Source organism: Cryptomeria japonica, chromosome 5 (genome assembly GCF_030272615.1).
Source record: "Cryptomeria japonica chromosome 5, Sugi_1.0, whole genome shotgun sequence".
Taxonomy (NCBI): Eukaryota; Viridiplantae; Streptophyta; class Pinopsida; order Cupressales; family Cupressaceae; genus Cryptomeria; species Cryptomeria japonica.
In genome coordinates this window covers 229,797,097-229,939,846 of record NC_081409.1, presented here as the reverse complement: position 1 = coordinate 229,939,846, position 142,750 = coordinate 229,797,097, and the positions used below count along the sequence as shown (strand labels likewise).

The 142,750-nt window shown below is 37.2% G+C and overlaps 1 protein-coding gene across 10 annotated transcripts; it reads left to right on the top strand.

Annotated features, from left to right (window-relative positions):
- Positions 1-35,115: 35,115 nt before the first annotated feature.
- On the top strand, positions 35,116-113,243 carry LOC131033887 (uncharacterized). 10 transcript variants are annotated; one of them, XR_009103698.2, is made up of 16 exons: positions 35,116-35,592; positions 35,759-35,801; positions 36,838-36,957; positions 40,665-40,885; positions 41,280-41,630; positions 41,950-42,216; positions 47,222-47,304; positions 63,150-63,311; positions 63,476-63,551; positions 63,635-63,680; positions 63,978-64,060; positions 93,307-93,394; positions 93,489-93,564; positions 111,750-111,862; positions 111,946-112,120; positions 112,204-113,243. XR_009103698.2 is itself a non-coding variant. In XM_057965191.2 (14 exons), exons 3-14 carry the CDS (start codon positions 37,086-37,088, stop codon positions 93,707-93,709), a joined length of 1,506 nt encoding a protein of 501 aa, XP_057821174.2. In that variant the 5' UTR covers positions 35,117-35,592; positions 35,759-35,801; positions 36,838-37,085; the 3' UTR covers positions 93,710-94,195. The 10 variants fall into 10 exon arrangements, 8 of the variants coding, with proteins under 8 accessions (XP_057821174.2, XP_057821173.2, XP_057821170.2 ...); XM_057965191.2 differs by lacking the exons at positions 111,750-111,862; positions 111,946-112,120; positions 112,204-113,243 and adding an exon at positions 93,660-94,195 and having other exon boundaries at positions 35,117-35,592; positions 36,838-37,088; XM_057965190.2 differs by lacking the exons at positions 111,750-111,862; positions 111,946-112,120; positions 112,204-113,243 and adding an exon at positions 93,660-94,195 and having other exon boundaries at positions 35,117-35,592; positions 35,759-35,831.
- The last annotated feature ends 29,507 nt before the right edge of the window (positions 113,244-142,750 follow it).

The window sequence follows — 142,750 nt, the reverse complement described above, 5'->3', positions numbered from 1 at the left end:
ACTTAAATGATATCAAGCCTTTCTTAAAATTGCTTTATATTTATAATTCCTGGAGAAAAACAATAGCATCAGAATTGTAATATTGCTGCAAATATTATAAATTTTCACAATAAAATGATGTAGTGAATTTCTGTCTCCGAGTTCAATGACCTATTTAAATAAATGAGAGGTCTACACATCTCCCTTCCTTCTATTGAAGGGAAGACTTCTGAGCCTAAATCTTTATCCAGTCGTTTGATTTCTTATCTGAGCAAAATAAAGATTTAGGCTCAGAACTCTATTCCAAGTTATAGAAATTGCTATTATTGCCTAGTTGAATGGCTTCACACTCATACAAAATGGGGCCAAGTTAGTATACGGAGCCATTTTGTGTAATGGAAAAACTTCGATACTTGACACTAAGCCAAGACGGATGAATTATCCAGGCATATGATACTAACCGGATGTTCTTTCTGCAATCAGAAGAAATGTTCATCTTAACGAATTGCTGCAAGAATAGAAATTTATATTCCAAATTTAAAACTAAAATATAAAAATATATACCCAGAAGCAAGGATACTTTTTTTAAATAAAGACCCCTGAATAGAAACCATATCATCATATTGACAAGCATAGTGCAGTGCAACCTCATTTCAGATTTTATAAATTCTGTAGCTGAATTAGCTGACCGGGGCAGACTGAAAAATTGCCTTAGTGATTTTGTTGTTTTCACAAACAATGCTAAATTTTGTCAAATTAATAAATTACATTTATATTGTATACTACTTCCCTTGGCGTCCTTACCATTTCTACCCAAATATGTAATAAAATTAAATCATCAACTGAGCTCAGTTACAATTAGCAAGACTCGAGGATGATAATCATGAAATGAGGAAAACTTTATTTAGACTTTTGAACTATAAATTTTTAGATTGAAGTGAAAAGGTCAGTTTTGTCTAAAGGGTTGAGATCAAGTGGTTTAAGAAGTGGGTTCTCTTGTGGATGTTTAAGTTCAACTCTCCAAAATGTCATTTAAGGTGGAACTAAGGGGTGATTGTTGGTCTTCTACTATTTGGTTAAGATATAAGAATTATATCACTTTTAAGTGAGCTAAGATATAATGTAACAAAGAAATTGTAACTCATCCAAAGGAAAGGAGGGAAAGAAAAACGGTGCTTTGCTTTCAGTTCTCATTATTCTAAACTTGTTTTGTGCTTTACTTCTTTTCAAGGATTCTGTAAGACTAAAGATGCTACTTTTCATAGTTCATGGGTACATGAAATAATTAAGTCACACTAAATACCATTTGAAGAATGATTAAAGTGATTTTTATCTTTCAAAGTTGACTGTTTATCCATTATGATTTGGGAAAATAATAAAAATATTGACTTCCAAGATCATATCATATAAGCAATTTAATATTTAATTTGAAACAAACCAATATATATATACATCAATAAAGTATGATATAGATTTTGTGAAAAAAATCTTAAAAAGAAAATAAAGTGTTCTTGTCTTTCTATTTGTTGGTGTAATTAATTATACATGTTGGATATTATTACATCTTACTTAAGTTTACTTAGGATAATACATTTCATAGTAGTTTGGGTATGAGACACTTGAGTGTTTGTGCCACATTGAGATAGTGTGTAGGAGAATTTCCACCTTTGGTGGTCTTGTTGTTATTTTATCATATCCACTTATTGTGAAGTGATAATTCCACCTTCGGTGGGTGATCCATCTCATGTGGAATATTATATTTTCTCCTACCCACCCCTACCCACTCTTGTTTCTTATTGAGCTACATGTCATGTTTGTGTGCTCACATATCCATATAGCCTTGCCTATATAAACAGACTCATATTCTTTGTATGTAACAACTATTGAACTTTGATCATTTATCTATTGATGAGCATACAATTTATTTTTGTCTCTCTATTTTTGTACTTTTCATTGAGCTCTTGATCTTGACAAAACCTCACATGGTATCAGAGCCATTAGAGCGTCATTGATTCGTCTTTGGAGAGATTTTATTGCGACGTCAAGAGGTAGATCTGAGAAGCAACATTTTTTAGAGGCGTCCTAGACCAAATCCGACCTCACCATCGCGTCTGGGTGGCCATTTCCATGAATTTTGACTATAAATTCACCTATATTTAGTGAAAAGTCAATTTTGGGTTTGAAGGAAAAATTTGCCCTATTTAGGCGGTACAGTTCGATTTTGCAAAAAGAAATTAATTTTTTTTTTTTTTTTTTGTGAAATTTTAATTTCCATATTTCTTTTTTTTTGGATTTTTTTTTATATATTGAAAAAGTTTTAAAAAAATAAAATAAAATTATTTTGGGGGGGGTAATTCTGCCCCCCCCTCCCGACCACCGTACTTTGTGCGCAGATTTGCAGGCGTCGTACCTGCCACCACTGCCATGCTTCGACCCTCGTCGGTCTTATCTGTTGCCGACCCTTCGTACTTCCAACGACTGCATCTCCTGTGGTGTTTTCCGCTGTCGGCTGCCGCATCAACACCATTGCTCCGACCGAGTTTTCCTCGCCGCGTCTCCTTCCCGACACCTTGCGGTCTTCCTCCCGCCGCAATTGCTTGTCGATTGACTATCATCGACTTCACTTTGGCGACCCCTGATGCTACCATGCCGACCGAAACTCCGAGGGCTCCCTCCGGTAGGCCTAAGCCGTCATGCGACTCCTTTACATTGCTGATAGTCAGAACCACCTCAGCCGCGCCAGCGCCCATGCTGTAGCCCGCCCAGTTGGCGCCCAATCACTCGTCCATGCAACGCACAGTCACTCTGCCACTTGGGCAATCCAGTCAGCACCGTACACATAGCACTCGACCTGCCACAAAGACCTGCGAAGCCAGGTAAACTGCCGAATCCGCCACATCAACATATGAATTTCGCCAACTCATCTGTCCCGTCAGCAGTCCACGTGGTTCCACATCAGCGGGCCGTACCTTCCATGTCATTTTCGCATTGCACAATCATTATTGTCCGTACACGTCATCTTTTATGCCAATCGGATTGTGACACATCAACACATCTGTACTGTACGGACACCACGCAAGCAGGGAGGCGAAGTTTTCGGAACGGCTAGACAACCGTCAAATTTAACCTCGTAGATTGCTGACGTCATCATTTTTTTGAAAATTTATCAGCCCCCTCCCATTGAGTTTTTTGATTTTGCAGTTCAACTTTAAATGACCATATCTTGCTCATTTTTTTAATCTTTTTTTGGTGCAATTTTTTTTGAAATGGGCTAATTTTTCATGTGCTTTCTCGTGGTGGCATTATTTTCTCATTTTGATGGACAAATATTTCAGAAATCTTAGTTTTTGGTGACTGTACTTGTCTAATCCCTATTTCTGCAACTTCCGGGACTCTGTTTGGGCTCATACGAGCTCCTTTTCAGGTGCCACATTTGTTTGAAAGTGCATAATTTTTCGTCTACTTTCATAATTTGCTCTCAGTTTGCAGTGATTTTGAGTGGAGATTGTAGTTTCAACATATGGTCTCACTTGTATTGCATAGATCTATCTTTCTGATCTTTTGCATTATAGTTCTTAGCCTATTGGGGCAGTTGTAAAATAAAATCAGAATTCCACCTTGCCATTGTTTGCAAGTGGCCTATTGTATATGCATTAGATATAAAGTGCCAAAATCATCTTTTATTTTTTTTATTTTTTTTGGGGGCGGGGGGGGGGTTAGTACTTTGATTGAGTAAATTTGGGGGGGTGTCGCTTATGCTTTTGTGCTCTTGTGTTCTTTCCTTTTTGCTGCTATGGGTTCTCCTAAGTTTCCTCTCTTAACTCCTCATAATTATGCTACTTGGAAAATTGATGCATGGAGTAAACTTATGGAAAAATGACTAACTCATTACATTGATGAAACTATTGTTGCTCCCGTTGATCCTGTTGCTCACTTGGATTGGCTCACTAAAAATATCATGACAATTGGTACCTTAAGAAAGTATGTATCAAAGGATCTCATCTTTCATATTGAGAAATGCACCTGTTTGACAAAAGTTTTGAGACTTGTATGGTCAAGTTGATGAGATTAGGGGATATCAAATTGATAGTGATCTCACCATGTTAGATCCCAAGAACTTTTATACTATACAAGATTATGTCACTAAAGCAAATGAGTTGAGGGCACAACTCAAGAATTGTGGCATTGATAAAAAAGATACTAAATTGTTCTTCAATTTGATGGAAGTGCAAACTTCCATAAGAATACATAGCATTTGTTTCTAGTTTCTGAACCCATAGGATGACAATGGGTTCAAGCTACACAATGCCTACATTTGATGCTTTTGCCGAAATGTTGATGATGGAACAAACCAAGTTGATAAGCATGGGCATTCTTAAGACTTCTAAGTCTCAAGCATTAGTGGCAAATCAAGGGAACAAAGGAAATCAAGGAAAGGACAACTCAAACAAGAAGAAATGGCAATCAAAGCGTAAGGACAAAGCACCACCTTCTCCACAACAAGATGATTCATCCTCTTCCAAGAAAGACAATTCACCAAAGAAGGAGAGACCTACTTGTGCCGATTGTAAAAAGGTTGGTCATGAGGAGTGTCGTTGCCATTCTAAGAAGATTGATGAGCTCACACACATCCTTAACAAGCACAACATTGATTTGCCTAATGCCTACAAGAAGGAGGATTTATCAACTTCCACTTCCTCTCACTCGAAAGGGAAAGGGCAAGCATTCATAGCCTCAACAAGTGGGAAGACTCTCACTTTTTGGAAAAGAAAAGGACAAACTCTTTGTGCTACTATAAGTCATGATTCAGGGAGATGGCTTCTAGATTCAGGAGCTTCTCATCATGTGGCATCTTTGTAGTCTATGTTTTCTACATTTGAGCCTTGCACCATGCCGCAAATTTTGATGAGCAATCATACATACATGGATGTGATTGGGAAAGGAACTATTGACATTGGGGATAACTCCTTCAATGATGTGTTGTGTGTACCCCATTTGGCAAACAATCTCCTTTCCATCTATCAAATCACACATGGGGCAACTAAGAGAATTGTGGAGTTCACACCTGAGCCAGTTTTCATTAGAGACTTGGAGACTAGAGCTATCATTGCGTCTGGGTGGTTGATCATGCATCTCGGTTATACTCCTTTTCAGATTTTGTTGATGAGGATGATTTCGCATATGATGATTCTTCACATGATGATTCTACATATGATGATTCAGATTTTGAGGAGAACTTTGGGTACTTGAACTTGGGGATTTTGACATGTGACCCCGTTCTTGAGCCTTGTGTTTCATCTCCTCCTATTGATATCACATCACCTATTGCACCCGATGATGCAGCTAGTGCGACAGTTTTGCCTTCTTGTGATTCAGTGCAACATGATATATCTTGTCTTCCATCTTCAGTTTCATGGGATGATTACTTGACAGACATTGTTTGTGGAATCCTACATTGCAGATTTGGGAGACATCATTGATAATATTTATCTTCTCTTTGATGAAGATGATCCTTCTTTGATTGTTGCGAGGGAACACTGTGACCCTCTTGTTCATTCTCTACATGATCATTCTTAGGAGGTTGACATAATTGTGGATACTTATGTACAGTAGTTGGAGGAGGTCTCTTTATCCTTAAAGGAGACATGTGAGTCTTTGGGACTTGTTCTACATTCATCTCCACTAGATCTTGGAGTGCCTTTTTCAGCAGTGTGGAGTAGTTCACCACCTTTGGAGGGGGTATTTTTCATCATCGACATAGGGACACTTGAGCAGTTTTCAGAGACTTCATTCATCAGGAGTTTTTTTTCTACATCTTCCCTTCATGATTGGGGAGACTTCATGGATACACCTTTGGTTTTGTTTCTTCCTAAGGGGAGAAAAATTGTTTGATATTCATGGAGCAGTTTGTTCATTCATTCTCGAGCTTCTACCATTGGTGCAGATTCTACATTGAAGGGGGGCTACCTAGCTTCTCTTCTTCTCTCATATGGGGGGGACTTTTTCCTCACATGGGGTTTTGTTCCTCTCACACTTCTATGAGAGTTCTCTTGTATAGTTTTCATCTCTCCTTTGGGGGAGGGTTTTTTCCCATTGAGTTTTTTTCTCTTTCCCTGCTTTATGAGAGATTTCATTGCATTGGTTTGCATGCATTTGCATTTGTACATGGGTACCTAACATGGCCTCATAGCCGCGACCCATCTTGCATTCCCCTAAGTTGCATTGTAGACTTAAGTGCATTCCCCTAAGTTGCATTTAAGGGGGGGTGTTGGTATAATTAATTATTCATGTTGGATTTTATTACACTTTACTTAAGTTTACTTAGGATAATGCATTTCATAGTAGTTTGAGTATGAGACACTTGGGTGTTTGTGCCACATTGTGATAGTGTGTGTAAGAGAATTTCCACCTTTTGTGGTCTTGTTGTTACTTTATCATATCCACTTATTGTGGAGTGAAAATTCCACCTTCGGTGGGTGATCCACTTCATATGGAATATTATATTGTTTCTCCTACCAACCTCTACTTATCCCTACCTACCCTTGTTTCTTATTGAGCCACATGTCATGTTTGTGTGCTCACATATCCATATAGCCTTGCCTATATAAGCGGACTCATATTCTTTGTATGTAACAACTATTGAACTTTGATCATTTATCTATTGATGAGAATATAGTTTATTCTTGTCCTATATTTTGTCTCTCTATTTTTGTACTTTTTATTGAGCCCTTGATCTTGACAAAATCTCACACTATTATTTCATAATGTTAATTTAATCATTAATTTGAATTTTTTTAATTTTATTTTAATGTTAGAGTATTTTTAAAATTCTAAAACAAATCATTATAATTATTGTATTTTAGCTTATCAACTTATATATATATATATATATATATATATATATATATATATATATATATATATATATATATATATATATATATATATATATATATATATATATATATATATAACGATAAAAATGATGTAATGTCACTTACCTGGTTAACATAATTAATTTATTTCAATATACTAAAATTGATTGAGAGACTAATCATGAAGCTAGTCATTGATATTCTTGAACTTATTAGTTATTAACAAGTGCTTATTTATTTTCCTCTTTAGCTGATTAGTTTTATTATTCATGGTTCTTAATATATATATCAGACCCTACTACTACTTTAATTTTAAGGAAGAAGGGTTTATGTATGATACCAAAGTGCTTAGAGACCAAATACAATAGGTTCCCTCAAAGTTTATAGATCCAAGCCCTTACCTATCTTGGGTCTATACCCTCAAGGCTTATGGGTCGCTGATCCCCACACTATGTCGGGACCTAACCTATTGCTTGGATTTAGACTGCGCCTCTTTGGAACATCTCATTCCCATCTTCTTAAATACTGACAATAATAAGATGATTTAGAGTACAATCACACTTAACTTCTTATATATATATATATATATATATATATATATATATATATATATATATATATGAAATTAAGTGTGATTGTCATACATATTGCAATCTATATTAATATTACTATTAAATTTTGCATAAGAACATTATCAGACTTCATAAATTAAGCATACATATTAAGCACATCCCCATGTGTACCACTAAGAACAAGGATGCTACTGCATGTAACTTAATAACAGTTGATTTGATCTGATTGATGGTGATGTTATTAGATACTTTTGATTCCTTCCCTTTGTATCTCTCAATGTGAGGGAGAGGTCACACCTTTTCATCATGTATGTCCTTATGCAAGAGACACACCCTTTTACCATTAGCACCCTTTGAAAGAGTGCTACTCTTCATTCTTTTTGCCCTTTGAAAGAGACAAAACCTTCCACAATCAAATATGCACTTCTTATTTAAATCAGATCTGCACTTCTCATTTTCCAAATTCCACACCTCTCCCCTCCCCCCTCAAATGAGGTTCTCTTCTCCCTTTTATATCTCACATTTGAGGGATTCACAACTTATCATTTCATGCCTTTTGACCATTTATTAACTTTAATCAGATTTTAATTATATTCTTTTATATTTATTATTTTGTATTTTTATTTAATGATTATTATTATTCAATTATATTTCAAAGTAGAGACATTACCAATGAATATTTAATTATAAAGTGTTGCTACAAAATATCAAGTACTTCTCTAAAAAAAGGTAATGAAGGTGATAGCATTTTTTTCCCTATAATTAAATAATTAAAAAAAAAGAACATTTATATTTTTTATTTTCTCATATTGATGAACATTAAAATATTTGATAATAAATTTGAATTGACAAATGGCCCAGAAATAATTTTTGAATGATAAGTACTTGCCTATATCATATCTATGAATATGAGTAGGAAAAGAAAAAGGGTAAACTCTAATCGTCTTGTTTGGAATGCTACACAATCGAGAGGTAACTTCAGTTTTTTGTGCCGAATTATAAAGTAATGGTGAGAGAGATGAGAACCTTAATTAAAAATTTGAGTTGAAAGTTTTACACATCACATGTCACAAGACAAATATTGTTTTTGTTTCTTTTACATGTGCTAAAAAGGTAAATATGGTAACTGATTTAATCGATTGATTAGTTTATCAACTCGATTGAATAGTTAATCAATTTGATCGACTAAATGATTAGTTAATTAATTTGGCATGTAATGACATGAAGTGGTATATATATAGAGAGAGAAGAGGTGAGATCAATTAATATAGCATAATTAAGTAATCAACAAGATGCAATTATGTTTTTAGGGTTTTGTGATGTTAGAGCAATATATAACGGTATATTAACGATTATCTTAAGGTGGTAGAATTATGATATTTATGTTTGCCCCTCTTTGAAATAGTGTCACAACTAGAAGTGATAGCTTTTTAAAGAAATGTAGAAGACAACATAGAACAAATGTACGAGGATGTGATAAATGACATGATGATTAGGGGGACGTTGCCTTGAGACTGCATGCGTGGATGAAAGATACATATGGACAATCAAAATGAGGAGTATGAAATGGAAGAACTTGGGCTAAAATAGATGTGTCAAAATTGAAAGTCGTAGGCAGGAATGGATAAGATGAAATATTAGATATGGATAGTTAATTAGAAGAAATGGTTAAGAATGATGAGTGTTGATGAGGTGACGAATGTTACTGATTTTGTACAAAATTTTAGATGTTAAAGCACCTTGAATAAAAGCAAATGACAAGATGCACCACGATATGAAAAAAAAAACATGATTAATTATTTGTAATATGTTATAGGACAAACACATACTCAATAAATAAGTAATAATGATTGGAAAATAGCAAGAACACACAAATTGAAAGAAGAAAAATAAAAGGATCAAAATTTTATCCTTGATTAGGTTAATTTTTTTTATTTTGTTGCAAGTAATGATGTATGTGAGATGGTTGGATTGAGAATGATCCATTTTTGTAAAACTATAATATTTTATTTTTAAAAATTGAATAGGTGTTCTTTACAGAAATTAGCATTTTTCAAATAGTTTAATTGTTTTTAGGATTTTTCTTTTTTGCATTCTGATTGTTTTTTTGTTTTGGATATTTTAGGTTTTCTAATATTTTTGAAATTTATCAACTTTCTAGTGTATTTGGATTTTGCAAATTGTCTTTTTTTATTGGATTTTTAAAATTTCTATTGATGTTTTTTTTGGATATTTATATTTTTATTATTGTTTTGGATTTTTGTGTTTTTAGGTGTCCTACTCCGAGGTTGTGTTGGAGTGCACTTTAAAGATCTTATCTACCAACTTTTTTTCAAAATAGGTCTAAATACTCGTTTTATGTCTTTATCAAGATTAGAAGTGAGGACGAATAAATGTGATGGATAATGATGAGGCTTGTCTACAATTTCAAGGTTTTCTAACATTCTAATAGCTTCTAAATCAATACCTTCAACTCAAGCATAACCCTTACAAATTGTTGGCTGAAAATTTTGTAAAGTTGTGGAGGCTTACAAAATGTGAGTTTCATGATAGTACAAGATAATACCTTTCAGAAGGCAATATATGATCTCTCTTATTTATAAGGGAAGGCTCCCTCTTTCTACTGCAATCTCTATTTATCCTAAATCTATCTGCTAACTTTACACTAATTTAAGATGGTACAACAACTTAATTATCTTTTTTTTTCCAGAATAAGTATGTCTCCAATTCTCTATTTAGAACAGAGTGTCCATAAGAGTACAAAGCCTTTTGTTGCTCCCTTTTTCTAAAAATAACGTTGGGATGGTATAGTAATAATAAAGTTCAAAGTCTTCTTTTTATGGACCCCTATAATGCTTCTACATGGTGACTTGTCAAGAATGGGGTATGATGGTGTATGGGTAGCATTAACTTGGTAATATTGTACAAACACCAAAGGATCAAGGCAATACCAAGATACAATGTGGAGTGGTGGATACACTGGAACAAATGTGAGAAAATTTGCCAATATTTAGATGAGATGGTTGTGTGGAGTTTATGTGCAAGGGAGGATAGATTGATGGCTCAAAGCCATGGAGAAACCATGAAATAAATCCATGAGGGGATAGGGCCAATGATCTGAATAAGAGTAATAATTATGAAGAAACTATTAAAGACTCGTGTGATGGAGAGATGAAGTATTTTGGTGAAGTTTCATCATTTGTCCCTTTGATGACGTGCATAATATAGTTAAATAAGTGTATTGGCTCAACATTTACATATCTAATTTATTCAATGCATCTAGAAATGTGTCTAACATGATAAAATAGAGAATTATATTATTTATTTTAATTTCTAAGAATAATGTATTTTTAATATGACTTATATTATGTTTCTTAAACAAATTATATTATTATTGGAAAGATACTTGTTTTAAAAGAAAATTATAAATTAGTTCTTATAATTGTGTCACTATTGAATATCTTTAAAAGTTATTAATGTTAATAAATAACCTTGAAATTGTTTCTCTTTTTATTAAATCTTTCAAAATCTATTAAACTAGTATAGATATCTTAAAAACATCTATATAAAGAAATAGATATATTTTATTTACATTAAGATTATTTTATCTTACTACATACGAAAACATTTAAATTTTATTGTATCTATGTTGTTTACTTTTTTCTCTAATACAATTTTTTTCTTATTTTTAAAATTCCATTATTTATTTCTAAATTTTCATTTTTAATTTTTTTATAATTATTAAAAAATCATTAAAAAATTTACAAAATATATTTTTAATTGAATTAATTCTCTTAATGTCTACTAATAAATTTTTATTTGTTTTTAAATATTTGCTATACAGTGTAATTATGAAATGGTAGATTAGTTTTTTATTTAAAATTTCATTATTTTTATTTTATATCGATACATAAAACTTAATATTTTGATGAGGGCATATCTTTGTGCCTATGTAGTGTTTATTTTAAACATATTATATTAATAATTAATATTAATATTTTGACATGTAAATGGTTGTCAAATTTAAGCTAAAAGGTAAGGGGTTTTGGTAACATACTCACATTAACACTCTCACGCCATTACAATGCCTTGGACATTAATAGTTATTATGACCATGAAATTTTTGAAAACTAGTAAGAATGCCTATAGATACTATAGAATGATCAGTACACATAAATAGCTTCCAAGTTTTCTTTCTTATCAATTTTTTTAATATTTAATGAATTATTATACACATGAAATTCTTGAAAATTAGTAACAATGTATAAAGATACTATTAAATTATTAACAAACATAAATATTTATATCTTTATTGATCAAATATTAGTAGGCATGAGTTTTCCATAGTTCATGTAGTATGAGCAAGATTTATTTCTGAAAAATGTGTATGCTTTTGGATTGATGTTTTGAATTGCACTTAGCAATCCATCATTAGGATGAGTAACAATGAAGAAATGAATTGCAAAGAAAGACTATAAAAAGCGGGGGGGGGGGGGGGGGAGGGGGGTTAGAAGGACAAGTAACACGGGGAATAAGAGTGAGGTAGGGGGGAGAGAAAAGAACATAATACAATTAATATCATTCAAAATGATATAAGGAAGGAACAACAAATTAAAGTAGAAATATAAGAAGAAAGGCAATAAAATAATGAAAAAACCAAAAGACAAGAAAATAATAAAAACTAGCAATTGCACCTTGGTGTGCAATGGGTACACCAAACAAGTGTGGAATGTCAATTAGGAAAAAAATGGTCTATTTATTTTATACATTTATGCAATACATGACGTGAATTGGTAGACCATTTAACAACTAATGTTTTTGCAAAGAAGGTATCAATGCAAAAGTGATAGTTTTAAATCAACTATGTATCCTTTGATAGGGTTTTGAAAAATGAGAAAGATAATAAAACTCTAATACAGAGAGAGAGAGAGAGAGAGAGAGAGAGAGAGAGAGAGAGAGAGAGAGAGAGAGAGAGAGAGAGAGAGAGAGAGAGAGAGAGAGAGAGAGAGAGAGAGAGAGAGAGAGAGAGAGATGTAAGGATTTTAAGGACCGAATCTATACACGTTAATTTTCATTTGGTTGAGAGTTTCCAAGGACTTTTACAAGTCCATTTGGTGCATATTTTACAATCATAAAATGTCATGACAAAATATTTATAGGAAATTCTACTAAACAATTTTCTCCTACATAATCTGATCGCTTTAACTAAAATAAAAATTATCTCTATTTACAAAATAATATTAAATTAACCTATAAATTATGATGTAATATTAAATAAAACTTTATTGATACTTATTATCAATTATAGATTATAATATAATAACAAGTAAAATCTTAAAACTAAACATAAGAAACAAAATAAATAAAAAATATATAAATGTATGCAATATTAATCTTAATATATTCTTATCTCTTTATTCATAGTTTAGAAATTCTATTGGTCGTCTTATAGAATATACATTAAATAAGTATTTTTTATTGATAGATAATGGGCCATTGGCCGAATAATTTTATTATCTTTTAAAGAAAATTACAATTACAACCTAATTCAGTGTGGGCACCGGTAGGAAAGAACCGGGCAAAGAAAACCTCGGGTCTTGCCCAAGGAATACAATTCCTGGAAACATACTAAGCAATTACATTTAGTGGCGATTAGCCTCTACATGGCTATACAATCAACATTAAGCTTTGCATTACATCTATCCTTATTATTACAGGTTGTCTGCATCATCTTAAAGGATCAAATCATTTGTCTTGCCTTTAGAAGCAAATTTCTTCAATTCAGATACCTGCAAAGATCAACACTACCAACTATCCCATTATCTTCATCACATTGATTAGTACAGAAAGCCAACTTGCAAGCAACATCTATTTACCATCATAAACCCGAAATTGTGAAACTTAATACATCCTCATTACATACATTCTAAAACTAGTCATTCCATTACTAAGAGTCCTACCATTGAGCTCCTCATCAGAGACCAATTAAGCCATGCAAAACCAAAGAAGGCGTTCCAAAAATTAATCTAATCCAGGTAAGAAAATTTAGAAGTTAATGTCCTCATCCACCAGAGTACTGTTTCAAACCCAATCCAAAGTGTAGGCCAACCTGTCAAAGAAATAGCCGAATGCTACCATTCTGCCAAGGTTAGTCAACAGAGAATTGCCCTATCAAAATTTTAACTAGAGAATAAACTAAAATCCATGATTAGCCCATACCCGTAAGTAGCAAAGCAGTCATGACAAGAGGTCATAAAGTAGAGAGGCGAAATGTGAGAATGATTCTGGAGCCAAATTAGATACATAATCAACCACACAAAGGACGAATTTACACCCATACCATAGGAAATAAGACTAAAAGTGCAAGACACCACGAGAACTAAGAATAGATTATCTCTAACAGGAAATCATCTTACTTAGAAAGGTAAGAATTTAAAACATAACTCTCTCTCTCTCTCTCTATATACATATATATGTGTATATATATATGTGTGTGTGTATATATGTGTGTGTGTGTGTGTGTGTGTGTGTGTGTGTGTGTACATATGTATATGTATATGTATATATATATACACACATGTATATATATATACATGTACATGCACATGTATATATATATGTACATGCACATATACATGTAGATATACGTATACATGTATATGTATATAAATTTATATATATATATGTATATATATATACATATACATACATATACATACATATACAAATATATATACACACACACACATATATATACAAATATATATATGTACATATACATACATATACAAATATACATATATATTTACATATATATATATATATATATATATACATACATACATGTACATATATATATTTGTATATACATGTGTGTATATATGTGTGTGTGTGTGTGTGTGTGTGCGCGTGTGTGTGTGCCTGTATATATATATATATATATATATATATATATATATATATAATGCCTCGCCAGGAACCCTAATATTTAATTTTAGTAATAAAAGCAATTTTATTTTCTTTTCTAATTTTCTAACAAAGGATAAGTTAACATGCAATAATTAAAAATCATTTTTTGTTTCTTTTCTCATGCAAATTAATTAATTTTCTAAATAAAGAACTTAAAGCAATACTTCAATTCTAATTAATTCTTTTATTCATTCATTTTCTTTTATTCTTTTATTTATTTAAAATTCTAGGAAACAATAAATGAAATTAATCTAATTTATTTTTCACTAAAATATAAATAAAATATATTTCCAATATCATGCAGCTTGCAACTTCATTTAATAACTTCTTTTTAATTAATTAAATTTATAATCTCAATGCATAAAATACATAATTCAAAAAAACCAACTATGTGATAACTCCATAAATTTAATTAATTAATTAAATCCACTACAACACACAAATTGAACAAACCCCAAGCAAAGACTCAGAAAATGTCAAACAACAATAAACGAAGGCCGAACAAACTGACAGGACGACCAACTAACGACACTCACAAGAGTGTAATTGAGTAAAATAGGGTCAACTACGACCTCCTCCACTTCCATCAGACAATATAAGGCATGCTCAAACCTATGAAGCCAGGTGAAGATGATACCCCGTACCTACCAGGTACTTGTACCTACAATATCCTGCATCACCGAACCACACATGCATATATACAATATATAAAACACTACATACACACCGATGAAGGAGAATCACGATGTTCCCTGTCTCACCGGAGTGAGTGAAGGAAAATCGTCCCCTTGCATCCAATACACTCGTAGACACGCAACATATAATTTCAAATTGCATAGATAAAATAAAGTGTCAGTACATAGCAATAATCCATAAAATGCCATAAATCACAAGTACTGAAATAGTGCAAATAAATTATGCATCTCATATCCAGATAAAGCATGAAATAATGTCATATAAGTTTGAATAACGCATCATGGTAATGTATCCACTGAAAGTAAACAATAATAACATATGAGTCTAATGAGTTCAAACGAGTAGGGGTACTACATTCTCCTCCCAAAACTAGGCTTACTCTTGGAAGCCTAAAACAAATAAGAATACAACTCTCTCATCTTCGCTGCATCCTCCCAAGTTGTCGAGGTCTCATCATTTGGGTCCCATAGGACCCTTACCTGGTCGATGGTGCGACCCCTGAGGATCAAATCCCGACGCTGAAGAATGCGCATAGGGTCCATGGAAAGCTGCCCGTCCTCAACCTGCAAAGAGTTCCAATCAAGAACATGTGTCACATCAGGATGATAAGGTCAAAGAACTGAAACATGAAAGACATCGTGGATGTGGAATAGATTTTGTGGCAAGGCAAGACTGTAGGCACCAGGTCCTATCCTCTGAAGGATCTCAAAAGGCCCAACAAACTGAGGCGCCAACTTAGAACCCTTTCCATAACGGATCAGACTCTTCTGCAGACGCACTCTCAAGAACACACGGTCGCCAACAGAAAACTGACGATCTACCCTATGAGCATCTGCATACTTCTTCTGCCTATCCAGTGCAGCTACGAAATGCTCACGAATCTGCTCAACCTGCTGCTCCATCTCCCGAAGAATATCCGGTCCTATAAGCACCCTGTCCTCTAGCCGATCCCAACTCAAAGGAGTGTGGCAAGGACGACCATACAATGCCTAAAAGGGGGACATACCTATGGAGCTATGATATCCATTGTTATAAGCAAACTCCACTAGATAGATATAATCCTCCCAACGCGACTGCTGGTCCATAACATACATGCGAAGCATGTCCTCCAAAACCTGATTCACTCGCTCGATCTGACCATCTGTCTCTGGGTGATAAGCTGAACTAAAGTTTAACTGAGTCCCCAAAGCATGCTGAAGTGAGGTCCACAATGCTAAGGTAAAGACAAGATCTCTATCAGAGATGATCCGCCTCAGAATCCCATGCAATCTCACTACATCTTCCAAGAAGACTCGTGCCACCACTGCTGCCGTATAGGAAGCTCGAATAGGAACAAAATGAGCAACCTTAGTCAATCTGTCAACAATGACCATGATAGCATCATGACGACGCGAAGAGACAAGCAACCCAATAATAAAATCCATGGAAATGATATCCCATTTCTAATTCGGTACCAAATTAGGCTGTAAAAGCCTTGCCGGGTGCTGATGCTCTGCCTTCACCCTCTGACACTCTAAACACTTCGACACAAAATCAACAATGTCACGTTTCATACCAGCCCAATGATAAATTTGTCTAAGATTTGCATGCATCTTCTTTACACCTGGATGTGCTGAATAAGGTGCACGATGGGCCTCAGTCATGATCAAAACACGAAGACCCTCCAAAGGAGGTACATAGATCTGTCCATGGTGACGAAGAAGTCCATCTGACTCAAGGTTATATCCAGGAAATCTACCCTCTAAAGGCCTTTTGGACTCTATCACGGCTCTAACATCCTAATACCAAGTATCTTGAGGAAGAACTCCAAGAATTCTCTCTCTCAAGTCTACTCCAAGGGACAATGCTGAAACTTCATGCCGCCTACGACTTAAAGCATCTACCACTATGTTCTCTTTCCCCTGAATATAACGAACCTCAAAATCATACTCGCAAAAGAATTCCATCCATCTCCGTTGTCGAGCATTCAAGTTTGGCTGCGTGAATATATATTGCAGACTGCGGTGATCACTATGCAGCTCAAATCGACGCCCTAACATGAAATGCCGCCATCTAACCAAAGCATGAACTACAACTGCCAACTCTAAATCGTGAACTGGATAGTTCAACTCGTGGTTCTTGAGTTGGCGAGACTCATAAGCAACCACACATCCATCTTGCATAAGCACTACACCTATATCTTCCAAAGAGGCATCTATGCATACCATAAAATCTCTAGATGGATTAGGAATTGCCAAAATCAGAGCACTGACAAGGAGTTCCTTCAAGGTCCGAAAATTTGCCTCACACTGTTCTGACCAAACAAACTTCTTCCCTTTTCTCTGAAGAGAAGTAATTGGGTGTCCTATCCGAGAAAAACCTTCAATAAAGCGACGGTAATATTTGGCCAAACCCATAAAACTCCTAACTTCTAAAACGTTGGTTAGCACTGGCCAATCAACAATGGCTTGGATCTTTGAAGGATCCACGGATATACCTTCTCCCGAAACCACATGACCAAGATAGTTCACCTCAGAGTGGAAGAAGTCACACTTCGCCAAATTGGCATAAAGTTGATTCTCTCTCAAGCACTGCAATACCTGGCGTAAGTGACCCTCATGCTCTTCCATAGATCTAGAATAAATCAGAATGTCATCCAAGAATACAATGACGAAACAATCAAGGTAAGTGCGAAAAACCTCATTCATGAGGCTCATGAAAACTGAAGGCGCGTTCGTCAACCCAAATGGCACCACTATGAACTCACAGTGACCATAACGAGTACGAAATGTTGTCTTATGAATGTCTGCATCCTGAATGCGCAACTGATGGTATCCAGATTTCATGTCAATCTTAGAGAACACCTTGGCTCCCTTAACCTGATAAAAAAGGTCATCTATATGAGGCAATGGATATCTATTCCGGATGGTTACCTTATTCAGCTGTCGGTAATCAATGCATAACCAAAGATAACCATCTTTCTTCTTAACGAAGATAACAGGCGCACCCCAAGGAGAAACACTAGGACAAATGAATCCCTTGGCCAACAATTCTTCTATCTGCAACTTCAACTCACTCAACTCCTGAGTAGTCATCCAATATGGAGCTCTCAAAATAGGTTTTGCACTAGGAACCAAATCAATGCGAAAGTCTATGTCTCACTTCGGAGGCATACCAGGAATATCCAATGGAAACACATCAACATACTCTCTGAGAATAGGGTGACTATCAAGAGTGATTTTCAACTCTCTGACTCATCCACATCCTCGAGAGTAACTGCGAAAACCTGACACCCTCTACGCATGCACCACTTAAGTTGCATAGCAGAAATCATACGTAGGGATATTGGTCTCTGAACTCCAACAATCTCCACTTCTCTACCAAGGTCATCTAAACACTCCACTATCTTCTTGCGACAGTCCACACGAGCACTGTGAGATGATAGCCAATCCATCCCCAACACAACTCCATAAGAACCCAAAGGAATGACTCGAAGGTCAACTGAGGTAACTATGGTTCCTAGGTCCAACTCACAACTGGGAATAAAGGCATCTACAGAGACACGAACACCTGTAGCCAACTCTACTGGCCACCTCTCCTAGCTTTCCTAGCCATGACCTAGCACCACAAAAGAGAAAACGGTTCAGATCTACGGCAAGGATAAAACAAGAGAAATACAAACATTAAGACCTAAGTAAAAAGGTCAACTGAAAGACTCACTACAAACCCAAAGTACCTAGTGTTGAAACTTGGGCTCTGATACCAAATGTAATCCCCTGCCAGGAACCCTAATATTTAATTTTAGTAATAAAAGTAATTTTATTTTATTTTCTAATTTTCTAACAAAGGATACGTTAACATGCAATAATTAAAAATCATTTTTCTTTCTTTTTCTTTTCTCATGCAAATTAGTTAATTTTCTAAATAAAGAACTTAAAACAATACTTCAATTCTAATTAATTCTTTTATTCATTTATTTATTCTTTTATTTATTTAAAATTCTAGGAAACAATAAATGAAATTAATCTAATTTATTTTTCACTAAAATTTAAATAAAATATATTTCCAATATCATGCAGCTTGCAACTTCATTTAATAACTTCTTTTTAATTAATTAAATTTATAATCTCAATGCATAAAATACATAATTCAAAAATACAAATTATGAGATAACTCCATAAATTTAATTAATTAATTAAATCCACTAAAACACACAAGCTGAACAAACCCCAAGTGAAGACTCAGAAAAAGTCAAACGACAATAAATGAAGGCCGGACAAATTGACCGGACGACCAACTGATGACACTCACAAGAGTGTAACTGAGTAAAATAGGGTCAACTACTACCTCCTCCACTTCCATCGAACAATATAAGGCACACTCAGCCTGTGAAGCTAGGTGGAGACGATACCCCGTACCTACCCGGTACTTGTACCTACAATATCCTGCATCACCGAACCACACATGCATATATACAATATAGAAAACACGACATACACACCGATGAAGGAGAATCACGACGTTCCCTGTCTCACGGAAGTGAGTGAAGGAAAATCGTCCCCTTGCATCCAATACACTCGCAGACACACAACATATAATTTCACATTGCATAGATAAAATAAAGTGTCAATACATAACAATAATCCATAAAATGCCATAAATCACAAGTACTGAAATAGTGCAAATAAATTATGCATCTCATATCCAGATAAAGCATGAAATAATGTCATATAAGTTTGAATAACACATCATGGTAATGTATCCACTGAAAGTAAACAATAATAACATATGCGTCTAATGAGTTCAAACGAGTAGGGGTACTACAACATACATATATACATATATATATATATATATACATATATATATATATATATATATATATATATAGATACATATATATACATATATATACATATATATATATATATCCAAAAACATCCGAATCAATGAATAAATTGGGGAGAGAATGCATAATTCAATAGACAGAAGATGTCTGAGAAGACTCTATTGAACCCTTTATCAAAATCTTCCTTTCAGAACTAACGTGCGCTAGAGCTTAATTTACTGTCTGTAAAAGCAAAACCAATCAAAACTACATTACCATAATATCCATAAAAACATGCAGAAATATCAAATCTAACCTTAACGTTAAAACTTTATACATATCATATAATGTGTATATCTCCTAGAAGCTCAACTTCTTGAAACCATTGAGAGAATAAGTCTTTGCTATAATGTCATACACCCCATGATAACACAACAAAACATGGGTGTCAAAATCTAAAGTGAAATTTATCAAAGATCATCACATCATCATACTATTAACCATTATTCAAAAGTATACCAAAATAGGCCAAAACCAACCCCAACTTCCTAAAAGCCTAAAGAAGAGGGCTTCACCCTCTTTCGTTGCCTATCCTCGTCTGGAGAGGCCTTATTAGAGGGTTCATAGATAGAGGAAGCATTTGGAAACTCCTCTTCCCTTAATTCAACTTCAATGCCCTCTTCTTTCAGATAAAGGGGAAACCAATTTTTGCAGCAAGGACGCTTTACATGCAAAAGCCACATCAGGAAATTGAGATTGCATTGTAAAACCAGTTTTCTTTCCTCAAATTTGTTCTCATCCTCAAATTCTAAAATAGGGAACTATGACACTAGTTTGTTTTCCACATGAAATGATCGTAGTGTCTTGACTTTGGAACAGTCAAGTCTTCCGCCACATTGATAACAACCCTATCCAATTCTCCCAAGAGATTCTTTTTAAACACACTTCGATACAACTTTTTAACCAATTCTTTGTCAGACTCAAAGTGCAAAGCCACGGCTAAAAACATAGCTGCTATGTCCGAATTAACCCCATTTCTATCTTCATTACTGATATATTCCCCCCCCCCGCCAAAGATATACCTAACAACACTTATAACCAAATCACGAGGGAAGACAAGAATTCCTTTCAACCTATCATCCTTATTTCTCCCAAGAAGGCCATTTGCCTTTTTAGACCTTGCAACCTCAATGGAGTATCCATACTAAAGTATCACGATTTTAACAACTCTAGCAAAACCTAGACAAGCCCAAATAAATCTCTCTCAAGATACAAGCAGTCCTTGCAAGTCATTCGTAAGTAGACCTACTAAGCAAACCATGATTGCCCATTCACTCGTGTGACCATCTACCACTGCAAAACTTGCCATCTCTACCACATTAAGCCTCGAGATATAAAGCGTCTTACCCAATGCTAGTTAATGCAAATTGTTAGGGGAATGATGAGTTGTTAATATCTTGCAAGTGTGATAGTTCTGATACTTAATGTTAAGTATAGATGCCAAGCTAATAAGATGAGAGGGGGGGTGAATCATACAAACTTAATCTTCCATAAAAACAACAGATTCAACCTCGGTAACATATACTTCAGTAATATAACCAAAACTGCTAAACATGCAAACTCAAAAGCATATAAACATCATAAAACTCATAACACCAGATTTAACGTGGAAACCCAAATAGGGAAAAACCAGTGTGGGATTTCGGACCCACTAAGAAATATACTCTTCTAGAGTATGCTCGGTTAAAAGCAAATCCTGTTAAAGATTACAAACACATTGCTAGATGTGACCCGGTTAAGGGATTTCCCTCAGATCTGTTAGGATCTTCACATTGTTAGAAGTGACCTTGTTAAAGGATTTCAAACACTCAATCAGAATGTCACCTTGCTAGATGGTTTTACAAATAAGATTGTTAAGTCCACTCGGTTAAGAGATTTTCCGTCACTTCACAAAATAATAGTAATAAAATCTATCTGCAACTTCACATCTAAAATGCTAAAGCAGATTCTTTTTTGCTCAATACAATATAGTCATAGGACTTTATCTTGTCCATCTGCTGGGCTCTATACTCTGTTATTCAAACAGGTCTTCAAGCTTCTGTGCTCGGTAATCACTATGTAGCATCCCTATGCATACACTTGCCCGCATACATTGTTTATCAACAGTTCCTTATTTATAAACAATTTGCCAACCGCTTAATCTCCTTGATCACATATCCCATGATCAATCATAGCCATTAGATCTTCATGCTTGACTAGGTTCAATGTATCCTTCGATCTAAAAACGTTTAACCCTACCTTGGAACTTGCATACATTTCTTGGAACTTGTGCTAGGGTATTGCGGTTCAATTTGCGCTGTAGATCTTCCTGTTGATTTTTCGTTACCATAGATTCTTTAACAAACTTCATGCACGACATACCAATCATTTAATCAGTTCCAGCTCATCAGCTTCCTTCATTAAATAATGCTTTTATTCATTCAATGCATTCTATTACTACTTGGTTGCAACTCGGTAAATATTAAACTTCACTCGGTAGACATTCTGCCTTCATTAATCGATAGTGATAACCTTAGGATTTACCGACTAGGTTCCTTAGGGTTTACCGACTAGGTTCTTTGCTCGGTAACATAGTATAGTATTAACCTTACAATCAACAACATATGTAGGATATCGAAACAATCTAAACATCATGATCTCATCATTGTCTAACTCGGCAATAGTTGCCCATTGAATAACTTATTCCTCCCCTTATTCATCACATTCTGTCTATGTCTTTTACCGACATCTTTATACTCATCAAATCATAATTCTTAAGATATGACAACATCATACTGAATCAGAAAATCAATTTCTTGACATCAATGACAAAATAATAATATTAAGATAGTAAACTTCCTTAATCAGTTATATCCATAGTCATCAACAACCTTCTCAATATCCTTATTGAAATGCCAACAATCTCTCCTTGTCTGTTATAATGCCAACAGTGGTGGAGTGAGAAATACCTCCGTCGTAATCATATATAATTAACCGGAGGCTAAGGGCATACTAAATCAATTAATATCTTATCGAAAATCTCAAAGATAATCATTCAAGGGTCATCATAGGCTTAATGTACTCACTAAATCATAAGTATATGCCTAACATAACTAGGAGAAAAGGAAAGATATATGCTATGTATATATATACATATATACATACATATGTATGTATATATATATATATATATATATATATATATATATATATATATATATATATATATATATATACATGTGTGTGTGTCTATATATACATACATATATATACACATATACATATGTGTATATATATGCATGTATATATAGACAGACACACATGTATATATATACATGTGTATACATATGTATATATATATGTATGTATATATAGACACACACACATGTATATACATACATATGTATACATGTATATATATGTATATGTGTATATATACATATACATATACATATATAAAGATATACACATATACATATATAGGTATATATATGTATATATTACACATATACATATATACATATATATGTATATACATGTATACATGTATACATATATGTATATGTATATGTAGATTGTACATATATGTATGTATATAAATATATGTATATATATGTATATGTATATATACATATATTTATATACATATACATATATACATATATATAATATATGTATATATATGTGTATATGTATATTTGTATATACATATATGTATATATACACACATATATACATATATTTATATACATACATATATACATATACATATATATGTATATATGTATATTTGTATATACATATATGTATATATACATGTATATATATATTATATAAGTATATATGTATATGTATATATACATATATGTATATATGTGTATATATATACATACATATATATATATGTATATATATACACACACATATACATATACACATATACATATACACACATATATATATATACATATATATGTATATGTATATTAGAATCAAATCTACCTCAAATAATGGCTTAAGGGTGGAAACATAAGAGAATTAAAGCCTATATATATAAATATTAATCTATATAAATATATATATTATATATTTATATATACAAAATTGAGAAGTAGCGAGCCAAAGATCGAAGAGAGGGAAAGCTAAAACTATGAGCTAATATCTATACATGCATATAAAAAATATACATATATGTATATATTAACAAATAGACCTTTGAATGCAAAGACATGGAGAACAAAGCAATGTGTGAGTAGAAGAAATCTGACAATGCAACATAGATGAATACAACTAACCATGATGACACTATACTTAAACCACTAAAGAAAAACCCCACATCCCAATGGGCAAATTAACCAACACCTACTCTTTCCTCCCAAATATCGTCAGCTCCTTGATTAGCCAAGGAGTCTGTTATTAGATTACCTTCCCTATAGATGTGGTTGATTGCAAAGTACTTAAATTGTTTTAAAAGCTCCGAGGCTCTCAAAACTAGATTGTTCAATCTCCAATTTGAAGTCTTGCTTGATCTTAAGGCATTGATTGTTATTGTAGAGTCCCCTTCAATTTCCAACTTCTTGATACCTAAGTCTTTACAGAGTATGATGCCTTCAGTAAGGGACTCTAGTTCTGCCTCATTATTAGAGGAAATCCCTATAGGTTTTGAGAATCTTGCTACAACCGATCCGTTCCATAGATGAATCACACACCCTATCCCTGCAATTCTTGGGTTGCCTCTCGATGCCCCATCAAAGTTAAGTTTAAACCACCCTTTGGCCGGAGGAGACCACCTACAAATTTTTCTAAGATCTGCAATTTTCTTCCCTCCTGAACCGCAAAAGGGGAGGATGATGAGACCTTGCCAATTTTTCCTAATTTTCTGATCCCTTGGTGTGAAAGGAAGATTGTTGAGGTTCCCACTACTTAATTTACAATTGGCAATTTCAATTATAGAGGCCTCTATTTTGTTCCACATCTGTTTGATTGGCATAGACATATCCTTAAAGATTCTCCTATTCCTCTCCTTCCATATTTCCCACAAGAGAATCGATGGTGAAATAATCCATAGTAAACCAAAAAGACTCGATCTAAGATAAGTAGGCCATCCTAAGAAGAGTTCTAGTAGAAGGTTGGGCAAAGCTGTAAGCCAATTTAGTTTGTTGACCAATCTCAACCAACATAAGTTAGTGAAACTGCAATTGAGTAATAGATGATCAACCGTTTCTTCTGCATTGAGGCAAAGAGGACAGCTGCTAGGACCAACATTCCCTAGCTTCTTAAACCAATCCGTGGTCAGAATTCTCTTTTTCATTGCTGCCCACAAGAAAAGCCCCACTTTCAGAAGGCATAATTTGTCCCAACATAAAGAAATGGGTAACTCTGTTTTGTTGGGGTAGAGTTCGTTACAAATGAAATTGTACCCATCCTTGACCTTGTATTCTCTTGACGAGGTCTTGGACCAAATGAGAGCATCGGATTTTTTGCTAAGCGTGATTTTTCTTTGGTCGAATATTTCCTTTAAGTTTATTAAATGCCTCTTTTTGTAATCCCAAATCATCTAAAGATTTCCACTTCCAGCCTAGAGAAGGGTCCTCATGATTACTAACAATGTAGTCAACCACAAATCTACCAACCTTTGTTTCCAATGTATCCTTCGATATCTGGTCATTCAAAACCTCATGTATTGGTGGATAGCCACCTCAAGAATCGTCCCAAAATAAGGCCTGGTCACCTTTCCCAACATTCCATGAAAGATCTTAGGTGAAAACCTCCATACAACTAACTAAGAAGTTCCAAATTCTCGAACCTTTAGGCGGGTTCCGAGTTCTGAAAATGCTAGTGGGATTCCTAGAATCTAGATATTTTCTTGACACAATTCTCACCCATTTTCTGTGGGGTTCCTTGTACATTTTCTAAATTAATTTGGCCCCTAAAGCCTTGTTTTAGAGAGCCTGATTTCTGAGCCCTAAGCCCCTTTTCTCTTTAGGTTGACATAGCTTATCCCATGTTATTAAAGCGAATTTATTCTTGGGTATCAACCCCTGCCAAAAAAAGGTTCTGATTTTTTTATGTAGCTTTTTTTTTAACACCTGCTGACAAAGGGAAACAAGTCATCTGATATTGGGGGAGGGCAGATAGAACAGATCATAACATGATAACTCTTCCTACAACTGACAACCATTTACCTTTCCTGTTCTGGATTTTTTGATCTAGCTTAGATAAGATGTGTCCCCTAAGGTTGGAAGATCTCTACCCCTTATCCACTGGGAGGCCTAAATATTTGCAAGGTAAAGATCCTAGCTGAAATCCTAACACTTTGGCAATGACTCTCTCTTTTCTAGCATCTGTGTTAAAAAAGAACAGGTTTGATTTCTCCTTGTCGACCACTTGCCTAGATGCTCTAGAGTACTAATCTAGAATGAGCTTTAAGTTCCCGACTTCTACTTGGCTACTATCCCCAAACAGAAGGGCATCGTCAGCGAATTGCTGATGGGTAACGACATGTAGATTGTTGGTGACTTTAATCCTCGAGATGTTGCCCAACTCCTAAGCTTTTTGAATGGTCCTTCCTAAGGCTTCTGCCATGATGATAAAGAGTAAGGGGGATAATGGATCCCCTTCTCTCAGACCCTGTGAGATTTCAAAGAAGCCTTCAGGAGCTCCATTAACTAAAACTGAGACCCTAGGACTTGAGATACAGTAAAAAATTAGATTAATTCATGACCTACTAAAACCAAAAGTCTCTTAGAATTTACATAGAGATCTCCAATTTACGATGTTGTATGCTTTCCTAATATCTAATTTCATCAGCATACATGGCTGGTGATTGTGTTGGATAGAATGGATAGCCTCCTGAGAAATGATGATCGCATCAAAGATGGATCTACCATGAACAAAACCAGTTCGCTCGTCCGATATGATATTTGATAGCAAAGGCTTAAGTCGATTGGCCAATGCCTTTGAGAAAACCTTATATATAGTATTACAAAGTGATATGGGTCTAAGGTCATTCATACTGTCCACATTCTCCTTTTTTGGGATAAGTGCTAAGAAGGTGTTATTTATTTCTTTAAGGAATCTACTTGAGCTTTTGGCCCCTTCTAGGGCTTCTACCAACTCATCGCCTATGAAGTGCCAACAAGCCTGAAAAAAGCATGCTGGGAATCCATCTGGGCCAGAGGCTTTATCCAGATAGAGCTGAAATAAAGCCTCCTCTATTTCCCGTTTGGTGAATTTATGGTTTAATAAGTTGTTTTGGTTGTCACTAATTAATTGGGGGATGTTATTAAGCAGTCTGGATTGAGCTGTTAAATCAGAGTACATCTCATTACTTAGCAGCCTTTGAAAGAAAGATATTGCTTCTGCTGCAATATCCCTAGGCTTATTTAATATGTACCCCGATTCACCCCTAATATGGGTGATTTTGTTAATCCTATTTCTAAGCTTTGCAGAGGCATGAAGGAATTTGGTATTTTGGTCACCTTCTGTAATCCATGTTGCTCTGGATTTCTGCCTCCAAAAGATTTCTTCCTTAGACAAGATATCTTCATATTTTAGAAGTAACTCCTTTTCTTTCAAATAGCTATCTTGATCCAATCCTTCTCTAATGATTTTATCATTTAGAAGGGCCATATCACATTCTATAGCCTTCTTAGAGGAAAAGATATTGCCAAATATATCCTTATTCCATTGGAGTAGTTTCGTCTTTATATATTTAATTTTGGTTAGAAAACAATAGAGTTTTGATCCCAAGACATCTACCTCTTTCCACCATCTTTCTACATTGTCCAGAAAAGATTCATTTTCATCCATATTTTTTCAAATTTAAAAGGGAACCTCTTAGGTTTTAAGTCCTCCTCAATGGTTAGTTGGACTGAGAAGTGATCCAAGCCTGAAATGAGGAGGATGGAAGCCTTAAGAAGGTAATGAAAATCTAGGATATTGCCTTTGAAGAGGAACCTATCGAATCTCTCAGCAATATTGCAGAACCCCTACCTTCTATTGTTCCAACTGAAGGAACCATTATCAGTATTGATGTCTATCATATTGTGATAAATGATCCAATTTCTAAAATCTATCTAAGCTCGGGATTCTCTCCTTAGACCCCTCGATTTTTTTGAAAGGTCTATTATGGCATTGAAGTTCCCCTCTAAAAGACAATTCCACTCAAGGTGCGATGCTAATAGCTGACCTATTTCAATCCATACTATTATCTTCTCATGTGTAGGGATGGGGCCATAGACATTTAAGAGGGTGAAGTTCAAATTACAGCTAAAATGTTTAACGAAGTAGCACATCCAAAATTTATTGCTTGAGAAGATATGAATTGAGATCTGCCTTTGGTCCTAAATGATACCCAAACCCCTGAGGCTCCCTCTGCAGGGGTCGCTTCCCAATCTAGATAGCCTAATCTTCTATGAAAATTTTCAATCTCAGTTTGGTTTAACTTGGTCTCCTGAACTAAAGTTAATTCCGCTTTTGAGGTAAGGATGCAACACTTTAAAATGTGTTGCTTATTAGGGTGATTCATGCCCCTAACATTCCATGTAATGATTTGCATGGTTGAGTTGGAAGGAATTTCCTCTTCCCTACATTTAGAATTGAGGCTATTTTGGCTTGTCCTACTGGTTCTCCATCAATGTTTCTAAGCTCGATTGTAGATTTCCTTTCTCTCTTTTTTGAGGACAAACCACAATCTGGTTTAGTCTCATCTTCTAAAAAATTACCTATCCCTAACTTACCTCCTCCTATAGTCCCTTCATCACCATCTATTGGTTGGTCCCCTTCCCGATCTCCTTCTCCTACAACCTCTTCCAAAACCGTGAACTGTTCAAAGAGGCAGTCAGTCCTTAATCCACTATCATCTATCTCATCCAGATCGGGGCACTTAACTACATTTTGTTCTAGAACAACTTGTTGATCTAGTAGCTCTAGCTGCTCCTGCACATCCGCTTTGAATTCCTCCGCTCCTAACAATAGTTTTTTGCAATTATGCCCTGCTATTAGAGGTCGATTGCCTCGCGTTCCTGTTCTTAGGAGAACTAGTGTTTTGACTATTGCTACAAGCCCCCGAAGTGCTATTTCCATGGCATAAATTCTCACCTAATGTGGGAGATGACGCAACCGACGATGTTATGGGGATATCATTTGGGCACATTGGAGAACTCTTACCTTTCTAGGGGCACACTAAATCCTTGTTTTTCAGGCGAGACTTTCTATGACTACCATTTACACTATTTGTCCTTGAAATCGCCCTAGAGGTCGATGGACATCCATCAGGTTTCAAATTCGAAACCCCTTTTGCAGAATTTGATTTATTTCTGCTACCTGAGCTGGAGGCAGAGGTGTTACTTTCAAAGATTTGCTCACTGCCATGGGGGTTTCGAATAAAGATATTAGAGGCGTCATTTTCACCTTCATAAAGTGAGGGAGATATACACCAACTGCCCTTCTCAGATATTAACTCAATGAGGTTCAAATTTTGGGTTTCAGAATCAAATTGTAAAAGAAGTTTTATATCTTTTACCATATCCTTATGCAAGATACTTTCTACTCCTAGGAAAAATCCTAGCTGCGATCCTATGAAATTCATGATTTCAGGACAATGGAATTCTATTGGCAAAGGACCTATATTTACCCACTTCACAACTTTCTTAGGTTTGAAGGTTTTAGGGTTGAATTCGGCATACAATCAAAACATTGAAAAACATATCCTTCTATCAATTTTACTTCACACACCAAAATTTTCTTTTTGATATTTGAATTAGCACAGGTAATTAGAAAGCAGTTAAAACCTAGGTTAGAAATACTTACCTGATTAGAGAATTCCTCCTTCCACCATTCCTTCATTTCATCAAAGGATTGATTTTGCCCGTTCTAGTAAGCAATAATAATCTGATTGTTATAGAAATTCCAATAATCTTGTAGGAGGTCCAAATGTAATTTAATGACCTTCCTATCCTGTTGCTGCTCAGGCATTATAGCTTGACCAAAATTAGCTAATATCGGAGGTGAAGCTATCTTATCTTCCTTATTTGACTGCTTAGGGAGGAAATTCGTGGGAGGGTTAGAAAAAACCCTAGGGCTATGACGAGCACCTTGCAATAGCCTTTGCGATTGCAAATGTGTATTTGATCATGATTGCAGAAAGCCATATTGATTTGAATTTAACTATCTACCATTCAAAATCTTTTTGTACTCACGAACTTTTCTCCCAGAGCAATCAACAATGTCAGATGAGTTGGGGAGAGATGATGGGAAACACGCATATTTGGTGCCGCTCAAAAGAGAGCCACCATTATTTCCTAAAAGTGTAACATTAGTGTTGGCATTATAACAGACAAGGAGAGATTGTTGGCATTTCAATAAGGATATTGAGAAGGTTGTTGATGATTATGGATATAACTAATTAAGGATGTTTTACTGTCTTAATATTATTATTTTGTCATTGATGTCAAGAAATTAATTTTCTAATTCAATATGATGTTGCCATATCTTGAGAAGTATGATTTGATGAGTATAAAGATGTCGGTAAAAGACACAGAAAGAATATGATGAATAAGGGGAGGAATAAGTTATTCAATGGGCAACTATTACCGAGTTAGACAATGATGAGATCATGATGTTTAGATTGTTTTGATATCATACATATGTTATTGATTGAAAGGTTAATACTATACTATGTTACCGAGCAAAGAACCTAGTCGGTAAACCCTACGGAACCTAGTTGGTAAACCCTAAGGTTATCGCTATTGGTTAATGAAGGCAAAATGTCTACCGAGTGAAGTTTAGTATTTACCAAGTTACAACCGAGTAATAACAGAATGCATTAAATGATTACAGGCATTATTTAATGAAGGAAGCTGATGAGCTGGCTATGATTAAATGATTGGTATGCCGTGAATGAAGTTTGTTAAAGAATCTATGGCAAAGGAAAATCGGCAGGAAGATCTACAACTCAGATTGAACCACAATACCCTAGCACAAGTTCCAAGAAATGTATGCAAGTTCCAAGGCGGGGTAAAACATTTTCAGATCGAAGGATACATTGAACCTGGTCAAAGTTTGAAGATCTGATGGCTATGATTGATCATGGGAAATGTGATCAAGGAGATTAAGCAGTTGGCGAATTGTTTATAAATAAGGAACTATTGATAAACAATGTATGCAGGCAAGTGTATGCATAGGGATGCTACATAGTGATTACCGAGCACATAAGCTTGAAGACTTGTTTGAATAACAGGGTATAGAGCCCAATAGATGGACAAGATAAGTCCTAAATTGTATTGAGCAAATAAGAATCTGCTTTAGCATTTTAGATGTGAAGTTGCAGATAGATTTTTATTACTGTTATTTTGTGAAGTGACAGAAAATCTTTTAACCGAGTGGACTTAACAGTCTTATTTATAAAACCCTCTAGCAAGGTGACATTCTGATTGAGTGTTTGAAATCCTTTAACAAGGTCACTTCTAACAAGGTGAAGATCCTAATAGATATGAGGGAAATCCCTTAACCAGGTCACATCTAGCAATGTGTTTGTAATATTTAACAAGATTTGCTTTTAATCGAGCATTCTCTAGAAGAGTATATTTCTTAGTGGGTTCGAAATCCCACAGTGGTTTTTCCCTATTTGGGGTTCCACATTAAATCTGGTGTTATGAGTATTATGATGTTTATATGCTTTTGAGTTTGCATGTTTAGCAGTTTTGGTTATATTACTGAAGCATATGTTACCGAGGTTGAATCTGATGTTTTTTATGGAAGATTAAGTTTGTATGATTCATCCCCCCTCTCATCTTATTAGCTTGGCATCTGTACTTATCTTTAAGTATCAGAACTATCAATTAGTACCTAAAGAAAGCTTCTAAGAATTCTAGCGCCTCTTGGCTTTCTTCCCCAAAACCACTTGTCACTCTCCTTCCTCATCGCTTTGCGTAGGAGCATTTTTTATCCCAGGAAACTTCATGATCCACATTTTCGCTATCTCTTATTTAAAAGAACTTAAATTTTATATATGTATATTGTCTTTGTAATATTCTTTTACTTCCAGAATTAAAAGAATTTGAATTTTATTTCCAGAATTAAAAGAAATTAAATTTTATATATGTATATTGTCTCTGTAATATTCTTTTTATTTCCAAGTTTATACATTAAATAATAATTATTTATTATTTAATTATATTATATTTGAATTATTAATTGATAATAAATAACATTATAATTTTATTTAATATATTTCTTATCATTATTTTTAAATTTTTAATTATTATTATATTATAATATATAATAGATAATAAATATCATATTAATTATGGATATGCTAATATTTCTCACTTCCACTAAAACAAATTATAAACTTATTTACCTTAAAATAGTTACCTTTAAAAAAAATGAAGATAACACAAATTTCTATCGCACAAAAAATTTAAAATACACTTTAATTTCTTTATACATGAACTTTATTTTTCTTGAGCTCTTAAATAAATTATTATGACGAATGGTTTCCAAAAGTAATTTAATTGAATTTATAAAAATTGTAACCTTCTAATTTTGAGGCACCACCTTGAGGGATGTCAATGGGGGTTATGATATTTACATATCATCACTATTTAAATATGGTTGTTATGTCAACACTCTACTACATGTCGTATTGCATTTTAAATTAAATATAGCCAATCCCAGTGACAAACCTTGATCACTGTAATGTATAAATATGCGTCCAATGGCAAACCTTGATCACATAAATATGCGTGCATAGGGGAGGGAATGGACATTATATAGAAGTGCAGTGTGCAATTATGAGGTATGCTTGGCAATGAAAATGCAAGAGACGAAAATAAAAACGTGTTGTATATTTCACTAGCATTTGTATGTTTTGTAGTAGTGAAGTGTCTCAAATGGAATGCATGAATGCATAAGGCAAAATCACGTCGTATCTTTGTGTGTAATTGCTCATTTCGTGCTTGCAAAAAACTTACGCATTAGGATAAGTTAATATTGCCATGCGAAATGATAGAGTTTGCACGTTATGCAAATTTTTTACAATTGACGGTAGCAAATGTTTCAATTGTCTTGCACACCTCTAGTCAAATGTGAACCACCAATTTCATATTTCAGGTAGTCCATTTCATATAATGAGATGCCTTTTGCGTAATAAAATGATAAAAATGAGTATAAAAAGGAAAACAAATGCAATATCAAAAAAAAGCTAAGTTAATACATAAATGGAAGAAATAAAGAAGAATTAAAGAAACATATAATAAAAGGTTGACTAGAAGGAAACACAGGGGGATGAACAAAGAAAACACAAAATAAATGAAAAAGAAATATAAGAAATAATATTGCATCAAGATAGATAACATAACCTAAGAAAAGAGGAAAGAACACTAAAAAAGAAATGAAATCAAAGGAAACAAAAAACATGACCAAAGCTCTTATAGTCTTTGTCTGCAATCCATTTCTTCATTTTTTCTCATCCTGATGATGGATTGTCGAGTGCAATCCAAAATGCCGATTCAATAGCATACACATTTTTTCTAGAAACAAATCTTTCTCAAAACAAATATTACATAAATTGATTCTTAAAAAAATAAAGCATTTAAGTAAATTATAAATATTAATGCTTATTTATATAAATTAACCATTTGATAATGTTATAAATTTAAACAAAATAAAAAAATATTCAAATAGCGACTTACAAAAATAAAATAAAAATAAAGTTATAATAACTCTTTAAATAAAATTAGAACAAATAGTGTAATAAAATAAGATAAATCTTGTATATATATAACATGAAATATCTTTAAGTCTGCACTTTACTTTTGCATCTTTTGACACTCTCATACATCCTAATGATGGATCATAGAGTGTGATCCAAAACGTTGATGCAAAAAAGAAACACACAATCAAATCTAGAAACAACTTGGTAATTAAATAAAATAATTCTAACATTTTAAAGATATTTATACCACTATAGTATATTATAAACACATACATATTTAAGATATTTATATAGTTATATAAGATCTAGCCGATCAATCTTTAGAATAATGTGTGAGACACTTATTTTCACTAGATTTGTGATTTAAGTGGATTGTACGTTAGAATGATCTATAATCTATTCGTCTGTATATTATAACTCTTCTTACATATCTATACCCACGACAATGAATATCTTCTACATCCACATCATCCCAGTGGCCTTGAATCTTTGTCCTCACAATCCTTATTGTTTAAGAAATCCACATCCACAACAAATGCCTAATCAACCCCACTCCCCAACATATGACCTATAATAAAAATGCTTGAGAACTTATAAATTCACTAGTCTATGATTGTATGTTATTGCAATTTTTACATACAAAAATCTATACTCTATTTTATCATTTGTATATTATAACTTTTTTGTAAATCTACTCTTGCAACAATAAATATTTTATTTTTCACACATAACTTACATTATTGTTTAATTATATTTTTAATAGTTATATTAACCTTAGAAGAATAAGAAGAAGAAGAACTACTTTTAATACCCACGAGACTAGTATATTAAATAGCCTATGAGACTCCGAGCCTTGCTCCCCTAGTTTTTAATAGTCTTTGAGTGAAAAGACTATTCAAAGAACCAACTGTCAAGATATTAACATGATTGTTCTTAATCTCTCTGTAAGTATCTCACTCCAAAATGAAGTGTCTTTTAAATTCGACTAGCTAAGTACAAAAAATACACACCTTTCTAAAATGAAATGTCTTTCAAATTCGAATAGCTTAGAAGTAGAAAAAACTACACACCTTTCCAAAAGATTATACCAAGAACCAACTATGAAGATATTAACATAATCTTTCAAGATATTAACATAATTGTTCTTAATGTATTGTAAGTATCTCACTCCAAATGAAATAACTTTTAAATTCGACTAATTAAGAAATACAAAAAATCACACCTTTCCAAAATAAAAGTATATTTCAAATTCATATAACTCATAAATACAAAAAATACACCCCTTTTTTTCTCAAATTTCTTCAACCTTTTCCACCACCCTGTTTCATATAATTTTTAAAAACATAATTTTACATACTAATAATTCGGCTGGAGAATGCCTCTTCAAGCATAGTTGTACTGTAATAAGCCAAAGGCGAAAAGCATCGACTAAAAAGTGCAACGAATAAATATTCCACGCAAGGAAAGAACAAGGGAAACACGTAAAATACTTTGGAAGAAAATTCCAAAGAACCTTTTTCAATTTTTTCAATTAGAAAAAAATATAGGTTAATCGTTAATTAAAACCCATTCCTCTGAAATTTCAAATCGGAATGAAGAACAAACTCCGAGGAGTTTTCTGACTTCGAGTCAATCCAGGGGTTGACGAAAGGCGCTCAAATTATGGGACATGTAATGGTGCTGATTCATTTCAGGGAGCTTGAAGTGCATTACAGAGAAGTTGGAGTGCATGTATACCGCCCCGTATCAAATTTTTTGACAGGAAACTCTATCCTCTTTAGGCATTAATCTTCAAACTAGCACTCCAGAGATGCCACATTCTTAAAAGCTGCCCGTATATGTGCTATTTCAACTTTGAAACAGAAAAATCCGGTTCTGAGTATTTGAGTGTGTAGACAGGACTTAATAATGTATCAATTGGCCTAATAATTGCCGGTATCAATCTATTCCTTCTTAGGTTTTTCTAGTTCGCAATTTTGTGGGTTACGGCTCTCTACATTGTAACTGTTTTTAGTTTATTTGACAGAAGTAGGTGCGTTCACAAACATTTTGAATCAGAGTGTTTGGTGGAATATTTAATGGATGTTTTTTAAATGCTTAGGATGAAACATGAAGTTTGCAGAAAATCCAGTTGAGCATTCCAGGTACCCAAATCCTATAATCTCAAAAATCATGTATGCACGCTACATTAGAACTTCTGTTTATATGATTTACATTTCTTTTTATTTCTAAAATTATAGACGTTAATCCCTCATTTTCACACTGGAACTCCTAGAATTGATATTTATTTATTTTTATTTTCCTTTTAAGTAGCACATTAATCTTATTAGTTTGGGTTCATGATAAATCAGATTATTAGATTTAACAAATATTTGAAAAAGTACTGTTTAAATTTATGAGGCAATCTCATTCTGCATTTTCCAAGATAATTTTTTTTTTGCCATTTTAGTTTTGGTTTTATGAAGTTATGTCTAATGCTCTGACATCTAATGGATTATTGCTTGTAGCACAAGTCTATGTTTGTTTTTGAAGTTGGTTGCATGCATGCCGTTTGAAAAAATCATACCTCGGCGTGTTTTTGCTACAATGTTATGAGTTTTTTGGAAGGGAGTTAATCCTGTTTTTTGAACTCCATTTTCCCCCCTTCTTATTCATTTTCTTTCACTTGGGAACCAGTTTGTCGGTTGTCTTTTTCATTATTTTAGATTTTTCATATTTTAAAAATTCCTTTTATAAAAGGGGACTGGAGAAAAATTCTTCACTCAAATTTATATATGTATAGAATGCTTCCTTGTTGTTGATTTAGAAACTACACATTAGATGCTGCATTATTGTGGGTGGCATGTCCATTCCATTTTGAACCTTGGTCCTTGTGGTGGCAAGTGATTCAATTTGCCAATACTGCAAGCGTTCATATTTTTCAAGTTTCAAATGGTAAAAAGGTATATGACCTTTTTGCAAAACAGCCTTGTTTTGCCATATTAACTAGTTTTGATTCCCTCTACATTTTTTCTATTACATGCAAAACTTTAGTGCCTAGAAGGCAAGTTGAGTTCATGACTTTTTTCCTTCATTTGTGAAATATTAGTATAGGATTTGAACTAGTCTCATGTCTGTGTATTTTTCTGTCACGTTGAATTTTCAGCTTCTTTGGGGCTTGTTTTGTGTTCATCATTGCAGGCTTTTGAGCTCATGCCTTCTAAAGAATCGAATGCCTTAGAGGCCATGTGGAGTTGTTAAGCCAGGATGGTCTGGGAATGGCTCAATTCCATTGCTTTTTCAAAACAGTACAATGTTCAAGTATGTAGTACCTTGAATACTGTTCTTATTTGATGCAGTACATATTTTTGTTGATGGATACATGAAATATTTAGAAAGAGGAAAGCTAGTGCAAGAAATGTACATCTTGTGGTTGTCATGATCACTTCATGGTGCTTGTACCTCAATTCTTTTCCCTTTGTGATTGAATCTTTATAAACAATTTTACTATTATTAGTGACTATTTACTAACTAGTTAATCTAATCAATCTAAAGATTTTCATAGAATTTCTTGTTGCAAATAACGAAGTTACTGCTTAAGGGCAGGCAAAAATTGGAATGGGTGAGAATACTAAACGAAGCAAAAGAGAATACTATGTTCTTCAAAGCGTACAGTTTTATTTTCTTTCTATTATGAGACAGCTGCATGAGCTTGCACGTTTGTTGATATTGCTACACATGGTGGTTTTTTTATTAGATGTTTTTTTTTGATCGATAATTGCTTTTGACTGGAGCTACGAACCATTGTGGTCACAGTGGGGAATTCCATCCTTGTGGTTACATTTTTGGCCTGCTGAGGCATTAACACCTCCTTAATTTGTCTTGTGCTAGTTTCAATTCTCTTTCATTTCTTGGGCCTCCTCTTTATCTCTCTACTACTCTCCTTATCACTCCATTCCTCTCCTTATCCCTCCGTCCGTGTTCACTCCACGTAGCACCCTTATCTCTCCGCAGCTAGCTCACCAGCTTGAACTTGCACGTCGTTCTCACCTTCAACCTGTGCTAGGATGAAGAGGCATTAACACCTCCACCCCGGCAACATGGTCACTTCTTACTGCTTGCGCTTATCTACGTCATCGACTGCTGAGTCGTGCACATTGGCTGGGCGGGGTTCCTTTTAACCGTGAGGGCTCGAGCAAGCTCGAACCCAAGGCCTCCCAAGAAGGAGGCTCACAGCTTTACCGCTGGGTTGTGGGGTCATCCCCTTGCTTTATTAGATTTTGTAAACAACAATATGGGTTTATTGTTTATTCTTAAAGATTGTGCTAATCTCTATATACATCTTTCCTCCTTTAGAAGATTCCTTGTACATCTTATATAATTTTTGTGTATACATAATATAAATGAGTGTACAGAATGTGCATTTGTAGCAATTGTTTGTGTAGGTCACATTTAAAGGTTCTTCCACTTAAAAAGTTCTCTTCTAAATACCTATATCTTTTTGGATCAATTTATCAACAAATAGAAAATTCAAAATTGTAATAGTAACTTATTCAGACCCTGCATCTTCTTCGCTATTTGATTGTTGTTGGTTTAAATGCCTTCCATAGGAAACTCTCACATGTTTTTGTTCATGTGCCTAATATAATGTAATTTTTGTTAATTTATTATTTATATTGCATTGTTTGAAATCAGAATGCAATGGAAAACAATGAAGGAATGAATTATGCAAATATTTATTGGTAAAATCAGAATACAAAGGCTAACAATCAGAACAGAGAGAGTTATTGGTTATTATATTGAAAACAATCCCCAAGAATGCAAGGGATAGAAAACTTTATGGAATAGGGAAGGGAATCAGAGGTGGAGATAAGTGAGTGCCTAGGAAAAAATGTGGGACAATTATGAAGAAAAACAAATAAATGTTGTAGACCGGAGAAAAAGAGGACATTTAGGGGGGATGGCATTCAAAGGCTGGGAAATAGTTGTGAAAGGTAAGAAAAGGGAATGGTTCATTAATGCTAAATTTTCAGACCAGGGTAAGTAGATTATACACTCAGAAATGAAATGCTAAATACTAGGAAACTCAAACTTGATATCTCCTATCAAAACTTCTGATTTCTAATACAGGAACCTACAAACACATCACACTGAAAAGCACATGGTAAAGACCTAGTGTTGAACAATCAAATATGCAACTGTCTTCTCATTGAATCTGAAGGGAAACAGATTACACTAGCTCAAAACTAGAATTAATAAATCAATCACACTCTTGCCTTTCCTTTATAGATGAAGAAGGCTAGTAATTGGAAGTTTGCCCTACCTTGCACGAGTCTGGATCTGTTCTGCTAAAGTTTGCCTCCGCTGAGAAGAACAATGACTGAAAAACTAGGTAAAAACTCTAAAAGCTAATAGAAGAGGACACTTGTATGGCGGAAGGGGTTGTATTGGATGAATCAGTAGATGGAAGATCATTTTGCTCTGATAATTTCTGGTTGTTCACAAACCAACAGTTATATAGGTCATAGTTGACAGGCTGGAGCTCAGACAATGGCCATGAGTTGGTGTTAAAAAAATGGCTTCCCGCTCAACAATCTCGGTAGCAGTTTGTATACAACTCTACACCTTTGTATTCAATAAAAAGATATAATTTTGAATTGGAAAGATGTCCAAATGATACCATGAATATTTGTAGGTGTAGATGATGTCTTGAAAGGCACAGGCCTACAGATATATGGTTCATAAGAAATTTATTGTATTTGTGCGTAACATATTAGTAGTAGTGATAGAGAATTGCTGTACTCCAGGGCCTAATTCATAGCCTTCTTGATTCATCCAAATACATAACAGATTTACCAGAAAAGAGGACATGGACAATAGTAAGGATGACGTTATCAGCTCTGAGGTTAATGAGTCAACAAACATTCCTGAAAAAACATGGAACCGTTCAAGCAACTGTGATAAGGACAAGCAGAATTTGAGCTTCAGCCAGGACTGCACAATGCTCTCAAGTCTCAGGCAATATCATCTATCTCAGTTATCTTTGATAGTTCCCAGAGCTTCAATGTTAGGTCTGAAGTAACAATAGGAGTATTACTGAGTTTTGTAACAGTTGCAGGTCTAAAAAGCATAATCATACACATATAAAATAAAATGGATCTGTACATCTTGTTGAATCCATGTGATGAAAAGGCAATTGGGTGACTGCATGTGAGAAATATGAAAATGGAATTTGAAGTGTAAACTGTAAAGGACTGTCTCCCCTGATGGTGTTCTTTCAGCTGTCTGGAAAAACTAGAAGAAATATTTCTCACAAGATCTAGCACTTGGAAATCACTACGTTGCATTTTGTTTTTCTTTAAAAGATCAAACAACATACCTTTTTGAACCTAAAATATTCCAAGAACAGAATGAATGTTGCACTCTGCCATCATTTGCCAAAGAAAAAGCATTGTTACCCTTAACTGCTTTATACACACACACAATCACATGCATTCTGTTTCCCCCAAGAAATCTTTCTCTTATTGCTTTTGATACCTGTGTATATGTCTATATATAATAAAGCAGGTGACATGTCCCGAAATCCCAATCCTGTTTTTAATATTTAAAGTATGCAACTACCTTGCAAATTTAGTTACGAGAAAATGCAGCTTTTCTCAAGATCAACAAAACACCCTCATCATTCTTGATGACTTCCAAAATAGAGCTTTGAAATTGTTGACATTTCAGGGAAAAATGGGACTTATCAAAAAGATAAACCTCACCTGAATCTTAATGACAATTTTTTCAATTAGAAATTTGTAATGTTATTCAATGTTGAATGCTAAAAGATTACAAGGAAGTAATATATTCTCTTACACTACTGAAGAAATACATGATTGAGCCTCTAGGTAGAGGGGAATTTTGTCTGATTTTGTTCTGTTTATAGAAGTTGTCTTTGCAATTTGAAACACATGGACCAGTGCAATTGCCTGGTTGTAAGGAAAAAGTCTGGACTCATCAATTAATTTTGTTACTTGCATATGCAGTGCGGATCAAGCTTGCATCAGCTATTGTCTACTTCTAGTGTTTCCACAAGCCTGACTACATGTCCTTTAGCAGGACATGTGTGTGAATCTTTAGATGTAGTGCGAACTGCTGCCAAGCCTACGACAGAGGCGGCAGCGAATCTCATGCACTTTGTTGGACATAAGGTTCAGAAAGGAGAGTGTCTCTATGATATCAGCCATGATTATAATGTTGATCTAAGGTCAAATGGTTTCTTTAGCACCTTCATGGTATTTTGTTTAATGTGGTCAACTTTTCAGGTACTATAAATTGAAGTATGAAGTTTGAACATACTATTTGGGTTTTGTGGGAGGATGGTGTAATGCTTTTTGGAATAATTGAAACAAACAGGGAATGCTGAAAAGTTTTTCTTCCAAGATGTTTTATCAGAGTTGCTGAATTTCTGTATTTGCAAGTTATTATGTATGAAGTTAGAACATATTATTTAGGTTTTATGGGAGGAATTTATAATGCTTTTTAGAACAATCAAAACAAACAGGGAACACTGAAAAGTTTTTCTTGCAAGATGTTTTATCATAGTTGCTGGATTTCTGTTTTTGGAAGTTATTTACCCAAAAAGTGTGTATCTACTGCAGGACCTTGTTGAAGGCTAATCCCACTCTTAAGAATCCAGATAGTCTTGGTGTGGGGAGTATAATCAAGATACCTTATGTAGAGAATTCTAGCCAATGCATGTGTCATCTGAGATATCAGATGCACCTACAAGATTCATTGTCTACAAAACCAGTCACTTCAGTTTTCACAAAGCCAGAGTCATTTACACTAAGCAAGATTTTATGGTTAGCACATCTATTTCTTTTCAAAAAGAGAAAGCATAGGGTCATAGAAGGTGATTCTTTAGAAGCTATAGCTGAGAAGTATGATACCACTGTTTATGCTCTCAAGAAGCTGAACAATTTGAATGATGATGTCATCTATAGAGGCAGGTTGGATTTTATATAAGCTATATTTTCTGTAGGTTTGATAGTATGGTATTTTATCGATTCTGAGGAATTGTACAATGTGTTTTAAGTGTTGATTGCTTTCCCACAATTATCATCTTTGATCACATTGATAGTTTGAAGCTTGAAAGTTTGACAGCACAAAACCTCATCTTGCAAGACATTCACTGGCATGATTGGAAGGATATTTTAATGATGCTCAACTCTTAGGAAGAAAAATATGCTGTTGAATAATCTGAAAATACTTCTGAGGATTCTGAAATAAAATAATTAGCTTCATTTATTAGTTTTTGGATTGATGCAGTGTTCTGGAAGTAGGTGAACGGGATTTGTATAAAAAGCATCAATTTCTAATTGGGAAGAAAGCAGATTTTCATGAACGGAGTGCTATACTTGAGCATGGACCAGTAAATATTCGGCAGTTAGTCTCAGGGTCTTCAGAAGAAATTCCATTATTTTGTTTATATCCACTTCTTCAAACAGCTAAAGGTTTTAAGCCTCCTCTTCCAGATCTGATAACAGTCAAGGTTAAATCAGGGGACACATTGGCACACATTTCTTGTCAGCATGGGTATGTGCCTTGTATCACTTGTATTTTAAATTTGTTGACTAATTCATGTTTTATCGTGCTATGTACAAATGTAAATCTGCCGCCCATTTCAATTGGCACATATGTTGAACTTGACACAGCCTTCCTTTTATATGATCATTGCTTTAATTTTGATGCCTTTAAATCTATCAAGTATTAGTTTGGCAATTTCCCAAAATATATAGATAGAGAAGCAGAAGTTTACTTAGTGTTGATTGCCATCATTACTTTGTCAAACATTTTAAACAACTTATCATTATTGGTTATAATGAATATTAGCATATCAGTTTACAAAACAAGTCGAATGGGCTACAACAACAAGAAACATAATATGCATGATAAACATGCCCTGATAACTTGTTTGCATTATTTTTGATGAGCTTGAATAACAGTGACTATTTGCATGTTTACCCTTTAGCAAGTAGACATGTTTTTTCTGTTTCAATATGTCATTAGACATCTGTAAAGGAAAAGCAAAAATTCTTGAAAAGAAGTGAAATTAGTTGATGGCATTTCCTAATGTTTCCTTGGTCCTTTACATAACTCCTTGAAAATGATTTGCAATTCTGGATCCTATCAGAGATTCCTTATGCAAACTCAACAAAATGACATCAGAAAGTAATATAAAAACTTGTCACTTCATATCTGATCATATACCTGGTATTGACCATAATTTACAAGAACATTCTGTTATATTATTAAGAGGTGGAAGAGTTAGATTTTCCTGGTGTTAAATATCACGTAATTTGAGGAATCTTAGATGTTGTCTCATTAAAAAATCATGAACAAGGGCATTCTAGGTGTTGTCTATTCTTATCTAAGATTTGTATCATTTTATAATGATGCCATGTCATTTGCTAAAAACAATTAAAGTATATGGTTAACAACTTAACTCAATAACAAATGTTTTGTAAGGGACAAGAGCAGACTAAAACAAACGATCTTATTAATTTGTAAGGGTATTAAATGTCTAAGTTTTAATATTGAATTTATAGTGAATCTGGCAATGTATTGATGATGAGTATACAATGCAGCTTGGGTAGTGAAATCTTGTGCTATGAATATATAGGCAGGTAAAGAATACATTTGTTGAGCTATCAAGGAAGTAACAACTCCCAAAGAAGCTAGAGCAACACCTAATTGGAAATGAAGACAGTTATTGATTGTTTCGTAAAGACCCTTTTGCCTGCATCCTAATAAACTTCCTGGAGGAATATATCACTGTAAAGCTGAAGATATTGATTCCTTGGAAGTCAATGCTTTGAATAATCATCTACAACTGAAGAAGGTGGAATTGGAGGTTGTGTTGGCCCTAAATAATTTGGCGGACCTTAGGGTCTGATCCTGTGCCTTGTGCCTTCTATTGTATGTTTTGTTGCAATTTTAGTTCGACAAGAAGCTTTTTGTTTGCCCTTGGTTATAGTGTTGTTTGTATTCTGGTTGACCATGATGGTCGTTCTTTGTTTGCTCTGTATTTTCTAATGTAATAAAGTTGGGCAATCTGTTCAAAACCCTTATTTTACCTATTATAAAAAAAATAACTTGTCTGCCAAGGAAATTATTTTGGTTAAAGTTGGATACAAAATTTACCAGTGAGCCAAATTCCATCCTTAGATTGATAGACTAGCAACGTATTAGATAGGAATCGTGTATCTTCAATGTATAATTCCAAGAAGCATTTCAGTTGGGATTAATACCTACCTTTCATTCAGCATAGGTACAACAAAGCTCTTTAAAACTCCACAAAATTCAATCAATGTGAGGTTTGCTTTGATTTTAAACCATTGGCATTTATTAATGTGCTTATCCAATTTGCCATCAACTACAACAATCCCTTTAACTCAAAAGGAAGTTGACAAAGCAACCAAATTCATCATACAACAACAAATGTAGAAATTTTGCAAAGAACTAATACTAAATACAAGCAATGACACTAACAACATCAAGTTCTGCACTAGTTCAAAGTTGGTGATGAGTGTTTTTAGTATTTATTACAATGCTTGCACGACAGGTAAAATAGAGTATTGTTTCATGTACAAGAGGAAAGATGCACTCACTTTACCGTAATATTACCTATTCCTACCAATGGGCCTTTAGAAGCTTTGTAACACCCATTGACAAGACCTTGATTCTCTAGAGACATTGCCTAAGTTTGACCCAATAGAGCAACTACACACATTAGTGAAATTTGAGTACCAACTTACATTAGCTCATTGAGGGGGTCATAGTTCTGACATAGGTGGAGGAGTTGGAGGAGTAGGTAGACGTTGATCAAGGTGTGCATATTAATGATGAGGAAAAAGATAATGAAACATAAGCCAGTGTTGAGGAGGATCCTAGGCTGATTTCTTTTATGCTTGCATTTCTGTAATGTCCCCTTCTTAGCGGTTACAGGGTGATTGGTTGTTAGCCCATTTTTCCATGGTCCCGAGGGCTAACTAGGACATTTTAGGGACTAGTGAGGAAATTGGCCTAGGTGTTTTCAGTTTCGGGCCGAACGGAGGTGATTTGATGGATTTTCCCAGACACTTACTATTTATAGTAAGTCACCAGGAGTGCAGTGGCAGTGGAAATTTTGATGCATTTATTATGCCAACTTCTTTGGGTTCATTTATTTCCAGTTGGATTGCCATTTTATGGAGTTAACGATTTATTTGGCTAATTTATTTAAAGTTCCTAAGTTAAAAGTAAATATTTAACTTAGTGAATTATTTAATGCTGGGACTATAGTCAGAAAAAAGAAAAATTAAAAGTGTCCCTTTCATTTGGGAGACAAGGGAAAATAATATTTTATTCTATTTTCATTTATCCCACATTGCTGGTGCCTTGGGATGTGTGCCAAAGTGAAGTAATAAATAAAGCATTTAATGAGGATTTGAGGGCATCTTGGAAACTGTGAAAACTGAGTTTCTGGAGAAATCTGGAAATCTTCTTGGCATTTGGGGACGAAATCCCTCAAGTGTGTCATTCTTATGCCTGTGAAAGACCAGGTCTGAGAATTTCTTAAGCAAATTGATAATGGAGGGAGCAATTGGCAAAGAACATTATTGATTATTTGAAGAAAGCTCTCTAGGGAAAAATTGTGGCATTTAGGCAGGTTGGTTTTTCTTTCCAGTTCAGGAGTTTGTATTTGCAGCTTGATTTGTGTAATTGGAGGGTGTATCTGCTTATTAGTGAGAGCCTGTGATTATTTTCCAAAGCGATACATCAGTCCAGTGTTAGTCGCAGTTAATGTTGTTCTTGCGAAGCGCTGAAGCTGGAAGTTTTGTGTGATTTTCTGGAGTATTAATGCTACGCCATTGAAACTGGAGGTTCGAACTAAGCAGGAAACCCACTAAATCCGAACTGTGGTTTTATTTAGCTAAAGACGCCAGGGGTAATCTTCAGCCGTGTATTAGTTAACAGGCCTTTGTATTGATTGTCTTCAGCTGCATGATATATTGACAGGACCTGTAATCGCTGCTATTCATCTGAGAAGAAACGGCAATGCTGGAGTAGAAGTCCGTACAAAGTGCAGTTGCTTTGTGCTTGCGACATTGTGTTTGGCAGAGAACTGATGGTGAATCGCGTTAAGCTGCTCCATTGTTGTAACTGGTTGTGGTGTTCTGTAGTTTCACACAGTTCATATTTGTCACGCTTTGAAGGAGTGGGAATCGATAGGGAAATTGAGGAAAGGTCGAGAGTTGCTGAAGCCGCCTAGTTGATTTGGACAGAGCGTTTGAAGGAATGCGAGTATCTCCAGTGCTGAAGAAAAGTGCAGTATAACTCATTTGACCAGGTTCTGAACTGACCCTTATCTGGCCTTGAGTTCATTTGGTATTGAAATGAAGAAAATCCAAGATGTAATGTAGACTGAATTTTTTGAAATAGATTAAAGTACTGTTTCGGTATTTATAATGTTTGTTCAAATTAGAAATGCATGAATGTATTCAACGCGGAAAATAAACTCAAACGCAACAGGGAACAACTAAACTTTAAAAAAAAAAAAGTCCTAGCAAGGGCAGGGCATTACAATTTCATTGAAGGGTTAGATTGAGTCTTAGATGTTGGACCTAAAGTGGCACAGACTTTCTTGCTTCCACTTGAGAACTAAGACCAATGTGATATCCTACACATCCTAAAGGACCTTCAACCCATGTCCTAGGTGATATTGATCTTGCTAAGGAGGAAAAAATTAAAAAATCTAATATTGGGTTGTGTGGCAAAAGTGAACATCTCATATCATGTAAGAGGTGACTTGGATATAGAAATTTGTGGATGAAAATTGACAAATTGTCTAGATCTATTGAAGTTAGTGGTGATTGAAGAAACATACTCTAGGGAAGATTGAGTAGTGGCCTCCAACCATGACATCCACATCTATACACACTAGTGTGTTAGCTACTTGAGTAGTTGCATGCTATTAAGAACAATTTTAGGCTCTAGTACTTCACATCAAAGAAGGCAATGCGGGAACAATAAATTGATATAAATCATGAAGGAGAAGGATGATCTCCACATAGTTGGCAAACTCGGACTTGGCAAAATAGTGATACCTTTTTTGAATGACATTTCTTAGCAAGAACTTCCTTTACAACAATTTAAGAGATCCTTGGTAATATGAAGTTCTGTGATATTTAAAAAATGTATATCTTTTAGGTTTTTATTCAAATTTAATTTATGTTCATACTAAACTGCCTTCGCTTGTCCAGCCTTCAATTATTTTGAGTGCTTAGAAACACCTCCATAGATTATTGATTTAGAATATGTGGGCTTGTCATAAAGGATAAATAGGCAGGCTATAGCTGCTAATTATAATACAATGAATGGTGGCAAATTTTGCCAAGGTTGAGTCATTTTTGTGCTTTGCAAACTATAAAGTTATTATTGGATTTTTCATCTTTATTAAATGACATCAAGGAGTATCTTTAATGACTTTATGATACAATTGATTGTTGGTACTGTCAATATTTTATTTTCACTATTTTCATTTTCTATCTGTTTACAGATTGAGTATTCGTGAACTGCAACGTCTCAACAGTTTAAAGGATGATGTAATCATTCAAGGCGATGTTTTGGTTGTGTCTACTAGTAAGCATTGATGAAGATTATGCAATTTTTTGAAGTAATATGTTATCACTTATTGTTTTTAATGCATACAAGACATTGAAGCTTGCATTCCCATTTCTTTGCTTTATTCATGGGAGTTCCACACATTACTAATTTTCTACTCATTTCTTTGTTGGAAGTTGTGCATTTGAAAATTTGAACTTATTAGGAAAGACAATTATTCATAATGTAAGTATTGGATTGATATTAGCATTTTCAAATATGAAATTGTGTCCTTTATGTAATTGCAAGTAAAGTGCTCTTGCTTAATTTCCATGTTGCTTATATAATGTCCCCTTGTCTAAACACCTTATAAATAGGGACAAACATCTATCAATTATTGATTGCAAAAGACTTCCTTCCTTGTGAAAACTTAAAGAATCGATTGCAAGAGATTTCCTTCCTTCAAATCTGTAGTTACTATGAATTTATGATTAACAGTAACACCTATGAGTATTTTAATTTTAAACTATATAATTTATAAGATATGATAATATTGTGCAAGGGAGTAACGTAGAGACTGGATTATAGATCAAGACTATTTCTGAGATAACCTTAGGAATTACTCACAGTTATAATATTCCAATCTGCCATGATATATATATATATAGATATATATATATATATATATATATATAGAGAGAGAGAGAGAGAGAGAGAGAGAGAGAGAGAGAGAGAGAGAGAGAGAGAGAGAGAGAGAGAGAGATATTTTGCTTTTCCTGATCTGGAGATTTATGTATAATATTCCAATCTGCCATGATATATATATATATATATATAGAGAGAGAGAGAGAGAGAGAGAGAGAGAGAGATATTTTGCTTTTCCTGATCTGGAGATTTATGCTTACAACAATGAGTAATGGTTTTGTCTCACATATGAATATGTATGTCTGCAAGCGAAGGTGCCAAGGGAGATATTCGATAGGGTAGATCCGAATGGGTACAAAGAACAACTAATATACCAATCCAATATACACCTTAAAGGTATGCAAAATGATAATATTTCAATCTACGAATTATATATACAGAGTCACATGCCCTTTCTGATATAAGACTATATTCCTTGCTTCCGGTAATGGTTCTTTACAGAGCAATCTGTTTGGATTAGAAACAATAGATAGTTTTTCCCATGATCGATTGAGATAGATCGATTCTTTTCTTATACCTTTCATATCGATGTGATGCCTGTTTACCCTCTCGGGTGAATAACTTAAAGTACACAGATAAAACACGTAATGCAGAATAATAATGCCATAGATATCAGATAAAATATAAGAGATGTTATTCCATTCATAATTGTGTCTCACAAGTTACATTCGGAAGTATATAAAGATACAGAGGGGGTGCGAGCGCCAACCGTCGCACCGCAACTACCATCCCTCGGTTGCCACTAACCAAGACAATTACAACTTACAACTTAATTAACTAGTTTTATTTGCTTACAATATTGCCGCTAACATCATCCCCCCCAAAAGAAAAGAAGTCGTCTCCGGATGACTTAATACAAAATAGAGATGACATTAAACAAAACTGTTGACGCCAGTCGAGCCCGGAACTTATACACCTGCTGCGGCCTCGCTTAAAAACCCTTTTCTGCTACCATCCTATGCTCAAGTGCGGATATCACCATTATTGCTTCCGCAAGAGTTCTTTTTTTTTTTTTTTTTCCTTGACAGTCCAATCCTCTTGTGCCTAAACCCAACTTGTCTGCAAAACACGCTTGTCAGCCTCCACCAACTGCTACTCAAATGACACTGTCTCCCTAACCAATTTGTCCTTGATAGCCACCCGCGCTGCCCTCTCGCCATCCAACTCTTGGGTACGCTGAGCTAAGTCTCATTCTAGTACTGCCTCCAACTTGGTGGTCAGCGCCTCTCGAGCCCTCTGTGCGTCCACCAAGGTAACCTCACGTCCAGCCGAGACATACTCCGAGTTCCTCAAAATGTACCATTCATGCCTGGAAGTGGCCACAACCTTCGGCCACAAAGGCTAGGAGATGCCTCAAATCCTCAATCACACTCCCCAAAGGCTAATAACTGAACTGAATAACTCCCTGGTACCGTACAACTTCGCAATGCTTTTCCTCAGACTCTGCTTGTACCTCCAAATCCATCTCCCTCTACGGCTTATGGCTTCCCCGCCAATGCTTAGCTACAAGCTTCTTTGTCACAGTACGGGACAACCCAACACTTACCATGCCTTCTCTGATGCCCTTCGCCCAACTCAAAAAGTGTATTGTAGCTCAAAAATAAACTGGGGTCTGGGGGCAGTGCCGCCAGCGGGGTCGAGGGGCAGCGCCCCTCGCGGGGTCTGGGGGTCGCCAACACCAATTTACAACCCTCAGAACCCTCCAATCGTATGGCCACCTTCCCGTGCGGTCAACACCCTCCTTACCGTACAGACACACCACCAGCGTACGGACAACATGGTCAACCGTGCACACCGTACGGTCCTCCTTCCGCACGCCCAACGCAGTTCAACTGTATAGTGGACTACTGACGACGGAGCGGTTGCGTGTTTTATATCTCCGTTGGTGATGTCCACCGCATGGTGGTGTCCACCGCCTGTGGTCCACCGTCGGTGTTGCCACCGCCGGTTGTCCCACCGCACGGTGGTTCCACCGCCACCGTACGGTGATTCCACCGTGGCTTCCCTTTTTTTTCCTTTTTATTTTTTTTATTTTTATTTTTAAAATTTCGACCGTACGGGTCTATCGTACAAACCTGTACGGTTTTTAAAATCTTTTTTCAAGTGTCTAGATTCGGCTCGGGTTTCGTGCCTCTGGGATTGCCCTTTCTCGGTTTGCCTCGCCCAAGAGTCTCCCGCTTTGGTCCCGTGCCTCTCGAGTCGCCTGCTCGGCCTCTCAGGTCCCCTTCCATCCTATTGGGTTCCCCTCCGGACTCTCGGGTGTCCTTCTGGCCTCTCGGGTCCCCTGCGCGCTTCTCGTGGTAGGGTTTCAATTTGGACCCGTTGGTGGCAAGTCTATTTTCAATGGGCATTCAAAGACCTGAAACCACAAAATTCTACAGGGATCACGGTCTCCTTCCTGTACATAAGAAGAAGAAGAAGAATAAAATTTTTGAAGGCTGCGGCCTTCCACACAGGGTTCCAATTGTTGCCGACACAAATGATCTTGGGATTATCTACGTCACCGAGGTTTGGGGCGTCTCCCTTCCAATATTCTCTGTATTCTGGCAGGTACACCTCCTTTGTTACTTGCTCTGGTTCTTCTACTTCGACCCTGTAACTCTAGAACATTTCGTAATCCTCCATCTGCCAGTGGAAGAGCCCGTTCAATGACCCTGTCTCATCCTCGGAGCACTCTCCTAGTTTGAGAATCCCTTCGTCGTTGGGCTCCCTGTAGCCCCATCCTTTGTCCCTCAGGTCGCCTTTTCCTTCAACCTCCGATTCCGAAGATGATGCCAGTTCCTTGTTGACAACCTGGGTACTCAGAGCAATGGTGTACTTCCGCCCCCCTTTCTCCATAGAAAGGGTGTTCTTTTTCCAGTCGTGGTTCACCTTTGCTGTAACCAACCACCCTCTGCCTAAGATGGCGTTGTACCCCTTCTTCTTGAGTGGGATTACCACAAAATCTAGTATGAAGGGTTGCGTGCCGATGGTGATCGGCTGGGCCATCAGGGTGCCGAGTGGCTTGATGCCATGCTGGTCTGCACCTACCAAGTTGAACGTGGGTGGCCATAGTGTTGGCTTCCCCAGCTTCTTCCACGTATCCTCTGGCAGTACATTCACCCTCGAACCTCCGTCCACGATGGTGTCTTTGAGGATAGCCTCGAGAATTCCCATCTCTACTACAGCAAGATGCCGACCACTATTTAAGGCCAACAACATTGGGTCAGTCGAGGGGTTGACCGGAACTTCCGCCCGTGTGGCATGCAAAGGTGCCTACGCAGTGGTTTGTATGGAACTAAAAATGGCGGTTCTTAACTGTGGCATTGTTTCTAGAAGGTCCTTTACCCTTATAGGTACTTCCATCTGCAGCACTTGCCCAATGATGTTATTTTCAGCTTCCATACGGGATGATGTACTCACCACCTCGTTGTTCCGCCGTTCGGCCGTCATCTCACGTTCAATATTGGCCTTTGCCTCCCGTAATCTCTCCTTCTCCGTACGGGGGTCAGGATAAGTGGCCTTTTTCGTCTGAGCGCGGGTGATCGCCAGTACTTCTTTCTCACCAGTCTTCTCAGCCTTCTCAATGTTGAGGAGATTAACCCCTGCCTTTGGGCAATTTGCGTCCTCATGGTCGCCTGGCCCACACCATCGGCAGAGGTGCTGAGGGGTGGCTTCCTTCGTGCAATCACGGGCGAAGTGCCCCCACTGATTACAGGCCCTACATTGGATCATTGGCCGGCCCTCGGCGTCATACTGGATACGGCTTCCGTTATTGTTATTGTTGTTATTTCTTCCGCCGCCGCGTCTGTTGTCCCGGTAACCTCCAGATGATGCCGTTGTGTTGGTTTGTTGGGCTGTACCCGCTGGTGCGGATGTTGTGGCTTGCTCAGTGAACAACACTTGGCTCATTTGCGTACTTAGGGTTTTCATGTTGTATGGGCATTCCTTGATGGAGTGTCCCATCACTTGGCAAATCTCACAAAAGGCCTTCTTCGGGTAGGTGCCTTTGGTGTGGCCTTCTTCCTTACAATCAGTGCACCACACCTCTTCATTTTGGCTCGTGCTTCCTTTCATGTTCTTAAATTCCTTCAACACATGGTGCATATCCTTTTGAAGAGCTTGCATCTTCTTACTTGATGATTCGTCACTGCTGCTTTCTCTCGAGGACTCCTCTTCTGCAGAGGACTTGTCCTTTTTCTTCCGCGATGTTTTGCCTTCACTTTCCAAATCCATTCCGTGGTTGTACGCGTCATCGTATGAGGTGGGTGGTACAATTTTCATCTTTCTCCTCAGGGATGACCGCAACCCTTCCACGAACCATCTTTTCTTTAGTCCGTCAGCCGGTTGGTTCTCCATCTTCCCCAGTAACTCCTTTAACCGTTGGCTGTATGTTCGCACTGTCTCGTGCTTTCCTTGTTTTGTGCTTAATATCTCCGCCACGATCTCATTATCATCTTGAAGGAGTCGAAACTCCTCGAAAGCTTTCTATAGGTCATCCCATGTTCCCACCTTTGCTTTATCCACATCAGAGTACCAATCAATGGCTACTCCTCTCAAGGTGGCAGGGAACTGCACCACCCAATCCGCTTTGTCAACTACCCCGTTGGCTGACCATATTGTCTCACATGTACGACAGTGCCGTACGGGGTCATCGTTGCCATCTCCATTGAATTTAGGCAACTTCTGTTTGCCCGCCATCGATGGGGGTCGTCTTCCTGGAGGTGGTTGTGGTTGCGTTTGTGCGCTGCTCCCTCCGGTGCCGGTGGTGTGTCTTGTGTGGGTGACTGGAGGTACGGTGCTTTGCCTGCTGTGTGTGGCACCTGCAACCGTACGGTTGTCCTCCCCTCTGTTCTCACCCGCACCCACTCCTGGCTCCCTCTGGTGATCCTCACTTCGTGGCGTAAGGGATAAGTTTCTAAACTGATCTCGAGTCTCTTCAACTAGATTCCGCTGCAACCTTGTTTCCTCCAGAAACTCTTCGTGACTCCTCACCCTACGGTGTTCTGGCGACGCGTAGAAATTTCCCTCGGCTTCTGCACCCTCCGTGACACCTCCTTGGTTCCCTTCGGGCCACCCTTCGGCAGGTCGTCCTTCGGCAAGTTGCCTCAGCCTACGTCTACGTTCTACTTGCTGTTCCAGAATCAAGGCCCTCTGTGCGGCCTCCCACTCGTCCGTTTCTGCTTTTTTTATTTCTATCTTTATTTAATAAGTTGGGCATTAATTCCCACACATTTCCATAATTCACAACACATAAACCAGAACACGCCTTTATTAATTCATTTCGTCAACACAACTTGTGTCAATATTATGACACCTTTATTTGAATATAAAATGTTCCGTTATCCCTATGGGATTCAGGGTTCAATTCCTTCCTGGCCTCGTGCCATCCTGCTCCGCTTCCTGACGGCTGCTTTCTTCGTACTGTTGAAGAATTTGTTGGCGTCGCTCTTCCTGGGCAATCTCCTCTAGGCGAGCTTGTTGTGCTAGCGATGCCTGTGCAAGCAGCCGGGGAAGATGGTTCATCAACCGATTTATTGCCGAGCTAACCTCCAGCGCTGTCCACACGACACTTGGTGGGATTTCCGCCTCCATGGCCTCTCGTCGGACGTAGGTCTCGATGGCTACCTGGAGCAGAATTGAAAATTCCCTCGTCGCAGTGTCTTCTCCGTTGTAGAGCTCCGTTTGCACGTCGTCGGCCTCTGGGTTTATCTCACCAACGGGTAGGCCCATCGTGTCCGTGCGCCATCCGCGTCTTCCGTTCCCGAGTATGTCTAGGCAACAGTGCCAAATGTTTACCCTTCCGGGTGAATAACTTAAAGTACACAGATAAAACACGTAATGCAGAATAATAATGCCATAGATATCAGATAAAATATAAGAGATGTTATTCCATTCATAATTGTGTCTCACAAGTTACATTCGGAAGTATATAAAGATACCGAGGGGGTGCGAGCGCCAACCGTCGCACCGCAACTACCATCCCTCAGTTGCCACTAACCAAGACAATTACAACTTACAACTTAATTAACTAGTTTTATTTGCTTACAATATTGCCGCTAACAATGTCATCGAGGGACATGTCCTTATCTCTTCATAACAATCGGTTTGTACATAATAGTCTTCTAATTTATGCCTCTTCATAACATAATCCCATCGGTATTGCTCACATAATTGGTGTCTGAACATATATTAATCACTCTCCTTATCTTAACCATTGTCATTACCAATCTTAATCGTATCTCCTCAACACCTCCATATCATAATCGTTGTCCTCTTTAATGCAAGTATTTGATCGTTGGTATAACCATTCTTTGTTTATCAATCTGTTATGATTAATTGATTAGTCAAGTACTGCCACCTTAATCGATTATGATAATCTTCCTTGATTAATCAATGATTAGCTAATATCGTAATTGCTGCCATTTGTCCTAATGATCCTTATTGATCGAATCGTCATCTTTTCTCCTAAATGATGTTGCTTAGCATTATACAAGTTTGCTGTCTTCCTAGTAACATTAGTCGATGCTAGTCTAGATTTTTTCATTGATCTCTTAATCTTTATCTTGTCATATATAATTTGATAATGGAGATTGATAATATTCTCGTCTTTCTTAATTGATTATACCCCTTGATATTGTGCTTTGTCTTGTTATTTATTCGGTGCTTCAAACCCCCTTATGTAAGATGCGTCTAATATCCCATTCACCTTGGCCACTATCCATTGCTGCCTGTAACCTAATAACAGTTCTGATATGATCCATGGTGATACGCTGCACTTGTTTGATTGGGGATATCACAGCTTACCATTCCAAGACTCCATGTTGTAATGTCCCTACTAGTTAGAGATCACTGTCCTGCAAAACAGACTGTTAGAATGCAACAAATATATATGTAACTAATCTAATTTGCAATTAAACTTTAACTAAAACTAATCTCAATTCTTATTTAATAAAAAGGATACGAGTGCAGTACTGGGACATGTCCTTAGGCGGCTGTGAAGCTCGCCTTCTTGGAACCCATCTTGGTTCCAAGCCATACCAGGAAATCGAGGGATAATTCGATTCCTGTCTTGGATGTAACATCTTACATCCAAGCCTACCAAGGAAGACCATCATATATGATCAATTCCTTGCCTTGGATGATGCATCTCATCATCCAAGTCTACCAGAGAGGACCGGCCAGATCCGTCTCTTCTTGGATGAACTTTTGTCACCCAAGCCATAACATATATGCATACAGATACTCAGTATATACTGCCTACCAGGGATTATCATAATCCCTGAATTAGGCTGAGGGAATTTCCTCGGAAAAGCCTCCATCATATAGCCACATTATTCATATAACATTCTACAATTCATTATCATTTTTCAATCCATAATTTATGCCTACATTTACATATTCCTTAATTCCTATTACTGATCCTATATATAAATATTCTGCATACATACCTATATCCATACATACACATGAGATAATATCATTATCCTACGATAACTCTGTTAAAGGAATTGGTATAATATTATGTATGACAGCATATTCATTAATGTATATGTGTGTGTGTGGTACACACGTCCACACACATATACCTCTATGGCCAGTAAGTAGCGCTTACCTGTTCCCAGTCCGCAGCCTGCAGTTGCAGTTTGTTGTTCGCAGTCCGCAGTTGAAGTTCGCAGTCCTTCCGTCTTCCTTCTTCCCTCCTTCCTTATCCCCTTTGGATAGAGGTCGATCCTCATTAAGTATCTTGGTATCAAATGGTTGCATCTTTTGGGATTGCTAGATGATTAAGCCCATATACATAGATAAGACTAAGATTATCTTGATAATATGTATAACCTTATATGAATGCAACTGTATTATGCCAAGGGGCCGTTGCTTTTTAAATGGATTAAATGAAGGGTATGAATAAGAGATAAAAGGTTTCAGAATGAATCTTTTTAAGTACCTTAGGAATATAATGGATGCACCCTTCCCTTCTATCCTTTGATCACACCCTTTTTTTAAGGATTAATCATTCTTGCTTAATCGCATCTTTCCATGACAATTGTTTCTTATACAAATTGTACTTGTATTCCTAATCGTTGCTGTTCTTTGATATTTTTGGCATCATTGACACTTAGCACCGATATGGGGTTGCTTAAAACCTTCCTCGATTCCTCCTTCTTTCTTGATATGAATCCTCCAAATAATTAGTGATCGTCGATTACTTATATATTCCTTATTGGTTTTTCATGATCAGTCATTAATCGCTGATCGATAACTTTTGGAATGCCCCCTATATTGGAGTCCGCGATATTGTCTTGCAGTCCGCAGTAGTAACGATAAAGGATCAAATCAATATAACCATTCCAAGTAAGAATACAATCTTCCAGCATAGCATGAATTGCACATATCCTTTCATGAATCGGACTTAACACATATCTTATGGCTTTTCTAAGTCTCTCGTCTATTTATCTTTAACGGTTCCATTAAATTTCTTCTTTATCGTACTCTCATATTTCCTTATTACACGGTGCCTTAAGTAGTTTATGTGATTATTATTATCGGGTTACTTCTTATTATTAGACTCTTGAGATGGATAACTTATATAAAGCTATGGCTTATAATTTATAATATTTAAATTATGTTTATAATATAATATTAATTTATTTTTATTCAAGGATATTATTAGTAATAAATATTAATTAAATAATATGTAATAAATAAATAAATAAATTTCAAATAATAATTTGTTGGTAATTATATTAATTAATAATAATAATAATTGTTTCATTTAGGATATATATATATATATATAACAATCAATAGTATGCCACATCAGCTGCATGTCATGTAGATCATCACAAAGAAGTCTTGATACCTTGAGCAATATCTCTTGATACTCAACATTTCAAATTGCACCTTGATGAATGTGATGATGGTGGGAGATATTCCCAAATTGTATCATCTTTGGGTGATCTAGTGTTCTAACTTTTGCTTTACTCTCTTGAAAGTATCACTTTGTCCTTGATCACATTTCATTTTCCATCTTCTTGTTCGGCAATTCGTCTTGTCTTCTTTTGTTGCATTTCTTGAAATATTTCCTTCCTTGGACATCTTCATGATGTTTAGAATTCCTTATATTGCTTTTGCCTTTCATCCTTATGTTTAGGAATTCTTCATCATGTTTGGATTTCTTGAACTACATCTCTCCTTAATGCACCTTGATCTTGAAATATGGAACATGTCTTTGATTTGATTAAACTCCATGTCCTAGACTTGGATTCCTAGGTGATGTTTGGAATTCCTTGTTTTGCATTTCACCTTCATGTTTAGGGAATTCTTATTTTTGTAGTGAAATTGAATTCCTTTGTTCTGATGTACAATCCTTTGTTATATCCTCATCCTCTCAAATTTGAACCACGATTCCTTGATTTCCTTAATGTGATGCCTCATGTTGACTCGACCTTGATTCTTGGATTTCTGAAGGAAATTAAAGATTGTTGTAAAATTCTTCTTCATTCTTGATTATCTAGGTTCTTGATTCTTCTCCTTGGTGTATCTTGATGAATTCTCCATGTCATGGGACAATCCTTGACTTCTTCCTTATGTTGAAATATCTTTTCCTCTCGAGGGGATTGGGATTTTGAATTCTTCCTGCTGCTGTAAAGCCTCTCCATGTTGTTATGTATTGAGTTTTCATGCAATGCCAAGTCCTTGAATGCCTTGAATCCCCCTCAAAGTCCTTTCCTCAATCGCACCTTCATACCTTGAATGTGTTGATCCTTCATAGCATTCAATTCTTATGTTGAATGTGTAATTTGAACCCTTGATTTATCTCCACCTGACTTGAATCTTGATACTTCATCCTTCATCTTCTCGACTCGGCGTTTTTCTTTGTTGTGATGCACAACCTTACCTCTTGCCTTGTAGATCTTGATATTGGCCTCTTGCGTAATTGTAATATCTTTGTGAATCTCAGCCCATTCATTGCATTGCTGAGTCTTGATGTTGTCCATTCTTGATTGCTGATTCGCCCTCCTTTGTGATGTGATTGCCTTGAACTTTCCTTAATGCTTTGATATCTCCTTCATCAATTGCACTCACTCTTCATTCATACTTGCTTTTTCTTTCTTTGTAGTGTGATCCTTGTCTTGATGTTGTCTTCTCCTTTGTTCCTTGTGAAGTTCCCATTTCATGGCTCCATACGCTTCGTCTTGGAATTGCTGATCTTGTCCATTGTATTTGATGTCTTATTGAGATTCCTCGTCTTTACCCTGAGTATGCTGATGTTGAATTCCTCCATTCAGTTCCTTGGATAGCTTGATTTTGGAATAATATTGTTGTTGTCCTACTGTTGCTTATTCGATATGGTTGAGTCTTCATGCTGTTGGATTGTTTCACCCTCCTTGTCTTGAAGATGTTGATCCTTCATTTCATCCTTGATACTGGACTCCTTGAAGATGTTGATCCATCATTTCACCCTCTTCTTGATGTCGTTGATCTCCCTTAGCATAGATAAATGTGTTTGCTTCTCCTTCATCCCTGCACTCCATGCACTTCATTTCTGGCCTTTAACCCGAAAGAGAACATAGTTTAGATTAAAAACACCAGAAATAAAAACCAAATTCCACCAAATTTTTGCCTCCCTCTCTCAAATGTGGAAATGAATTTTCTGCTAATGAAACTTGTTTGTAATCAGTTCCGATTCAAAATGTTGACTGAGGTCTGCTTAAATTCACATCAAATTAGGCAGAAATTCACAAAAAATAAGCCCTGAAAAAATAGTAAAACACCCTCAAGATTGCATCAAGGGAGGCTCACATCAAGTCTGATCAAATTCACCCTTTATACTGATGAAATTCACCTTATGTCTGTTCATGAAATTCTGTCCTAACCTGCTCCCGAAATTCGCCCAGGTCTGCTCCCTAAATGGTTTTGAAATGAATAGAATTCAATTCGATTTGAATGGTTGAACGATATCTTCATCTTTCCCCTATATATGCATTCAAACTATGGATCGCACCTTTTCCCTTTACCACGCTGACTTAGCATTTAAACAATTTTTTATTTACAAAATAAAGTTCGAATTTTGCCCTTGCTTATGAGTCAGCTGGGCCCTTATTTGGCTTTGATTTATATTTAAATTCACTTTAAACACTTGTGCTAGGATAAGAAATAAGGGAGGTCGGCTAGGGTTTTCTGGTGTGTGCTTTTGTTTGTATAAATAAAGGTTTAACATTGATTCGTTAGGCATTATTTGTTGTTTTGTAACTAGTTTGGAAAATATTTATAATGGATTCGAATTGCCAAAGGCAACATTCGAATCCATTAGGATTAAATAGGGTTGGGCCCTATCTCAATCTAATATGTAAAACAAATAGGGCTGGGCCCTATTCCAATGTTGTTCGGATCATTATAGGGCTGGGTCCTACTTCCCTTATATTCCTAACATATAATGTTCAAAACGCATGGACCTATTTACCAAACGTGTGGGCTAACGTGTGGACCCATCCTCATTATGTGGCATGTGAATTAAAGTGAGTTTAGGCGCCAAAATGTATTGGGCCGACCCTAGATGCATTCCCTCTACCTTGTATAAATACAGATTCATTTTGGAAGGAAACTATTCAAGCAAGTTCACAAAATACCTCTGCTCCAAAAGTGCGATTCAGATCTGCTCTAGGTGCGAAATCTCCAGCTGTCTAAATTATGCTTGAAGGTCTGCAAACTCAGTTAGGAGTTAGCGAATTGTCATTGTATGGTGCGAATTACATTTGGTGGGTGAAATCCATCAGCTGTGCATCTATTGTATGAAGACAGTGAACATCATTGATGGGCAGCACAGCATATCATCATAGAAGCACAGTGAACCATCATCGAAGGAAAGCGAATTCATTGTCTTGTGATTTCCTTGCATCCGAAGGACTGAGATAAGTCGGTTTCTATCTAGTGTCATCTACTGCTATTGTGCCTTAGCTGGGTCAGACTTGTAACTATAATTTCTGTCTATTATAATCAGATCAGAAGATCTGTTGTTGCTGGGTTTTTCCTCCAAGGGGGAGGTTTTCCCAGGGTAGTCTTGTGTTGTGTGCATCTCTATTTATGTGCTTTATTTCTGTTACTGTACATTATCTACTTTTGCACCTATATGTTAAGCGATTGCAAATCTGATTACTAAAATCTAACATGGTATCAGAGCCTAGGTTTGCATGTGTAGTGATCAGATTTACAGCCTGGACTTCTGTGTGACAGCTAGGGTTTTCAGATGATTACATGCACAGTCAAGGTCCTTCATCTGCACCAATGGATTCCTCATCCTCTTAGTATCTTAGAGCCTTCAAAGGTTATGAATCTCAGTTTATTTCAAGGGAGATAGGTAAGTGAAGTTGTAGGTGATTTGAAGCCACCTTAAAACCTACCTTATTTTGATACTTGCTGTCATCCTTATATATTTCTGCTATCATATACCTGCTATCACTTATATATTAAATGTTTTCATGGCTGAATAGTGATAGTGTATATACATGGATGTGTATTAGGATCCGAGTATAGGTAAATGTCTTCTATCTATATGTCTGAATCTATGTGTTGAGGGTTTGGAAGGGTTGGTGTTTTGTTTTACTATATCATGTCTCTAAGGTAACCGGATGTCTACTCTTGAAGATAATGTTTTCAGATTATGTCTCTCTGAAGAAAGCATTCATGCATGACCTGAGAAGCCCTACCTCAATCAAATCTTGTCATCAGACTAATTATGAATATGAAAGTCTACCTTTCATCTCTCTCTTTTAAGATGGTATGGGTCCACTTCGTAAGTAAGAATGAATCATCAGGTCTGTGAATTCTTTATTTAGATAGGATTTTAGAGGGAGTCTTGATATCTTTTAATATCTCATTTCATTCTTGGGTTCTAATCATTATGGTTTAATAGACGAATTGATAATATATATCTAATGTATATTCCTTGTCTATTGCAAAATATTTATTTACGATGATACTAACCATGATACACTGGGTGTATCATCCACCCTCTGTGGAGTGCAAGGTGGCAATGCTCGCTCACCCTTTGCGGAGTGCAAGGTGAGTCCACCCTTTGCGGAGTGCAAGGTGGCAGTTCTACCCTCTGCGGAGTGCAAGGTGAGTTCACCCTCTGCGGTGTGCAAGGAGACAGGCTGTTCTTCTCAGTGAAGAAGCTTATGTATCCTCTGCGGTTGTGCATGATTTATGTTGTATGGTTATATATATCTTTGAGTACTAATTATTGCAGGTGTGCATATGGAAAGGTCTTTGTCATCCTCTGCAGATATGCATGATGAAAGATCATAGTGTTACATACAAGTCCCCAAGAAAGTGTAAAGTAATGAAGCGTTGGCTTCATCCTCTGTAGGCATTGCAAGAGAAGATCATGTAAAGGTTCATTGTAATGTAATTGCGTGATCAAATCACAAATTGTATATTGATTGTACTATTAGGGCTGGGCCCTAATCCTATACCTTGTAAATGTTCATGCCATGGGTTTGTCCATGAAAATCAGATTATGTAATTATTTTCCTCCCTAGTTAAGAGGGAGTGTTGTTTTGTAACTAGTTTGGAAAATATTTATAATGGATTCAAATTGCCAAAGGCAACATTCGAATCCATTAGGATTAAATAGGGTTGGGCCCTATCTCAATCTAATATGTAAAACAAATAGGGCTGGGCCCTATTCCAATGTTGTTCGGATCATTATAGGGCTGGGCTCTACTTCCCTTATATTCCTAACATATAATGTTCAAAACGCATGGACCTATTTACCAAACGTGTGGGCTAACATGTGGACCCATCCTCATTATGTGGCGTGTGAATTAAAGTGAGTTTAGGCACCAAAATGTATTGGGCCGACCCTATATGCATTCCCTCTACCTTGTATAAATACAGATTCATTTTGGAAGGAAACTATTCAAGCAAGTTCACAAAATAGCTCTGCTCCAAAAGTGCGATTCAGATCTGCTCTAGGTGCGAAATCTCCAGCTGTGCAAATTATCCTTGAAGGTCTACAAACTCAGTTAGGAGTCAGCGAATTGTCATTGTATGGTGCGAATTACATCTGCTGGGTGAAATCCATCTGCTGTGCATCTATTGTATGAAGACAGTGAACATCATTGATGGGCAGCACAACATATCATCATAGAAGCACAGTGAACCATCATCGAAGGAAAGCGAATTCATTGTCTTGTGACTTCCTTGCATCCGAAGGACTGAGATAAGTCGTTTTCTATCTAGTGTCATCTGCTGCTATTGTGCCTTAGCTGGGTCAGACTTGTAACTATAATTTCTGTCTATTATAATTAGATCTGAAGATCTGTTGTTGCTGGGTTTTTCCTCCAAGGGGGAGGTTTTCCCAGGGTAGTCTTGTGTTGTGTGCATCTCTATTTATGTGCTTTATTTCTGTTTCTGTACATTATCTACTTCTGCACCTATATGTTAAGCGATTGCAAATCTGATTACTAAAATCTAACATTATTCACCCCAATTCGTGTTCATCAAATAATTCCTTTCTCTGCCCTGCGGATTAGGATCAGTGTTTTAAGATTCTTCAAGTCTGATTTTCACGCTTTTTATTCAATTCTCATTGGTGGAAATCTGATAGGGATAGGGATAGGGACAGATCAGTCCTCATGAAATTTGTTTAGTATTTGATTCCCTTCACCAAATGATGAGTGGAAAACTGATCCCTATAGGGACTAAATAGTCCTTATGAAAATTTGTTTTGTCCCCATGGATTTGTTCACATTTTGCAAGTTTTAACCTTGGGTAAGATCCGATATGTATAGGGACAAAATTAGTCCATATGAAAGTTGATTTTTCCTTTGTAAGTTTTTTCTCCAAGTGGTAAGGAAGAGCCTATAACATCTACCAAGGAATACGTCCAAGATGAATTAGGCTTCAATAGGTTAGAAAAGTTGTGAATAAGTTAATGTACGTTGTAGCAACAAATGGGTTGTATGTCTATGTGGTGTACTCCTTGACAAGTTCTTGTTTAGTGGGCAAGATCAGACCCAAACGCACAGATAAGTGGGCTGAACTGGTAACATAGATTATATCTAATGCAACTTTTTATGGGAAATCAATATGCCAAACTAATATAATATTTCTTCTATAATAGTTGTTTCTGTTATAGAACTTGTTAATTTTGTAGCTCGCATTTGGTCTAGATTATGACATTTATTGAACAGGACCTGAGAAGATGGAAACAATGGAGTTAAGGCATGGTCGAAGAAGAACAAATAGACTTCTGTTCTCTAGGCAGTTTCTTTCAAAGCGATCTAGCTTGGGTGTTGGAGGGCCTGAAAGTTTAGGGGATGCCACATCCATTTCAAATGGTCCAGAACTTGAAGGTTGGATTTGATTCCTAGTTCTCTGATTGTATTTTGTGTTTATTTAATTTGCTAAAGATGAACAATCTCAGTTGGCTTTAAGCAGGTTGTTTGTGCTGCTTGCTCCACTGTCATCTACATTTTCTAGTATGACGTTTATTTGTTCGAAATTGCATATCACATAGGAAAATGGAAGCATAATAGGAAAGGATTTGATCAACGGGATAAGTTTATGCATTTTAGCATACCGCTCAGAGAAGGGTGAGTGTCTTTAGGGTTTATGTTCTCACTTAAAACAAAAATAATGTTTAAAGAGTTCTTACTGTTTTATGGTTGTCATGCAGATTTCTTAGCAGTCCCTTTGGTTGGCGGTGGGGTGCTTTCCATGAGGTAAGACTGGAGCAAGCTCTTAAGGTAGAAGGTAAAGTTTGTTTTTTAGATCACAAATTGAAATAAGCCATACAACAAATTTATGGGACTGTCCTGTGGATTTCTACAAGAGTATTTTCTCTTCATTTATTTTAATACTGTTTAAATTTTATATCCTTGGTTTGGACCCCATGACTGAGCTCGAGAGTAAATTGGACCTTGCCAATCCACCTACACCTGGAGTACTGCAGGGATTTGGAGCTATGGGGTTTTGAGATTGACAACTTTGATTTAAAATGGAGAGCACATCTCTTGCAGGGGGTTGACCTGGCTGCAGAACAAGGCACACCAATCTATGCATCATATAAAGGAACAGTAGCTTATGCTGGGTGGAATGGTGGGTGAGTATTTCAGATTTTCTTCCTGGTTTATTTCTCTGTTCTTCATTATGTTCGTGTATTTATGCTAGTTTATTCTTTGTTTGTCAATCGAAGGTAAGAATGCACATGATGACTCTGATTTGGTCGAAGATCACTGTGAATGGTTATCTTGCTAACAAGAAACAATGAACAAACACACTTTCATGACTTATGAGAAAGGTGATTAAACTACCTAATGCTTATCAAAATAAGCCAATAGAGGCTTAGAGACCTACTCATGCTGGTGTCTTGTACATTCTCAGAATAAATCCATAATGCCTTTGCCACCGCCTAGTCTAAGATTTCTATTATATTCCAGTCCTATCCAATATAGTAGTAATAAGACTAGGATCATTCCCTTTGTATTATAGAGTCCTTGCCATTAAATTTCATGGTTATTAATGAGCCTGGTGCTTGCAAACCTTCATATCAATGGCCTAACTTTGTTTGGCACATATCTATCTTAACATTTATCTGGTATGTGCCAAGAGGTATCCAAAAGATTCAAGGTGCTAATGGCTATGTTACTACACTTATATAGTGATGGGGTTGTCATTTCAAGCCTTTTGGATACCTTTCAGCATATATCCGACCCTTAAGATGGATCTGTACTAGAAATATACTTTTCCCAGCTTCTTTGTAGCAGTGTTTTGTGGAGACAATTACCTTGTTGATAACTCTCTTTTTTCTTTTTGATATATAAAAGTGTTTGCCGTCAATATTGGCCATCTATACCCATGCATGTACCTTAAATGTCCAAGTTCATGTGGGGTGTGAAATGTTGCTCTGGCACAAACCACAAATAATATAATTACCAAAAAGCTACTCAACAATGCACTAAAGTCATTGATCAAGTATCCATCATACACTATTCCAGTTTTCAATTCTCAATTCTCATTGTTTATATTTATGAAGGGTCAGAATTGAGCACTTTAATGTTTTATGGGCTATTAGCCTTCCAATGAAAACAATTGACCTCTCTTCCATCGTACAATTATCATTCTGGCTTAATTTAAAATGCATATACAACTCTTCGATCATCATATATGCCATAGTTCATTGTCTAATCATAGGCAGAAGCCCATTAAACAACATGCAAGCAAAGAGTTTAAACTGTGAAAGAAGATATAGTAGCAGAAAGAGAGGAGTGTGATAAACATGATGAATAAATGAGGCCTTGGGGATCTATTTGCAGTCTTTCTTTGATTTTCATTTGTTTTGTTGGTGGAGATATCTACTTATAACTTTCCTTCTAACTACCATGGTTATCATGCTTTGTACTAATATCTTTGCAATGTGAAAAGCTCTCAGAGATGGTAGCTTGAAATATTCAAATCGTAACTGCATGTCTACCTTTTGGTTTTCCCTATTGAATGGAATTATGAACCCATTAAGACAGATTCGAGCTGCTTGTTAGGAAACTATCACTTCCGATGCATTTCCAAAAACATTTGAAAGTTGATGTAATAGGCTGCCCCTATTTGCTACAATCTCTTTCCAAACAGTCTTCGAGGAATTTAGTCAAACAGTTGCCATGCATACATCCTGTGTACTGATTTTTCTTCTTAATGTAATGGTCTGTTGTTATATTGATACCTGGTGCGTATGTATCATGACAGCTTTGCAATCATAATTTACTTTCCAATACGTATGAATATATATATGAACAAGTTCATACAATTTAGTACTAAGGCAAATGCAACCAAACTAGCTTTGCATTATTTTTGCTACAAACTCCAAAATACTACAGTTCAAACATAGAGTTCATCACAGATTTTTCATACAACATAGTTCCAACTAATGTAGACGATATTCCAAACACAAAGGCAACTCAAAAAACCTGATTTATCAATGATGTTGAGGGCCTTATCTCAGTTGCTGGCGAAGCCTGTGCTGCTGTTTGTGTACCGCGACTTCCCCACACTCCACACATCCCAGACTGAGTATTGACAACCTGCAGTGCACAACTGGGCACTGTCCCACCCACATACTTCTGCCGTACTCCACAACAGCTTACTACTAACTCTGTGAACACGTCACAGGGGTCTTACAGCTGGAGTTTTGGGCTGTTGTGGCCTGGTTACTGTTAGTAGCGGCAGCTACAAGTCTCGCTGTGTGTGTTCTTGGTGGAGACCGTTCCAATGTTGAGTGGAGCTTAGTCTAACCCTTCCCCAAAATATGATTAATCTGCAACAATAAACCCAGCGCTGAAAAACAGAACAAATGCCTGTCCAAGTACTGTGATTTCTTCTGAGCTGAGCTTCACAGTTATACTGAAATATCTATGCCCATTGATTCATTCAATTGCCAATTTGTTTTTAAATTTCCTAGACCTGGCCTTTCTGAGGCATAATAAATGTCACACTTGAGGGATTACATCCCCAAATGCCAGAAAAAAACTTCTTGAATTGCTCCAGAAATCACCAATCCCAAGATAACACAATTTCCAAGATGTCTCAATCAGCACTTCAAACTCTTATTTATAACTCCATTTGGGCACATTTTCCAATACACCATAAATGTGGGTTAATAAAATGTTATAATAAAATAATAATATCCCCTTATGTATCCTCATTGAAAGGGAACTTTTAATTTTTTCCCTTTAAAGATTAGTTCTAGCATTTATTAATCATTAAAGTTAAATATTTAAATTTAACTTTAGTAACTTTTAATTTAATTTCCCAATTAATTAATGGCTCATTAAATTGTCAAACGTGATGAAGAATTTAATGGACCAAAATACTGACATCAAAAAATGCTTTAAATATTTCTAGTCATTGAGCCACAACTGACTTACTACAAATAGTAAGTATTTGGAAACCCTGTCAAAACACCTCCGATTGGCCTGAAACTGGAATTGCCTAGGCCAAATCTCTCATTGATCCCCGAAAAGTCCTGGTTAGCCCTTGGGACCATGGCATGATGGGCTAATGACAGATCACCATATGATTGGTTAAAAAGGGGACATTACAGTCCACCCCTCTTGAAATTGCTTGTCCTCGAGCAATCTCAACTCTGGATGCTGCAAAACATACTCGCCTTCCCAAGTAGCATCCTCTATCGACAAATTCTTCCATTTTACCAAATACTCTCTGATGACCCGTCTCTGTAAAGTACACTCCCTAGTATCAAGAATGGTGTCAGGAACCAAAATAACTTTCCCCTCATCATCTAGAGGAGGTAACTCTGCTGAAGGTACCACATTATGTCCCAATGCCTTTTTGAGGCGAGATATATGAAACACATTATGTACCTTACTGTTTGCCGGCAACTCTAGCTCATAAGCCACCTCACCAACTCTCTTGATAACTTTGAAAGCCCCATAGTAGTGTGGCTTCAACTTCTTTGCACCATTCCTCTTGAGAGTGGACTGTTGGTAATGCTGCAACATAAGATAAACCATGTCACCAACCTCGAAAGATCTCTCTACTCTGTGTTGGTTTGCATACTGTTTCTATTAGTTCTAAGCTCTCTGCATGTTTTCCTTCAAGGACCTCATAATATCCTGACTCTCTTGTAAAAGGTCCTTGGCCTTAGGTACACGACTATCACCAAACAACAAATCCAGAAAACTCGGAGCCCCATAACTATACAGAGCCATAAACGGTGACATCTGGATAGACATATGATAAGTGGTGTTATAGCAATATTTTCCTAAATGCAACCACTTCACCCATGCCTTCTGCTACCTTGCAATATAATTACAGAGTTATCCTTCCATCCACTTATTCACAATCTCTGTTTGCCCATTTGTTTGCAGGTGATAACTAGTGTTTGGGGAAGCTCTGTCCCACACAACCTGAAGAGTTCTTGGCAAAAATTGCTCATGAACCTGTTGTCTCTGTCACTAACGCTCCTTGGCAACTTGTGCAACTTGAATACCTCTCGGAATAATAACTCATCTGTCTGAACCGCTGTATAGGTGGATGCAATAGCGAAGAAGTGTGCAAACTTTTTCAATCGATCTACCACAACATAAATGCAATCCCTGCCTTGGATCTTGGGTAGGCCCGTAATGAAATCCATCGACACTCTGTCCCACTTCTTCTCAAGAATGGTTAGGGGCTACAATAGTCCTCTCGGGAAAGAGTGCTCATGTTTATTTTGCTGACACATAGGGCACTCCCTCACATACTGTAACACCTCTGTCTTGAGCCCTTTCCATGTGAAGCGCTCTCTCACCTGCTTGTAAGTTTTGAAATAACTTGGGTGTCCTGCTAACGGTGAGTCATGGAAAGCTCTCAAGATCTTTTGCTTCATAGCAGATCCTAGCACTAAGAAGATCATCTCCTTGTAAATGATCAAGTCATTTACCACTGTGGACCTGTCATCCTAGATAGTGCCATCAATAATTCCAGTGGCCCAGTTGTCCTTTGCATACTTTGCAGAAATCAACTCTCTCCAGTCATCAACCAGCACTCCCAAAGCACACAAGTGAGGTCTCCTGGATAAAGTGTCAACAACTATATTTTTTTGCCTTTGACAAAAACTATGTCAAAGTCATAGGCCTGTAATTTGCTGACCCACTTTTGCTACCTATCATTCAAGTCCTTCTGTCCAAGGAAATGCTTCAAACTATTATGATCTGTCTTGACTGTGAACTTGCTACCCACCAAGTGCTGTTTGAATTTAGCCAAGGCGTGCATTATTGCCAACATCTCCTTGTCATAAATGTTGTAGCTCCTCTCAATCCCCCTCAACTTCCCGCTTTTAAATGCAATGGGGTGCCTATCATGCATCAATACCGCACCTATGCCTTCACCTGAGGCATCACAATGCAACTCAAAAGGTCTACTGAAACTAGGAATGTCCAAGATTGGACAAGTGCTTACCACTCAAATGCATCCTTTCAAGTCAAATCTGTAAGGGGAGCAGCAATCCGAGAAAAAATCCTCACAAAGCGGCAGTAGAATCCACACAAGCCGAGAAATCCCTTAATCCGTGAAATATTCTTAGGTGGCGGCCAATCAATGATAGCCCGGATTTTATCCGGATCCACACAAACACCCTCAACATTGATAATGTGACCGAGGTATAGCAACTTAGTCATTTCAAAAGCACACTTAGACAAATTAGCATACAAGGACTCTCGCTCAAGAATGCTCAGCACAATGTCAATGTGTTTCAAATGCATCCACACAAACACTCTCAACACTGATAATGTGACCCTGGTATAGCAACTTAGTCATTCCAAAAGCACACTTAGACACCTTAGCATACACGGACTCTTGCTTATGAATGCTCAACACGATGTCAATGTGTTTCAAATGCTCGTCCCAAGTCTTACTGTAAATGAGTATATCATCAAAGAATATTAATACAAATCTCCTCAACTGATCTCTGAACATCTTGTTCATGCAAGATTGGAAGGTAGTTGGTGCATTAGTCAAACCAAAGGGCATGACTAAGAACTCGAAATGCCCAAAACGACACCTGAAAGTCGTCTTCTCCACATCATCATCCCTAACTCGAATCTGATGGTAGCTCGATCTCAAGTCTATCTTGGAGAAGTAGCAAACTCCATGTAACTCATCTATGAGTTCATCAATGTAGGGAATTGGGTATCTATTCTTAATTGTTTTCTTATTCAGCTCCCTGTAGTCAATGCACATCCTGAATGTCCCATCCTTCATTTTTACCAACACAACTGAAGAAGCGAGTGGATTCTTATTGGGGCTAATGTGCCCCATCTCCAGAAGCTCTCAGTTAGCCTTCTTAATCTCATCCTTATATCTCTTCGGATGCCTGTAGGGAGTGGTAATAACGGGTTTTGCCCCCTCCTCTGATTCTACCACATGTTCAAATCCTCTATCAGGTGGTCTACCTGGAGGTATATCACCAAACACTTTGGAGTGTTTGGTCAACAATGATTGAACTTGTGAAGGATACTCCTGCTTCTGCTGTCAAGTTACCTCTGGCATCACCAAAATCTCAGCAAACCACTAAACCCGATCATTATGTATCAAACGCTCCATCCTTCATAGTGATACCACCCTAAGTCCCCCATCTGATAAACCTCGAAGTAATACCTTCCTACTCAGATACTCAAACTTCATCTCCACCTTCTCCAAGTTAAATGTGAACTCCACCAATGAAGCCATCCAAGTCATGCCTAATGTCACATCATAGTCCCCCATATCAACCACATAAATCATCCACTAACTCATAGTCACCTATCCGCATATGTAAATTCGTGATTCTCCGTGTGCATAGGATTTTGTGCGTGCTAGCCACCATAACTCTGAATCCCTCATGCTCCTCTATATGTAGGCCCCTTTTCTCCACCAACTGAGCATCAATGAAATTATGGGTGGCCCTAGTGTCAATCAAAGATATCACACGCTGCCCCTGTATCACTCCACGAACTTTGATGTTGATTGCCTTCTGGGTAGTTGTCAAACGTGCTAACACCCTGTCATCATTGGAATTCCCTCCAGCTGCTGATCCACCATCACTGTTCCCAGAAGCTCGTGAGTTTTCTGAACTCTTAGAAGTTGTATCCTCTGCTAAAAAGTATTCAATCTGCTTGGCCTTGGCCTTAAGAGGACACTTATGGGAAGGATCCCATGGCTCCCTGCAATGAAAACACATTTTTTTTCCTCCTAAGCTCATTCAGTTGATCATTATCCAATTTCTTAGCACCCTACCGTGGCTGTTGCGTGTCCTTATGGGATGGTTTCTTATCTTTGTCTTTCCTGAAATGAGATTCCTTTGACTGAAATTTACTTTTTTAGGATGATGGTGCAAGTCTCTAGCCTTCTTAATGGATTCTTGTAATGTCAAAGGATCATGACCTTTGACCCAACCTCGCAATGGATCTTAAAGACCATTCACAAACAAGACAACAAGCCTCCTCTCTGAAATATCAATCACCAACACTACTAATCTTTGAAATTCAGCAACATATGCATCAATTGGTCCCCATTGTCTAAGTTGTGCTAGCTTCTTAAAATCCAACTTAGGGTTCTGTTGGTGTCTGTTTTATCATCTTCCAAACATTAGGATAGGATACCTGAAGGCATTCTATCCTCTCCTAAAAAATAACTACTGATTCCAAGGTCTATATGTCTGAACAAGTGACTTTAGTGGAATAGCTTCTTGGGTAGTGTATGCCGAAATTTCAAGGGGGACTTACGTTTGACAAGTATCTTGAACTGCTGGACTTAGATGGATTTAGCAATTTTAGGCTCTTCTTTTTTTTGGGAATTTTTTGGGATTTAGACTTTCAAAAGAAATGGAAAAAGGGATAGGGTTTAGGAAGGCTAATCTAATCCTACAAATTCTGGAGACGGTATCAACTGGGTGCTCTCGAGAAACCAAACCTTGCTTCGCCACACTAGGGACAACTGCACAAGGCCAGTGCAATCTTCAATGGGTTGTGCTTATGATCGAGATGATGGGATGCACGGGGGACGGGCTCAGACTAAGTGTTGAGGCAATTGAAACCATGCAAATCATTCAAATAATAGAGATTACAAAGCAGCGCACATGCAATATATTATCTGGAAATGACCTTAAGCAACAATACATCAAAAACCTCCCACTCTCCAAATGAGAGGAGGCAACATTATATAGCTTCAAGAATAAATGAACGGCCAAATCAAAGTCCGCCCAAGCATGTGGAGAGCGCCTCAAAGTCCGCCCAAGGTGGGAGCACTCTTCAAAGTCCGCCCAAGCGTGTGGAGAAGCCACCAACGTCCGCCAAGGTTAGAGAGGTCATGAAGGAGCCTTGTCTAAAGTCTGCCAAGGCTAGAGAAGTGGTGGGAGCCTAGCCTAAGTCCGCCATGTTTTGGAAGAGGCCATGATGGCCAACACTCTAAAGTCCGCCATGTGTGTGTGGTGCCCAACGGGTGAAGTCCAAAGTCCGCCCTATGTTGGAGACCCATCAAAACTCTGCCCTACCCTAGCAAAATGATGCAAAGGTCTAGAAGTCCGCCCATGTTGGAGATGTGATGGAAGTCCGCCCAAGGTGGGAGCTGCCACCAAAGTCTGCCCAAGATGGAGGTCATGTAGGAGCCCTCTCCCAAGTCCGCCAAAGTAAGAGAGCAAGGTAGGAGGTGCCAAGTCTAAAGTCCGCCAAGGGTAAAGAGAGCCATGAGGAGGGACCTTCAAAGTCCGCCCCATGCCTTAGCCAAAATTTCACCTTGATGGAGAGCCATGAGGCGAGACTTCCAAAGTCCGCCCTATGCCTTAGCCAAAAATTCACCTTGATTGAGCTTTGCTCAAAGTCCGCCCTCCATGTTGAAGGGACCCTTCAAAACTCCGCCCAAGGAAGTAGATGCTAAGTATGATGTTGAAGAGCCTTCTCAAACTCCGCCATGCCTTGGAGAGGTAAGGAAAGTCCGCCCAAGTTTGAGGAAGATGAAGGTAAGCCTCCAAAAGTCTGCCTACACATAAAAGTCAAACAGAATCAACGAAAATACAAAATGATGTCATGAAAATCCTTCAAGATTTCAAACTTAAATCCAAAATAGAAAGTTTTCAAAAGGAGAATATTGGAAGATTAATAAATATTTCGAACTTATAGCCAAATTGGAAACTTTTGGAATATATTTTCTTCGAATTTGGAAACATGACAACACTTTCCTAAAGAATGAAGTTAAAATTGGAAACATGAGTTGGAAGATTTTAAGGGTTTCTGATTGAGGATTTAAATTTATTTACAAATACTTAGTTGTAAACTTCATTTCTACACCAAGAAGTTCGAGTTACTAACGAGAGCTTAGTAAAGTATTTTCGGTTTGAAGATCATCTGGAGAAAGTTTTGAATAGTGTTGGAGGTTGGATAAACTTTTTTGACAAAAGTTTCATAGATTTTTTTGAGAAAGACAACCAGCATAAGGAAGAGTTATTGAATCGTTCTTGATTTTCCTGAGTGTTCTTGAGAAAATCCAGCCTTACTTCCATCCATTCGAAGGTGAAATGGAATTCATGACGCAGATTTATGAATTTTGTAAGTATTTTTCAGAGTTTAAGAAATGATTTTTAGTAAACTTATTTGAATTTCTAGAGAATGAAAATCATTTTTTTTTGGCTAAGTATAAGAAATTTTCGGAGTTATAACACTTGGTGTTGATTTACGATCACAACCACCCTTGAAGACTGAAGGGTTTTGAGGATGAAATTTCAGTTTTTATGGCTAAGTATGAAAATGAAGTGAAATTTTCCAAACACTTAGCCATTTGCAGCCTCGATTTTCTTTAATCCAAGATAGATTTCTAACTTATTTTCCTTTGGTTTTACAGGTCGCAAGAGGAAATAGAAGCAGGATCATCATAGAGATCGCAGTTGGAGTTCACAGGCAAGGTTCATCCGGGCGTGAAGATAGCCAAAATTTGGCTAAGTATGGGAAATGTTGAAGGCATGTCAGGGTATTGAGAAGGACATGATCACAGTGAATGCCTGAACAACTTGATCCCATCATTTCATATTTGCAAGGGGTTACTGTTGTGATGTTTTCACACATCGCCCCATTGCAAATGGGGACCCTTGCCTTTTTTTGTTTTTTAGGGTTTTTTTTTTTTAGGTTTTTAGGGTTTTGTCGGTTAGCCTTTGCATTTTGAGTGTCGCTCAGGGGATCACATGGATAAGCAAGTCCAGCTTGAGTGATGTCCTGATCCTGAAATTTGGCTAAGTCTGGAATGTCCTGATCCTGAAATTTGACTAAGTCTGGAAATTGAAAAACCTCAAAAAACTAGATTTTGCAATACAACTCCTGGAGGTCTGAAACCACTCTCAAACATCCTGAAAGTATATATGGAATATAACTTAAAGTATTCCTTCTATGTTTCTTCTTTCTTATACTTAAATGTTATATTCCATAAAAGTTATCCTGATAGAGAGTTCGAAAAGTCAAATTTCGCTCCTGTCCTTCACTGAGGATCCAGAGCGAACTTCGCTCCTGTCCCTCCCAGGAGGACCAAGGCGAAGCACTCCTGTCCCTCACCAAGGGACCAGGGCGATAATACTTATTTGAGCCATTCTTGACCTTGTTTGGACGAATTGAGACATCAAAGGCATAGTGAAGGGCAAAATGAGCATGATGGAGCATCCAGACTTGATCAAAAGCAATGAAATGATGAAGTTTTTGCCTAGAAGGTCAAATTCGCCCTTGTCCTTCACTGAAGGACCAGAGCGATTTTATTCATATGCACATTTTTAGACCTTGTTTGGACATTAACTTTTATTCATAGCATGAAGCAGGATGATATCTTCCCTAGCAAAGACATTTCATGGTGAAAAGTGAAGCATTTGGGCCTGGAGGACAAAAATCGCTCCTGTCCCTCACTGAAGGACCGGAGCTTGAAATCCAAAATTGCCTTGTCCTTGAAAGATTTGGACGATTTCACGAATTGAGAAGATCAAAGGAGATACATTTTATCAGTTGAATATAACTTGAAAGCGCAATCATGAGGAAAATTGACCCTAGAAGCAAAATCGCTCCTGTCCCTCGGCCAGGGACCAGGGCGAATTTAAGTGATAGCTCCCGTCCCTCTCTCAGGGACCAGAGCGATTTTCCCTATAAGACAGGTTTTGGGCGAAAATCAAGTAAGTGTTAAGTTTGAGGCAAGCAAAGGAGGCGTAACGAGTCCGTTGAAGATAATTTGAAGATTGTAAAAACGCCAAGTGAAGCCCATATTGTCCTAGGCGCTCCTGTCCCTCTCCCAGGGACCAGAGCGATTTCTTCCTTAGACAAATTTCTTGCCAAGTTAGAACGAAATCCAGGCCAAAGATGAATGAAAGGGTGCACAACGAGTCCATTGAAGATAATTTTGGAAGTTAGCAAAGTGTGATTGAGCTTGAAAATGCAAGTTCGCTCCTGTCCCTCAGCCAGGGACCAGGGTGAAATGGTAGTTATCTTGCCTTCCTCCCAAGTTTAAACCACTCCAAGTCAGGGTGTAAGGTGGCAAGGACGTTTTGAGGTGTCTCGACGAAGAATGAAGTTGCAAGGACCGCCAAAGATGAAGGAATTGCACTATATGCTCAAATTCGCTCCTGTCCCTCAGTCAGGGACCAGAGTGAAATTTCTAAACATGCTTAAGTTTTGAATGATAATCACGTTTCAAGTGTTCAAAAGGGAGTAAGGAACATCATTTTACACCGTGAAGACAGTTGCAAGTTGATATAAACAATGAAGACCCAAGGCCAAAATGAAGGAGCGCTCCTGTCCCTCACCAAGGGACCAGGGCGAAAGTACTTTAAAGCACACTCCTTCCACAAAAGGGACGAATTAAGCTCAAGATTCCCAATTAAAATGCTATTTTGGACGTTTAAGACAAGACTCTGAATGTGAAAAACAAGAAAAACAAGGCCAAAATGAAGGAGCGCTCCTGTCCCTCTCCCAGGGACCAGAGCGATGTGGTTAGTGTCCCTTATTCCTCCCATGCTTAGGCGCCAATATTTTTGAATTACATTAAAATGCCAAATTCGATAAAAATGTGAAATATTTAATTAAATTGGTATTTAAAAATAGCGCATGAATAATTTAAAGCCTTTTTAAAAAATCGAAATTATTAAATACAAAGGCATTTAAATTAATTATTATTAAATTAAATTTTAAAAAAAAGGGGAGCGCTTGGGGTATTATTTTGCAAGGTCGGCCCCCTCTTTTATTAAATTTTATTTGTTTTTTGGGCCTATTTTCCAAGTCGGCCTAGGGGCAATTGTCAAGATGAGCGCCTATATAAGAGGGGTGTGTTGAGCATGTTAATCCATCTTTCAATCATTTGTCCAAGTGCGATTTTGAAGGAGCAATAAAGGAGTGCGAAATCTGGTCCAAGAGGGAGTGCGAGTTGAAGGCTAGTGGTGGAGCGAATTTTCTTCAAGACGTTGAAGGCTAGCGGTGGAGCGAATTTTCCTCAAGACGTTGAAGGCTAGAAGTGGTGAAGTTGATAGAAGAAGCACATTTTGAAGACTTTGATCCACATTTTGCCTAGCAAACTTGCTTAATTTTGCATCTTTTCTTAGAGTTAATTCCCAAGTGGAGGTATGGCGAGATTCTCCTAGTCTCAATTTTGAATTTTGAATTTTCAATCTCAAGTGGCTTAGTAAATTTAGGAAATGATAATTCAAAGATTTATCATGAGGTTTCCTAATTTAAAACTTAAATCCTCTTTCTAGTCTATATTTCCACGTTGCAAAATATATTACTAATTTTGAAATGTTGTGTAGGTATCAAGATGGCGACTCCAAGCTCGAAGGATCTGCAAGTTGGAAGGTTCTTCTCAAGGAAAATCAAGCCAGATCAAGGACGGTCTCCTCAAGGACGATCAAGCAAGGACAAGGGCGGCCTCCTCCAATCCAGCGTTTCAAGGCGAGGTACATCATCATCCTGCAAATCAAGGACACAAGAAGTCAAAGCAAAGGGTTTGTTGAAGAAGCAGATAGTTCCAGAAGAATTAAAAGCTAGCTTCTCAACAACATCATGTTGAATATTTACCAAGTTACAAGTGTCAGACGAGGTGGCATCCTAGTCATCACTTCTCCAGTCAGTGTGGTCCACCTCAACATGTCCAGATTCAATGTACCTAACTCATGGAAGGTGGCACAAACTCCTATGTACCTACCCCGTCTATCCATTGGTGGAATTTTCTAGAGAGGACATGTGTCCAAGCAATACAATTTTATCATTGGTCAAGCATTAAATGTTATGTAATGGTTGTAACAAACCCTAATTAGGGTTTTCATTGTTGAATCTTGGCCATTGATCTCGAAGTGATCTAAGCCATCGAATTGTATTGAGGGCACTATATAAGCCCTGGCATTTCATTTTGTAAAGGCATTAGGAATTAGAGAGAATAGGTTAGTTGGAAGAGTTAGAATATAGTTGATAGAATAGCAATTAGAGTAGAGTAGAGAGAGAAGGCAAAGATTGTTGCCAAGATGTTGTTGTAAAAGACTTGTAACTTCATTGAAGAAATGGTGAAATTTATGGGTCAATTCGACAATTTGCATGGTCTTTATACTTCTCATATTTGATTTCATGTTATTAGATGAGTGGAAGAAATATGCTTGATTGATGGTGAAATTCGCATATCCATACTACTAGCAGTTTGTTGATTGCAGACTTGCCTTGTGTAGTCAACTGGAATCGTTCAGCTTAAGCTTAACTTCAATTGTCGCTTCTTCATTGATATGCATCAACTTGATGGTGTCTATGCCTGCAGTGATGATTTGAACATCATAAAGCTTCCCTTCGAAGATCGCACTAGCCTTGTGGAGATGGTCCTGCGATGTCAAAACAAGACCTAGTTAGAGTTTCATCAAAGATCAATCATTGCTTCTACATTCTTAGTATTAGGATTAGATCCTCTCTTCGCCCTCATCTTTTTTCCTTTTTTTCAAGTCAAAGCCAGTAAGAGCCTGTGTTCCAGCAATATTCAAAGCAGATCGGACGTTCAATCATCAAATGTAAGTCCCCTTGTGATTCCAGCAAATCACATCATACCACAAAGAGCTTATCCACACCTAGAGACCCTACATAAAAGAACATTGAAGTCACCCTAACTGATCCTTCTTGCGATATCTTCAGCAGTTAGAGATTTTATTCAAGAGAGGATAAGGTACCCTTGGGTATTTTATTCTGTGTATGATTGTGTACAAAATACACGTCAACAGTTACCCAGAGCTTTTTAACCCTCCTCCCACGCAACATAAATTGGCAACTGAAGGCAGGATCATCACAGAAAACACAAATGGAGTTTTGAGCCAATTTCAGAATTGAAAACGGGACCACGAGCAAGGTTCGTCCGAGCATAGAGAGGGACAAAATTTGGCTAAGTATGAGAAATACTTCGCAAAGAGATTTCTTCTCCTAATTCGAGGCACTTGAAAGAATCTCAAGGCATCAAGAAAGAAAAGTTCTCAGACTTGGTGAAAATATGGGAAAGTTAAATAAACTTCCAACTTCTTGAAGGATTTCATCTTCGGAAGGAATTGAAAAATACAAGCTCCCAAGCAGAATCAAATGGTGAGAAGAAGGAATCAAATTTCCATACTTAGACAATTTCTTGACGCAAATTGGAAAATTCAAGGAAGACATTCAACACGTTGAGGTGGTGCCTTGTCATCTTCCAACCAATTAGATCGCTGCAAGTCAGCATGTCCAGATTCGATGAACCTGACTTATCCAAAAGCTTCTAGAATTGCACACTTCACAATGCAACAACCTTCTATTTTCATTGATGGTTCATATTTAGCAAGAAGGACAAGTGTCCCAAATGTAATTGGTCGAGGGTAGTTAGTTTTGGGAAACCCTAATTAGGGTTTATAGCTTTCAATCTGGGCCCTTGATCACTGTTTGATCTCGACCGTTCATTTATTCTTGAAGCTATATAAGGTTGCCTCCTCTCATTTGGAGAGTGTGAGGTTTTTGATGTATTGTTGCTTAAGGTCATTTCCAGATAATATATTGCATGTGCGCTGCTTTGTAATCTCTATTATTTGAATGATTTGCATGGTTTCAATTGCCTCAACACTTAGTTAGAATTAATTTAGATTTGCTTTCATTGTTGTTAATTTGAATGAAGGATTTGATAAGTGTCAATTGATGGTGTATTTCCGCTCATACTTTTGGTAAAATGGATGATTTCCATTCTACCGTGCAAAGTTAGTCCGAGCCCATCCCTTGTGCATCCCAACATCTCGATCATAAGCACAACCCATTGAAGATTGCACCGGCCTTGTGTAGTTGTCCCTAGTGTGGCGAAGCAAGGTTTGGTTTCTCGAAAGCACCTAGTTGATACCGTCTTCGAAATTCATAGGATTAGATTAGCCTTCCTAAACCCTATCTCTTTTTCCCTTTCTTTTGAAAGTCTAAATCCCAGAAAATTCCCCAAAAAAAGAAGAGCCTAAAATTGCTAAATCCATCTAAGTCCAGCAGTTCAAGATACTTGTCAAACGTAAGTCCCCCTTGAAATTTCAGCATACACTACCCAAGAAGCTATTCCACTAAAGTCACTTGTTCGCACACATAGACCTTGGAATTAGTAGTGATTTTTCAGGAGAGGATAGAATGCCTTCGGGTATCCTATTCTAATGTTTGGTAGATGATAAAACAGACACCAACAGGTTCTTAGTATGAAATGTCTTAATTAGTTTCTCTGTGAACTCTGCGTAAGTGACAATTTGCGCATGACCCAAGGTCACCATACCATCGTGCCACCACTCATGAGCGCTGCCATCTAAGTGTAAAGCTGCATATTTGATGGCATCTTCTTCCGACATTGGGTTAAGATGAAAATACGTGTCAAGTTTTTGAACCCAAGTCCTTGCTGTAGTCTTTCCTGTACCATCAAAGAAAGGTATTGTGAGCTGTCCTATTTTCTTCTTAAGGTCATAATGTTGTCGCCTATTGCCTCTCATAGGTAAATGTCTCATTCTCACATCCATGTAGTCTTTGAATGACATTTCAGCCTGAAAATCTAACCCAGAGTTCCTCCAATCATTTAAAATCTGATCCTGTATCTCCTGTTGAGTAAGTCCATTGTTTTGATCGTTTTGTCTTGGCGAAAAGTGAGGCATAAGAGGCCTAGTGCTTGTTGATCTTGCTCTATTCTGCTGTCTTGCACCTCCATTATTCACCGAGCCATCATAATTGCCATTTTTCCTATCATTGCCATTGTTTCTATCATTCCCTTGCCCCCCCCAGGTTAATATTGCCTTGATCCTGGTTGTTTCCATCGTTCATGGCTGTCAAATTCTGTGTTATAAGAACTGCCATTCGCTGCAACGCCATTTGTAGTTCTCGCTGCCCTCTTGCCAAATCACTGAGCATGTCCCTGGTACTTGGTTCTGCTCTTTCATCATCCATATTTTCTGCTGAAAAAGGATCACTCTGTTGGGAAGTTGAACCTCGATTGATACCCAAAATACCAGACATAGTTTCACCTTTAGGTATTGGTGGTGGTTGCCACGCTTTTCTCAACTCATGCTGATAATACCTTCTTTCTCTGTCACTCATGAACCTACACAGGATGGCAGGACTTGTAGCTCTGATACCATTGTAATTGGCTGCCCCTATTTGCTACAATCTCTTTCCAAACAATTTCAAAGAATTTAGTCAAACAGTTGCCATGCATACATCCTGTGTACTGATTTTTCTTCTTAATGTAGCGGTCTGTTGTTATGTTGATACCTGGTGTGTTTGTGTCATGACAGCTTTGCAAGCATAATTTACTTTCCAACACATATGAATATATATATATCAACAAGTTCATACAATTTAGTACTAAGGCAAATGCAACCAAACTAGCTTTGCATTATTTTTGCTACAAACTCCAAAATACTACAGTTCAACACAGAGTTCGTCACAGATTTTTCATACAACATAGTTCCAACTAATGTAGACGATATTCCAAACACAAAGGCAACTCAAAAAACCTGATTTATCAATGACGTTGAGGGACTTATCTCAGTTGCTGGCTGAGCTCTCGCTGCTGTTTGTGTACCGCGACTTCCCCACACTCCACACATCCCGGACTGAGTATTGACAACCTGCAGTGCACAACTGGGCACTATCCCACCCACATACTTCTGATGTACTCCACAATAGCTCACTACTAACTTTGTGAACACGTCACAGGGGTCTTATAGCTGGAGTTTTGGGCTGTTGCGGCTTGGTTACTATTAGTAGCGGCAGCTACAAGTCTCGCTGTGTGTGTTCTTGGTGGAGATCGTTCCAATGTTGAGTGGAGCTTAGTCTAACCCTTCCCCAAAATATGATTAATCTGCAACAATAAACCCAGCGCTGAAAAATAGAACGAATGCCTGTCTAAGTACTGCGATTTTTTTCGAGCTGAGCTTCACAGCCATACTCAAATATCTATGCCCATCGATTCATTCAATTTCCAATTTGTTTTTAATTTTCCTAGATGTGGTCTTTCACAGGAATAAGAAATGTCACACTTGAGGGATTATGTCCCCAAATGCTAGAAAAAAACTTCCTGAGTTTCTCCAGAAATCATCAATCCCAAGATAACACAATTTCCTAGATGTCTCAATCTGCACTTAAAACTTATTTATAACTCCATTTGGGCACATTTCCCAATACACCATAAATGGGGAATAATAGAATGTTATAATAAAATAATAATATTCCCTTATGTCTCCTCATTGAAAGGGAACTTTTAATTTTTTCCCTTTAAACTGGCTCGCAAGAAGCGAAATCCTGCAGTAAAGTAGAAAATAACGCAGAACCCTATATCAAGTTCTCATGTCTGTAGGTTTCATGAAAACGAATTTGGAATTCTGGGCTGTCATCCTCCCCCTGCTACAGGCACTGAACCTTTTACCCACTCTGCTTTGGTTTACCATGGGAGGGAGCGGTAGCCTCAGAACCAGTACCTAGAAAAGATATAAAATGGGCACAATTCAAATGATTGGCGAGATGTCTTAAGCAGGAGATCTCGTAGGTTATTGCGGGCTCAAACCAATGAGACCCATGGCAGGATCTTCGGTAGTTTTATCTGCGAAAATCTTGGAGAGAAGGTTTGGATTGCCCCCATAACCTCACTCACGCCGAGTTTTGCTACAGGTGCCAATGCGCTCCCCCTGGGTGAGAGACAAACCCCTATCCTCGGTGCATCCTCGCCCTTTCGTCGTTTGCCTCAAACAAGATCAAGGAATGGAACCTTTATTCGGAAAAACCCAAACAAATCTAAAACTACAAACCCTAGACCGCGGGATGATTTGCTGTATGTCTCTGAAGAAAAAAATGGCAAGGGTTTGAGGGAACACTGCGGAAAGTATGGTTTGTTTGCTAAATGGCGTGGGAAAGGTCAATCTGTGGAATCCATTGCCCATTGGTTGGAAGAGAATTATGCGGGCCAGGTAAGTATTACTATCCTTCCTAATGACTTTCTGTATATTGATTGTACAAGGCAATCATTAAAAATGGAGCCGTTAACTGGTAAATTTGTATTTTATCATAGCTATAATTTTTATTTCATAGATTCGCAGGCGAACTTTTTCCCTAGCACGTATAAGTTTCAGAAAATTTCAAAATGGGTTAGATTTAAATACATTCTGGTAGAACTTATGCATGCCCAAATTCTGTTTAATATCGGTGATTGCCTTGGGGGTTTTGTGGGCCTTGAGAGGAACTGGTGTTGTTCCTCGGATATCAATTTGGACTCCTGCATATCTCAGCTTAAGCCAATAATCTTCACAACTGCTAATTGTAAATATCATTTAGAACCTAAACTTTATGATGGTCTGGTATCGGACCACATAGCCTTTAGGTTTTCACCCTCCTCTCTTGTAAGAAAGGAAATTAAAGCTTCCAAACCCTCGCTAATAAAGCACTCAAATTTAGCTAATTCAACCATGATACTGCAATGTCTGAAATAAAAATGGTCACTCTTGGGGTGGTTATCCGGTAATGAACAAGTTGGCCAATTTCAAGTATGCACAAACCCTCTTGGAAGATAGATGGGGAAAACATGTCAGAAATTATATTGAAGTAGTAGATGGCAGCATAGCCAAGAAGTGGAGATGGAAATCTTTGGATAACATAGATATTCCGACTTGTGAGAAGGAGGTGTTGATTCGAATCCTAGAATCGAGTCATATCTTTTCAGCTTAGCCATGATAAACTAATGTGGGATGGCTCCAAATCTGGGATCTATAACACCAAGGAGGGCTATAAACTCCTTGTTGGAAAACAACTAAGACCAAAATGTGACATTCCATTAAAGTTATGTTGGGATAAAAATTGCCCCCCTAAGGCAGGAATGTTCTCTTGGCTAGCCCTACAGAATGGGGTCCTTATTGCTGACTTGTTTAGAATGGGGTTATGAGGGCCCAAACATATGCCCTCTTTGCGAGAAGGAGGAGGAAAATGTGGATCACTTATTATTATCCTGCGATTTCTCACTTCAATGCTGGAACTGACTTCATAATAAATGGGGGTGGAGTTCAGCAATTCCAAGCTCTGTTTTGAACATGTTTCAAGCTTGGCCTATAAGAAACATGAAGTGCTTGTATGGAGTTCTCTGGATCATTTCTCCATTTATTGTCATCTGGGAACTTTGGAAAGAAAGAAATAAGAGACTCTTCAAAGGACAAAAGTTGGGTTGGGAACAACTCTCTAATAAAATGGAAGCTGCTATTATTGAAATTATGAATAACAGTCATGAAGTGTCAGCATGGGGAGGCAAATATGTCCTTCTGGGATGAGAAGATGAGGGGTCGCTGGAATGGCTTAAAGGGCCTAAGATAGGTAAAGGAAATAGGGAAACTTGTGTCTGGCAACCACCTAAGAATGGATGGTTTAAGCTAAACTTTGACGGTGCCTCAAGAGGTAACCCAGGACAGGCTGGCATTGGATGCTGTCTTCACAACTCTAATGGGACTGAGGTGGCGCGGAGAGCAAAACTAGTAGGCATTGAAACTAACAATAGGGCAGAATTTATGGCGCTAGTGGAAGGGCTTGAAATGTGCATAGCATCAGGAGTGGAGAAATTGGCTGTTGAAGGGGACTCGGCCATTGTAATCAATGCTATGAGAAAAGGATCATTCTAAATTGGAGGTTAGATGTGCTGCTCAGCAAAGCTCTAAACTTGGGCAAGGCCTTCAAGAAGATCATATTTAATCACATCTTCCAGGAGGGTAATTCTAGAGTTGATGAATTAGCTAATATGGGAGGAGATGGTATCTACATAGAATAACAGTAACCTCATGTTTGTAGCCTCATAGATCGGAAAGGTCTACCTTCTCTTCCACTCCTTGATCTATAAGGGGTAAGTAGATAGGTGGCTTGCAAGACGGATAGTGATTTTAACTCTCATCACCTTGCGTTAAATGTCATAATTACATTCCTGCCGTTTTTTTTGTGAAGAATACATATTCATTATGTAGATATATATAAGAATTTTATATATTCTTGCTCTCTCTCATTTCCCATTTTCTTATATATATATAAATATAAATATATACATATTCATATATATATATATATGTATTTATACATATATAGATATGTATCTATATATGTGTGTGTGTGTGTGTATATATATATATATACAGTTTTATATATATGTTTGTATATACACAGATTTGAAAATCTTTGCTTATACTCTAATTTGTCTTTTTCTTTTATATATAATTTTTTGACTTATAGATAATATATAGTTATATAGAAATTTTTATATAGTGGTTGTTGCGGGGAATAATCATTATGTTATGTTTATGTTGTCGTCGGTAATAATGAGTTACGGCGGTCAGTTAGTTAGCCGACGGGTAGGTTGTTGGAGTCGCGACGGTTGTGTCGCACCCCTTCAGGTATTATATATTGTGTACCGATTCTTCGAAGAAAAGGTACACAATATATAATACCCGAAGGGGTGCGACACAACCGTCGCGACTCCAACTACCTACCCGTCGGCTAACTAACTGACCGCTGTAACTCATTATTACCGACGACAACATAAACATAACATAATGATTATTCCCGGCAACAGTGGTGCCTTAATTTCCCCGCTTTCTGGGTCTTTGCTCTCCTCCCGGTCACGTGGGAGTCATTTATTGCGGCCAGGTGTGAGTTTAACCTAAATACGTCACCTCTTGCATCACGACATGATACATTCCTTTCAATTCCATTTCAGAGGTTATGCTTATAAGGCAATTGACGACGGCTATCATTCCTAGGAAAGGCTTAGCCATCATTTCTATTTATTTCAAGGTTTGATATTTTTCGAGGCACATTGCTCAGATTTTCATAATACGATTTAATTATTAATTGATGGACCTCTGAGCTGGATGGAGGCCAGGTTTACACGAGTCACAACAGATTGAATGATATTATAAGAAAGGACTTAGTAGTTAATACTTAGTGAAAATCGGAATGCTTGAGTAAGCTCAGAGCCATGGAATCAAACATTAAGGTTTTTTTGCAAGCGATAACAGTCTTATGGCATTTAGAGGCGAAATTAAACTGGAACGTTGGTTTAGAATCCTGAATGAGGTAGATGATTTCATGATTAGAGCTGCGAGGGAGATTATGGGGGAAGAATTCTTTAGCTATGAATTCACATACCATGTTAACTGCGATATCCCGACCATTTTCTCGGCAATACTATTAAGGGTAGGAATTCGGAAGAGTGAGGTAATCCTGTTGGGTTTGTCTTTATTTAAGCAAGAATTTCTGAGACTCTTTGAGATTTCAGTAGGTAGTGTGGATGAAACCCTTATGATTCCATATCCGGAGGATTATGGAGATAAGGGGACAAACATACATAAAAGACCAATTCTGGTTGTTAAAGATGAAACATATTTGAGGGAAGAACTCCTATTATCCGCAGGAATGCAGAGTTTCTGCTAATCTGGAATCATATCAAGGATCCTCCTCATACAAACTGGTGGGTGGAGTATCTAAACCAGGAAGGGTATGCAGTCCCAGAGGATATGCCAACCATTCCAATGGACAGGATCCAGGTAATACCTCAAATAATTATTAAGGCTGCGCGGGTCAAAGGGAAAGCAAAAGATGGTGATATCTTCAACAATCTGGTTGAGGAAATGACATCGGACAAGGCGACTCCTTCTGTTGACCCCACAGATATGGAAGAATAAGGAATAGGCAGTATAGAACTTTGATATATAAGCTTAAGTTTTGGTATATAGACTTTTAAAACTATTAGGCCAGCAAATTATTATGTACGTAAATTTTAGCTCGTTTATGTGGTTAAACAATGTACTCAGAAATGCGCTCGCTGGGGCAATTTTTGGGACGGTAACTTAGTAAATTTTGTTGTATTCTGGTTTAACATAGGAGGTTATATGTAGTAATATCTGTTAAACTCTAATGATTTTGTGTATATTAGCAGATTGATATGGATCCTGTCCCTTTATAAATAGTGCTGATTAACAGGTTACAACAATTCTATTGGCTTGCAGTGGTGCATTTGACATGCTGTTTTATTTTCTTGGTCTATTATTTGATGAGCTTTGGTGTATTGTAGAATAGGTTCCAGATTGGTCTTCACTTGGTCACCTGTTGCTTGGACATGTGTGTGCCATGACAATAGGAAGGCAGAAGAATCTCCCTTATGATTGTTTCTTTTGGCTAAGTCTAAGGCAGGTTAAGAGACCTGGGGTTGGGATTTATCTTAAGGCCTATCAAATATAGGTTGTTTGCTGATGAGCCTTATGGGGGAAGCCCCGAGTTTATAACCAGATTTATTTACTTGTCCTTTTGCATTACCTTTTTATGGTGCATTCTGGCTAATTTTGATAGATATACAATTTATTCTTTGGTTTCACTTATGATTTGTGGTGTGGTCTTCTTAAGGAACCACTGTAATCCTGAAATGAGGATGATTAGTTGTTTTTAACACTCTTTTGTTCCACACTTGTTGGTATTCTGGGACGTAGATTCTTCATACAGTAAAATATATTCATGCATATACATATATATATTAAGCTAAATATATTTGTATATATATAGCTTCACAATCGTAGTCTAAGAAAGGTTCTGGAAATCATATGCAGTTTTTGGGAGAAAGGAATGGAAATCTTCTGTATGCAGAAACTTAATGGGACTGGAACTTCTCTGGGAAATTATTATTAGATTTTAGTTCTTTAGGAGAGTAGCGTATCCTTTCTTTTTAGTCCATCTGCGATATAATTGATCCATTTGATTTATGATGTAAAAGGTGTCTTCCTTAATGGGGATGGGGCAAGTTCACCTCTCACAAGGTTATTGTAACTTGGGTAATCTTTCATCTTATAGTCAACATTAATAGGGAATTCCTTGCCGTCTCAATATAAAAGATGCCTGGGTTGTAATAGCAATAGTGGAAAGTGAAGATAATGCTATTTTATATGAAAGATGTCTTTTTAGACTAACAAATTATGAAGTGGTATGTTGTAGGGTTGTGTTGAGATTTGATTTTGCAGGTGACAGTGCTAGCTAGAAGCCGGTGTATAAAGATAAAGGAGGAAAGTCCTTATAGAGATTGGAGGCAGTATGTCGCAAAGGGCATCCCTGTGATGGGACACTTTCATTTCAATAGTTAGAAGTGAAGAGCACTTGGACGAGTCTGCTCAACATAGGATGAAAGGCTTAAGAAGGAAATTATGTAATTTCAAATTGTTTCAGAATCATTGAACTGGACTTAAAGTTCCGGGCAAGGCTTGAGGTTTTCTCTTCTCTGCTCATTCCTACCAGAGCCCGCACTAAGTGGACAATGTAATATGTTTATAATTTAATAAAATATTCTGGCTTCAGCCTTTTACTGATAAAAAAAAAGAAAAAAGAGAAACATTTATTAATCATTAAAGTTAAATATTTAAATTTAACTTTAGGAACTTTTAATTTAATTGCCAATTAATTAGTGTCTCGTTAAATTGTCAGCTTGATGAAGAATTAAATGCACCAAAATACTGACATCCAAAAATGCTTTAAATATTTCTAGTCACTGAGCCACAACTAACTTACTATAAATAGTAAGTATCTGGAAACCTTGTCAAAACACCTCCGATTGGCTTGAAACTCGAATTGCCTAGGCCAAATCTCTCACTAATCCCTAAAAAGTCTTGGTTAGCTCTTAGGACCATGGCATGATGGGCTAACTAGAGATCACCATATGACTGGCTATAAAGGGGACATTACAGTTGAAGGCACTATCACCCAGAATAATTATTTTTGCCCTAAAATGCAGCATTCCACGAAAACGAGTTTCCCCCCCTTTTGGGTCGCGTTACAGGGAAATGAGGACGTTTCCAGGACAGGGAAACGGGGACGTGATCTTCCCGTCGTCTCGCCACCGCCACCAATGCTTCGTTAGAGATGGGGAAACATCTCTGCGTCTCCCAAGGAGACGTCCCCAAGTCTCCACGCCTCCTTGGGAGACTCCTAGGCATTTCTTGAGGGGCGGGAAGATGTCTAGACATCTCTTGTCGCCATGTCAAATGCAATATAAAAAATTAAAATTTAAAAAAAAAATCGATTTTTTGGGGGGTTGTGGGGTAACCCTAATTTGATATGGGTCCCACCCCTTCCCCCAAAACAACACAAAACCATCATATTTGATGATTTTGCTCACATTTTGAATGACTGATTTTTTTTTCCAACAAGTTGAAGAGGAAAAACTTGTAGGTTTGATTGAAGGAGTGAAAAAAGTGATTGCAAGTATGATAGGAGTGAGAAGGAGCGAGAAGGAGCGAGAAGGAGAGGAGGAAGAGGATTCTATTGCATTTTGGAGAGATTTTTCGAGCACAAGGTAGGATTTTTTTTTTTTTTTTTTTTGTTTTATTTATTGATTTTCATTTTTCAATTCTTTGTTTGTTGAAAAATTAACTTTAAACCTGTTTTTTTAATCTTATTCATCTCAAAATCAGATTTGATGTTGAATCTTGAGGGCAAAATCATTCATCGCCCTCAAGATTCAACATCAAATTTAGTATTTTTATTTTAATTTGTTAAACTCGGCTAATTTTATTTTTTATTTTTTATTTTGTGAAATGCAGTGTCACTTTCACAATGAGCTCCCAAGACACGAGTGAGGATGAGATGGAAATCCATTCTCATAGTGAACATGATTTAGAATTTGAACCTGAGGATGAGAGGGGTGAGCATCGGGCTGATCTTGGAGCCCAATCTAGTTCCATGGCGAGTGCACCAGCTAGTACAGGTTGCCCTTCAGATTTGTTGGCACAGTATGGTAGGTGTGCTTATGATCCTAAGTCTCCTCTCAAACAATTTGCTTGAAGAGTACAAGGCACATCATGTTCAGGTTGGGGAACAAGGAAGTGGAAGTGCAACATTTGTGGGGTTGAATGGTTTGGTAGCATCACTAGAGTGGATGCACACTTTCTTTTTTGGATAGGAAATAGTGTGGATCATTGTAAGTTTTTGAAGGAAGCTAAAAATATATAGTACAAAATTGAGTTTAACAAGCTTTGGGGCATTCTCAATGCAACAAATATTTCAGTTCCTACTACTTTGTCTGCTAGGGCAGGCCTTCAACACACCTAGTATGCGCCACATACTTCTCATGCTTCTCAAACGAGAGGAATGATGTTTGGATCTCCATCCACTTCCACTTCTAGTGCCATGCCCCAATCATGAGAGGCTAGAGGGACAGGGAAACACAAGTTGCAGACATTGTAGAGTAACCCCATAGCTGATATGTTTAATGTGCAGTTGAGAGATGAGATAGATGAATCCATTGGCAAGTTATTCTTTGCCAATGGCATCCCATTTCATGTTACACGGTCTCCTTATTATAGGGAGATGATGGCTATGGTGGCGAAGGGAGTAACACCATATGTGCCACCAAGTGAGACGAAAATGAGGACCTCGATCTTGGATAAGTGCTACTCCAAGATCAATATTTTGATGGAGAATATGAAGGTATATTGGGTGGCATCTGGGTGCAACATAGTTATGGATGGGTGGACGGACATTAGCCATCGTCCACTCATCAACATCACGGTCACATGTGCAAAGGGTCCATACTTCCTTAGAGCAGTTGATTGTATAGGGCATCACAAAGATGCTGATTTTCAGTTTCAGGTTCTTAGGGAGGCTATTGAGGAGGTTGCACCACAAAATGTGGTCCAAGTAGTGACAGATGAAACCCATGTGTGTAGAGCAATACGGAGACTCATTGAGGCAGCCTATAGACATATTTGGTGGACCCCATGTTGTGTGCATGCCATGAACAATGCACTCAAGGACATGGGGAAGATTGACTGGATTAGAAGAGTGGTCTCCGATGCCAAAGATGTGCAGATGTTTATCTGCAACCACCACACTTCACATGCACTCTTCAGAATCTTCGTGAAGGAGTTCTTGAAATCCATTGAGACCATATATGCATCCTATTTCATTCTCTTGGAGAGAATGATTGAGTTGCAAGAGGCATTACAACTCATGGTTATGACTAATGAGTGGAATAGGTGGGCCGAGGCCAAGATAGAGTAGGGGAGAAGGGTGAAGGAGATAGTGAAGAGTGATCTGTTTTGGATTAATGCGAAATACATTGTCTCCATCATTTCTCCAGTATTCCAAGTCATCAGATATGGGGATGGGGATGCACCTAATGAAAGATCCCCTTCCGAATCTGTCCCTAAAATTTCCGTTTGGTATCGTAGGTATTTTGTCAAACAGTTTGTGTGCATAGTCTGATTTTGTTTCTGAGTTCTGATTTATGGGTTGAGTGATTATATTTTGATGCCAAATGTTGATAGAAGCATACAAGGTGAAAGTACAATATTGCATAAGCATAAATAACACCTTATGTCAATGAAAGACTGTGTCATTACTTTATGTCAGGTCTGAGTACATACATTTACAGGTCTGATTTAAACATCCAAAACTTTTCACAGATCTCTACAAAGCATTGCATCAAATATTTTGCATGCTGTACTGAATTTCCACATAAGACTACAAGTTCATCAGTAGACATTTGGGCCAACACTTGGATGAAATGTTCAGAATTTCAGACTATAACCTGAATTTCTGAGAGCAATTTTGTCATACACTTGGCAGATCACTTCCAGATTTCAATTGCTAACATTCAGATTTACTTTCTATATCAGACAACTTGTAAGGCAATATCCAACCCAATGTCAAATACATAACTGTAATAGAACTCCCATACAAAGGTATGTTCCTAGTTCATAATGCCTCATTACCAGCACAATATACAAAGTAGTAGAAACAGTATTTAATGGCAGAGATTTTCATAAACAATTCTTGCACCTGGAATGTGCAACTCCTTGCTGTGACAATACGATCTCCAAATCTGCCTTCTCAGGCAAATTAAGTGACCAGTGTTCCATTGCCTTGTCAAGGTTTGATGTGCTGCTCTTCTTGGTTGTAGGGATCACAGGAGGGTAGACTTCTCATCAGACACTGTCATCCCAAGTGATTTACCAAATAGTCGAACCTCTAGCTGTATGTTGTCTGAGAAATTGCGGCATGAATGAGGCGCCACCAGAGAGGGGAAAAACCAAAACGTAGGCAGACACAATGAGCTTAGAATCTCTAATGAATCGCTTCAACACTGAACAATGGTGTGCAACTTCGGATCCTGAGGTGAATCCGACCAGTTAGGTGATCCAAACTCCGTGTAAATCACCAACAAGCCACCAGGGGTTTCGTCCTAGGGCTGAATGTAGCTCATGTTCGCTGCTACCAGGAAAGCTTCATAAATAACGAAGAAAGTATCGTGAATAAAAAAAAACTGCCATCTTCCTCTGCATTCGACTCCCTTGTACCTCAACTCTGCAATCCAAAATCAATGCCAAAATTCTGGTGAAATCCGCTGTTTAATCCGCTCCCACTGCAACTCGACTCCAATCTTCTGCTCATGCAAGGACGCCGAAATATGGCCCGACTCTCTCATTGGCCGATTAAACCAATTTACCAATTTTCCCAAAGTTGGGAATGAAATATTTGGCTTAGGAAAGAAATATTTGGACTTGTGCTAAAGTCCCATTAACAAAAATTTCTTATTGGCTCACACAATTATTTTTTCTAGCCGATAAAGTTCAGCAGATAATTGGAACCAATTATTTTTTAATGCCTCTATAGTTGCCAAGGTAATATCAAACTTCACGGCTTAAAGCGGCCCCACCAAGATAAAAACTCTAGTTTCATATAGGGAATTATTTATCCAAGATGAACCTCCCATATAATCACTAAATAATAAATAATTTATTCAAATTATTTATTAGTTTATTTGATATTTAATTTATTATTTATCCCTTATTTATTAATATTTGAAATTGGGATAAATAAATAAATAAAATATATTTATTTATTTAATTAATTTTGGGGACATTACACCTAACCTTGGAGAGGTGTATGAGTGCATTGACTCTATGCTTGACCAGTTGAGGGCTGTTGTGCGAGTGAAGGAGCCCTTTGTAGCATTCTACAATGAGCACATCCGACCAATATTCAGCGTAGATGGTACAAGTTGAACACTCCTTTGCATATGGCTGCCTTTGCCTTGAATCCTTAGGGGTACAAGGCTGGACCGTGTAGAGAGACACTGATTCAGGATGATGAGGTGAAGGCGGGTTTCTTTAGGTGCATAGAGAAGATGTATGATTCTAGAGATGCCGGCATAATTTGCACTGAGTGGGTAAGATTTGCCACTCTTAGAGGCTATTTAGATCCGGCAAAGATGGATATAGAAACTATGGCATAGGAGGACCTACTTTTGTGGTGCAATTGTCATGGTTCGAAATCTTTGACCACCACTTTAGCTATCCGTCTGCTATCCCAGGTTTCCAATTCTTTAGCTACTAAGAGGAATTGGTCTACATATAGCTTCATCCACTCTCTTAAGAGGAACAAACTTACCTCTAAGAGAGCAGAGAAGCTTGTGGTTGAACACAGTGCTTTGCGTCTCATGGACCGCAAGACACTTGTGTACAAGGAGAGTCCAGCGGCACGATGGGATGTAGAGCCAAAGGAGCCTTCACAGATTGATGAAGATGATCCTAGCACTTTAGATTCAGGGCTGGTTGGTGTGAGCTTGAGGGATCTTGACCTTGTGGAGTCCAACAGTTCCAGTGATGAGGAGTTTGCAGATGATTAGAGGCCTCCCTTCACTTCATTTTGAGTTTTGACATTTTGGCATTTTGTCTTTTGTAATGCTATTGCTATTAGTATCTGTATTTGCTACTCATTGTAATGATGAATCATGTAATCATCTTTATAGACTTTGTGATATCTCACATGACATTAGATATTCATATTTTCGATATAATAGAAATCTCCAATTTGACAATTTCATTTGTCAAATTTTATTTAGCAAATTAGCATTCATGAAATCTTCGTATTTAGATTTAGTATTTCAAATTTTGCTATTTTATAATTTTACTAATTTCCTAGAGTTTCATTTGAAATGTAATTCTTATACTGTTATACATCTTTTCAAAACTAGTTTTTCAAGTACTATAAGTAAATGTATAACTATATCAGCAACACCACCCCACCATCCCACCACCACCGCCCCCCCGCCATCCCCAAACTTAGGCCCTTTGTCTTTCCGTCGCGGAAACCCGTCCCCATGTCCCCGCATCCCCCCGTCCCCAACGCCTGTGGAACACTACTAAAACGTGACAATTACTTTGAGAAACTGAGTTGGTAGAGGTTATCTCCTACATTGATAAAACGTGATGTGATAAATCATATGAACATTTAATTTGAGAATTTTGCTTGAATACTATATGAATGGGAACCTTAATTGCTGCTTCTTTATTTGCAGTTATGGATATCTAGTTGCTATTCAGCATGAAGGTGGTTTTGTGACCAGATATGCACATTGCTGTGCTATTCATGCTCGAGTTGGACAGGTGAGACCCTCCTCCCACTGAAACGTTAAAATCCACTCGTTTGTCGGGAAAACACATTTTGGTTAAATATTTGTCACTTTTTCTCACTGGGTAGAAAGTACGGAAAGGACAGCAAGTTGCAGCTGTTGGTGCTACAGGACATGCTACTGGCCCACATCTGCATTTTGAAGGTATACTTTTGGAGGCAATATAAATGCTTTTTGGCAAACCACTACAGTAGTCATGAACTATGTAATGGTCTAAACCATTATTATTTGAAATGCAGTAAGGTTAAATGGGGAAGCGCTGGATCCTTTCAAATGGGTACCTCTTTGATATCATCCAAAATTTTGGTGTGGTATTGTTTGGGAGTAGCATATTTCTTGTGTGATGCAGCTTCTCAATCACATTTCTTGTACATTCTGCCATCTGTGAGTGATGAAAAGCAGTTCACTGTGATGGTGTTATCTCATTAATCACACAAGTGCTTTGATGCATTTTAGGCCATTTAACAAACCATGGGGCATATATAGCCATTTCCTGTACCATTTTTGCATAAACAGTGTGCTTTATTATGAATAGTAGAATCCAACCTTTTCAAGTTTGCTATATGGCTATGAAATTCTGGGGCATCTTACTGTATTTAATGAAAAGAGTTATTGTATTATGGCCCTTGATTTTGTTTGACAGGAGCATTGTTGAACAAAACGCCAACATTGGACAGTTGAAAGGAAAATTTGTATCACATTTAGGAATTCTATGGGCTATTTTTCGCCAGTTGGCAATCCTTTTTCTACAAAATTTCAAAATTGGTTCAGCATCTCCATATTCTTAGCTTCTGAAAAATAACTAGTCTATTTGATTTTCTAGATTCTTTCATTTGTTAGGCAGCAATAACAATTGCTGATCCCTAATTTTACTGTAAGAGATATGGGCAAAGTCACAAAAGCCAAACATAAATTTTCTATACACAAAATAACATTGCTTCTATTTTTTTTCATTTTGTTCAATACAAATTACATAGAGGAGTTGCATCTCCTATATCTATAGGGAATCTCTTTTAACAACTTCTTAATAAATTGAGTATTTTAACAAATAAACATATCAAATTATACTAACAACTATGGGAATGATCTAATATTCCCAACACCCCATTTTACATCATTCTCTGAATGGGGGATAGGTGGACTAACAATGCTGGATGACCACGTTCAGTAGTTCATCAAAAACTTAAGATATGAGTAGGGATATACACATCTACTTGTGTCAAGTAATAGTGGAACTAGCTTCACATGCTTATGAATTTTATCCAAGGAAAGGTACAGAAACATCTACCCATGGAACTAAGGACTAGGTCGAACACATCTATCCAAGGTCATACAAGAAGTTTGGATAGAGACAAACACATCTATCCAGTATCAAACTTATGAATAAGGATACACATATCTGCTCACAACAATTATGTGTTTCAGTGCTCCCTGGAGACGTGTCCCTTATGTTTTTAGCCTTGTCCCCATCCCAAAACATTTCGGGGACGTGGGAATGTTGGGAAATTTACCCTGCCTGTTCCCGATCAGTGCCAAAAATTGGGGACATCTTCAAAATGCTCCAAAAATGAGAAGGGACAGCAGGGGATAGCTAGCCATCTCTGGGATGGCCAAGGGACATCTAGGCTTCACCTAGCTGTTTTGGAGACGGCTAGCCACCCTCTATGGCCCAACAATGCTGTCCCCTATGGCCCAACAGTATTTTGAGTTTTTTTTAAAGGGGTGGGTGGTCCTTGTATTTTTCTTCTCTGCTACGAAGGGGGAAATGGCCATTATAGAGGTTTTGGGCTCCAATAATTTGGAAATGGACATGTACAGTACAGTTAATTGAAGATGGCCTCCATGTTGATTTTCATTCTCATTTCCATTTTATGAGAATCCAAATCCATTATTACATGTCATGGGAGTAATGTTCAGAGGATCAATTTCTGTGGCTTCCTTTTTAGAGTTTGAACAAAGATTTCATGTTCTTACAGCTCATGTGAAACAGCTTTAAATTTTTGTTGTAGCTCTTGGTCAAGATAAGCTGCTCAGTTCTCCTATTTGGGACCATCGACTGCAGCTATGTCACCTGCTACAGAGCAAGAATAAGCCAACAAGACTTCTGGGGTCTTTTGTCTTCTACTGCATGTGGTTGGAGTGGCAGAGAGGGTTGAATCAACTAGAGCAGCAGTTGGCACAGCTGGTCACTCTAGAGGCCAGCCTTCTGGATCTATATAGTCCTTCCACTGTAATGCTTTTTCAAAATTTCATGCTTTTGATTCAACTTTCAGTCTACTATTGAATGGTATTTTTGGATAGTTAAATAAGCTGGTCTTGTTAAGGTTTTACCAACTCAGTTTCTTGGAAAAACGGACTTAATAAAAATGTTAAATACAAATGTTGGAAAGTTCATTATAATGGGTGAGGGACCCTTACTCCCTACTTCACCTATAAAAAAGAGTCCAATAGGTTGCTGCATAATGTTGATTAAGGACAACATAATAGAAGTTACCAAGTTTCAAATCATTGTGGCTTATGGTCTCCATGGAGATATGGAATGATTATGGTGTAATAAACATGGTTTGCAATTAAGCATGAACTATGCTTGAGAGTTCAAAATGTGGTCCAAGAATACCCCACACGATACTCTACGCAATCATATTCCCACACAAGAATGGCATCCAATGCTTCTCCAGACCACATTGATGACAACTTAAAATTTACAAAATTAAAGAGAGGCTTTAGATTGAAAGAAAGAATTAAAAATGTATGCACATTGACAATGAAAGCATTTGAACTTTGTTAATTTGCTTTTCAATTCTCATGTGAAATCTCAATTCAAGTCTAATGTTATGTATTAAGCTTTTACAATGTCTATGCTGAATTTTCAAATTTTTCCTTTTTTTTATTAGCTGTCCCATGCCGTCCCCTAAAAAATGGCCCAAAAGTACCCTTGGACCATGTTGGTAAACAGATTTGTCTTTCTTATCTAATTAAATTATAGCAGTGTGAAACACAAGAAAGCAGACAAAATCTTCTACCAATCAGTTGGAAATTCATTTAATTGATTAACCTCTGAATTTAGGTACAACTCCCTCTAGAAAATATTCATTTGGCTCCAAATTACATACAATCAATGGAATGCTTTTCACTAGAAAGCACTTATAGGCAATTGCATACACCAGTCAATACATAATGAATGCAAGTACTGATTCATATATAATGTCTTATATAAAGCCGACAGACTTCATACGATCACTAAAATAAAATGAAAAAGCCTTCAGAGATGAACTTAGCCAATAGTTTTTTGCACATATAGAAAGTATAACAACCCCTTCCTCAAAATAGACTTACACAGAAATCAAATTTTGAAATCAAACACACAGATTTGAGACTGAAAATAGCTGTTAAATAGATTCACATTCACAGATGATCCTCAACTTCCTTCATACACAAAATGTATTTAGCTAGCTTTAAAGATAGTCTTTTTCAAAAACTTAGCGAACCCTTTCAAAGTTATTACATCAGATACTTATAGGTCACCAGACCCAATAGTTTTTAACCAAAGTAAAATTAACTCCTAAGAGTTAATGAAAATCAACCCTAACTGCAATAACCGAATTTTAAAGAAAATAACTAGGCTTTCTGGCAAACAACTGCCAACAGTGCTAGTCATGCAGTCTGCTCTGCTTCGATGTGATCGCTCGGGTTAGTGTCTTGAACAGACACCATCACCGCCTTGGCCACGCTCCACTCTTGGTGTACTTTTGAAAACTATTGAATTACCGTCACATGTGGCAAACTGATATGAATAACCCTCTGTTTCTAGAGCTCCTTCTTCCTCTTCACCATTTGCACTTAATCTCTGTGAGAGTCCAGATGATCAAGGCAAACGGTGAGCATTGATTCCACCTTAGAGATCCCTGTGAAATCTTCTACAGACAAAGATTTCTCCGTCTTGATCTGTTTGATGTGGCTGTTGAACTGGTTAATCATCTCCGTGGTGTCCTCCAGAGTTTCACCGTCTTCCTTAAGTAGTTGAACATCCACACAGCGTAAGTCCTTCTGCATGGTCGCTCTCAAGGTTGTTAATTCTCCATGCAGGCTGGCTGACTCATTATAACCCTGCTTAATAATCTGATTGCGCCACTCAATACTCTCCTTGCAAATGAACATGACATCTTCATTCAAACCTGACACTTGGTTTTCAGCTAGAAAGTTCATTAGCCCATAACGTTGAATATCCCACATCTGCTTTGAAATCACAGCCCATTTAGATTTCTCCTTCTGCTATGAGACCAAGTCGGAATCTAAGGCTTTAGTAACCTCATTTGCATCCTTAAAGATATGGACCAAGTTGGTTATGTAATTGGTTGCCTGGCACATGATTGTGGTGAGCCATTCTGAGAAGACTTCAGTGATCATCCTGTTCCGTTGAATCTCATCCAAGAATTTTTGATTCCTAGGCGACTTTGGACTAAAAGGACCTGAATGTTGGGATAATGGCAACGGGCTGTTCTGCAAAGCGTGGATATATTGAGCCATTTGTGTTAAACTTTGTTTCAACTCAGCCTTGTCCCTCTCATCCTTCCAGGTACGGGAGATGATTCGTTTGGTGGAAGTCTCCAAGTGCTTAACATCCACGGCTCTGGTTCCGATTCCCAAATCTATTCGTTCAACAGCATAATTTGCCTCTGAAGCCATAGCAACATCTTTGTTAGGCTCGGGTCTAGCAATATTCGCAGTCCAATGCTTCGTATTTTCATCAAAGTCAATCATTGCCTCTGTTTTTAACTTTTTGCGCTTTGTAGACCTTCCCAGACATTTACTTACGGCGTCCTCCATTGATACTGAAATCGGAACTACATTCCTTTTCCTGGTGATGGAATCAGTTAGCCATTTTGGTGCTAGGGTTAGCTCTTTTGAAGGCATGGATGGAAGCCCTGCTGAGGAGGGAGACGTGGTATGGTCAATGTGAGACTGAATCTCAAGAGTTCTTGAGTCCAGAAAAATAGTGTCTATGTCAATTGAAAGCTTGTTCGCTTCAGAAACAGAGGATGTCATCTTGCTCGGTGTTTCCTCTGGATCCAGATCAAGAATGAAGTGAAAAATCGACGGCTTGAAACCCTTCTTAGATCTCGATCTGGTAACTCGACCAGCAACAGAAAGCTCAACCCCGATATTAAGTTTCTCTTCCTTAATCCTTCCCTGTGCTTTTCCTGCATCAGAAACGGGAATGTTAGACACAACAAAAATTTTATTTGCAGTACCCTTCTTCCAATTTTTGCTTCTTGAGCTAGTGGCTCGTTCTGGGTGAAAACGGCAACTCCTAAGCCAATTTTCTGTTCTTCGGATTACACCCAAAGTGCGTGTCTGAATATTGTCGCTCATCTTCTTGTTCCAATCTATTTCCGGAAGAGGTTCATCATGAACCCGCTTCATAAACTCGGAGTCAAGTGTGTCCTCATCATCACCGGTGACATCTGAGTTATCCATGGGTAACTTCATATCATGAATCTGCTTCAAAGTTAGTCTTGACCAACTCCTCCTCCGTACTTCAAACTCATCCCGACAACCCTCCCAATAATCTTCCAATTGAGGAACATGTTGATTAGGTACCGCTTTCTTTACATACTGAGCAATAAAACCCCTACTATCAAAGTTATCCCTCTTTACAAAAGACTTCAAATGGAACCTTTTGAATTCAAGTTCAAGGTTCAATGCATCGGAAATTGATCTATAGCTATAATGTCCTAAATCAATGGGGAAAACCCCGCTTGTGTCGGAGTCCTCACCATAATCTTTGGCAACGTAAGCAAGCTATCTAGATATTTTGATCAATATGCAAGAGTCTGAGACGTACCTAGGAAGTCTAAAGGGTTCACCCTTAAATCCTCCAACTCTCAAATAAGTGAAATGGCTGAACTGTATGAAGAAACTGCCATATATGTTGACGAGTTCAACTGCTTCTGCGGACATTCTTCTATGCAAATTTCCCTGTAACTCAAAGGTCAGCCTTCCAGCAAAAACATCATTCCAACGAAGATAATCATCAACATGCCCTTTCAAAGTTAAACTAGGATGATAATCATAAATCCTCATGCCTTGAACCCATTTTACATGTGACAACCCCGACCACTCTCTAACACAGGCAAGCATGTATAGCAGATAGGATGACATATAAAAATTGGACATTCCAAGATAATTACTCAGACCCTCATGCAATCTCTCCGCAATAACAATTCCCCAATCAATGAATCAATTTCTATCCAGTGTAACCTGAATGAAGAAATACATCCAGTCTTCCCAGTAAAAGGAGTGAGAGTTACTCTTCACCCTGCTCAGCAGTATGACTAAATCTCGGATTGCTGGAATTAAATGTTCACGAGTTAAAGGTCTCGGAAGCCTCGAGCCCCCTTTTTGGAATTTTACGAGCCAATTCCGGGCAATCACTGTTCTATAATATTGCTTCTTCTCAGAAAAGATTCCATAAGATTCACCAATAGTCCAGTCTTCATAGGGTTCCCGGTGTGGAATACCCATACCTGCCATTACCGTCTTGTTGACGTGTTTTTTAGGACAACGTCTAACACAGAATAAAGTTGCCTAACGGTCACTTCACTCTCTCTTGATCAAAGTGCGATTGTATGCTAAGATTGCAAGAAGTTCAAACAATCAACTCCAAGGTTCCTTCAATGCGTGGACGTGACTCAGTTGGCTGATGTGATTGCTGGTAATCCAAGGGGCCTTACGTGTGCATCGTTCTTTCACTTCTTTGCTGTGGCTGGAACTCCATCATCGGATATGGCAATTCTGCGATGCTATTGCTTCAAATGGACTAAAATGAACTGAAAAGCAAAGGGGAAAGGGTTCAGAAGGATCTAAATCTACTCCTAAAGGCAGTGATAACAATAAATAGTGCTCTAGTGGACAAATTCCAAATAAACCAAGCTCTGCTTCGCCAAGATTAACTACAACTCCGCAAGAACTGGTGCAATCTTCTGAGGATATTGAAGGATTTTCAAATCGAGAAAGTGCATTTGAATACCCAAAACGGCGCAATCCAAACGACTGTCCACAACCGAACTTAGCACAAGTTTAGTGGCTCAGGCTAACTTTACACTGCAACTTACAATCAGCAAGATACAAAAAGTATGAACCATGGAAATTCATCAGACACCATTACATTCTCCATTGAAATCAAAGCACTTTACTACTTCTAATCTAAGTGAGGAAGGTGAAACCATGCAAGTTTTGAAAAAATAACTCAAGTGGACACCATCAGAGAACAATGTTTCACTATTATTTTCTCAAAAACTTATCGCAACAATTTCATACAAAGCTCCCTCCTACAAATGAGGGGGTCACCCCTTTATATAGGCCTCGGGCCATGATTACATGCAAACCCTAATTAGGGTTTTCCCTAAAAGATTCTCCACACATGATGCAACAAGGTGGGAATCTCCAATTAATAACCCATCATGCTCATATACAATTAATTCAAAAGTACCCAAAATAGCATCCACTGCGCATTAAATGCACCACCTCCTTCAAATTCGCCCAACATGCGTTGAATATTCATCCATGCAAAAATCACCCCATTATGTCATAAATACTCCATCATTTCCACATGCGACAGCTGCATGCAAAAGGAATCTGCCGTAAATTCAACATGCAATGACCAGGTTGCCATTTGGTCAAATATTCCGGCAATGAATGTGCCACCATACTGCCATGCGTTCAATAGATCCTCGCCGTGCAAATGAACTCTGTCGTCATATATCCGCTCCTGCACATCTGGAATTGTTGGAGAGGGAAAATTCGATTCATGAAGAATTTTCTTGAGGTCTCCTCAACTTTCCTTGCTTGAAGAAGGTTTTTCATCAATTCTGCACATTTCCTATTTTTTAGGAAAATTTCCAAATTAGGGTTCCATGGTCCAGGAGAGAGAAAATTCTCCTACGAATCCAAATCTATAAAACTTTTGAAATTTGGATGTGATTTGATGCCCGTGAATGGATTTTTCAAATTTTTCCCTGGAGGGGAAATTTCTTGTTCAGTTCATCCCTGATTCCTTCCTCGCCTTAGAAATTTTATGTTCAATTCATCCTTGGGTGTATTTCTTGCTTGCTTGGAATTTTGTCTCGAAGGAAGGAATTTCCAATACTTAGCCAAATTTTCATCTTTCCTGGAATTTTGTCCTGAAGGAAGGAATTTCCAACACTTAGCCAAATTTTCACATTTCCAAGAATTCCGTCGTGAAGGAAGAAATTTCCAACACTTAGCCAAATTTTCACCTTTTTTAGGAACTCTGTCATGAAGGAAGGAATTTCCAATACTTTGTCAATTTTTTACCTTTCCTGGAATTATGTCCTGCAGGAAGGAATTCATTACTTAGCCAAATTTTCATCTTTCCTGGAATTCTGTCTTGAAGGAAGGAATTTCCATTATTTAGCCAAATTTTCATCTTTCCTGGAATTTTGTCCCGAAAGAAGGAATTCATTGTTTTGTGAATTGTCCATGTGTCCTTTTGAACATCCCTCTTTTTTAGGGATCCTCCTAAAATTTAGGAGCCAGGTTCATTGGACGAAGAATTTCACCCCGATTTTGAATCTATAAAATTTTCCACATTTGGTCGAGATTTGGTGTTTAAAAATAGCATAACTGAAAATTCGCCCGAGGGGAATTCTGCTTTATATTCCTCCTTGACTCCTTGGATTCTGTGTCTTAGGCAAAATTTCAAATTCTTTGCTTGGGTGAAAATTTTACCATGCCAAGGATTCATGAATTTTCTTTCTGTGAATGGCTTCTTGGATTCAGCGCCCCAGCCCATGCCTGGGCGCATTTTGGCCATGTCCATGGAATGATGGATTTTTCCACTTGTGAATGCATTTCTCATTTTGGTGCCCCAGCCCTGACCTGGGCGCATTTTGGAGATGTCCATGGAGAGGTGGAATTTTCCACTTGTGAATGCATTTCTCATTTTGGCGCCCCAGCCCTGACCTGGGCGCATTTTGGAGATGTCCATGGAGAGGTGGAATTTTCCACTTGTGAATGCATTTCTCATTTTGGCGCCCCAACCCTGACTTGGGCGCATTTTGGCCATGTCCATGGACACATGGAATTTTCCATCATTTTAGGCTCTTCGTCAAGATATATATATATATATATATATATGAAATATAACATTTAAGTATAAGTGGCATATTCAATATGTCTTTTTCCTTTCTTATACTTTAAGTTATATTTCCTATATATTGTCAGGATGTTTGAGAGTGGTTTCAGGTCCATAAGAATCATAATGCAAATTCTGGATTTTGGAAGATCTTCCAAATTTCCAGACTTAGTCAAATTTCAGGCCATTTTCGGATCAGGATGACATTGGTGGATTGATGTGAATTTCTGGACTTGGATGATTTTGAATGATTTTGAATCCTTTACTCTCCTCTATTCTGTTTTGGTTTACTCATCTATGCTATTAGATTATCTGATTTGTGCTTTCCGAACTGAATATGTTTATCAGATTGTAACATTGATCATGATTATGATATTGACATTGTATAAAGATGGATAAGATCAACGACTTGCTTAACATAGTTAAGCGTCGATCTAAATGCTATCGGGCTAGTAACCCAATAGCATATTAATGTCGATTCATTTATGAATCGGCATTAATATGCTATCGGGGTATTAACCCGATAGCATATGTAATGCTATTTGTTATCGGGATAAACATTTATTCGGGCCATTAACAAAGCATCATAACTAACACCGTTTCAACCGAGTGTTAAGTATTAAATGTTAGTTACCAAACATAACCGAAATCGGGATGTGCACCGATCAATAGGTGCCTTGATCGGTCATGTCTAAAAGACATGACCGGTCAAGACATCTATTGACCTGTCTTCTAAAACATATAAAGCCCGACATGAATCATTTGGAGAAGACATATAAAAATATTAATGATCTCTCTCCTTCTGCCTGCAACAAAATAATCAGATTATTAGACAATACAATCATATGAGATCCTCACATATATAATATGTTCTTTTATTGCAATTGAATAAAACTTTACATGGTATCAGAGCCAAGTTGATCGAACTTGAGGCTATTCAATTTTGTGAATAATTTAAGAACAAGGTTATATACTACATCACATTTCTCCAATGGCTAGCGCTATCAGATTTGAAGACAGACTCGGAGGTGGTGATGATTTTTCAGCCTGGAAGTTCAGAATCCAGATGATCTTAAAGGAGAACAAAGTGGATTCATTTGTTCAAACTAAAAATGATCAACCTGAAAATGAACCTGACAAAACAGCATGGATTGAGGGAAATGAAAAGGCCATCAAAATAATAGTTGATGGGGTGAGAAACAACATAATGCCCATCATAAGAAAACATCAGACAACCTATAAAATGTTCAAAGCACTTGAAAGCACATTTGAGATATCAAATGCAAGTCGAACTCTGGCATTAAAACAAGAAATAAATCATATCACCATGAACAAGGGGGGACAATCAACGCCTACTTTATGTGGATATCAATTCTAAGAGATGAACTAGCAACTTTGGATTACGAGATCCAAAGCAAAGAGTTAACACTCATTGCTCTAGATGGGTTGCCTAGTGGATAGAGTACATTCGTCCAAGGCATCAGTGCAAGGTCCAAGTATCCTAAGTTTGAAAGATTAAGGGACGATTGTCTCCAAGAAGAATCAAGATTGAACAAGATGGGAATAAAACAAAAGAACATAGACAAAGAACTTCAAGTTCTAAATACTAACACAAATAAGACAACCAAGAAGAAGCAATTTAGGAAGAGGAAGGGTCATCAAGGCAAGAACACTTCAAAGAGAGACCTATCACATATTCAATGCTATAGGTGCGATAAGTTCGGGCACTTTGTTGCAAAATGTCCAGAGGGAGCTAACAATACCTTATAATCCTCAACAAAATGGGGTAGCTGAGAGGAAAAATAGGACAATTGTAGAAGCTACCAAAGCCATGATTCTTGATCAGAATCTAAATATCAATCTTTGGGTAGAAGCAACTAACACTGCTGTGTATATACAAAACAGATGTCCTCACTCACATCTTGAAGATAAAACTAATGAGGAAATATTTACCAAACTAAAGTCAGATATCAACCACCTTAGGATATTTGGATGTCCTGTCTATATACATGTACCTAAAGAGAAAAGACTAAAACTAGAACCTTCTGGAAAAAGGGGAATACTTGTAGGATATAGTGAAACATCCAAGGCCTATAGAATATATATACATGGTCAGAAAAATATTGAACTTAGTAGGGATGTAATCTTTGAAGAAGATTTAGCCTTCAAAAGAGCCCTAAGTACAATAGAGCCTAAAATCTATATCCCCACTCCTAACATAGAAGAAGATCCTACTCCTGAGCTTTAGAGGGAGAATCTTGAGGAAACTATAGGTGAAACTCCAATCCCACCTAGAGAAAACATCAAGAAAAGACTTCTATGGGCCACCAAGACTGTAGCAGAAGCTCAGAAGTTTGTTGCTCCTTCAGGAACCTTCAGGGAAAACAAAAGACCTAATAAATTCACTAGCTATGTTGCTCTTATGAATGATCTCTCTAAAGCTGAACCAAACAATGTATCAGATGCACTTAAACATCAAGTATGGAAGGATGCCATGTCTAAAGAGTATCAGTCCATTATGAAGAATGATGTTTGGGAGATCGTTCCTAGGCCTACTAAGAAATTTGTTGTTTCACCTAAATGACTTTTTAAAATCAAACATGTTGCAGATGGCAGTATTGAAAAGCACAAGGCCAGATTTGTAGCTAGAGGGTTCTCTCAAAGGAAAAGAATAGATTATGAAGAAACCTTTGCACCTGTAGCCAAATATACCTCAGTAAGAACAGTACTAGCCATTGCAGCAGCAAAAGGGTGGAAGGTGCACCAGATGGATGTTAAGACTCTGACACTTGATGCCCCTACGGTCGGACAAAGACAGACGTACCACTACCATCGAAGGAGTAAACGAGGGAACTATACGAAGATCTCTCTGCATTAAAGAACAGGCCGACAGGAGACGACGACTAAGGGAGGTTGCCGACTCAAGGAGTCCGGAGAAACACAACAGAAGTCGGAGTGTGAGACAGAGTCGTAGTTGGGAGAGGCAAAAACCGTGTACGTGGAAGGAGTTGGCCGAGTTCGCCAGGAACCTGCCACTTCCAGATGTAGCGGAGGAATATCTCGCCGACTAGGCCCCACACTCGACGTCAAGTGAAGAAGACTCCAGAGCCGAATCACAAAGCACCCAGTCGGAATTTTCTGAACAAGGAGAGGAGACGGTACGAGACCTGCACAAGGAAATCGCCATTATTTTTGAAGCAACGTTGTTTGGCATTAAAAATTTGTCCCTGTCAGAGGGCATCAAAATAGGAGGGTCAGATCCGGAAACCCTGGGGAGGAGGGACTATAGAAGCGTAGGTGACCAAAGCTCGGTTGACAGGGGCCCGACCAGACCAGGAGCATACGGTACCTTTCGGACACAGTAACTTCCCGACATATAGCCAATTCCAGGCACCGCATAAAACCATACAGATAAGAACGATGGCACACACTTCGGAGAAGCAAAAACTTCCAAAATTCATGGGCGACGGGTCAGAGGACCCCGTACGGCATTGCAAGACATGCGTCACCATTTGGGAAGCAAATGGCTAGGATGATCGGGACTACTAGGTGAAAGCATTCCCGGCCACTCTGCGAGGAATAGCTATTGACTGGTATACAGACCTTGATGCTCAACATAAAACATCCTGGAGCAATCTGAAGAAGGCCTTCGAGGAAGAATTCATACTTCTACGGGATGACAACGAAATTGTGGTAGATATTTACAATACCAAACAAGGAAAAAATGAAAGCATGCGCACATATAACAGAAGGTTGAGGGAACTGCTTAACAAAATGGAGAACCAGCCGACGGATGGCCTCAAGAAGCGGTGGTTTGTAGAAGGATTGGTACCATCCCTGAGAAGGACGATGAAAGTGGTCCCTCCGCCATCGTATGATGAAGCATACAACCCTGCCATGGATATTGAAAGTGAAAACAAGACATCCCAGGGGAAGCGACGGGCGAGCGACGGTGACAACACGGACGGAGACAGCGATGGGGGATCCAAAACCGTGCAAGCACTCCGGAAGGATATGATGAGGATGATGAAGGAGTTAAAAGGTGACAAGGAAAGTGGTAGGGAAGGAAAAGAACTATGGTGCATTGACTGCAAGAATGAAGGACACACTAAAGGAAGTTGTCCCCGCAAAGTTTTCTGTGATATCTGCCAAGTAATGGGACATTCCACTAAGGAATGCCCGTACAACTTGAAAGCACGGAGCACACAAGTGCTCTACACCCAACCCAACCAAGCCACACCGTTGGCGACACCTCCGAAGCCAACAACAAACTCTAAAGCCTCCCTTGGAGGGTATAGAAACAATCGGCGGGGGAGCAATAGATCCAATAATAACACACCAAGGAGTAGAATTCAATACGACGTGAAGGGGCGACCCATGATTCAATGTAGGAAGTGCAACGAATGGGGTCACTTTGCCCGAGAATGCCAAAACGGGGGTGATGCAGGAAGTTTGCTGTGCAGATGGTGCGGTCCAGGAAATCACGAGGACATAGATTGCCCAAAGCAAAAAGGGGTGAATATGCTGGACGTGGAAGGAGCTGGAGAAGACGTATTGGCAATCACGAGGTTGCAAAACAAGAAAGCCATGTACCCTGACCCTCGCACAGAAAAAGAAAGGCTTCAGGAGGCAAGGGCGGATATCGAGCGGGCGATGGCAGAAGAGCGGAGGGTCTTGCACCTGGCTGCCGGTACACCACTCCGGTCAGGACCAGAGAAAACTATCATTAAGGAGATGTTACAAACCACAATACTCGCACGGGTGTTCGACCTTCTACACACCATGCCACAGTTAAGGATGGCTTTGACAAATGTAATCGGGGACACTACCCTCAGTCAGGAACACCAAACGATGACGAAACCATGTAGTACGGACCCGGTGAAGGGACCTGGTACGGATGCCTTGAACCCTATGCTACTTGCGGTAGGCGTTGGATAGAAACCGGCAGTAGTAGAGATGGATATAAGGGGACAAAAGCTCACAAACACCATTGTTGATGGTGGGTCCGGAGTCAACGTACTACCAGAGGAAACTTGGCGAAGCCTACACTCTGGCCACCAACCTTCCACCTGGTCGGTGCGGATCAACACGGTATCAAACCCCTCGGTACCCTCATGGCACAAAAGGTGGTAATCGGGATGCAACAATTCCTTCTGGATTTTTTAGTCATCCCACTCGAAAGAAAAGCGTACAACGCCCTTCTGGGAAGTGGGTGGCTGATCATGGCCAGAGCTAATCATAACTAGAAAAAGAGTACGCTCTCAATCGAGAGTGACGGTCATAAGTATGCAATCGATCTAAGGAACCAGTCCATTAGTGAAGAGCTCGCGTCATCCGACTCCGACTCAGAAGATTCAAATAGATGGGAGTGGGGTTCTTAAGGAGACAGAGGAGGGAAAGAGCCCGACGAGGAAGGAGTGTTGGAACTAGACGGATGTTCCGAGGATGGAACTAGTTCGCCGGTGGGACTTTTTCATTGGCAAATGGAGGATTACGAGGTCTTCCACCCGGAGTGCCACATGCTGCAAATATGTGAGATTGGGGAATCAAGTGGCGATATGAAAGAGCAGTCATTTCCCTCGGAGTACGGTAGGTACCAGGAGGGAATGGCACGGGTGGATGACACACCAGCCCACCAGTTTGGACGAGACAAACCCATCAAGTACGAGGAAAGGGATGTGAAAAAAATCAATCTAGGCAAGGACGAGGACCCGCAGGTGATACTCGTAGGGGATGACAGGAACCTCGTACTAGATCACTCGTACGACGTACATCAGTTGAGGGAGTGTTTGAGTTATTTGTACGACGTACGGTCGACAAAGAAGGGAGACTGGCAGTGTTTGAGTTATCGGTACAACGTACGATTGACAAAGAAGGGAGACTGGCATAGCCCGTACGGTGTATGACCTGCAAGGGGAGGAATACTGTACGATGAAACATTGCACCCACAAGAAACTATGTCGTACGATCTTGTACGACTACCAGCGGATAAAGGAGAAAGACTGTACGATCAGAAAATAGACATACCGTATGTGCAGGATCCGTACAATCCCCTCCTTTGCAGCGTTCGTACACACAGGGAGCAATTGTATAAAAAGTTTGAGGGTATCTGTGCAAAGATTTGTGCCATCCATGTGGAGCTGAGTGGAGAGTTGGCACAGGTTGAAGAGGCCATATGACTAGGGAGCGGAAGTGCACGAGCTAATCCGTACGGTATAGAGGCAGCAGTTGGTCCAATGGTCCGTACCAGCATGGCAAACCAGACAATGGCAGAGGAGGCTGCACCAGGGAAAAACGAGGTCCCCGTACAGGGAATTGGTACTAGTACGACATGTTTAGGTACTGGTACGACGAGCACTAGTACAGTACCAACAAGTATTGGTACAGTTCCAGCAGGAACTGGTACGATTCCAACAAGAACTGGTACGGTACTAGCAGGTACTGGTACAACATGTGCTAGTACGCCATGTTTAGGTACTGGTACAACGATTACTGGTACCAGGCCGGAAGGACAACTTCTGGCATAATGAATTCATGTTTTTTTCAAGCTGGAACACAAGACATTCTACATGTGCCATCATGCTATGAGCCTATTCTTAGACGCCATGCGCCTGCAAGTACCACTAGAAATGTGGGGAATCTTCGAACCGCGCGGACGGGTGGAACCGAATAAACCTACCATGTACTACTATACTCACCTGGACACACTTGGTGACACCGCGCAACCAGCCAAAAGGAGAAGAAAGTTGGACACGTCCGTAGAGGTCGAAGATGCTAGCAGTGTAGAGGATTCTAAGGAGGCAGAAGAGATTGAGGAGTAGGAAAGTGGTGATGAGGGGTCTCATATGGCACCTCACACAATTGCGAAGGATGAAGGGGAAGCAAAGTCGCAACAGCAAGAAGAGGAGGATCAACATGGAAGGTTATGGGCACAATGGAAGAGTACGAGGGTAAAGTTCACACCTTCCAAATTATCGTTGGCACACCCACATGAAGCAGTTACGGTGGCCAGCCCTGTGGGGGACGTACGACCAGTAGGGGTCTTGTTCCGAAAAATCAATGAAGGGGAACCACCAGCGCAGCGGCGGGTATCATTACCATAAAAACCAATACTTACATCAGAAACCATGGAGGGTACCAATACGGTAGACCAGACAGTGGCAGGGGAGGCCGTACTAGGAAAAGACACAATGGCCGAGCAAGGAATTGGTACAACATATCCAGGTTCTGGTACGGTACCAGTAGGTACTGGTACAACATCAACATGTACTGGTACAATGTTAGTAGGTACTGGTATGGTTCCAACAGGTATTGGTACAACTTCAACATGTACTGGTACGACTCCAACATGTACTGGTACGTCTCCAACAAGTATTGGTACGGTTCCAATAGGTACTTGTACGTCTCCAACGAGTACTGTACCAGTAGGAATTGGTACAACAAGAACTGGTACGATACTGGCAGGTACTGGTGTGGCTCCAACAGGTACTGGTATGCCAAAGAAACTGGTACGGTATCGATAGGTACGGGTACGATGCCAACATGAATTGGTACTGTACCAACAGGTACTGGTACGGTGCCAACTTGTACTAGTACGACATGAACTGGTACAGTGCCAACAAGAACTTGTACGGTGCCATCACGAACTAGTACGATGCCACCGGGAATTGGTACGGTACCAGCAGGAACTGGTACGATACCAACATGTACTGGTACGCCAGGTGCCAGTACGGTACCAATGGAGAAAGATGAGGCAGGGGATGTGAGGTGCCAGTACGGTACCTCACAGATGGAGCAAAAAGATAAGAAACTGTTGGAAGCTGCCCACATGGTAAAGAAGGCACGGGAACGATAGCTGCTGGCAAAAAAGAACCTAAGACTTCACATCGGACATCAAATTTCTTCTCCGACCACTACAGGGATGCCTCCTCCCTCTTCTCGGCCCTAGTTTATGTTTTATATTTCAGCTCTTATTGTTTTAGTCGTTTGGAAGAGGACTACGTTTTTGGGGGGGCTAATGTTAGGGGTAAATAACATATGTTAGTAAGAATACTATTTATAAGTGTGTTATGTTGTGTTTATGTTTATGTTTGTCGCCAAGAGGTTCTTGTCAGGTAGTTGGGAGTTGGTGATGGTTGGCAACTTGACCAACCGTCGGGTCTTTATATTGTTTGGTTGGAGCTTCGGTAGGGGAGGATGTATGGACAGTTCTGGACACTAGAATAAAGATATAACTTTTCTGTTCTAAATATTATCATTGTCATTTATGTTATGATGTACAATTGTTCTCTTTCATGAATGCTTGGTATGAGCGGGAAATACTGCGTTATCTGATTATTCACCAACTATACATTTAGGACTAAACAGCATGCTATTCAACAAAATAGATTTTGCATCATTATCATTTACTTTGAATTTTATCTCAGCCAGCTGATTCATCACGGAACAAAACTTACTGATGTGTTGAACAATATTGTCACCTTCCATCATTTTTAGTTCGAACAATTTTTGCTTTGGGCTCATCTTTGCACTTGATGCTTGTGATCCAAACAAAACACTGAAATTATCCCATACTTGCCTGAATAATTTCTGCTTTAGGCCCATATCTGCACTGATGCTTGTGATCTAAACAAAGCACTAAGATCGTCTCATACTTGCTTTGAGGTCTTTGATAATTGAATATGGTAGAGATGTGCATCTGAAAGTTCAAGACCAGTTAAATCTATTGCTCTTTGATCTTTTGTAGTCCATTTTGTGATTTCATCAGTATCAGTTGGCCTTGTTCTAGCTCCACTCATTATATCCATGGATCTTTTTTAGCTTGATAAGCCACATGTGAAAGATTTTACCTTCACGTTTCTCAATTAAAGTGTTGTTTTTCTCCATAAAAAAATTATCACACCCCTCCTTGATCAAAATAAGATAGAAGGTGTTGAGTTCCATTGATAATGCACCTAGATCTCAATGCCTTTGATTGCCCACTTGTTTAAGAAAATTCAAATACCTTATATTGCACTTCAAATTTTCTTTCTTTATGCAAAACAAAGCTAGATTTCAACCTTAAACCTATCTAATGGTAGAGCCTTTGAATGAACTCGTGATTGTACAAGTATCAATAGAACTGCTCACGCTGCACTCATTCTTCCCATGCTTGTGTTTTACCTTTACGCAGTTGCATTGTATGGACTAGACAAACCATTTTGAAGACACACACACACAAGTGAAGGATAATCTGATTGCCCCAAGAAAGTTTCAAGGGATTTCAATGACAAAGACAAAGCAAAGGTAATCTTTCAAAACCTCTGCAATGACTTCTTTGTATGCCTGAACCTTTGCCGGTGTAATTGATGTGGGTTTCTGTTCTGCAGAGTGACACTTAGCATCACAGATTCTTTGTGTCCATGAAGTAAAGGTCATTTGAGGACCTCTTCCATCTCTCGCTACAATCAACATAGATAATAGTGTCAGTTGAAAGTGCTTGGCTAATAATAGTTTACCATAACCAAATACACCAGGAATTTCAATGACAAAGACAAAGCAAAGGTAATCTTTCAAAACCTCTGCAATGACTTCTTTGTATGCCTGAACCTTTGCCGGTGTAATTGATGTGGGTTTCTGTTCTGCAGAGTGACACTTAGCATCACAGATTCTTTGTGTCCATGAAGTAAAGGTCATTTCAGGACCTCTTCCATCTCTCGCTACAATCAACATAGATAATAGTGTCAGTTGAAAGTGCTTGGCTAATAATAGTTTACCATAACCAAATACACCAGGAATGGCACATGTTTCTCCAAGCACTGATGGAAATAGAGCATCAAGAGCTTGTCATCCTGTTAGGAGGGACGTATTAATGGCAATCGACTGAAACTCACACTTGCCTGATCACAACAGGATTAGCGATGATTCTACACAACCGCCCATGGATTGACTCACATAAGACTCTTTTCTATCGCGCAGTATTCTCAGATTTTATCCTGGCAAGGGAGTGAAAGTGTGTGACAGGTAATCAACGTTCACAAGACAGTAATAATAATCTATGTCACTTTTTCTTTGTTTGGAATCCTGGCGAGATGAGAGAACTGAATCGAAGACAAGATAGACTAGAGCTTTTGTTGCTCCTTGTCAAAAATCGTCATTCCATCCAAGTATTGACAGGATTTTGAAGTTTATTTGCTCATGCAAATATACTACCGTGGAACTCTGGGTGTTGGTGCTCTCTCATCCCTCCGGTAATCCTGCCATAGATGGCATAGGAATCACAACGTGATGAACACGGAAACTGGTATTTACAGCTGCATTTACAAAGTCTTGAGATTGAAAGTTTTGCTCTGATACCATATAAAAAATATGTGCAGAGTCATGGAAGGCAAACATAAAAATTTTATACACAAAATAATATTGCTTCTATTTTTTTAAATTTCATTCAGTACAATATACATGTATACAGGAGTTGCATCTCCTATGTTCTAGGGAATCTCTTATAACAAGTCAAGATATTGAGTTGTTTTAACAACTCAAACAAACAAACTCAATTATACTAACAATTACAGGAATATGTCCTATCATTTTATGCGCTATTTAACAATGAACAAGCTCGACCTTCTCCTATGTAAAAGACATTGTTTAAGGCTGGCGAATAGAGGAAACTGTATTTGCCTTGATTTATGGAGACATCATTGAGCACACTCTCCTAGGAGGCCGTGAAAAATCCCTAATTGTTATGGTATAACCTATGAAGATTTAATATTAGCATCATACAATGAGATCTTATGTTTTCCTTTGGTATGGGAGTTTTCACCAGAGATATTAGCACTGACATGGGATGTTTTGTATTTTGTTTGGAATTTAAAGGATTCCAAAACAAGTTTTAACATAGTTTTAGGACCATGAGTAGTATAACGATTTCTTTTAAGGGCTTTTTGAGACTCTTAACAATTAAAGATTCCTGTCTATTAATGAATTATTAATTTACTAGTCAATATACTCGAATGGAATATGAATTAGATATGTTGTACGTGCATATTCCATTCAAGATGAATTGGATAATCATCCTCATCACCCGATTAATTGTTGAACCAGAAGTAGAACGTGAAAGTTGAGATGTTTGTTGGGAACAACTCTAAACATGAGAAACAAAATATCTAGGATGATGGTGAAGGAGAGAAGTTGGTTAAGTTCAACAAGCATTTTATTTGTTGGGTTGTATGAGTACTTATGTGAGAAGTTGGTGCATACAGACTAGAGCCCAAAAGATACGACTGGATTGCAAGTGGTCAATAGCACGAATTACAAAGTTTTGAAGGTGTCGATTTTTTTATTAGAGCTTAGATTTATAAACCTGTATTGTGGATCTAGCAAAGCACTGCAGCAAACCATAGGTCACTCAACTAATACATAGACTTGGTGAACAAACTTGCATCAGAAGAAGCTTTTGTAGTTTCAGGTGCAAACTTAACGTACTAGGGTAAGCTGATTAAGTTACCTGAGGCATGTAACATTAGTAGGGGGAACTCTCACAATACCAAGACTGCCAAGATGTCTCTTGAGCTGAGGTATCTACAACAATTAGCCCAAATCAAGATTAATCTGCCCAGTCAAATCCTTGAGCTGAGGAGGCCTAATAAGAACTGGTTGAGACTCGAGACATTGGCATGAAAGAAAAGTGCAAAGCATATAGTCTTGGTCACAGATTAACAAAGTTGCATTACAGTAATTATGGCCTAGTCCTGAACCCCAATATTTAGAAGGTTAGGCCAACAAAGCCCAATAAAATTCTAAGCCCCGAAACACCTAGCTATCAAGTTAGGTTAATGCTCGAATAAATGAACTCAAGTCACTGGGGTATGTAAACATCAATAGTGGTCAAGAAACTATTTGATAAGCATATGAAAAATTTCTTTTGGCATTGAAATTTAAATAATCGACTGAGATTTAGACGTAGGGGTTCTAGATGGTACAATCTTTTAGTGTGAATGAATCAATGTATGATATTCTCTCAGTCGCATATGTTAATTTCTTAAGCTGAAATAAGTGTCATATTTAGTACCCATTCTTCTTTCCGCCATGCTGATATGTCGCCATAGAGATTTTCCTCTTGATTTGAGAAGTGGAGTGTATATATGATGCCTTTTAGTTCTTTTTCCTTTTTCTTTATATATGTCTGTTGCTTTGAAATGTATGCTGTCATCTAAATTATATATTGACACCAGTAATACTGATAGTAAAGATAGTCAAACCGATTTCTGTCTCCAGTATCATTGTTGTCGATATCAACGAATCTTAATGATTTATAACATAATTTCAAATGCTTGATCAAGTTTTAATCCTGAAATAAATAGAGAAACATTTAACTACAAGCTAGATTTCGATTTTTGTTGTTTAAAAAGTTAGCGAGCACAATGCACGAGGGGAGAGGACCCAGTAGTTGTGCACCCTAACTTCGTGCTTCTCAAAATCCTATGTGGAAATTTCAAATCACTCTAATTTTTTACAGTAGCTTACTTGGCAAGTCCCCTGCTTTTAACTAAGGTTTCAGGGCCACATCATCAAGTATGGTGCCACATCAGCATGCTTTTTGCCAAGGTGTCCAAAACAACCCCCAAAAAAGTGAGACCAATAGGCATGCAAAGGAGGCCCCTATACTTGTGTGGCTGATGTGGCATCGCATGATTGGTTACTTTTCACAACTAATGGTACATTTCCTAACAATAATAACTTTAAAGTCACAACTATTGGTGCATAAACACACAAAAATTGATATTTTATGTTTCAAACAATAGCTTTTATTTGTACTATTACTGGAGCAAAAAGTATCAACAAGCCTCGCAACAATTCATACATGCTCAACTACTGATGCTCTTCCCCTATATGGTAGACAAAACTTATTGACTTTGTGCATTTGTACAGGACAAAATAAATAAATGGTTAAATGATTCAGTACCAGTGACGTTGCATTTATAGATAAACTTATCGACCTTGTGCATTTGTACAGTACAAATAAATAAATAAATGGATTAATGACTCAATACCAGTGATGGAGAGATATACACCCTCCACTTCATCAACATTACACCACAAATCCTGAAATTAAGAACATAATTATTAGATTGATTCATAATTAATTTTATTAATATTTGTATAAACAAAACAATGAAATATTTATAGAAAGAAATGATCTTTAGTAATAATAATTCAATGAAAAGGCTTATTCGGCTTTTGTTCTTTTATGTTTATAATTTATTGTTTAGGAGATAATAATTTAAAAAATAAAGTAATATATGTATAGTTTTTTTTTTTTTTAATGTTAGATATGATAAATAATTATATATTAATAATTGTGAGAAAAATATAATTTATAAGATAATATTTATATTTGGATTTTTCTTTATCTACAAACAAGATTGAAAGTAAATGTTGTAGCATATGTTGACATTCTCTATTTCATGTGATTAATATTATTAATAATTATTATTCTTATGCTTTTGTAAACTTAAATCCATTCTTTTTAGTTGTCATGATTTGATTTATTAATGACTTATTAATAGTCTCTTTCATGTAGATATATGTATTTGGATTTGGAAATTGTTTCAAGATTAAATAATCATCATTATGGTTATTTAAAAAAGATTTCTCATCAATTATGAGTATTGGGAGGAGGTTTTGAAGGTTAATTCCATCCCTTTATGAATATTATGAATATTGAGAGGAGGTTTTGAAGATTATTTCCATTCCTTCATGAATATTGAGAGGAGGTTTTGAAGATTAATTGCATCCCTTTATGAATATTGAGAGGAGGTTTTGAAGATTAATAATTATGAGAGGGGGTTTTCAAGGTTTACTAACCAATTGTTTTTTGTCTATTGGAAATAAGTTAAGACAAAAAGTTCCAATACCATAGATTTTTTCAAATTTATACTTCTTTTACTATATTAACAAATATTTTTAGGCGTTGATATACTCTATATGTTTCCTTTCTTTCTTACTATCATTGTAGGACATAAAGCTGTATTATTTACATCTATTTTGTTTGTTTGTAGAAAAAAGATTTCAAATGCCTAAACAAACAAGTTAAAACACACACACACATGAATACTCACACACATTCCCATTTCTTACATTGATTCATGCACGATTAAAGAAATATAAATCCTTTTAATGTTTGTGGTCTTTATAATATATCTAATTTCTCAATAGAAGATTTGTAAACATTAGCACTATTTTGTGAAGTAGGGACATGTGTAAACACTAAAAAAACTAATACAAGATTTTTTAGGTGAAAAAAAAGTAAATTTCATATTTTATGGAAGTTCTTTAGAGATTATCATAGAATTCAAATAGATGGCTTTTATAAATAAACACAACTATGCATTGTTTTAGATAAAAAAGTATTCAAGGAGGCTGGTTAGAACTCTGTCTTTAAAATAGGCGCATTAATACAAAATTGTAGGATTGGATGAACGTGAGAATTCTATTTAGATTATTTGTTTTGTTCAATAGATGTATATTTTGTGTTAGTAGTGGTGTGTCCAAAATGGGGACAAATAAAGAGAATTTAGAATTGCTTAATCAAGAGCAACTTCAATATTAAGGTTAAATAGTCCCATACAAGATCTTTAAAAAAATATATGCTCTTTAGATGCAAGCAATTGATGTGATTTGTAATTGAAGCCATCTAGCAGAAAAAAAGGGCATGGCTGAGGAGAAGGGGCCCAACGTAGTAAAAGTGTTAGAAAAAGATAAAAGAAAATAGATGGAACAAAATAATATATAATTAAACCCATGACATTGACTTGCACGACTTTCTAAATATTGATAAGGAAATGTGAACATGTGAGAAAAATTTCAATTAATCCACATATTAAGGCAATTTGGGAGGAAAAAGCAATACTAAATCCCCAAATGGAAAATGAACAATTACAAACCAACTCATACTACCATGAGTAGTAAATAAGTAAATGTAAGGCCCTTATAGAAAGCCACAAATGATGAATTAAAGAAGAGCTCTACTAGGGTTTGGTGATTTTATGTTTTTTCTTGGTTTTTATTATGTCTTACATTTTTATTTTTTTAGATTTTGATTTCAATTTTGATTTTGAGATTTTTTTCAGATGTGTATATATATATATATATATATTAGTAAATAAGTAAATGTAAGGCCCTTATAGAAAGCCACAAATGATGAATTAAAGAAGAGCTCTCCTAGGGTTTGGTGATTTTATGTTTTTTCTTGGTTTTGATTATGTCTTACATTTTTATTTTTTTAGATTTTGATTTCAATTTTGATTTTGAGATTTTTTTCAGATATATATATATATATATATATATATATATATTGAGATTTTTTTCAGATGTATATATATATATATATATATTTATGTTCTTTTTTATTTTTAGTTAATCATTTCATTATTTTATTAATTAATTTATTTTTTAAGTTAGGCTTTTTATATATTTTTTCTTGATTTTTTGACTTTTTGTTCTTTTTTGTCTTTGATGTTTATTGTTCTTGGTTTGTTATTTTTTGTTCTTTCTATTGGTGTCTTTTTTTTATTATTTTTTGCATTCTCTTTCTTTTTTATTCCTTCCCTTTTAACCTTTGACCATCTTGATCTCTTAATTTTTGTGCCTCATTTCTCTCTCTCATTCCCTTATTGTGCTTGGTCTACAACTGGACATCTTATTTGATTCCTTTGGCTCTCATTATCCTGATGATGGATCACAGAGTGTGATTCAAAATGTTGATACAAAAAGATTATACACAATTGAATCCAGAAACTAATTTTACTCTATTCTATGGATTGTGGAAATATCTTAGCATTGATTTTTGAAAAATGTTTCCACCTTTCAAGGTAAGAGTCTATTCTATCATTTCTTTGACTCCAATTATGTTTTGGAAGTGCTTTATCTTTAGACCAAATTTTTTTGGAAGAGTAAAGGAGAATTTGAGCTTCAATCTTGTGCAAAGAGATATTTAATAGCCCTTTTTGTGAATGAATCAAATGAGATGGGGATTTTGGGATGGGCATCATTTCTTCATAAATGTAGGTTTGTTTATGAAGCATTGACACATGAGATTTAATTCTTAAAAGAAATCCACTCTATGACCATGCTTGGATATGTCTATATGTCCTCCCTCAAGAAATTTTGTCTCCTTATGTTTTTGAGATGATCACAAAATATTTTGATTTGGCCTTTGATCTTCCTTAACCTTATCATGGAAAGAACTTGTCAATTTACGCTTAAATATTTGTCGAACTTGATTGAACCTCCCTTCTTCCAAAAAGTAGAACCTTGAAATTAGGTATTTAAAATAATCTGAAGCCCTAGATGATGAAATTGCTCCCTTTAGTTGAGAGGATTCCATGAATATGATCATCTCATTTGTGAATGCCATCTTTTTTTAAAAGAAGACCCAAATTGTTAAAAAGTGCATTGGCATGAATATGGATTCAACGAGCTTGATCAACTCCAAGAAGGTACATACAACTCAAAATAAGAACTCGTGATCTACTAGTAGCAAGGCTATAGAGGGAAAACAAAATATTTTGTTTCTAGTGAGGAGGTGGTAAAGGAAACTCATCCTCCTTTGAACAAGGGGAATACATAATCAAAAAATGCTAGTAGATTGTATTTTAAGGGAGTTTTGAAAAATAATTTGGTGGACCTTGTGCATCCTTCAACAATACAAAGTGCTAGAAAGAGATTTAAGGGGTAAGTACTTCCTCATTCTTCTAGTAGCAGAATGAAGAAGGATTAGAGTAAGGAATATCATGCCAATTTTGTTTGGATTAAGTTCAAAGCAAGTAGTCATTATGCATTCACCTCATAAGAGAAAATGATTTTATGGGAGCAATAAGATGAAATGTCCCAAAAATTATGCAAACCTACAAATGTAACTTTGGTTGATGGTGTGGCAAGAGCACCAATCTGAACTTGAATACATCATGATAGGCACCATGAAATCCAAAGATGATCAATGAAGTTGTTTTCTTCTCATTATAGGGACTTAAATGTCTCTCTATGAATCATTTGTTTTAGTTCCTTCTAAAGAGTTATCTCTATTGAAAAATAATTGGGATCATAAGGACATGATTCAGGACCTTTCTCACTCATGCAGGCTCTTTATATGTACGCATTGCTTTCTCATTCATACATTCTTTTCTTTTTTGTGTACATGTGCATATGGATGGAGTGCATGCTTCTAAAGGTGCATGTGTGCCCTTAATATTTACTACATTCTTGATTTAAAGCTAACTTTAAAAAAAAGTTATCCTTGGTTTTCTCATACTTTATATATATATATATTATTTTGAATAGTTATTTTAAAGGTAGTTGCCTTCTTCACATGCTTATTTTTTTTCATGTGTCATTAGTTATAGTTTTACGATTTGTTTCTTCTTTTGATGATAATTTTTTTAACTTCGTAGAAAAGAGGAAAGTCATGAAGAGGTAACATGTCTATTATGTACCTCTAATGAGATAGAAGAGGGGAACATATTATGTTTTGCATTGAATATGATGACATTTGAACTAGCTACTTCAATAGCTTATATTGATGCCCATATCTTATCATCTTTGAGGAGGGTGTCTATTGATTATCATCTCTGTGAAAATAATATTAATATGTCTCTTTTTTAGAGGAAGCAGTGTTTATATAAATAATGGTAAACATGATATCTATACATTATCTTTATTTTTCTTGCATTAGTGTTTCAAATCACTCATAATCTTGATGCAAGCAAAATAAATATAGTTTTTTCTAGAAACTTTTATACTCATATAACAATCATCTATTGGATTTTATAATAAGCAAGAAATCAACTGAGACCTAATACCACGGTGATAGCCACAACACTAATCAAGACTGACTAATATGCTGAAAATTTTTATTTCCTATTAATCGTGAAAGAAAATACATAAAAATAGAAATTGAAGAGAGCATAAGAATCGACAAATATTGTTGAGTTCTTGCATATGAAATGCAAAGGGGGGGTGGGGGGGGAGGGGATGATGGACTAATATAATTCCCAAGATGTGAATGAACCTCAATATCTAAATGGTGAATCCTATGGAAGAGAGACACTTATGTCTCCTACTCACCATTTTAAAATCTGAATTATCTTTATTAAAATAATGAAAATGAATAAAAACTAACACCAACTCCCTCTTTAGGCGTAGATTAGATATGAGAAATAAGATAGATTGTAACAATGTGTAGCTTGATGAAGCACCCATGTACGTAAGATTCCCCTCGTAGAGAATAATGTTGTTTTCCCCCATCAAAGAGAGGAAAAAAATTCTCCTAAGTGAAAAAAGAAAGCTCCCCAAAGAGAAAAAGATGTGCAACCACACAAATGTGTATGCTTTGACATTGTAACTAAATTTTGAAGATGGTGAATTTTCATGAATTTTTTTTTCTTCCTAATAGGTCCATGGGTACATGTAGGAGTTTTTTCCATTTAATGAAGGAATAAGGGAATAAACTCAAACAAAATGCTTTTGGAAATTGTACAATGATCCTCATGTCAATGTTGAGCAACACCGAGGTCTAGTTAGGTATTACAAAAGATGAAAAGCTAAAATCATATGAAGTAGGAGACATGACAAGATTCAATGAAGATGGGGATGCAATTGTAGAAGTATTGTTATCAAAGAGGAAGATTAAGTCCTCAAAGGTGTCCTCAAGATATGAGAGGTAGGACACCACAAATATATGTGAAATATGAAGCATTTAGACATCCCAATGTGGTGAATCAAGAAAACACATACGTTCCCACAACAAATAATCACTAGAAACCCCTAATGAAGCAATATGTGCCAATGATGGAATCTATGTTCATTTCATGAAACCATACTTCTAATCCCATGGTTTTGTTTTCATATCAGATGGTTGACTTGTATAATAAATAAATGTGCCAAAATTAGAATAAAACAATCTCCAACCTTAATATATAAAGAGGATGAAGCCTTTAAATTATAGTAGGAGTTGTAGAAAGCAAAAAAATAAATATAATTATTTATAGGAGTAATAAGAGAAGTATCTCTATCATCAAAACATTCAATACTTTTTTAATAAGATGCTTGTATGCAATCATATTGATATACCTTAGAATCATTGAAGGTTTACAAGACAAGTCTATAACATGATCTTTTGATAACAAGGGATCATCAGGATCTCCATGCATCTCCTAAACTTTGGCCTCAAGGGCATGAGAGAACTCAATATGTCCACATGGTGTCAAAGAGATAATGTAAACTTGGATGAGTGTAAATTATGTTAGTTTGAATGAAATTATACTGTACAAGTGCTTGGGATTCAAATCTAATGGATGTTGAGTTGATGTTGAAGCTTAAGCAGAGGAGAGAAGTGTGGCTTAGGGAATCCACCAATAATTATGAGATGTAAACCCATGCATTGTAGGATAATCAAGTACAAACATATTATCACTGGTGGCTACATCTATTAGGTTCACCCCTCTTTTAACGTAATGGTCCTTAAGGCTTAAATTAGTGGTTTCTTCCTTTAATGGTGGAAACTCTAATTTTTCACCATTACATTTTGGTGAACTTGATGCGAATCAAACACACAACCTTCAATTTCAATATCTTCTCTTCAATTTCCATTTTGAATAAAATATGCTCTTGAATTGATGATAATGTTTGCATGTAAGAGGGGTGAACCTAATAGATCTAGTCACAAATCAACAAGGATAAGGGTCGAGAATTCTTATTAGATTCTTTGGGATTAGGCTTTGGTTACCCTCTTTTTAAATTGAATTGTTGAAATGCTGAAATTAGGGTAAATGTGTTGGAATTGAAGTAATTATGTGCAAACAATGAGTTACAGTCGACGGATCGAGCCATGAATTTGGATCTAAGCAATGTAAGAGTATTCAGACCTGTTCCCAGAAGGATTTGTTGATTTGTTGGGACTAAAATGCAGGTAGCTCTGGTCCTCCACACTTTTTGCACTCCAAAGGGGAAACTGTTTGTCTTTGTAAATAAAGCCAATTCTAAAATCACGACTTCGTACATGTTCTTGTGCACACTAGAGAAGGGAAATAGGTTGAGAATATAGGTTTGCATTAGTCAAACCCTAGTTTAGGAATTAACCTTGAATGAAATATTGCAAATACTGAAATAAATAATAGAAATATATTCCTAAGATCTGCAATGATTGATAATGATGCTTTGCTTCTTGAATGTAATCTCATATGTTGTATGAAATTGCATGAACATGACAAAACCCTAATCACACACACATGCTTGCATATGAGTGATTTAATTTTGCTCCACAACGGTTGAATGAAGGGTATGCAGCCTTGAAGACCTCTTAAAACGCTTGATGATGAATGCTTTAATGCTCGTTTTTTTGAAGATGGAGACTTATTTTGAAATGAATTGACCAAATGCTTTTATATAGGGATCCTAGGTCAATTTATTGATTAGGCCAACCTCCAACGGTCATATAGAGCCACCAATTTCATTTACCGTCGGAGAGATGGTCCCATCCTTCACTTGAAAATTGGGCACCATTGAGGGGAACCTCAATCAGGGACCATAATGAAGTCCCAAAGAGGAGGACACCTCTCTAGAGAGTCATTTGGTAGGTGTATATGGCAACAAAATTGGAGTTAAGGCATTGAATGAACCGAAATAGAGATGAGGGGAAAACACGCTAAAGTAGGGGCAAAAACATGAGGTGTAAATTGGCCTAGAGACAATTTACGATGCTACATTTAGCCCCCACTTTAACGAGAGTATGAGCCTATACAAATAATTATGATAAAGTAGACATAAGAGAGATGAAAGAGAGGAACAATGAGGAGCACAATGACAAGGAGTATAAGACATCACAAATTTTGAGTTACTATGCCCCCAATCTTAGGATCTTAACTCACTCAAACACATGCAATGGCACACCAAACAAGACAAATAGACAAAAAGACACACAAAAGTTAACGACAAAAAACAAGACCTCAAGTCAACTAGCCGAAGATACCTCGATATCAAAATGTCTCAGCCACTAATATTATTCTTGAAAAATGCCATCACAAGGACACAACTGATCACATAGAAGAGAAAGATTACAAATCATCCACGAACTACAATAGAAAAGCTATGAGCTCATGGGCAGAGAAGAGAGGAGCATGTATACACATTCTAGATGTGTTTTTCTAGGTGATCCATGAGAAGAAGAATGAGAGAGGACATGGATATACACATTCTAGATGTCTTTTTCTAGGTGATCCATGTTGGGGTGGAGAGTAGGAATAGTCTAGCTATGTTTTGCTAGTTTCACTCATCCTCGTACATGTGTGCAAGTGATGTATGGTTTCAAGTATATAGCACCCCGTATGAGAGTTTGTTTTCTCTAGTTTCGAGCATGCTTCAACCTATTTAAGACATATAATGCAAATGTGAATGCCAAGGGGCGAATGTCTGGTTTTGAAAACATCTCGTATAAGAGTTTGTTTTCTTTGGTTTTGAGAATGTGTAACCCCATATAAGACAGATATATGTTTGGTTTCTATCACATCCGTATAAGAGTTTGTTTTCTCTAGTTTTGAGAATGTGCACTTTATCTAAGACATATATCAATGTTGCATCTCATTTTGGGCATGAAGCATCTCATATAAGACTTTGTTTGGTTTGGTTTTGAGTCTGAACACCTCGCTTAAGACATGAAAATATATGGTACAATATAGTACAAAGAGGGCAATATGTATGCCCCCCCGAAGATGTCAACAAAGCCCTATGTTGATGTCTTAAGGAAGCTAGAAACAAGGATACCCAACCTTCCACACCCAGGAGATATCCTTTAGGCAACAATTTCCATAAATTCAAGCTAAAAGAGGGAATACTCTTATAAGCAAGGATAAGATAGTTGAAAAAAAAGATATCTTGCAACAAGTGTAAAGGGATCCTTGGAGGAGAAGTGATCTTTGCTCAAAAGACATCTACCTCCAAGAGGAGTTCTTGAACAAATATAACATCTTCTACCAAAGGAAGGGATGGAGAGCAAGAATGCATACCTTCCTCGTATTGCTAAGTGAAAGGGATTCTTAATGAAGGATGAGGGTCAGTGCAAGAAGATGAGTCCACTTTTAGGCCAAAAAGTGGAAGTGTTTTCCCTGATTTTCAAGTTTTGTCTGATTTGAGCTTAAATTTTGAAATACTTGGAGATTAAATCTTGAAAAAAGTCAGTAATATAAAAGATAGCTCTCCGAGTCTACTTTCCAAGTATGTAATTTATTTTAATATCTACATAATAAAAAATAACTTTTTGAATGGAGTTCTTAAAACTATGTTTTAAAAATGGTTGTTTCAGAACCATACCATGCATGTGTACGACCCACACTTTTTGACACAATTAAAATTATTTTCTCAAACCATTTTGGGAAATGATTTTTAACACACTGAAGATTGATGAGCATTTTTTTTTAAATATTTTTTTTTAATTAATTTTTTAATGACCGTAATTATCTTTTTAAAATTTTGACGTGTACGAACCACATAATTTGACGCAAACTTAACATTTTTTGATTTTTTTTTAATAGAACTTTTTTTTGTGTAGATTGATGACATAATTTTTTTTTTCAAAATTCATTAAAATAAAAAAGTTATTAAATTAACAAAATTAGTTAATATTTGGAGTTTATGGACCCGATTTAGTATAAATTAAATGAAAAATAGTTAAAATAATCAATTTTTAATTTTTTTTACATATTTAGAATCTAGATAGTATTATCTGAAATGATTTTTAATTTTGTATAAAAAATCTCTAATTAGAGGCACGTAAACTATTTCAGAAGTTCATATTTGTGCTTTCACTCATGGAGATTTGAATTTGCAGGTGCATGTATCAGGTTTAGCCATCCCTGGTCTATCCCGGACCTATTCCCGAGGCAAGTGGAGGGTTGTGGAATCAAATTCCACAAAATGGGGGCCCGTTCCTAAAATTACCATTATTGTCCAAAAATGACAAAATGCGCTCGAAAAAATGGGTAAAATCGGATTTAAAAACGGGGGCCCGTTTTTTAAAAACGACACCCTGTTTCATTTTAAAGCGGGCTCCCATTTGAGAATAAAACGGGGGCCCATTTAGTTTCGCCTCGGGCCCCCGTTTCTTTTTGCCTCGGGGGCCCGAAGCAAAACTGGGCCCCCGTTTCTAAGAGCGCGTTTTCCAATGCACAGACTTCCGCCAATTTGTGACCTATTACCTTGCACTTACCCATGACACACTTTTGACCTAATGTGAGGGGTGGGCTTATAATAGACATACATTGACAAGTGAAAAAGAGGTTGTAGTCAAGAACATAGGTGGAACACACTCCTCTTGCATAAGAGAATCCTTCAGTAAACAACAACTTCACACAAGGAATGACATCAAATCATAAGCTTGTTGGCATTATGGATGAATTGATTATGTGTTGCATTGATGTTTTGTCATCGACGTCAACACTAACTGTTATGATTGGTTACCGACATACATGTTTTGGTTATCGGTAGAACAACTAGTGTTACCTACAGAAGGGACTATCTGTTGGACACTTTTGGCATGTTTGGATCAGTGAAGTATGTTTGATTTCATGAGTTATATGCTCCATGAGCATGTTTTTGGTCAGTTGGTATTGGCTTGGTAATTGGATGCTATCATACACTCTAGTAATTCCTTACCGACAATTGTTTTAAGGCTCTACCGACAGAACTTTCATTGAGGAATTATGATAGGATGCATAATTGGTGTTGGTGCAGCTTCTTCATGGATTTTAGGATGCTGAAGATGATCTTTGATCGTGATTCAACTCCTTGAAGACATTGCTTTGGCATGGTGGACCTAGAATAGGTTTGGTACCTATCTAGGTGATGGACTGGTATCATGCTAACGTGTACTCTACATGTTACCGAGATGCAGCAAGAGGATTTATGGATTTGTTATTATTGTTTTGGTCTTAAGTCGACATGGCATATTGTTGTAATATGGAATTATGTAATGATCTTATTGTAATATCTTTTAGGTGGTGGACCTAATTGGTTTAGGCCTTAGGGTTTGTATAAATAAGAGGTAGAAAATCTTTGTAGAGTATCATGGTTATTGAAAAGGTCATGGTCAAGGAATGTAATGTGCGAATATTGTAATATCATTTAGGTAGAGGATTTGGTTGATCATTGGTGATCGAATTGGATTCAGAAGAGGACTTAGTCCTCCGACACTGAGCTTAACTGGGACTGTAATCAGGCATGGTAGATGCTATTTCCGGCAGTTCACTCTATTGGATTGTAGTCCATTTATATTGAGATGGTTGTAGCCAATCTATAGTCAATGAGACTCTTTTGTAATGAGAAGTACGCTCTACGTAGTGTGCCTTCTTGCAAGTGCAGGCTCCTCATTGTAACACATACTTTCTGCAGAAGTATCATCTGACTGTGGGTAGGCTTCCCACCGCAATTTTTCCCTTTCCGGGTTTTCCACATACAAATCATGGTGTTATGTGGTATGGTTGCTTTGCATTGATTATTTGGTTAATTGTTAAGTTCTATTGTTTACCGGTATCTGTTCCTACCAACATTTGTATGTGCTTTACTGGTACTTGATTTGTTTTAAGGTTGTATTGTGGATTAAAAATTATAATATGTTTACAAATGATTCACACTCTCCCCCCCTCTCAGTTGTTCACTTGTTATCCTAACAATTGGTATCAGAGCTTTGGTCCTCTTTTGCAGAAACTTAATCGCTTGAGGTAGATCCTATGATAGCTAACACTTCTAATCCACCGACAAATATTTTCAGAAGAGAAATCCCTAAGCTTGATGGAACAAATTATGGGATATGGAAAATTCGAATGGAGAATCATCTTAGATGTCTTGACAAGGATATTTGGGAGATCACTAAGAAAGGATACACACCATCCGACATCTGACAATCCTGCTCCTACAGACTTGGATAAGAATATTGAAAATGATTGCAGAGCTAGAGAAGCCCTCTTATGCTCACTTACTGATCAACAAATCATGGGATTGATTGATAAATCATTAACTAAGGTGATCCTACTGTCAAAATCTCTAAACTTGATGGTTACCAGGTAAGATATGAAAACTTGAAAATGGAAGATAATGAAAGAATTGTTGTATTTATGGAAAGAGTAAATGAGATTGTTATGGGAATTCAAAGTTGTGGAGGATTTCTAAGTGAAGATGAAATAGTTTCCAAAGTCTTGAGAGCCCTTCCACTGGCTTACAAGATGAAGGCAACTGCAATTAATGAGTTAAGAACAAAGTCAAACACTTTAGTTAACAGAGACATTCTGATTGGGAAATTATCTTCTTTTGAGCTTGAAGAACTTGGATCTTCTGGAGCTGTGAAGCCTGAACCTTCTTTTCATGCATCATCATCATCATCTATCGATAAAAGTGATTGGAAAGCCCTATATGCAAAAGAATTAGAAGACATGAGGAAAGAAGATGAATGAGAAACTTGAAGCCTTATTTGCTAGAAAAGTAACTAAAGGACCAACTGGAAGTAAGTATGAAGGAAAAACACCTTTTAAATATTTTGCATGTAATAAGATTGGTCATTTTGCATCTAGATGTCCTGAAAGGAATGCAAGGTTTGAGGAAAGAGTTAAGAAATCTTTTAAGCCTAACCCAAACAGATATAGATTCAAGAAAAGTAAACAATGCTACATAGCAGATGAGGAAGGAGTGACTAATGACTCTGGAGATGAACTAGCAGAAGACTCTGCTACTGGATCTGACAATGGAAAAGAATGGGTGTTCTATGCATTGAAGGAAGATGATCCAGAACCGGCTATCATAAATGAAGAAAAGGCCCTGGTAGCAAAAGTTGAAGATAAGGATGAATGGGTAATTGATAGTGGATTCTCACATCATATGACTGGAGTTAAAGGGAAATTTGTGTCCCTGCAAGAATACAATGGCGGTCAAGTCAGATTTGGAGATGACAAGGCATGTATGATCAAAGGTAGAGGTATTATTTCTTTGGATTACAAGCATAATACTGATAATATCTATTTTGTAGAAGGTTTAAAGCATAATCTTTTGAGTGTTGGTCAATTGGTTGATAAGGGTTTTCAACTTCAGTTTAAAGATAGAAAATACAAAATCATTAACAAGACTGGTTTGGAGATTACAACCGGTATTCAGACAGGAAGTAATATCTTCCACTTGAACACTGGTAATAAGACATGCTTGATTGCTCATATTGATGAGAGTTGGATATGGCATAAGAGGTTGTGTCATGTTAATTTTGATTGTATTGTTAAGATCAGTTCAACTAAGACAGTTAGAGATATACCTAAGATTATGAAGCCTCATAATCCGGTATGTAAGGAACCTCAATTGGGTAAGCAAGTTAGAAGTTCTTTCAATAGCATACATGATAAATCTAATGATGTACTTGATTTGATTCATACTGACTTATGTGGTCCAACAAGGACTAGAAGCTTTCAAGGTGATAGGTATTTCATGTTGATTGTTGATGACTATTCTAGAATGACGTAGGTGACTTTTCTAAGGGAAAAGTCTGAAGCTTTTAATAAATTCAAGATCTTTAAAGCGAAGGTTGAAACTGAAACTGGATTGAAAATCAAATGTCTAAGATCAGATCATGGCGGTGAGTTAACTTCTCATGAATTTAATAGTTATTGTGAGATAAATGGAATCAGGAGACAACTATCTACACCTAGGACTCCTCAGTAAAATGGAGTAGTGAAAAGAAAGAACATAACCATTTTGGATGCAACAAGATCTATGATGATGGAAGCCAAATTGCCTCATATCTACTGGAGAGAAGCAGTGAGTACAACAGTCTACACATTCAACATGGTTCACATCAAAGGTGAAACCGGTAAGACCCCTTATGAACTATGGTTTGGACATACACCCACTGTTAAATATTTTAGAATTTTTGGAAGTACATGCTATATCAAAAGAGATGATTCAATTGGAAAGTTTGATCTTAGATTTGATGAAGGGATATTTCTTGGTTATTCAATTCATAGCAAAGCATATATATATATTATAACAAAAGATTGCAAAAAATTGTTGAGAGTGCTAATGTAAAAGTGGATGAACAATATAGAAATCATTCTATATCATATGATAGGGAATCAATAATGGAAATGGTCATAACTTAACCGACAATGCCTTAATCGATACAGGAGGCTGAGACAGTTACACTGACACAATCAAAAAATTCAACTGTGACTGATGATCAGAGCAGTGAACCCCAAGTTCAAAAGACACTGAGGTATGTAAGATTAAATCATTCTGAAGATCAAATTATTGGAGATAAGAACAAGGGAGTTATGACTAGAAGAAAACTGGCAAATGAAGAGGTATGTCTTATTTCTCAAGTTGAACCCGCAACTGTTATTGAAGCTTGTAAGGATAAACATTGGTTAAAGGCTATGGAAGATGAATTAGATCAGATAGAGAAGAATGGGACTTGGTCTTTAGTTTCCCGACCTAAAAATAAGAACGTTATTGGAACTAAATGGGTTTTTAGGAATAAACTAAATGAGGATGGTCAAGTTGTAAGAAACAAGGCTAGATTGGGTTGTAAAGGATATTCTCAAATGGAAGGAATTGATTATGGTGATACATTTGCACCTATAGCTAGAATTGAAGCTGTTAGACTATTTCTTGCCTATGCAGCTTATAAGAACTATAAGGTTTATCAAATGGATGTTAAATGTGTATTTTTGAATGGTGAGCTTGAGGAAGAAGTTTACATTGAGAAACATGATGGATTTTCACTCACAGATGATAAATATATGGTTTGCATATTGAAGAAAGCTTTATATGGTTTGAAACAGGCTCCTAGAGCTTGGTATGCAAGGTTGGATAAATATCTTCTGAAGCCTGGTTTCACTAAAGGCAGTGCTGATAGTAATTTATATTATAAGATCACTGATAATGATATTCTGATTATTCAAGTATTTGATGATATCATTTTTGGATGAGAAGATAAATTGTGCATAGAATTTGCTAACAACATAAACAATGAATTTGAAATGTCCATGATTGGTGAGATGAAATTTTTCTTAGGTTTGCAGATTACTCAAACTCACAAAGGGATTTTTATCTGTCAAACTAAGTATCTGAGGGATTTGTTGAAGAATTTTGGTATGGATAATTCCAAACCAATAAGTACTCCTATGGCTACAAGTGAGAAATTATATATCAAGGATACTTCTACACTGGTAAATCCGACAAGGTATAAGTCTATGATTGGTGGTCTGTTATATCTAACTCAGACTAGACCTAATATTATGAATGCAGTAAGTATTGTTTCAAGATATCAAATTAATCCTAAAGAAAATCATGAATGTGCAGTAAAAATGATAGTCCGGTATTTGCAAGGAATAACAAAATATGGTTTATGGTATTCTAAAAATGATGATTTCACCTTATGTGCATATATTGGCTCAGATTGGGCAGGAGATATTGATGATAGGAAGAGCACTTCTAGTGGAGCTTTCTTTCTTGGAAAAAAAATGGTTTCATGGATCAGCAAAAAATAGTCATGCATTTCTTTATCTACTGCAGAAGCTGAGTATGTTGCAAAAACAACTAATTGCACTCAAGTCTTGTGGATGAAGCAAATGTTGAAGGATATCAGGGTAAATTGTAGTGAACCGACAATTATCTACTGTGATAACTCTACAACTATTGACATGTCTAAGAATCCAGTATTTCACTCTAAGACTAAGTATATTTAAATAAAGTATAACTTTTTGAAAGACAAGGTAGAAGAAAACAACGTCAAATTGGTTTATGTGAACACTAAAGAACCGATTGCAGATATATTTACTAAATCACTATCTAAGGAATGATTTGAGTATTTGAGAGACAGGTTAGGGGTTTCTGCCCCTCCAGTGGAGACTTGATTGATGAAGTTTGTCATCAGTCTAACATGCACTACCAGAGACATTATTCATTTCGACATTGATTAGTGGTGCTACTACTCAGGGGGAGTAGTCAGCTTTGAGATCCAAAGGTTTACATTATTGCTTTGATATTTTTGTCAGATTTCTGGCATTGATGTCAAAGGGGGAGTGATAGTAATGTGAAAAATCATTCAGAACCTTACAAAGATATCATTCACAGGGGGAGATCTATTTAGGAGATTGTTGGTTATCTTCCACAGGGGAGACTTGTTTGACACTTCTTGGTACTTAGATGTTTTTCACATCTAGTGTTGCCATCAATGCCAAAGGGGGAGATTGTTGGCATTATGGATGAATTGATTATGTGTTGCATTGATGTTTTATCATTGATATCAACACTAGCTGTTATGATCGGTTACCGACAAACATATTTTGGTTACCGATAGAAGATCTAGTGTTATTGGCAGAAGAGACTATCTGTTGGACACTTCCGACATGTTTGGATTAGTGAAGTATATTTGATTTCATGAGGTATATGCTCCATGAGCATGTTTTGGTCAGTTGGTATTGGCTTGGTAATTGGATGCTATCATACACTCTAATAAACCCTTACCAACATTGGTTTAAGGCTCTATCGGCAGAACTTTCATTGAGGAATTGTGACAGGATGCATAATTGGTGTTGGTGCAGCTTCTTCATGGATTTCAGGATGCTGAAGGTGATCTTTCATCATGCTTCAAATGCTTGAAGCTATTGCTTTGGCGTGGTGGACCCATAATAGGTCTGGTACCTATCTAGGTTATGGACCAGTATCATGCTAACTTGTACTCTACACGTTACTGGGATGCATCGAGAGGATTTATGGATTTTTTATTATTGTTTTGGTCTTAAGCCGACATGGCATATCCTTGTACTATGGAATTATGTAATGATCTTATTGTAATATCTTTTGGGTGGTCGACCTAATTGATTTAGGCCTTAGGGTTTGTATAAATAAGAGGTAGAAACTCTTTGTAGAGTATCATGGTTATTGAAAAGGTCATGGTCAAGGAATGTAATGTGAAAATATTGTAATATCATTCAGGCAGAGGAGTTGGTCGATCATTGGTGATCGAATTGGATTCAAGGAGGATTTAGTCCTCCGGCACTAAGCTTAACCAGGACTATAATCAGGCATGGTAGATGCTATTTCTAGTAGTTCACTCTAGTGGATTGTAATCCATTTATCTTGAGATGGTTGTAGCCTCTCTGTAGTCAGTGGGACTCTTTTGTAATGAGCAGTATGCTCTAGGCAGTGTGCTTTCCTGCAAGTGCAGACCCCTTATTGTAACACATACTTTCTGTAGAAGTATCATCTAACTATGTGTAGGCTTCCCACTGTGGTTTTTCCCTTTCCGAGTTTTCCACATACAAATCATGGTGTTATGTGGTATGGTTGCTTTGCATTGATTATCTGGTTAATTGTTAAGTTGTATTGTTTACTAGTATCTGTTCCTACCGACATCTATATGTACTTTACCAATACTTTATTTGTTTTAAGGTTGTATTGTGGATTAAAAGTTATAATCTGTTAACAATTGATTCAACCCCCCCCGCCTTCTCAGTTGTTCACCGATTATCCTAACAAAGCTAATACCACTCAACAAAGGAAAAGTGGATGCTTAGAAAGGATAAGAAAAAAATATCATTTCCCCCAAGCGTAGGGACAATGAGAAGCATTACACAACCTCTAAGGAGAGATTAGACATAAAAAAATACACAATAAACTCACATGAATATTCAATGTAAGAAAAGACATTTATATATGTAAAATGCAACTCTAAAGAATAGTTAATCTTCAAAGAGAAAAAGAGAGAAAAAATTAAAATGAAGTATCACATACTCGCCTAAGGAGAGATATATCATAAGAGACAAACCATTCCATGCAAGAAAGGATATCAAAATATGAAAAATGCAATCCTCGAAGGGAATAGGCAACCGTTGGAGAGACAAAGGAATAAGATAGAGGCAAGAATGAATGACGTTGCTGCCCTAAAATATTTGTAATTGAAAAAGCATCACCTCTTATGACAAAGACACCTGAATTAAGTTAACTACTTGTATCATAGGGCGAGGAGCAACATGAAGGTGAATAGTGTGCTAAGGCACTACTTTCTCACCAAGGAAGAGAGCAATATTAGTTGTGAGAGTTAGACGAGCCCTATTACATTTTTCTTGAACAAATGTTTTAAATTCTTTACACTTTCCAAGAGAATGAGCACACACACGATGAAAAAGACAAAGTTCATTACCTTCCTTATGCCCATTAGTGAATTTTATGAAAGGAAAAATACCATTCTTATCATACTTCAACCTCCAAAATATTCTAGTGGCTCATTTTTCTTGACCATCAATAAGATTAGGCCTTGTCTCTTGAGATGTAGGACATGGATTGTTAGAAGAAGGACACTTATATACAAACATTATCATCGATTCAAGAGTAGATCTGATTAAAGGAGCATTAAACTACATCAAGACATCTTCATATTATGTTTCAATTATGTTTTCATGATGGATTTTATGTGATTTATCTTGTTATTGCATCAACACATGGAGGACTTACCTAAGAGAATTGCATCACCTATTGAAGGTATAAGCATCTACATTCAAGCATTTCAATCCCTTTCCCTCAAAAGGCAAGCTTTTCCATTTCAAGTCAAGTTCATTTTCTATTTCAAGATTTGCTCTTAAATTTTTCACCATTACATTTTGGTGAACCCGATTCCTTACACCCTTATTTTTTATTTATGTTCTTAGATCTGAGTGTTTATGCAATTTAAAGTTCAAATTTACATTCATAAGTTTAATTTCTAATTGAATTTAAAAAATTTAGAGGTTAAATTCACAAAAACCCTAATTTTAAAATCTAAAATTGAGCTTGTGAGTTGTTTAATTTGGATTAATTATTTCATATCTAATTTGTGAACATTCTAAATTTCAATTTTGCATTCATAGATCTGTTTTTAATTAAATTACAAAAATTTAGAGGTTTAATTCACAAAAACCCTAATTTTTTTTGGTTAATTTGATTTGTGGGTTGTATAATTTATCAAATCAATTTTTAGATCTGATATATTTTAACTTTCACTTCATAAGAGGATCCTCCAATTGTGAGAGAATTGGATCCTTCAAATAAGGGAAAAAGGTTATATATATCAAACCCTAACTTTAATTTTGATGATAGGCCCACTTAGAGTTGACAAAATTTGACACAAAGTGGGAATTAAACATTATAATACTGCCAAATTAAGCTCCCAAAACTTTGGGAGAAAACAAAATCTTATACAGGATGCACATTCCCATAAATGAAATTAACCAAATCAAATCAATTTACCAGACACAACAGTGATATATGTCTTAGAAGGGGTGCACATTCCCGAAAATAGAGAAAACAAACTCATATACCATATGTCCTCGAAACCAGCCATATATTTATCTTATACGGGATTACACATTCTCGAAACCAAAGAAAATACACTCTTATATGAGATGTTCCCGAAACCAGACATTCGCCCCTTGGCATTTGAATTTTTCATTTACATATCCTAAATAGGTTGAAGCATACTCGAAACCAGAGAAAACAAACTCGTATATGGGGTGCTATATACTTGAAACCAGACATCACTTGCACATGCACACGAGGATGAGTGGAACTAGCAAAACACAACTAGACTATTCTTACTCTCCTCCTCAACATGGAATACCTAGAAAAACACATCTAGAATGTGTATTCATGTCCTTTCTCATCCTTCTTCTCATGGATCACCTACAAAAACACATCTAGAATGTGTATCCGTGCTCCTCTCTTCTCTTCTCATGAGCTCATAGCTTTTTTATTTGTAGCTTGTGGATGATGTGTGCTCTTTCTCTTTCATGTGATCACTTGTGTTCTTGAGATGACATGTTTCAAGAATGATATTAGTGGTTGAGACATTTTGGTGTTGAGGTCTCTTCGGCTAGTTGACTTGAGGTCTTGGTTTTGGTCTTTAGATTTTGTGTGTCTTTTGCCTTTTTTCTTTGTTTGCCTTTTTGTATTATTGTCTTGTTTTGTGTGCCCTTGCATGCGTTTGAGTGAGTTAAGATCCTAAGCTTGGGGGCTTAGTACCTCGAAATTGGTGATGTCTTATACTGCTTGTGATTGCGCTCCTCATTGTTCCTCTCTTTCATCTCTCTTTTCTCTACTTTACTACGAGTATTTGCATTAGCTCATAATCTTGTTAAAGTGGGTGCTAAATGTAGCGTTGTAAATTGTCACCAGACCAATTTACACCTCATGTTTATGTGCCTACTTTAGCGTGTTTTGTCTTCATCTCCTATCTATGTTTATTCATTGCCTTAACTCCAATTTTGATGCCATATACACCTACAAAATGACTCTTTGGAGAGGTGTCCTTCTCTTTGGGACTTAAGTATGGTCCTTGATTGAGAGGACTAGGACCCAATTTTCAAGTGAAGGATGAGACCTATCTCTTTGGTTGGAAATGAAATATGTAGCTCCACATGATCATTGGAGGTCAGTCTAATCAGTAAATTGACCTAGGATCCCCTATATATAAGCATTTGATCAATTCATTTTAATCTAAGTCTCCATCTCTAAGCAATCAAGCATTCAAGCATTCATCATCAAGCATTTTCAAAGGTCTTCATGACTGCATATCTTTCATTCAATCATTGTGGAGCAAAATTACATCATTCATATGCAAGCATGTGTGTGTGATTAGGGTTTTGTCATGTTCATGCCATTTCATACAACATATGTGATTACATTCAAGGAGAAAAGCATCATTATTAATCATTGTAGATATGAGGTATATCTTTCCATTATTTATTTCAATATTTGCAATATTTCATTGAAGGTTAATTCCTAAATTGAGTTTTGACTTAGGAAAACCCATATTCCCAACCTATTTCCCTTCTCTAGTGAGCGCAGGAACAAGTATGGAGATATGCTCTTCAAAATTGGCTTTATTTACAGAGACACACAAGTTCCCCTTAGGAGTATGAAAAGTGCGGAGGACCAGAGTGACCGATATTTTGGTCCTGACAAATTAGGAGCTCCTTTTGGGAATAGGTCTCAATACTCTTACATTGCTCAAATCCAGGTTTGCAGCTCAATTTGATGACTATAGCTCACTATTTGTGAATAATTATTTCAATTCCAACACATTTATCCTAATTTCAACATTTCAATAATTTAATTTAAAAAGAGGGTAATCAAATCCTAATCCTAGTGAATCTAATAAGAATTCTCAGCCCTTATCCTTATTGATTTGTGGCTAGATCTATTACATTCACCCCTCTTTTAATGTAATGGTCCCTAAGCCTTAAATTAATGATTTCTTCCTTTAATGGTGGAAACCCTAATTTTTCACCATTACAGTAATTAATTCAATTTGAATTATTTTAGTTATAAATACAAGTACATATATGTGTATATCTCATGAACTTAGATACATACCTATATGTAGGTATACATATAATACATATGTTTATTTTATAAGCATTTGAGAAAATGTTAAATGATAGTCAATTATGTATTTTGTCTCCTAATTGAGTTTGTAGAACTTAAATTATCTAAGTTGAAGTGTGTTTGGTCTAGAAAAAGATAACAAGATGGTTTATTCCCAAGTTATAGATTTTTATTTTTATTTTAGTTTCATCATCATTCAAGTTACATAGTTTTTATGTTAATTTAGTAGTCTTGTCTTGATTATGTCATTCAAGTTGAGATAGGAGTGGTGGGGAAATGATCCAAAATTTCTTTTAAGGATGTGTTTATTCTATGAAATTCTTAGGCTGAAGTGATGCATAAGTTGCATGGATTTTTTATCCACAATACTTGATAGGTTGCTTAATTACCAGATGCCATAATCAGCTAGAAGGTATCCAAGGTTGTGTGATAGGTTATAAGAAACATAGTTGATATCTCACACTTATTTCTTGGTTGGTGTATGGGACCATTGATCTATGGATGGAGGTAAAGTAATCAAAAGATGCTCTCCCTCCATGCAACAATTTAATACACTATAACCTTGTTACATGGAGCCATAATATTTTGAGATAGTGATATTTTTATTATACTTTTATTATTATATATGTACTTGTATGTGAATGAAAAATTGGATATGTCATTTTTTAGATTTAATGTGTGTAAATATGTTTACTTTGAACATAAATGATTTTTCTATGATAATCATTAAGTATATATTCTAGTTTTGATGTGAAACTGAAATTAATCCTGAAGTGAAAGTAAAATTAATCTTGAAAAGTATCGTTAATATAAAGATAAAATTTATTTAGGTGCTTTATTTTTCATGATGGTGTTGTTCAATGTATTTTTGTCAATAATATTGGAATGATGTACTATTTTTGTATTTAGGATATAAATAAAAAATAAAAAAATATTTTATGATTGGAGTTTTATGATATGAATGTAAGGTATGTTACACTTATAGTTCCCTCAAATCCTTAAGAATTTTTTCTCTTCATTCCTGTAGACCTTTGATGTAGATTCAAACATTTGTCTCACATCCATATCTAATGTTTGTTGGAAATGTGCCTCTAATTCACTTGACCTTTGTTCATACTGATCAGGTTAACTCTGGTCGATGAAACAGTGTGAAGAAAATCTGTGAGGTCTATTGGTATAACCTTTGCCAATGAACTCGACATATCAGAGTAGGTATCGGTCATCGAAAGTGGTCTCAGTCTGTTATACTGATACACGATGAGTCCGTCTTTCTATGTCTTGAAGTGTAATGGAGCTCGGAGAAGCAAGTTTGAAGTCATCCCGATGACCCGACAAAGTCGTCTTCGGTCATCGGGGTAGCATCGGCTATTGGGTGGACCTGTTCGGCGTTATGCTGATACTCGATGGAGTTGCCTTAGGTTGACATCAGCCATTGAGAGGAACAGGATGGAAGCTACGCCGATTTTTTATGGATCCTCCTTGGGTTATCAGAGTGTTATCGACTATCAGAGGAGTTTGTTGAATGCTATGTCGATTACCCGATGGATCCGGTTTGGTTGACTTCGTTGGTATATGGGATCGTGGTAGCTAGTTCAGGTGTGTTTCCGATGACTCGATGAAACCGACTAAGTGTTATCAGTGATCAAGATGACATGGTTGGTTGCTACATTGATACTCGATGAGTCTGCTTTCGTTGGTATCGGGGATTGGGGTAGGTAGTTTGGGTGTGTTTCTGATGACCCGATGAAACCGACTGTGTTATCGATGATTGGGATGACATGGTTGGTTGCTACACTGATACCTGATGAGTACGCCTTCATTGGTATCGAGGATCGGGGTAGCCAGTTTGGTTGTCTTGTCAATGACCCGATGTAGTCGCCTTCGACGATCAGGGTATTATCAGAGACTGGGAGAATCTGTTGGGTGCTACGCCGATGGACCGATGGACCCATCTTCTTGGTCATCAGAGATCGGGGTAACTTGGAAGCGGTCTCGCCAATGATCTGATGCTATGCCGATGAGTTGGGTGGGCCATGGACTCAAACCGGTTAGAGGTAAAAGATGAGCTCGTGGTCACATTAGAAGTTCCTGTTGGTGTATTTGAATATGAACTGACGTGATTCCTGGGTGCATGTGGGATAACTGTTTTCTCATGAATATAGACTGACGCAGGTAGTTAGATGTCTAATCGATTGGTGCAAACTGACAGTTGAACGGTTGACATGAAAGATGTAATCAGAGTAGCCAGATGTTGGTTAGGTGGATGGATGTTACTTAATGACAAATTGTTGGACTCCATAACGGTTATGCTTAACCGATATCTTGTAATCGATGGCTGATAAATATGTTGCCAGAGATGTAACCGAGTAGTTAGAGAGAGGTTACTGTGTGATGTATGGTGTGGAGTCCTGTTGGAAGCCTGAGTGTTCTGCATAGGTGATGATTGTGATCCGAATATAGATTCTAAGAGCAAATGCTTGTGAAGAGGATCTGTAACTTTATTGTAACCTTCTGTTAACTATGAATAAAGTGATCTCTCTTTGGTGGTGTGTGTTTTACCCGTAAGGGTTTTCCCACGTAAATTTGGTGTTAACTCTCTGTTGTGTTTTTTGTGTGATTAGTTTGTCATTAGTCTGTGTATATCTTAATGTTATGCAAAAGAATTTAAAGACATACTTGCTTGATTCCCGTTAGAATTGGTGTTAGGAGAGTGTTTTCCGCACTGTGCTTTGCTTACAAGTGGTATCAGAGCTTGGCCTGTTGTGTTATCCTTGTTGGGTAGGGTTGGTTTTTTGTGTCAATTTTGTTTTTCAGTGGGAGTCTAGCAGAGTGTTTATTTATCTTGTTTGCAGTTTAAGATGGTGAAGGCCTTTGGGTGAATGAACATTGAGAAGTTCAATGGCTCCAACTTTGAGTTGTGGAAACTTAAAGTTGAAGATTTGCTAGTTGATAGAGATCTGTGGATTGCAGTCGTTGGAGCTAAACCTTCAGGAATGAAACAAGAGGACTGGGACCTTGTAGATAGAAAAGCCAAAGGGTTGATAAGACTCTATTTGGAAGACTTTGTTCTATTAAATGTTCATGAGGAGAAGACTGCTATTGTTTTGTGGAAGAAACTTGGTGATATTTATCAGGTAAAGTCTCTGGTAAATAAGTTGTTCTTGAGGAAGAAGTTGTATTCCTTGAAGATGGACGAGGGTACATCTTTAGCAGATCATCTGAATGTTTTCAACATGATTGTTGCACAGTTAACCTCAGTAGGAGTCAAGATTGATGACGAGGATCGATGTATGCTTTTGTTATGTTCTCTACTTGACACATGGGATCATCTGGTAATGGCCATTGGGAGTACAACAACCACACTCATAATGGAAGGCATGGTTGCTTCATTACTATTGGAAGAAACACGAAGAAAATCTTCTGAGATGGTCAAGGAGGTTCTCGCTGTTAGAGGCAAGCAAGAGGACAAGAAGTCTAAATCCAAGTCATAGGAAAGTTCTAAGTCTCCTGGAAAGAAGTCCAAAGTGAAGTGTTGGAATTGTGGGTAGACTGGTCATATCCAGAAGTATTGCAGAGATAAGAAGAAAAATAAGAGTTCTTCAAATTATGGGTCCTCTCAGGATGATGATGGAGATGCCTTCTGAGCTACTTTGGCAAGTCAGACATCTATTGATGTCTGGTTCAATCTTCATGAAGAAGATGTTTATCATGATGCCATGCAAGACTTGGTACCATGTTTGGCAGTGATGTATATTCATCACTTGATGGTGGATGATCTTCATGTGACTGAAGATGCTGACATCGTGAGGATTCATAAGTTCTTGGTAGAGATGTTGTTTATATTTTAACATGTTATTCTTGTTAAGCCATTTTTATTGTGTCGTGGTACACTCTTGAGATGCATTTAGAGTTATGGCATGATATGGAGGTGCTCATATGGAGCATGTTATCTCTTTGGATGAGATGTTTTAGATCATGGTTGTCATGTTTAAGTTCCTGATTCTGCAGTTAGAATTTTGACATTGATATTGGTTTTGTGTTTTGAGGACACTGATCATTTGCTTGATACTTCATGATATTGTGGTTTTTCATTTGGAGTTTTGGCATGGGTTGATCAGTTAAAGGTACTCATGGATACATGGAAATATAGTATACCTTGGAGGTATGTATAGTTGGATGTGCTAGCACTTGCTGTAGGTGCTTTTCCAGCTATGTTTGTGACAAATGTTGGTACATTCGGTTAACCTTTTTCGATCGAGAGTTTTGTATTCTTGGGAGATAGAGTTATGTTTTTCTATGAGATAGATTATATGGTTTTCTCAGTGGAAAGCTTCTATGTGTGTCCAGTGGCAGTGGCATGGTAGAAGGTAGGTATGTCCATGAATGAGATTAGGTAGGTATCTTAATGATGCACACAATAAATTCTATTTCCTGATGATTTATGATCGAGTGGTATATCAACATTGATGGGCTTTAGAGTCCATGTTTCTTAGTTATGTCTGGAAGTGTTTGGCAGTCTAGTGAATTCCTCGTCAAGTAGGAGTTTGTTGGAAATGTGCCTCTAATTCACTTGACCTTTGTTCATCATGATTGGGTTAAGTCTGGCCGATGAAACAGTGTGAAGAAAATCTGTGAGCTCTATCGGTATAACCTTTGCCGATGAACTCAACATATCAGAGTAGGTATCAGTCATCGGGAGTGGTCTCGGTCTGTTATACCAATACCTGATGAGTTCGTCTTCCTATGTCTTGAAGTGTAATGGAGCTTGGAGAAGCAGGTTTGAAGTCATCTCGATGACCTGACGAAGTCGTCTTCGGTCATCGGGGTAACATCGACTATCAGGTGGACCTGTTCAGCATTACGCCGACACCCGATGGAGTTGCCTTAGGTTGACATCGGCTATCAAGAGGAACAGGATGGAAGCTATGCCGAGTTCCGATGGATCCTCCTTGGGTCATCGGAGTGTTATCGACTATTAGAGGAGTTTGCTAAATGCTACATTGATTACTCGATGGATCCGCTTTGGTTGACTTCGTTGGTATCGGGGATCGGGGTAGCCAGTTCGGGTGTGTTTTCAATGACCCGATGAAACTGACTAAGTGTTATTAGTGATCGGGATGACATGGTTGGTTGCTACATTGATACCCGATGAGTTCGCGTTCATTGGTATCGGGGATTGGGGTAGCCAGTTGAGGTGCGTTTTCAATGACCCGATGAAACTGACTAACTGTTATCGATGATCGGGATGACATGGTTGGTTGCTACACCGAACCCGATGAGTCTGCCTTCGTTGGTATCGGGGATCAGGGTAGCCAGTTTGGTTGTCTTGCCGATGACCTGATGGAGTCACCTTTGGTGATCGAGGTATCATCGAAGATCGAGAGAACCTGTTGGGTGCTACGTCGATGGACCAATGGACCTATCTTCTTGGTCATTGAAGATTGGGGTAACTTGGAAGTGGTCTCGTCGATGATTTGATGCTATGTCGATGAGTTGGGTGGGCCATGGGCTCAAACTGATTAGAGGTAAAAGATGAGCTTGTGGTCACATTAGAAGTTCCTTTCGGTGTATTTGAATACAAACCAGTGTGATTCCTAGGTGCATGTGGGATAATTATTTTCTCACGAATACAAAGTGACGCATGCAGTTAGATGTCTAACCAATTGGTGCAAATTGACAGTTGAACGGTTGACATGAAAGATGTAATCAAAGTAGCTAGATGTTGGTTAGGTGGATGGATGTTACTGAATG

Coding starts and splice junctions, on each gene's coding strand:
- LOC131033887 (XM_057965190.2), top strand. CDS start 36,904: ATGGTCTGGGAATGGCTCAATTCCATTGCTTTTTCAAAACAGTACAAT. Junction 63,312..63,475: donor AAATGGTCCAGAACTTGAAG/GTTGGATTTGAT, acceptor CATATCACATAG/GAAAATGGAAGCATAATAGG. Junction 93,565..93,659: donor CCCACATCTGCATTTTGAAG/GTATACTTTTGG, acceptor TTTGAAATGCAG/TAAGGTTAAATGGGGAAGCG.